The sequence below is a fragment of the Lepisosteus oculatus genome, chromosome 2 (assembly GCF_040954835.1).
Source record: "Lepisosteus oculatus isolate fLepOcu1 chromosome 2, fLepOcu1.hap2, whole genome shotgun sequence".
NCBI lineage: Eukaryota > Metazoa > Chordata > Actinopteri > Semionotiformes > Lepisosteidae > Lepisosteus > Lepisosteus oculatus.
This window is the reverse complement of record NC_090697.1, coordinates 21,507,394-21,625,215: the sequence shown is the minus strand read 5'-3', so window position 1 is coordinate 21,625,215 and position 117,822 is coordinate 21,507,394. Positions and strand designations below refer to the sequence as shown.

The 117,822-nt window shown below is 36.3% G+C and overlaps 2 protein-coding genes across 4 annotated transcripts in view; one reads left to right on the top strand and one right to left on the bottom strand.

The window, feature by feature from the left end:
- Positions 1 to 2,679: 2,679 nt before the first annotated feature.
- LOC102689771 (protein tyrosine phosphatase non-receptor type 14) lies at positions 2,680 to 98,505 on the bottom strand. Of its 2 annotated transcripts, XM_006626052.3 has the most exons (19): positions 98,009 to 98,505; positions 59,035 to 59,359; positions 46,098 to 46,267; positions 35,026 to 35,123; positions 32,845 to 32,912; positions 30,974 to 31,044; positions 29,943 to 30,030; positions 29,077 to 29,165; positions 28,639 to 28,726; positions 23,693 to 23,775; positions 22,623 to 22,680; positions 19,750 to 19,828; positions 16,869 to 18,334; positions 14,263 to 14,403; positions 12,936 to 13,154; positions 7,110 to 7,238; positions 6,617 to 6,851; positions 5,903 to 6,066; positions 2,680 to 4,580 (listed from the first exon to the last, which is right to left on the bottom strand). In XM_006626052.3, exons 2-19 carry the CDS (start codon positions 59,206 to 59,208, stop codon positions 4,452 to 4,454), a joined length of 3,549 nt encoding a protein of 1,182 aa, XP_006626115.2. In that variant the 5' UTR covers positions 59,209 to 59,359; positions 98,009 to 98,505; the 3' UTR covers positions 2,680 to 4,451. The 2 variants fall into 2 exon arrangements, with proteins under 2 accessions (XP_006626115.2, XP_015207197.1); XM_015351711.2 differs by lacking the exons at positions 46,098 to 46,267; positions 98,009 to 98,505 and having other exon boundaries at positions 59,035 to 59,200.
- Positions 98,506 to 102,899: 4,394 nt separating this feature from the next.
- The window catches only part of cenpf (centromere protein F), a 21,785-nt gene continuing 6,862 nt past the window's right edge, over positions 102,900 to 117,822 (top strand). For both annotated transcript variants that reach the window (XM_015352098.2, XM_015352090.2), the window contains exons 1-13: positions 102,900 to 102,969; positions 104,367 to 104,578; positions 105,222 to 105,418; positions 106,210 to 106,325; positions 106,446 to 106,537; positions 107,107 to 107,365; positions 108,129 to 108,331; positions 109,430 to 109,555; positions 110,015 to 110,143; positions 110,561 to 110,683; positions 110,996 to 111,131; positions 111,670 to 114,989; positions 116,399 to 117,822. The exon at positions 116,399 to 117,822 is cut by the window's right edge and continues 814 nt beyond it. In XM_015352098.2, the coding sequence (XP_015207584.2) occupies positions 104,417 to 104,578; positions 105,222 to 105,418; positions 106,210 to 106,325; positions 106,446 to 106,537; positions 107,107 to 107,365; positions 108,129 to 108,331; positions 109,430 to 109,555; positions 110,015 to 110,143; positions 110,561 to 110,683; positions 110,996 to 111,131; positions 111,670 to 114,989; positions 116,399 to 117,822 (6,287 nt within the window). In that variant the 5' untranslated portion in view covers positions 102,900 to 102,969; positions 104,367 to 104,416. The remainder of the gene's footprint in view (positions 102,970 to 104,366; positions 104,579 to 105,221; positions 105,419 to 106,209; positions 106,326 to 106,445; positions 106,538 to 107,106; positions 107,366 to 108,128; positions 108,332 to 109,429; positions 109,556 to 110,014; positions 110,144 to 110,560; positions 110,684 to 110,995; positions 111,132 to 111,669; positions 114,990 to 116,398) is intronic.

The window sequence follows — 117,822 nt, the reverse complement described above, 5'->3', positions numbered from 1 at the left end:
GATTGAAATGTATCATTATTGGGTACAGTTTTATAAAATGAATAGGAAATTGTGATGAACAAAAATGTCTTGATCCCACTATGAAGATCCCCATCACTCGCTTTACTGTGTGCAAATTTTATTGTCTGTATTATAAATTATTATAACTAAAGCAATATCATTAGTCTTTTGACAAGCTAGAAAAACACTGAATTTTGAACCCTAGGTCTTCAAGTCTTTTTAATGAATTACTTTGTGTAGGGAAAACTGAGTAACTTTTTTAAATCAAACCCTTTCATTTATTTTTGGTCCTTCTAAAGAAACGCTGCAAACTTTGACCAGTGTCAGTATTTCTTCCATGTATTAAAGTGACTGTAAGGGTGGTACATGAAAGCAATCCATAAAATAAGACAACTGTGGTGTCTAGAATTTCCCATAGTTTTCAGTTATAGTGCTTTGATTTTACTTGCAATGTGAGTCAGTAGTTTAGGAATGGGAAGGAAACTGGAAAACGTTTTGGAGTGGTGTCAGGACTGGAGAACCTGACCTGAGGATTGTGTGATGAATTCCCAGGTCAGGACACTGCTTCCATACTGGTTGAGCAAGGTAGTCTACCCAGTTTGGTCCAGCAAACCTAACTGTGAATGGATACCAAGGTGTTAAAAGGTAATTGTAAGCCTGCAAGTTACTTTGGATAAAATCAAATAAATTAATAAGGATCACAAAATGTTTTGCAATAATTATGATGGCACTTAATGCATCTCATCAACTGTAGAAATTACATGCAAATTCCAAAAAACTTTGAAAGTAGATTGCAGCCACATTACCAACAATTACAAACACCAGAACTGAAAAGTTAAATATCATAAAACATTTAAGTATTGCAAGAGAGTATAACAGTTAAATTGTGCTCCTTATTTTCTGATTTGAATTTATATTCAAACAAATCAATACCCCAGTCAAAAATGTTCAAATAGTTTTTCAAGTGATTTTTAATCTTATACTGCATATAGAGACAGACAATATGTAAACTGATATACTATAAATTTAAATTTAGTATATACATTTACATATATTGTATATGTAAAATGTATTGAAAATAATGCTTTATTGCATAAAAAGGAGGAATGACAGCATTTTTACATTGAGGAAAATTTACTGCAGCTATGAAGCATATATTAAACAACTGTACAAAATTAGGAAAGGTTGTAAGAAATGTGATGTATTACATTAAAAAAATTAAAACTGGAATGCATTTCAGAAAATACTGTCACAAAGTGCACAAAATACTGTCATAAATAACTGGAAAGCACAAGCTTATATACTGATTTGAGTACATATACATTAAGAATATAAAAAGGCATGCATAGTTTAAAAAGTTTTTTTTACAGTATTAAAAAGTACCATGTCAAAAACTTTAATGAAAATTCCATTATGTCCAAAATGTAATTAATACATAAGGGTGTTTCTCACTCCTCTTGCATCACACTTCCCTGGAAAAATGTTGAATATTATACATTTTTTTAATTCTTTTTCAGATTACAACTATTAGGTTGTAACAGATATTAGGCACTTTTTTTCTGATATAAGACAAGCAATCATTGTAATTTTAGAGACACTAACAATAGTAATCGCTTTCTAAACATAATAACCTGTCTGCTTTTTAAATCTACCAAAAGATCAGTTAATGGAATACAAAAGTAGATGATTTCAGGCAATGGTGACAATGAATTCAAATACCCTCTGCATCCAGTAAAAATGTATTAACACTAAGTTGGATCTTGCATTACTGTTGCTAAGAGTGAATGGTGCTCAAAATGAAATATTTTGTTAACATTTTTCAAAACTGTCAAATTATTAATACATTTTATGGTAAAATAATTTACAACAGATTTCAATGTAAGCACCTGTTTTAAAATATGCAGATCTGCACACGTGTGAGAAACATCTTTTTCACATTGCTTATATGCAAAAGCATGCAAGCCTTGAATGCTTTCCTTGTAAATTAAACAGGGTGTGACAAAACGAATTATACAGGATTAGAACAGTGCTTTTGTAGTATTTCAGTTTGTGAATTATAAGCATAGCCAGTGACAGGGACTATTGAGTTCAAGGTGTCAGTTTTGCCAAATAATAGGCAAAATCCAAAATTTATTATAAATTAGATTCCCCAAAGTACAAAATAATGTCTGTAAATCAGTCCACTGAACAGAAAATGGAATGAATGGGACTGAAATAAACCTGCAAAAAGGAAATATACAATGTATCTGACATCTAGGAAATTCTTTTAAGATTCCACCTGTTTGAAATGATCTACTTTTTTAAAGTGTTTCAAATTCAACAAACATATGTGAATAGCAACCCAGTTTTTCTTCTCAGTCTTTTGTGGAAGGATCATCAGTTTCCAGTCCCTTTTGTATTCATTTGCCTACTAATATATTTTGAACTCATACATAACTTTTAAATAATACTTCTAAATTGAAAACATTAATTAAGAATTATGTGTCTCAGTCTGATTTCTGTGGGTGAAAAAACATTTAATCCAGTAATGATGGGGTAAACATTTGGTTAACAGTGAGAAACAAGGACCCCTGATGTTTTCTAGAAATAAAACCAATACTGCTGTACAATTCTGATTGCTTTGCTTCAAAAATACAAAAGTGCTGAACCACGGGGAAGAAACTTAGACTTGCACAGGTCTTGACTGCATTTTCCCACTTTTAATAAATTGAAATGTACACTCAAATTTTAGAAATGAAATTGCTGAGTATTGAGACTATGCATAGGTATGGCTTCAAAGGGCGTTATGGCTGTGGGCAGTCATGTGACAGCATAATTACAACTAAAATGTCCTCTGTACTTATCTCTCAAATATGAACATTTTCTAAACTCAAGCTATCTACTAATATGTGTGAATTTTAAAATAGATTGTAAAACTTAGAAAAAAAAAAACTAATTCTAAAAAAAAAAGTATTTTTGTAGCTTTTTTCCCCATTATGTATAAAACACATCCCAAATTCTTAAAGATAAAAATGTTTACAAAGTTGTGAAAAACAAACATGGCCATAACAGCTATATATATACACTCGTATCTCTTACATTTGCACACAAAGCTACGCTGGAGGTGAAAAGTTTGTCTCTTTAGTCTTACAGTAAGGTCAGTAATTCAAAAAATATCCTTAATGTTACTTTTCACTGTCTCTTATAAAATAAATTATAAAAATACACTAGAAAAAATTAAATGTTTTCGACAGTTACTATGTTAATATTTTGTAACTACCTGCTTTATTTCCCAAAGAAAAAAGCAAGAGAATTTAGACAAAAAATCAGCTAGCATTTCTGATGCTGCACAGTTAACTGTAATTGCACATTGCTTAACTCTGGAAAATGCCAAAAAATCACTAGAATGATGGTGTCTACTGACCTCTGCTGTCCAGAAGTAATATTTGCATTTCATTATATTTTAGTATTGTCCTCAGTATTATTCACTCAACATCTCCTTTTCTTTTCTGTCCCAGTAAACAGTTTGTTTGATCATACAGCATGTGTGATCAACCAGTATATTTAGAATATAAATATACAGTCAATAGTTTTACTTTTTAAGATGGTCCTGGTACAAAGAGCAACTAATCAAGAGAACCATGCCATCATGATACAAGGGGAAGCATTTGTTTATCATTTATTGCAGTCTACATTAGCAACGTTTAAGAATATATTAGCTAAAGGAAAATTTCTTTACAAAGTCCCAATGCATCAAAATATGCTGTGTTGTGATAAAAATGGAACAGATATAGAGTAGATTATAAGAATAAGTCTTCTAGAACATATGATCTTCACTAATTGGTGTTTCAAATAGGTAAAACATCCTGATTAGCAGACAAATGGGTGCATCACAAAGAGCACTAGTAGGTTTGCAATCATTGCACAATTTCTCATGTGAAACAGTATGACACCTAGGCCATCTCATGCATTTTGAAGTTAACAATCATGAAACATTTTGCCAAAAAACAAAACTCTTACATTACTACAGTGAATTAAAAGGGAGTGCCATGATGTCACTATGCCTTCTTCAAAAATGACACTTCTCTAAAACTAAGAACATATGTTCAGAAGCATATCCATGATGTCCATGTAATTACTGCAACACATAATGGAAGAGTGAGGGTGGGGATGTTCACTGTAGGCATTTTATTATTTTCCTTATGTCAATGGTAACTTGACGTCACAAAAGAAAAATGTTTTTTTTTTATATCAGCCTGAATAGAACCTACAAGAATGTGTTGTATTTAAAAATAAAACAAAAAAATACAATGATTTTTCAAATGCAGACTTTGTCCTGAATCTGAATCTGTTTGTTCAAAGCTGCTTTTCAGATAAGGTTTATAAACAATTATACTTTTGTCTCTCTCAAGGGCGTAAGTAGCCGAGATATTCAACAGTAGCGCAGCAAACTCCACCTAGTTTTAATCCGGTTATATAAGCCTGGAGTTTCTGAGGAACTGAATGAGAACCTGGTAAACAAACTGGTACTGTGAAATTGTCTGGACCATCAGCATGCGCTGCTGCCTAAGCTTCCCGAGCATCATGGGAACATCCACTTTCTGCAGGAAAGAGAGAAAATCTCATTTTAATGGAGGAACCCACCTGTTAAAAAAACACAATTCCAATGTACTTTTTAAACCATTTTCACAATTGTGTTTTTTTCAGTCACAGAGCCTCTGCCACATGAAAACGACTGATAAAAAATACAGGTGGAGTCTAAGGTTTTCACACAACACTCATACCCCTGATATTGATACTGTGTAAGTATGTTACGTAGGTACAGCATGTTGCACAAGACTGAGCTTAAGAAACATCAGAGTGCTATATTGTGGGTTTGGTATTGTACTACAGGAACATTACCTGTGTCAGTATTGCTCATTTTATTAAGGACTCTGTACATTTCAAATTCTTGGTACCAGTCACTGAGTAAAGTTATATAGAGCAACATTGTTAAAGTATACTGAGCATCAAAAGAAATATTATGTGTGTATATTTTAGTCATGTATAAGGACTTTGGATAGGGATTGAATGTTTATGGTATTAATTGATCATTCAAATTGACTAGCCATAAAACACTTGAGTGACTATTACATTTCATTAGTGAGTGTGTAGATTGAGCACAGCATACGAGGTGAATTAAAATGTTGAATTTTGAGCCTGGAGAAAACCCAGAACAAAGAACAGATTGTAACTGTTGCACAAAGAACAGAGTTTGTACCTGTTCTTATGTTTTAAATCAAGAAAAACAGAAAGAAACCAACATGCCCTGTATATCAAGAGAATCATGCCTTCATGCCAGTGGTACAGTATGTTGGAGTTACTAAGTTACTTCAGGAAGATTCGACCACAGGGGAGCCAAGTCCCTATTAGTGGTGAATCAAGATTTTAAGCAGACTACCCTGATGGATATTTGCCAATCAATTGGAAGGCCCAAGTATGATGCTCTAGGCAGGAGCAGCAACTTGCTGGAAAACTCCACTTGTAGTGATTGATCCACCAGAATGCAAAGTGCGTCAATACATCAACTGGAGTGAGAACAATGTTTATCATGCTGGTCTTGTAAGGATGGCTTTTTTGCAAGATCAGAAAGTGACAGCCATGCTGTGCACTTTTCGCCAAACATCTGCCATTTATGATGTGAGATGAGATGACATGTGGCATCTCGGGCTCAGAGACCCATAAATGTTCTATTTAATCACAATTTCAGGCAATGATTCCTGCCTTAAGTCTGTGCTTTTAAATGTTTGTGCAACTCAACTAAGGGATGGCAGAACCACAGTGGTGGATAACTTTTCCATGTAAAGGAGAGCATGTTTAACATCATCAGAAGTCCAAATCAACCACCTGAATGCTACGTGAAACAACATCCAGAAGCACTCACCTGATTATGTTCCAAGCAGCTGATCATGAGCTCTGTGAGGATGACCACTCCGGTTCTGCCCACTCCTGCACTGCAATGCACCACGATGGGAGGGTTGAGACTCTTTGAGGTATCCAGCATACTGTTGGTATGACGACGGACAGACTGGATCTCCTCCAGATAGGCTTTGATTAACAAATGAGAAATAACATTTTTGTCTTGGTCATGGTATGTAATTTACTACAATTTTTTTAAAACCTTAAAGTAGAAAAGCATACACATAAGGACACTGGTATCTTTGATACCTTACTTGACATTGGGTTTTTGTCCCAACATAGCTGTGAAAAAGTCAGCTTTGTAGCTGTACCAGATTTGTATACATTTTGCCTTAAGCCAGTACGAGTGATTTACTTGCGTTTACTTGTTCAGTTACCCAGCTACCATTAATAGCGTGAGGTAGAGAGCTAAAACATTAAAAGATAAAAATAAGAAAAAATATCACAGAGACAGCTGTTACATTGGCCTTTGGAATATCCATTAATTTATTTTTTCTTTGCATTCCATACAAGCCATGCATTATTTGGTTTTTGAAATCAGTGGTTTGAACTTTTAAAGGAATGGTGAGTATGATAGTGTTAAACCAAGCATTTTTCATATCAAGCACATGTGTACTAAAAAAAATAAAATACAACTGTTCTGGAAAAGAGAGAAGAAAAACAAAAAGATAAATCTTACATAGGAATCCTTGCACATCTTCAGGAGACCCATGGTCTGGCCAGTCAGTGTACTGCAGCTGCCACACGGTCCTCTCTTGCCCAGACAAAAGATGCTTGACCTTTAAACCTGTAGTTGCATAGCAACCAGAATCTGTGCGGAACTTAGTCGTCACTTTAAACTTGCCATATGTGGCAGAGTTGTGTTTAGATCCCAGTTTAGGCCAGTACCGGTGGCTCTTTGGTCTTCCACCCTCCTGAAATTCCAAACACAAGCAAACGATTAAATCTTTTGCCATAAATTCTTGAAGTTATAGAGTTACAGTTATAGTTCAACAGAAAACAGTAAGTTCCTTCACATAACAACTGTTTTTTTTTTCAATTGTAAGATTAAAACAGATTTTGTAGTTTAAAACAGGAAACATTACATTTTAGGGATGTTCCACGAGTCTTACTTTGCCCAAAGGCTCAATTCTTTCCTTCCCGTAATTTAAATATTCTCTGACCTCACGTACCTCTTCTGCAGTTACCATGGCAATGACATTTACTCCCTGCTCCCAGACCATCTGCCAGAAATCTTGGCATGTGCCGGGCAATGGCCCCTGTGTGGCAATGTAATGCCACTCCTCTCCACTGATGGTCACCTGGGAAAATAAAAACACATGATGTCAGCAATTCCATAGCCGATAATGCCCAGATTCTCCCTACCTCTACTGGCTTCACTTGCCATCTTGGTTGCTCCAGGCAGCTCAACATATTTAGGCAATTTTTTAATAACTTCTTAAAAACCCAGGGAATAATCCAATTAACAGATTTTCTTTGCTGTATTTTCACTGTTATATGTAAGACATAGATTACAGAATCTCTAACAATCTTAGTATCACAAAGCTTGAATTGCACCACTGCATTCCACTTAAGATACATCTCAGTTCATAGTATAGCTGTTAATTACTCCCAAAGATGCATGTATTTAGTTTTTCAAATGCAAAGCAACCTTCTCCCATTTGCTGCATTTGTTCAAGTATAGAAGACGGAAAACTAGCAGCTTTACAAGTGTGGCGAGTTGACTTGTTCCATGGAGTACACTGTGCCATGGCAAAGCAGTGTCTTGACAAGGCCACCCATGAATCTCCGTGCTGTGGCTGAATAAAGACAGCTACAAGCCCCTGCCGTTAACCATACTTCACGCTGTGTGAGTGGGTGGATCTTGCCAGTCAACACCAGGCGGCATCCTGGCACCTCCATAAAGAGATTACAAACCTCTTTACAAAGACAGCCAGGGGCAATGTGCTGTGCTGTTTGCCATCTGGGTCCTAATGCCCCAGTATAGTGACGGGGACACTATACTGTAAACAGGCGCCGTCCTTCGGATGAGATGTAAAACCGAGGTCCTGACTCTCTGTGGTCATTAAAAATCCCAGGGCGCTTCTCGAAAAGAGTAGGGGTGTAACCCCGGTGTCCTGGCCAAATTTCCCCCCTGGCCTTTACCCCATCATGGCCTCCTAATAATCCCCCTCTATGAATTGGCTACATTACTCTGCTCTCCTCCCCACTGATAGCTGATGTGTGGTGAGCGTTCTGGCGCACTATGGCTGCCGTCGCATCATCCAGGTGGATGCTGCACATTGGTGGTGGTGGAGGGGAGTCCCCATTACCTGTAAAGCGCTTTGAGTGGAGTGTCCAGAAAAGCGCTATATAAGTGTAAGCAATTATTATTATTAATAATTAATCTGAGAATCAGGCATCAGCTACTGATCTGTTATCTGAACTGCAGGATTAGAAAAACAAAAATAGGAGAAAAAAGCGACCTCCCACTGTACCATCTTGGCTTCACTTCAAAGTAACCATCTGTTTATTTCTTCTTTTCCATTTTATACCAGATATTACAAAAATGTCCCTCAACAGGGCTCCTCATTTGAAGTGTAAATAGTTTATGGTGCCTTTTTATTTTGACCGTTTTACGACTTAAATCATCAACAACTGCATTATCATTAAGCTTGATTAGCCAAAGGGATTTATATTGTGTATCCATTACCGCTGGGTCTTTTACCAAAGCAATCTGAGTGAAGTGCCTTGCTCGGGAACAGCAACAGCAGCCCACCTAGTCTTGGGAGCCAGAGTTGTACACTTCAGTTCAGTAAGTCCACTCCACTTAAGGGTCCTAGCCCCTACTTCACAAATACCTAACCAGCCACAGCTTTTAACATAGTTCTAAAACACTATTTTGGCTCAAATAAAAGGTCTTTAAATTACAATTATCACAATATTCTTCTTGCTAGCTTCTAAATTACAGCTTTAAAAAGACTAATGAATTCTCAGAAATAAAAAGGCACGGTAATACACAGTCACTACTAAGAGTAAGGAATGGAAAGTTCCCAAATGGATCAATCAAGAAATGTGCTAATTAAATGTATACACATGTTGCCACTATTTCTTAATTCTAGCTATCTTTTGATCGTGTAAATATAAAATTTGTAATATTATAAGATGTAAATACATTTAAAAAATGACTAACATTCGATACAATGGTTTTAATTACTACTCTATCGGCAACACTCCAGCACCTAGATTTATATTGCAAAACGCAAAGCAACGAAGATGCTGTTCCAGGGGAATACTGCTTAAGTTGCTTACACAAACATGAGTTCATGCAGAGAGGTGGCTGTGTAACAGAAGAGAGATATATTTGTTTTCTGCATTAGAAATAAGAGGTTTATTCAAGATCCTGATAAGCGAGCCCTAATTCTGCAAATTAAGAAAACAGGAAGGCTTATTACCCCAGAAATATAAAATCGAATTTATGAAGCAACTTACTAAATCTTTACCTTGTTTTACCATTTTAGTAAAGGATGCTGCAAAAACACTTGATTCATAATAGTACACAGCTGGCAAACAGACTTCATTATGAGGAAAGGAGCATACAGATGCAGCCATTCAGAACACGTTAATTCTTATTACTGCATTGACAGTACTGCGGAGTGGCATGGTGTGAGAGTCACTGGCCAAAGACGACTGATAGGTGACACTTGAGGTGTGTTAGATGTTATTGAAATGATCACTTCATTTAATGTTTCACTACCATGCATCTTTAAATGGAATATTAATGTGGAATTAATTAACTAAAGGGAAATTATGTTAATTGAAAATAAAAGTAGCAGAAGTATGATGTCTCTGAATGTCATAAACGATAATTTCTGAATATAAATATATTATACTTAATTTACATACAGTAGCTGGCAGCTAAAAATAAAACGAGTATTTCACCATCATAAATATTTTATGCATCAAAGTCTTTAATTTGGTCACTTACTGTGTTTATTTTGGAAAAGATTTGCCATGCTCGTTCTAACTACATAGAGTTTATATACTTTAGAAAATGTAAAACATTACAGCTTTTTATATCAATACTTGCTGTTGTTATTGTAAAAAAAGTTGTATTACTTTTTTAAAATCCACTCAATAGGGAATATTAATATGTAATAATGTAACTAAAAATAAATATCGGTAGCTAAAAATAAACATAGCCGAAGTATAATAATGTCTCTGAACATCATTAACAATATTAATGTTAAAATAATAATAAAAAGTAATACACATGTATAGCAGGTAGTGGTAGCAAAGAATAAAAAATAAGGTAAACAAAAGTATTCCACCACATCAATGTCTTCAGGACAGTTACTTGCTGTGGGATTGTGATAACGTGCTCCTTTGACTACATCTGTTGTAAGGGAAAATCAAACACCAGTCAGAATGATGCAGTGGTGGCTTGGTGGTAGAAGTCTGTGCTATCATGTGATGAGTCTTGGTTCGATTCCAGCCAAAACTCATGTTTAAAAACCCTTTTTAACAAATTGCCCTTGGGCATAGCCTTTTTCCAACAATAAATCAATATATAAACTATATTCACATTTCTGATAACTGTATACATAACAGTATGTCAAATATTACAATAATATTAATAATAATGTAATAATATGAATGAACCTCCAGGCTGCTCAGAAAGAGCAAGGGAATTTAAAGATGTCCTTAAACATAAATCACAATTGTGTTTTTTAGATGTATACAGCATTTAATTTTAAATATAAATTTTAATGACTCTATGTATATTTTTAATTTAAAACCTTTTTTTCTAAATATTAACTTAGAAGTTGATATAATTATATCAGCTATACATTATATTTGTGGATTTTATAATTATTTGGCTCATCAGAGTCATAGAAAAAGTTGTTGAAAAATATGCGAGAAAAACAAATTTGCACTTGGGGTGCCACATACAATATGTCATCTTAACTTTTCTGATGTAGCGCTGGAGGATTGTAGACTGGAGGATATAGCATTGTATCCTTGCAGTAGGGTGTGGGCTTTCATTTTCACATTTCATCTTAAATATATTTTCCCAATAGTCACATATACATCTTTAACTTAGGAACTCTAATTCCTGTAAACAGCTTCCTGGCATCATCTGTGTCTCCTTGTTACTAATGCACCTCACCTAAGCTACAGAATGCAACAAATTCAAAGTTCAAACGACTACTCAAAAGTCTTGTTAAAACCTGGCCTTTTAAATACAAAGATTTTAAAGTCACTATGTCTAATATTTGTCTACTTAAAATTTTAAATAAACTCTTATGTAGAAGTCTTTATACTACATATTCTGATTCATATTTATACTACATTGATATTTTTATTAATTTTATGCGTCACATATGTCACAGTATGTTAAATATTAACTTTACATCCACAATCTCTGAAGCCCATAGCGGTGCTGGGGATGTATCAGATGTTAATAATAATAACAATAAGAATAAGCCTAAGGAACTGTGCATCTGGGTTTCAATAATGTTGAATGTTTTATGTATGTAAATGTCCAATAATACTGTAAGTATATATTATATAACATATACTGAATACAGTATAAACTGCACAGTACATAGACTGTAGGTATGTACTGGAAATGTCTGGACATATTGTGATATTTGTGTATGCTTTTGGCAACAAATTTCATAATAGTAGTTTGAAAGATCGACGTGCTCTCCGCAGCATAACAGGTACTGGCTGCAAAATTATACATTATACAGCACATTGTTTGTGCAATTAAAGGTATTCCAAACAATTTTTATTGTGAGATGGTACGGTCTCTTTCCTCCAAAGTTATGTACTGTAGGTTTAAAATGTCGGTCATGTGAATTGAAGACGAAAACAAAGACTACAATTCCAGACATGCCACACACACTAATCACATGAAGTCGTTTTCACAAATATTCCACAACAATAGCGTAACTGAAGGTATACTGTACACAGTAAACACTGTTTGATACTTATGGTTTTAAAACCACTTCAGTAAAATTTGTGTGAAATATTGTTATGTCCCGGTGTAATCCATGTGTGTTTGTTTTGTTTCTATGTTCAACACTTCCTGACTTTGGTTGTTCTCCCTCCCCATTGGTTCATTATTTAATCCACTTTGCCATAATACGTCATTCGTAATCAGCTTCTCAACCAATCAGAACTTAACTTCTTCGGTATTTAACTTGGAGGTTTTCAGAACGTATGGGGCCTTTCGCTCAATTTCGGTTCTGCTTGGTTCAGCTTTGGCTTCGGTTTCATCTCGCTTACGTTTTGCTTCGGCTTCATCTTACTTCGTTTTCATTAATTTCACTTCGTGTGTGTGTTTCCACATAGCTTCGGCTTTGTTGGTTTTTGTTTGTCTCCTCCTTGTACTTTTGTTTGTGTGTATTATCCTTTATTCACCATTACCTTGCCAAACGTGTTATATCAACCTCTGTGCTCTTTTGTACCCTATTCCTTGTGTCTACACTCATTTCCCCTTATTTGTATTCATAGCTCACTTGTTGATCTATTTGTGTGAACTTTTGTGTAAGGGTTAGTTAAGGTTGCCGGGTACATTGTGCACATGTAGTTTGTCTTTGTATTAGAAACACTAGTTTAGTATGGGTGAGTGCCTTTTGTCTTGTATGGATTTGGGTAGTCAGTTTGGGTATTTGAAGACACCTAAGACCAGGTGTTTTCAGGTTTTGTTTTGTAAGGTAAGCTTCCCCTCACTTAATTAGCTAGCTCTATTTTGTCTGTTATTTTCGTTCTTTTGGCACAACTCATATTCCCTTTTCCCGAATTTGTGTTTTCCTTTACCCCCATACCAGTCACCTATCTTTCTTGTTCTAAATGTTTATGTTCTTAAGTCAGTCTTTATAAAACTGTATTTTTTCTTTACAGATGCCTATTAATTGTATCCAAATGTCCATTCTTTTGTGAGGATGTGATCCTTTACATAATGTATTTCTAACTTTTACTGTACATTCTAAAACTTCAACTAAACACACCTTAATGTGAGAGGCATTTATGTAGCCAGTGTTGTTTTCTTTGGTTGGCACCAGCTCAACCCGGTTCTCTTCATATGGCACCACATCCCTGAAGCGATTACGCTCTACATTTTCTGGTAAGATTGCTGTGGTGATGACGCAGTCCACTTTCTTCTTTGGGATCTGCTCATATTCTGTGAAAACTCTGTCCTCTTCCAACTTCCTTTCCAGGATCTTACACTACAGGGGAGAGCAAAAGAAAGCATGTCAGAGGGTGAACAATCTTGGTTCTCTATGTCAGCTCTTTCGAATGCAGTTAAAACCTTTAAACAACTTATATCAGCTTGGAGCCCACATATCTGCTTAAAAACACTGAGTCTGACAGGTCTTTGAGCAAACAAAAATCCGCCTTGGGTGCATGATGTTTTAGGTGTATCTTTTAGATAAGCTATTGAGCTAACCACCTTTTGTTTATTTTGTAGACATTAAAGATGTCCCTGCCTTGGCTCCAACAGGTTGGAAAGACAGGCTCTGACTACCCCACAAACATGAATTGGAAGCAGCAGTTAGAAAATGGATGGATGTATGAAGATCTAGAGAGAGCCTGTATTAAAGAAAGATGTGCCATGATAAGCTTATATCCGAGGAAGCAAAAAAAAATTTACAACACAAGAGGCCCATCACTTCTGAGATAAAGTGCATTTTCCTTCAAAAACACTTCTGAAACACATCATGCCTCTAGAGAGACACAAAACATCAGGATTTTGTTTCACCCAATCCCCTAATATTATTAGTAATAATTCAATTGACTGGGTTATTGGGTTTAATTGGTCATATGATGTCATGATTTAGTAACCATGGATCCAAAGCACTGAGCAGGGTTTTGGATCTCCAAAAAGAGGCTATTCGTCTTACAACTTTATGCTCAGTGTTGCAAGAACAGCATTTTAAAACCTTAAAAGGGAGATGTAAGATGTTAGCCTACAAGATTGATGTGTTAGTATATCAGAACTTATGATGTCTGTAATTTTAAGCTTAACCTGCAGTTGCAAGCAAGACTTCTTTGTTTAACATTCCATGTTGCTTAGAGCACTTTTGAAACATTGCTGAGTTTTCATTCCACTTCTACAGAAAAGGATGAAGAAGCCAAAACCTAATGCCAGGGCAAATATATAAATATTAGCTCATGGTTCCAAAACCTCAGCAGAAATGCCTCTTAGACACAGGAGGGGCAGGGATTATTAATTTTTCAAACTAAATGTAGTTATTTGAAAAACAAGGTTTATACAGACATAAAATACAGTCACTAACCCTTTAACTTGCCAAAATTGATAACACAAGACCTTACCCTTTCATCTGTAGTTACTTTGGAGGAATCGTCTTGCTGGTTCTCAGGCACTGGCATCCTTGAAACATACAGACCATTCAGTGCTGCCATCATTAAAGGTCTCTTCAGAGAATCCATTGCCATCTTCTGCTTTTCCAAAGTCTTTTGGAAAGACAACACACTTCAGCAATAATTAATTATGTCCAATGAGCAATAAAGTACATTTTTTTATTCTCTTAAAATGTGACTGCTACAACCACATAGCACAGACAGTCTTAGCTTACTCAGCAAACACAAATGATAGACCTTCTTCTCCAACAACCTCATATGAGGAGGTAAGAGCATAAAACACAGGTTTTACTTCTGCAGAAACTGCTATGACCTACTTATTCACAGCAGATGGGATTACAGAAAGTAATCTCTGCTAATTTTAAGCACCCTTCTAAAAGCTGCCAAAATGAGATTGTTCAATACTGATGCTGACACCATTAGTTAGTGGATAAAAACTAACAAACATCCTGATCTGCTGCAAATAAAAGGAAGTTAAAGCTCAGATTATTTTGCTTCTTATGTGTCTCCAAAAAATAAACTTTCGAGTTTAGCTTTTAGATGAATTCTTCATTAGCAGAAAATTTCACTTTGAATGTTTGAAAATTCTCAAAAAACATGTTGTAGGTTACTTTGTTGAGAAAGTTTGTCTCCAGAAATGGCTCTAGCCTAAAGTAACTGTGAAGATACCATTTATTCATGAAGGACAACTGGCATGGGAAACAAGAATTATTGTTTAGCTAACTGGAAAGAGAGGTGGAACAAATTTATATTAAAGGAAAATGTTGTAAGATTTGTGAAGTGTGATTTAAGAATAAAGAAGTCTTTACATCTTTACAATGCTGATTTATACAGTATCTCACATAAATTGTAAATATATCATAAAAAACAAAATGGTTTGTATATGGACTTTATTTGCCTTCCTTCACTACAATTGAAGAATCTTATATATTGTATGTGGATGCAAGTTATACAAATTTGTTATAAGGGGATTGAAGATCAAACATTTACTGACAGATACACAGGGTGTAGGCCACTGTTCTCTGAATTTATGACAAAATAACATTTTTAAATTTAATTAGTTTTATGTGTTTTGTAACTGAAGTTGCATGTCATGCCACCATAAATTCAGTAGACTATTATACAAATAATGATTTCCATGTGTACCTTTTATATTGCTGAAAATTCCATTAAAGCAGATCTAAAAGGAAATTTTTATGTTACATATCAGTGTGATATTAAGATAAAAACGTTTTGTGCTTAACCCATTACTTTTTGTACTTACACGGTGAGCAAAAGCAAGAGACAATGCATTTTTAAAATGTATATATAATGTATATATAACTTTGTATTAAATTGGTTTTCATGTATTACTTTATCATTTATGCATTTTTTATAGACACACGGCAGTCAGGGGGACACATGGTGACTCTTGATAAAACAAGATAAACACACACTGTTTCTTCTTTTCCTGGGTGCATTTGAATAAATGAGATTATGAATTTATTCAGGTGTACCCACAATTTTAATAGCTAGGATATATATACAAATTACATAACAAAAGAGCTAAAGGCTAAGACTAATGTGACTGGTGGTCAGTATGACTGTGCAGACTGCCACAAGCCTCAATTTAAGGAATGTTAAATTCCCCAAACATCCTACCTAATCTATAGGTTTAGCAGAGATTAGCATTAATCCAGGACAACCTAATGTTACCCTAGGTGTTGTAGTCCAAGATTACTGATAGTCAGAATCTGTGAAACCATGGGGAAATTAATAGGGCAAGCTTTTCTCTTTTTAATTGAATTCGGAAAATATCAATATGCAATTAAATAGTGAAAGACTTTTTAAAAAATGGGGAAAAAATATAACTTTATATTTAATGTATTTAATGGTCTGGCTCTGTATATTAAAATGTTTACTGTAAAGACAGTGTAATAAATGTTTTTTAAAAAGATAAATTAATATTTTGCACCAGAATCTAAAGTTAAACAAAAAGCCTAATTACTGGCACTGTGGGGGGGGCAACTAATTTTTATTTAGTACTAAAATGTCACTCATAAAAACTTGCACAATAAATTATATTAAACAAGCGATTATATAAACATTATTATAGACTCAGAAAAGGCTCAATTAGAATAGAGATGCTTACAAAACGTCTCATAAAAAGGGGCAGTTTACTTTGAAACACAATACAGATGCAAAATAGAACCGTTTCAAAATCCGTCTTAATATACAATTCACATTTTGACAGGAAACATCTCAATTTTTTGGCAGACCTGGCCGATGTAACAGTGCAAGGGAGCATACACTGTTGCTGACAATGTTTTATCTAACATACCAGACCCTAGGACAAGAGAATGCCACTAAAGTTCATTTAGAAACTACACTATAATGTGTGCTTTACTACATATTTATTTATATATACACATGTATTATTAAGTTTGCAAAGTATTTAATATAGTATTTTTCTGGAGCCAGATGCTTTTCTCTTTCCCAGTATAGCTGACCAGGTCTAAAATAAAAAAAAAATTCAAAACAAGTGCCATTAATGAAAAACAAATAAAAAGGTTACATACCCGCTGCATGATTTCTCTTTCCACAATGCTGTCTTCAATAGAGAACATTTCTGACACGGGCCTCTCCTTGACCGGCTCCTTCTTGACGCGCTCTTTCACGCTTGTCAAGTCAGGCTCTGAAATCGATGGTCCAAGCAGGGAGCCACTGACAGCGATCTGCTCACTGCGAGAGTGGGGGGTGACCTGACTCTGACCAGCTTTCATCATTCGCATTCTTGCTGCCTCTTCTGTACCCTGGTTTCTCTCATGCCTCAGAGTTCCATTACTAACTGTCTTCCTAGGACCTGGGTATTCAGGGGGGGGCTTATTAGGAATTTTAGCCAAAGCTGCCTGCAGCTGGGCACTGATGTCTTCATTGAGCCCTGGGATCTGAACATCATAATCTGGGGTTTCCTCCTCTTCCTCTTCACTTTCACTGCTGTGTATCAACATGGTGGCGTTGGACAAAGTCTTCTTGTGCTGATACTGTGCGGTTGCTTCTTGGGCCTTCTGAATGGACTCTTTGGGCTGCACCTGTTCCCTCAATGTGTTCCTCCGGGGCAAAGGGGCATTGAGCGTCTTCAAGGCCATGGCCTCCATACCACGTACCATGCTGCTGATGACTTCTAGGCTGTGGCGCTTATTTACTGAGGGATGGTGCTTGACAGCTGTGAGGGGTTCACTCACCTCCTGCAGGGACTGGTGCACTACAGGGGAGCTGTCGGGCTGGAAGGTTTTGACAGATAGCTGCACCTTGCGAGTGACCAGTTCAGGGCTACTTCCACTGATGTACTTGTGGCGATGGCTGGCCAGGTCTGGGGTACTGGTGGCTGGTCGGAAGCGAGGATAAGGGGGTGGAGGTCTTGAAAAGTGGTTTCTCAGCATGTGGGCTGTGCTATAGCCCTGAGTGCCCTGCTGCTTCATGTTTGCAAGCTCAGGTGTACTCACAGTATGGGATATGGCACTAGCAGCTGCCTGACTAGCTGCTGAGTTGCTGGGGTTCACATGAGCTGAGGGAGCAACTGGTTTGCTGTAACTGACCTGTGGGCCATAAGGACTCGGATACTGCCTCTCCCTCATTTCTGGTTGGCTGTATACCATGCCTTCGGGTTGCCTGTACGCAAAGGTGTTGCTGATGTTGAGGTTTCTGAGGGACTGGCTATGGTCCATGTGGACAATCCCTCTCTTCTGTCGCATCACTGCTTCATACTCGGGGGTCGGGCGGTAGGAGGGTGCAATAATAGCACTATGTCTGTGGCTGGGAATGTAGTCCTGTCTCATGATATCACTGCCAGGAATGCTGAGATTGGAAGACATTGGAGAAGCCTGAATGAAAGTCTGGGAATGGTTGAGAGAGTTCATGCTGGGGGTACTGTACACACTGCCATTGGGAACAGTCCCATTCATGAAGGCATAGTCAACTGGACACCTATCGAGACTCGTCTGGGATTTGTAGTAGGGGTTAATATCTTCATGGAATATGCTGTCTGTTACAAAGAAAGGACAGAACAAGTACATTATTCACTTTGTAATCTGGTACCACTCTATCTCTGGAATGTTTAATTATTTTAATTGAAGTAAATTTCCTACTGGCATTTTGAGGTTTCTGTGTTCATTGACATGTTCATATTTCATTAACAGTGTTAAAGAAACCCTCAAGAAACAGTAATGTAAAGTATTCATGTTATCTGCCAGAATGTATTTAATAAATTAGTATAAAGTCTAAAAAAGAACACTCCCTTTTGGTATTCAACATTTGCTTTAGGCCTGTAATTAAACAAATCATAAAACAATATTCAGCAGACATTTGAAGAATCACAGTATCCTCGCATCAACACTGCAAATTTGCAAATAGACCAAGGAATTTATGTTTCTTCATGAAGAACAGTTTCAATGTATCCTTTCTAAAATAACAAAGATTAATTTACATTCCTATTATGCTGGATGAACCAGAATAAAACGCTTAGTGCAATCTGTATCTTCCTTTCAAAACTCCAGAGATTTCACTTAAATCTATTAAGCAGAAGTAAAACAAAAATCAATTACTCTCTCTTTCAAAACAGTTGTATATCTAGCTGCCCTTCTCCTGAACTCTCTAAGGCCTTACTGCCTTCTTTATAGTACAGCAAAATGTTGCAAAATGTATTTGGAAGGGCATTTTATCCCTAGCAAATAATTATAATAAGTAGTATATACGTAAGCAACTTGTAAAATAAATTCAACCATAAATAAGAATTATTCTCTTCCAATGATTTGCAAAACTTTGTTCAAAGCAGATTTCTGGTGCTCTTGACTTAGTGGAAAAGAAACTATGCTCTTTGTTTCCTATGTCATATCAAATATGGTATTGTAAACTACATTTAACTATCACTTTGTTTAAGGTAATTCAAAAACTAAATTTTTGCTCTCTTTGAACCTGGATCACTGAATGATGTAATGTTTTGTGATTTCTGAACATCAGTGCACTGACCTCCTGACCTTTATAAAAACCATACTCTGTTCTTTACTGATTACATAAACAAAATAGTAGAGAAATATTTTGAAATCATCACATTTCCATTTTAACAAACTGTGGTGTGTTGTGTTACTCTTGCTGTATTTTTGCTAAAAATCAAATTTAGTAATGCTTTAATCCAATGTTAACGATATACTATTTGTTGTTTTTTGTTGCTGTTTTGCTGGAGTAATTGTAGTTTAAAACGTGTATTAAATTCTTAAGGTCTGCTAGGTGGAAAAGGCAGATTCAAAGGCGTTAGGGTTTGGGTGGCCAAGAGCTATTCCCTTTTTGATATATGGAATACTGATCATAAAATACAAAAAATTATTTACTAAACTGTTCAAGTAAAATTGATTAATGAAGGCTGGCTGATGTGGATGCCTCAGACAAAGGGACAAAAGGTACCTTGTGATGTTCGTGTTTCTTGATAGTGTTCTCCATATTGGGTATGCATTGGCTGCAGGATATATGACTGAGGTCTTTGCTGAAAGACAAAAGCAAAGTGCTGAATAAAAGAGAACTCTCCTCTTGGAGATTTTATTAACAGAGACTAGATTAAAATGGGACTATAATATTGATTTTTATCTCCAGCTTGTGCTCGTAATTCAACAGTGGTAATTTCAGCCACAGAAGATTCCAGTTTACCTGGTTTTGTTTCACTTCACTTGCCATAATTACAATATATGCAAAGTTGTTAAAGTTTTCAATCTTAAATTAGTTATCAACTTCTAAATTAAAATCTAAAGTAAAATAGTGCTGAACATGAAGGAATGTCTTACCCATCATTTTGAATAATATCAATATTCCTGAAAAGATACATTAATTTTATTTTTATCCCATTTGACTACAATGTCTGTTAGCAGACTTTTACTAGATGCTACTGATAGAAGATGATGAGAATTGTCTATTAACACAGAGACATATTCTACATATTCTATTTTGAAGCTACTGCATTCTGTCTTCTAATTATTTTTAAGTAGAAAAAATGTCAAGTAACTCAAAAGGTAATTATGTAGGTAATAATAAAATCAAGGCTTTAAAAGTAAATAAGCCAAACTAGGTCACAGCCAGCACCTTGGAATTCACAACTGGCAACCCACTGAAGCTAAGCAGGTGAGAGCCTGGTCTGCACCTGGATGGAGACCTCCTGGGAAAAACTAAGGTTGTGCTAACCCTGCAATCCATGTTCGTCCTGACGGGGACACTATACTGTAAAAAGGCATCGTCTTTCGAATGAGACCTAAAACTGAGGTCCTGACTGTCTGTGGTCATTAAAAATCCCAGGGCGTTTCTGGAAAATAGTAGGGGTGTAACCCCAGCATCCAAATTTCGAAATGGCCCTTACCAATTGTGGCCTCCTAATAATCCCTATCTATGAATTGGCTTCATTACTCTGCTCTCCTCCCCACTGATAGCTGGTGTGTGGTGAGCGTTCTGGCGCACTATGGCTGCCATCGCAACATCCAGGTGGGGCTGCACGTTGGTGGTGGAGGGGAGTCCCCATTACCTGTAAAGCGCTTTAAGTGGAGTGTCCAGAAAAGTGCTATATAAGTGTTAGCAATTATTATTATTTAGTAAAATATAACAATAGTTAAAAGTCAACCTCCAGGTTTAGGAATCAACACAATTAGAGTTTCAACCTATAATTTGGTCTATTAAGGGTTCAAGTATTTAATGGAATGCTCAGGTAGAACAAAAATCAGCTGAACCAGGAACGGAAACCAAAGCCTAATCCCACACACTTATACAGCGGGGGCGGTGTTGTTGCAGTGCACCATTTTATCACTTTTTTAGCTCATGACACATGCCCTTTTCATAGCCCATATTTGCCAATTATTTGTTGAAAACATGAAGTTTAGAAGTAAAGTAGAAGCATGCACATGGGTGCTTTGCTAATGGTATTAATGGTATTTTGCTATGGTATGTAAACTACAGATAAATCTCCATGATACTTAGATTTTGCAACTGATATCTGTTGAAGAAATTACTTTATTAAATAATTAAAAATATGACATATAAAGAATAAACAACATTAATGTATGGTGCATCTAAGACTGGTTTCTTAGGAAAAATAATTATCTGCATTCAGACATTTTAGAAATATAATAGTTTTATCCAAAGATAATTAATTGCTACACTGTTTCCATTTTATTTTTATATTATGGTAGTTTGGCACATTTCTCTAGAAACTGCAGTAAAAAGACCACTGCTTGCATTGCATAAACAAGGTGTCATATACAGTAAACACGACACTATAAAACGTACTAAACATGGTACAGTATTCTAGTCATTGTTTACAAGATAAATACACAGTTTAAACAAGAGTAGCTGTAACAGTCCAAATGTCATATTGGTGAAACAGTGAGTTCTGTCAAAAAATGTCTATTAATTTGGTTTGCTGGTACTGAATATCATTTCAGAATACAATACTCATAATCCACAATCTCCTGCCTATGAATCTCAACTCCTTTTGTTTTAACAGGGTAGAACTAGAATGTTTTTAAGTACTTACTTTAACTATCCATTTCCCGAATCGGTCATGTTAACAGAATACTTCAGAGGATTGCAGAACAAAAAAAGCAAATAAAAGCTTTCTGTGTATGCCCAAGGCAAAGGAAACTGCAACAAATATTGCCATTTTCATTTTTATTATTCACCAGGGACTGTATTGTATTTGGTAGAGCTGAAGGCTAACTGTAAAAAAAGAATGCATCTCACAAAATACCTACACACCCATTTAGTTTTACAGCCTTGTTTCCTACATTAGTATAGCCAATTATTTATTTCTTAATTTCTCTCATTTTATAAACATATCAGTGTCAAAGGCATAGCTTATCACTCTTTATACACACAGCATATAGAGAGCATCTTCTTAGTGTATTAAGTAATGCTTGGAACACAAATAACTGCACTACAGGAATGACAACATAAAAACTGAAAGTCCAATCAATGTGTAGAAGAATGTAATGCTAGACAGGAAAAAGTCTATCACACTTATGTTGATGCAGTGGAGGACATTTTTTCAGAAATGTAAATAAAATTAACCTTTTGATATAGACAATGACGCCTACTATTCGTGGGGTCCTGTATGAAATCCTTATATGCTCTTTCCCCTAAACTCCTAAATGTACTTAGACCTGCCTACAACAAACTAGTGCCCCCCACCTGCACTATGGATTGTAGTTTCTTCCCCACCTTACTATGTGGATTGAGACTTGTGCCCATGAGCATGAACATTACAGAGATTTTTTTTAATCAACTTTGGCTAAGCGTCGTACCAGTGATGAACGGCTCCACGTTGGTCTTCTCCTTATTGGTGCAGGCGAATTGGACTGTCTGTGGAAACAAAATGCAGGCCAGTTGATTAAAAATTTATTACAACCTTTTCAAAACTTTAAGCAACAATTAAAAGAAGACAACTAATTTATTTCAATATGCTCAGACGATTTGTGTGGAGGGACAAAGAATCACTTCTTTGATTTGGTTAATTATAGCACTCAATGAATTTACAGAAGAATCTGCTTTGTTTGTATGGATGGCACTTTAACACACATCTTCATGCATTGAGATTTATATATATATAACATTACTTTATTTACCCTTTACAATTTCTTGCATTAGGAATTATCTTTTCGCATACCGCAGCTTGCTCTCCATGAGACACACAGACACAGAGACACACAGATAGGGAGAGAGCCTGGGGTCAGAGCGCAGGGTCTGCCATTGTAAGGCGCCCCTGGAGCAGCTGGGGTTAAGGGCCTTGCTCAGGAGCCCAACGGAGTAGGATTCCTCTGCCGGCTGCGGGATTTGAACCGGCAACCTTCCAGTCACAGGCGCAGATCCTTAGCCACAGAGCCACCGCTCTGCCCGAAGGAATTTATCTTTCTGAATGAGGTTTTAAAAGCAAATCATGTTTTTTTGTGGAAAAGAAAATAAACAAGAAATAACATGCAAAGACATTAGTCCATTATCTATTGAAAGCTAATGTGTACTGTTGGGAAAGCATTGAGAAACTGTGAGGAAAGTTAAAAAGGGACAGTTGGTGCAAACATAAGTATCTTCTCATTATATCAGAGAAATATAAAGTGCACAGCTGGTATCCACTAAGCTATCTTTTATCGAACAAAGCAAATAAGTACTTTGTCTTATCCAGAAAATATAATATTTTAGTTTATATAACAGATTGTACTTGAAGAACCCTTCAATTGGACATGAACCCAATAAACGTTTATGTTATAATGAATAACATGCTTAACATGCTTTTGTTTGTTTTTCAAACCAAAAAAAAGACAACAGGTATTGTTACAGAAAAGCAAGTAAAATTATGAACAGTTTTAAATTCACTTACTCTGTACAAATTTTGTTCTGTTTGTAGAATTTGTGTCTGGCAGTGAACAATCTTGAAATATATTTGGCCATTTCCATATCATCCTGAAAAACATAAGGTAAAAATAAATCTTCATTTCTCAAGCATAAATACAGTACACCTGGAAAGTCTTCCCTGATCTTCTGTAGTTCCCTCAGTAAAAGTCCTAATCTTTTTCAAACCAGCCATTCATTTATCACAAAGTTGCTTCTGGGACAATTAAGAGACATAGTATTTTACACGATTAACCACTTTCACCACACTGTATCTTAATCTCATAAGATCTCAGAAGCAAAGCAAGTCTGGGACTAGTTAGCATTATGATAGGACAGGTTGTTGTTGTTTCAAGTGGTGCTGGTGCACTCCTCCGAGTCAAAATGTTAGTGCAACGGTGTAGAGACCAGAGACACTGTGCTGTAGGAGGTGTTGTCCTTTGGATAAGTCAGGAATATGGTACAATATTTTGACTACCAGTCATTAAACATCCATGTTTGAAAGATAAGAAGAGGGTGTTAACTTCAGTGTTCTAGCTAAACTCTGCTCTGGGATTCAACATCCCTGCCCACCTGAAACACTAGAGTTTTGGGGATGAAAGCTCTCTATCAATGTAATTCATAATAATAACATTAAGTGTATAAAATGAGGGAGACACAGTGGAACAGTGGTTAGCATTGTTGTTTCACAGCACTGGGGCCTTGGATTCAGAACCTGAGGTGCTATCGCCACAGTGTTTGTATGTGTCCCGTGTCTACATGGTTCTCTCCAGATGCTCTGCTTTTCTTCCAAAGACACACTTAACTTGACTGGCTTCTGGGAAAATCAGCATGTTTGTGTCTGTGTGCCCTGTAACAGACTGCTGTCCTGTCCAGGGTGTATCCTGCCTTGCGCCCAGTGCTTCACGGGACAGGCTCTGGGCCACCATGATAACAAATTGGATAAGTGGTAACTGAAAGTGTGCTGAAGATATGATTGAAATGATCATGCTTGTCACAGTATTTCACATATCCTTTACCTTTAACCCAACATGTTTTTTTTTTTTATTTCTGATGCTGTTTCTGTGCCTCAAACTTCAGCAAACATGTATTTCTACAGAGACTGCTCCAGGAAAATGTTAAATAAAATGTGGCAGAGATAAACATGCACACTGTGCTTCACTAATAAATTGTAAATACTGTACACTCCATGACTCTTTTAGGAAATATTTGGCAGATGTCAGCACAGGTCTCAATTCAAAGCATTATATGAAGACAAACTACTTCTTCAAAATGGAATGCAATGAGCAACAGGAAAATATTAGCCTGGGGTTGAAGATCTCAGGGTTTGTTTACGCTTGCAAAACACAACAAGAGGTCTTTGGAGGAACGATGTAAAGTAAAATGAAGTGCTACATAATTAGATCTGAGGGCAGACAGCCTCCTAAAGGACAGTGCTTTAAGTGATCCCATATTCATATTTTAATCTATTGTTAATGTAACTTTTAAAGTGACCAGTAAACTAAAAATAAAATACATATTACACTGTGAATGATTTACAATAATCAATTTATTGTTGTACGAGCCTATTTAATTAACAGACCAATAAGCAGGTAAAAAACATTTATAAAATAATAGCTACTTGACATGATATACAATCATGCAAAATAAACTGCATTGCAAATTACCAGCCTCAGCAACAATAAAAGATGCACAAAATTATAAAATAAGTTTATCATATAAAATATTTTTAAGGGATTTCATTGTTCATAATATCTTACTGAGACTGTTCATGGTCATTTCTCCAAACACTATCACCTTTATATGTATATTTTTTTCCTGTAGGTTCTTCCAAATATAAGAATATTTTCGACCTATGAATATGAGAAGAGTTAAAAATGGGGAGGCCATTTGGCTTCAATAGTTAATTGATACTCAATCTCATCCAGACGTTTCTTGAAAGGAGCCAAGGTATTGGCTTCAAAAACATTGCTATGTAAAGTAGTTCCATACTTGCACAATCCTTTGGGGAAAAGAAGCAAATCCATGTATTTTTTCACTTGTGTCCTCTGGTTCATGTTTCACTGTTCATTTTAAAGGAATCTGCTGGGTACACTTGGAGGATTCTGAATTTGTATCTGGCACCCTTATAGTCTTTGTCCAAGACTAAAACAGTCCACATCCTTTAGATGGGCAGTGAAGAAAACTCCCTTAAACCCTAGAATGTATCTGGACTTATTTCAGATTGGTAATATCTTTTCTATAACATACTGACCAAAACTGTACACAATATTCTAGATGTGGCCTTACTAGTGTGTTATACAATTTTAATAAAAACCCTTTATTTACATTCTTAGATTTTAAATATATATTATAAGATTTTGTCTTTTAAATTGTTTTTTCACATTGCTTTGTAGATGTAAGTGATGAGTCAACGTAAATAACTAGCACAAACATTCTGTAAGTAGCCTCTTATATGTCAGTATTTCCCATTACATAACATTTATAGTTTTGTATCAGCAAGCAATACCCTGCAATTGTCTACATTAAATATCATTTGCCAGGAGTGTGACCAGTCAAATTGCAAAATCTTTTAAAATTTAATTTGCAGCTTTTATAGTGTTTGCTAATTCTCCTAATTTGGCATCATCTAAATCTTGACAAGTTTATTAACTATACTAGAACCCACAACATTAATATATAAGAAAGAACATTGGTCCTAGTACAGTTGTCCTGAATGCATACCACATGTAGTCTGAGATTTACTCTTATAATGAACTTTATCAAAAGTCTTCTGAAAATCTAAATACTCTATATGCCCTGAACCTGAACAAGTTGGTCAGTATCTATATTCATGTTGAGTATTGACAAAGATATGTCCATAAAAGTAATCCTCTAGTTCTAATAATTGCTACTTTAACTGTATATTTCAAATCAGACTTATTGGTTTATAATTGCCTGAATCGGTTTTTGCATCCTTTTCACATTAGGGTTTATTGGTCGAGAGAGACACGGTCATATGCCTTCTCCAAATCCACAAAACATATGGATTGACTGGATTAGCATAGTCCCATGCACCCTCAAGCAACTGCGCCAGGGAGAAGAGTTGGTCCACTGTTCCACGGCCAGGACGGAATCCACATTGTTCCTCCTGGATCTGAGACTCAACTACCAGGCGGAGTCTCCTTTCCAGTACCCTGGCATTGGCTTTCCCAGGGAGCCTGAGGAGTGTGATGCCCCTATAGTTGGAACACACCCTCTTCTCCCCCTTCTTATATATAGGGACCACCACCCCAGTCTGCCAGTCCAAGGGTACTTTACCCGCCTTCCATGCAACATTGAAGAGGTGCGTTAGCCACAATACCCCAACAGTGTCCAGTGCTTCCAACATCTCTGGTCGGATCTCATCCACCCCGACAGCTTTACCACTACGGAGTCCTCGGACCACCATAGTGACTTCGACCACAGTGATGGCCCCCCCCGCATCAGATATGTCTGTCACTGGCTCCTGATAAGAGGGCATGTCCACCGGGTTGAGGAGTTCCTAAAAGTGTTCCTTCCACCACTCAACAATGTCCCCAGAAGAGGTCAGTACATCCCCATTCCTGCTTTGCACAGCCTGGGCGAGGAGGGCCCTCCTGAGACGCTGAACGGTTTGCCAGAACAACCTGGAGGCCATCCGATAGTCTTTCTCCATGGCTTCTCCAAACTCCAAACTTATATGACCATATGACCGTGTCTCTCGGCATGTGATGTGGGAGGTGCTGCAGGAATATGGGGTATTGGGACTGCGTTTGTGTGCTATTCGGTACCTATATGCAGTGAGTGCTGTGTCTGAATTCTTGGCATTAAGTCAAAGTAATTCGCTGTGGGCACTGGACTCCTGTTTGTGCTGTTCATGGACAGGATATCAAGGCGCAGCCGAGGATGTGAGGGTGTCCAGTTGGGGGGACTAAGGGTGGCATCTCCACTATTTGCAGATGATGTTATCCTTTGGCATCATCTGACTGTGACCTTCGGCGTGCACTTGAGCGATTCGCTGCCGAGTTTGAAGCGGCTGGGATGAGAACAAGCACCTCCAAGACTGAGGTCATGGTTCTCTCCCAGAAAAGAGTTGATAACTGTCTCCAGGTGAGGGCGGAACAGCTGCCCTTAGTGGAGGAGTTTAGGGATCCACGGCTGAAACGTTGTGTTCTCTTCCTCCTTTTTTTCAGCATGGAATAAACCTATTACTTGTTCATAAAAAGGTGTTCTTTTTCTCCCAGTTAGTGTTTTAAACCGTAACAGCATTCTTTTAATCTAAATAGTATTCTTTGATTTGGACAAATGTCCAGAGCATTCTTAGGAGCAGTTATGTTTAAATACTGTTTAAGTTCTGAATGTGCTGAATATGAGCAGCTGTATGCAAGTCTACACACTTAGACAAGAAAGAGGAATGAGAAATTATCTTAACAGCCCCACTGGAAAAATGGTCAAAATGTGATTGAATAACTCTTTCCTATGTCTTGTACATTGGAAATACACATAATTATTTTTGCATTAGGTGCGATTTATTGATTACAAAAAAATTACAAGTTCTAATCAGTTAGCACACCATGACAAAAGCAAATGTAACCACTCCTGTTCCGTAGGGATGGTATCCATCAAATTTTGTAGGTAATAAAACATCTGCAGAGATTTTAATCCTGGAAACATAGTGAATGACTGATTCAAATAAAATCGAGAGTTTTGGAAGGATAGAAAACCCATAAGAGACAGTGGCCACTCAGATCCTAAAGTCATTATTTTTTATGATGTAGCAGGTGGTAGAAAGTTTACCTGAATATTTCTTGTTTTCAAAAAGTGAAAGATATTTAATGGAACATATATACTCCTCACTTTTTACATTTTCACATGAGATAACCTTGGAGTAGCTAAGCATGGATTGAAATTGCTCTTTGTAGTCATAACACTTACTGTGTGAAAAAGGACAGTCTCCTCTTTGTTTGTTAGCTCTATGGTAATTGCTGACTTGTTGTGTGTGATATTGCCAATGTCATTCCATCTGCAAAAAGAAGATAACACATTCTTTGCATTCCACTAGCACTTTACATTTCACCCATGGTAACACCTCTCATAGAATTGTTAATTAATAAATATAAATGACATCATAAGGTCATCTGTGTAATATATCAATGTTTACAGTTTGTATGCACCTTGGTGCAAAAGTTATCTTTTAAATGGTTAGCAGCTACTTCTGTATATAACAAAATAATTCAAAGGACATTACCAAATACAAACAGAAAAGAATGTACTCTTTTTTTAGAAATTAAGTATGTAACATTCGGTAGCAAAGATAGAAACTAAAAATATCCTTAAATAATTGAAAATGCTTTTGTGAATCTTTGATTTTACCTATATACAATGGTTGATCTTCCATTTCTGTGTTTGACAAACACCCCCATAAAAGAAACTCCAAGATAAATGTCACTGGCAAAGTTATCCTGGAAAAGAAAATATACAGCAGTCCATCACGTATTAAGACATTAAGTATTGACCAAAGTGTTTGTATTACACTAGCAACACCCACAATGGTAGGCTGATGAAAAAGGATATGCCTTTAAATACTAGCAAGCATTAAAAAAATAGTCTGCCTGGTTTAATTAACTCAACCAATGTATCAGCAATTGACTATTCCAAATGTTGGCACCTGTTAAGGATGATTCATTAGACTTCATTAGACTGGGGGAGAGGGCCAATGGACTCCATTTACATGGCAGAGAGCGGTCACATGAAACTTAAACTCACCTGGGCTCAATTTCGTTTATCCTACCAAAAGTGAGTACTTGTCTAGATTTGATATTTCAGTATTTTCATTTTAATTACACATAAAAAACATTTGTTCCACTTTGGCATAGAGTAACATTGTGCAGCTCATTGACAAAACATCCCATAGAAAAGTATTTCTATTTGAGTTTGTAGCATAAATTCAGAAAAAATCCAAAGGTGGTGAATGGTATCTGAAGGCACTGTGAAAAGATCCCAGTTCTGCTTCTGTACCTATAAATATCACAGATGTAAAATGGGATCGAAAATATTATCAATAACACAACAGCAAAAGCAGTGCAGCAAGGGTACATAGTAAAGGCATGTGCCTATAAGGGTAGTCTACAAGCCTTTTTGAGGATCCTATTTTATTTCTGAGGCTGCATGTGGAATAATAAAATCAGCTTAAGAACCACAGCTTTTTATCAACAGTATGTAAAAAATGAACAAAGTACCTTAGCAGTAAAGCTTTCTTGCCCAAAACCTTCAAGCCTCTCCACTTCTTTAATATACAGGAGCTCTGCTTCTGCAGGTGGCATTCGGCTAAAGCAGAAACAAAGAGGTAAAAAAGAGCAACTGCTGATCATTAAGACACAGCAGCGAAAGGAAGACCTATTTGTAATTGCTGTTGTTCTTTCTTGATGGAGAACCATTTTCAGGAGTGGTATGATATTAATAAAATCACAAAAGACTTTGTTACTGTAAGATCATTTCTGTATCTTTCAGAATTGGAGAGATGTATATAGCAAAGGAGGTATTTTTATTTGCGCCACCCTGCTTCCTAATTTATATCAATAATTCTGGCATAGCTGGTAAGCACATTTTCAGATGAAGCCATCTGAAGGCTTTGTGGAACGTGCTACCCAACCCATGGTGTTGAAGCCAATATACCCAGACTCCATTCAAGAAAGATATGGATGAGCTACAGTACTTGAATCAATCAGCTACTTACTACAGACTAGATGGGCCAATTGGCCAGCTTTCTTTCATAACTGTTATGTTGCTCAACAGAGTATGCAAATATAGAAGAAAAAAATAAATTTCAGGTTGTGTATGGAACATTTTTGGCATGTTATTAAATTAAGCATTTAACAGTGCCCAGCTGATTGTCCTACGCTAAACATCAGAATCTGACATCTAAGATAATCCCTTTTTTAGCCTTATCTAAGATAAACTCTAGTTAAGCTCCTCCAGGGTAATGAGAAAAGCTGTAAGATTATGCCACTTCTTCAGTCTAAGCCTCATTTCTAGATCAGAGGATCAAACATGCAAAATGGTATGTATGATTTTCTCTTGTTTGCACTCATGTTGTAAAATATGCCAGTATTTCTATGAAGAAACAAAGCAGAGGCAATCCCTCATATTTTGTATCTCAAATATCCATCCATTTCACATCTGAAAATAAAAATATCATGTTTTTGTTATAAGAAGACTGCACAGAATATTCTGCCACAGAATGAAATTGAATTCCTTCACATGGGCCTACCAGTGACTCTTGTGCTCTTCAGCAACTTTCTGAGTCAGCTCTTCTAGTACTTCTTCATCTTGGGTCCATTTCTGAAATAAACAAAACGTAGACTGTCGGAATGCATGGCACCCTTTAGAAGCCCAAAACAAACATAATACAAAACTCAAGATTGTAATACACAGAACTATAACCTCTAATTACAAATGTGCTGTACTACGGTACTCCAGAAAAATAATTTTAAACCTCAGATTAAACATTTTTGACAGTGCAGAAGGACTCGTTTGCCTTGAGAAAACAGCCTTTTGGCAGAGGTTCTGCTTCTGGCCCCCTCCCTCATACTGCAGGGCCTCCTTGTTATATTTGTTTCTGTCAGACAAGTATGCAGCAGTTCTGGTGAGATAATAAGAGAAGGCAGAATACGTGCCTTCAGGCCGCCGCACACCTGCGAGGGTCTGTCTCGACTCAGCCGAGCATTCAAGGTGAAGAACTGACATTCTTGCAAGTTACAGTGGGTGCAAATCAAACCTTTCCCTAACCTCTCTGTTTTTATACCTTCTTAGCATGACAAAAAGTCATAAAATGCTTGAGCCCTGTTGACACAGCCTAGAGGTGTTTCTCTTTTAAAAAAATGAAAGGTGTGACAAGGTTCAGCCACTCTCAGGGGAGACAGGTTTTCTTTAAATCGCTTAATTTGCCATTTGCTTGATTGCAGGTATGCTTCTTGGGGTTCTAATACCCTTCATAACAGAAGTGGAATGATTGACTAGGAACGTTTTAACCAGTAGCAATGGAGGACAGACATAAGTTCTTGCTAATGATTATTCAAGTACCTTGGGCTCTTTGTTTTCTGTGTTTATTTTCAAATTACCTATCTTCCTCCTTACCTTTAAATGGTAATGAACAGTTATTCAGTCTTCACTAGATCTCAATCTAGCAGGAAGCATCAATGTTCTTTCTCAATTTAGAATGATTGGCTAATTATTAAATACAATGATCTTAAATGCTGTACTTGCACTTATTCTATATATGCATCTATATTCTGTTTGAACTTATTCAGGCAAAAATAAACCAGCACCAACAGAAAATCCACTCTGGGCTTAATTGTGAAACTGCAAAACTAATGTGCAAGTTAAATGGGCTCTGTGTTATTAGCAATTAGTGTTACCTGTAAACTCCTTGAGGGACTTATTAGGTAAAACACTCAGCAGCTCTCTGTGGTTTTAATTGAAAATCACAATAACGCATTGTATTTGAAGGCTGTTTTTACTCTGTTTATTTTGTAAGTTACCCAGATAAGTACAACAGGTAAACAAATAATTAAGTAACAAAATAACCTTTGAAAGGCCAAGTGAACATAACACAAGAAAAACATTTTATGCAAGAGTGATGTAAGTGTGAAGGGTCAAAACTGAAAATACAAACATATTACTAGAAACAAAATAGAAGCAACAATAAGGTTGTCATTTGTGAACTTATGATGCATGCATTTTACACTGCACATTTTCTCTATGTGCAACCACTCGTTTGAATTAAAGTATTCATAATTTCATTTGCAATTGTGATAATCAAATTATACAATAATACTTTGATTGAAACCATAATCCAAAACATCTTATATTTTTTACAGATTTTTATGCATCTTATTTAACCTCTTGTTTAGACTTGATAAAAAGATACAGTACTAATCTATTTTTAAGGTTTGAGGATAACTATACACTGGATCTCTATCCTACAGTACATTATGCAATTATGGTTTAAACAGTATTTATCTATACCTATCTATATCTATGTATTTATGAAGATAAACAGCTTTTCCTTAAGATAGTATTTCCTTGTGAATTAAGTCAAACTTGACATTATGGACCCAATAGCTAATGAATTATCCTTACCACTGGAAAGAGCACATACTCCCTGAGGAAATCCTGGGACTGGAAATGGTTGAAGTCTCCAAAATCAGCTGGAGAAAAATGAATGTTTCAAAATGAGAGGTAAGGACTGTTGAAACAATAATTATCAATTAATAATGACCATTATTATCTTACATTCCACAATCACTTACAAATGATTCACATACTGTATGGTCCCACACCATGGGACTTGCAGGCATACTTTATTCTGACTTATATCATCAGTGAATAGGCAGGTGTGAACACCACTTTGTAAATAATAAAAAATTAAATGTAAGCCTGTCTGCTTGTTAGTAGCTAAGTGATCCATGAAAAGCCAGAGTATTGACTTCAAAAACATTTCTGGGCAGCCTATTCCAGACTCCCACAACCCTTTACTCTTGTGTAAAATCTAGTGTTGTAGTCAAGACCACCTAGTCCGAGTCTAGCCCGAGACCACAGGGGGTCGAGTCCGAGACAAGACCGAGTCCGGGAAGAGGTTAGTGGGGGTGAGTCCAAGACAAGACCTAAGTAATGTGCGTCTAACTCAAGACCCATTCGCAAATAGTTATATAATGCCATCATCATTAATGTCCCAAACGTCAAGTGTAAGCACAAACATTCTAAACAGTAACAAAACTGACAATCAGCTCATATATCAAGTATAACTCATTAAATTATTGGCCTAGGCTCATGTTTGTTTAAACAGTATGACCAGTTCAGTATAGTAGCTGAAATGAATGGAAAATCTTCCCCTTGGTCTCAGTTATTGAGGTATTGAAAATTTTGCGCACTCTGCAGTATGTCTTTTTTCCAGTGTCTTTTTGCAGATTAAATTTTTGTGGTTCACATACAGAATGGAATTATTGACGATGTAGATGACATTTTTGGTATAGTGATGTGTAGTTTACTGTACAGACAACATCCTGTAAAAAAAGTGGTCCAATGGACAATGGACAATTGGCAGAAATACATTTATAAGATGGAGCAGCGAAATAGGCTACAACAGACGTACATGTGTTCTATTTTAAAAAAAAATATTTATTTAAAATATTATATTTTTTGTATTCCAATACTGTTTTTGGCTCTCTTCCCTTCAGTACCTACATGACACCACTTGACCAGATCATCCAACACCATTGAACGTCTTATGTTACAATGATGACACTCTGTTTACAAGCGGACTGAGGCAGACACAAATCTAGGTTTGACTGCTCTTACATGCTGCTTATCAGATATTAAAATCACTACCTCATGTTTGAAATATTATAATGGTGTCCTGCTTGTACCTGTGTAACTGCGCCTTTCCCTTTTCCAAGCTTCTCAAGACTGGACAATGAACTGCTTGCTGGTGCTTCTAAGCAGGCCACCTACAGACCTCAGCATGGTTAAATCTTGGCTGCTAGACTCTTACAGATCCATGCTTCACATGAATATCATTTCTGTTCAAGCCTCCTTGAACTGACTAACAGTGTCACATAGGTTTGAATTCAAAATCCTTCTCCTGAAGTACAAAGTGCTAATCAGTCAGTGTGCTTCTCACCTCAAAAGTTTGCCGAACTATACAGAGATACAGTATTCTGCTCCTTTTTTACAGCTCTGCACTTTAAATTCAGGCTTGCCACATTTCACAATGAGAAGACACCATGCACTAGGAGATGGTCGTTTTTATTGAAATGTGCTTAAATGTGCTGAGTTAAATACTCTACCTGAGGCCATACAAACATCCCCGTCTCTATCTTCAAAAAACGTTTGAAAATACATGTGAAACAGCACTTCAGGGTAAGGTTTCCTAAGTTGTAATACAGAAATGCTGTCTTTCCGTCTCAACATGTTCGTGCTAACCATATACTGTTGATTTGTTACCTCTACTGTGAAGCACTTTGAGATGTCTTCACACGAAAGGGTCTACATAAAATATTTTATCAAGATAATTACTCCCCAATCGGTCTAAATGATAGGCAATAAGAAAAACTTTAAAGTTTAACATAGATGCAGAATATAAAACCTTTGATGAGTCAGTATTTTTTCGAAATACAAAGCAGTGTTAGGTGCAAATTTTTAAATACATTATTGGTTTTCAATTTTCAATTTATTACAATCTATTTCGAAGTACTGCAAAGCTCTGACCACAACTAGACAACAATCTTGCAATTAATTTATGAAGATATACCTAAAACTTACCTTGTACTGCTAAACCAGCCAGTCTAATACCTTGCTCAACCGTACACTGAAGACGTCCATCAAGAACTTCCTTTTTAACTTGGAGGTAATACTGATACCTAAAGATAAAAAGCAAAATGATTCAAAGTATTGCTTTGAAAACTTTGGCACATATATTTCAAATGGCTAGAGGTATAATTGAAGACTTTATCAATAATTATGTAGTTGTGAGTGATGAAAAAATATATGTACTATTTTTATGTTCAGACATGTATAGTATGTTTCTATCTTTAAGTGTTATAATAAACACTTGTCTAGTTCAATATGACCTAAACATTAATATTTGGTATAACAAATTAAGCCTGCTTAAATGGTTATGGTTACTGATCATTTTGTGAGCACAGTGACATTTCTATTCAATGCACATGCAAACAGTTGCAAAAACCAGCAAACTTTACTGTTTAGATTAAGCCTGACCTAAGTTTCTTTTTGCTGATATAAGAAGCTTGTTTAGATGAAAAAGATAAAGTGTTTAATATCCACATTAACTAGAGTTATTCTTTAATTATTTTATTCCGTTATTTTCACTGTACTGTCATCCATCCATTTTCTAACTGCTATGGGCATAAGGCAGGATACACATCCTGGCTGGAAAACCAGTCCATTGCAAGGCACTGGAAAGAACAGACACAGAGAACGTGTGTTTCCAAATAACCTGCTAGTATGTGTTTGTACTGTGGGATGAAAACAGAGCACCCAGAGAAACCACATGCAAACATGGGGAGAACATACAATCTCCAGGCACATAGCATTAGTATTGTAAGACAGCAAACTTATTTTATTTATCAAATAGGTACATCTTTCTAAATATACAGTCATTGGACTCCCACAGCCACGTTTTGAAATATTTTCCTGAGCCAGCTCATATTCTTACATATGTTTTTGGATTTCATGGAAATGTAACGGTTTTCAGAGAAAATTCCAAATAAATCAATGGGAAAGAGCAGAATTTATACAAGAAGTCAACAGATCTTTTTACAAGGGTCTATTTGTGCGAGATCTCCTTCAAGGAATACAATTACTGGCAGTACTATTCATTAGTTGGGAGCCGAATTCTTTTGAAGGAGTGGCTGCATGGCCTTCACTGTCTTCACTGAAGAATAGAGCTTCTAAAATTAAAACTGCTAAATAAACAATTCTGTGTAACTGCCTTTGTTTGGAGAGCTCATTCCGTAAACCCATTGTAAATAATGAATTAGATCTTTCAATTAAATGTTGCCAAATGGAAATAAGAGTAAAACTAGCCTGAAAAATTGAAAGTTAAAAACAAAATGTGCGCGTGGGGCAGGGGGATCATTGTTACTAAACAAGTGTTCTTAGTCAGAGCAGCCTTAATAGCATATTCTAAAAAAAGATCTGTCTTGTGGAGGAGGGAGGGGACTGCAGCTTGAAAATCATACAATGCTACTAGCTTGAAACAAAATAACGACCTATGTTTTGTTTTATCCTTCTATCCCCATCTCTTCACAGTATTTAAATTTAAACTTCTTAAGTGTATTTCCTATTCACTGTGAATTTTCATATGCTTAGAAAAACATACTTAAAAAAATAATAAAACATTTCAATGATGCCCAAAAGCTAGGTTTTAGTATAAAATAGTATTGCTGGTCTACTGGTAATGACAAGCATCTAAATACAGAACTCTTAATATAAAACTATTTACGAATGCAAGAACTGAAATAACAGGTACACTGTACTTAAAATAGTGTTATCTCAGCATTTTAAGGCTGTATCTGAGGACTGGAGCAAATTTTCAGTGTGTGCCTGTTTAAAAACTCAACAGTAATACGTTTTAGCAAACCTATATCAAATGTTGAAATGAAAACACTTATACTTGCTCAATGATACTAATGCACTTAAGCAGGATCCGCGCACACAATTAACTTCACTTAAAAGATCGTAGTTCCATATTTCTTGCAACCATACCTATACCCTACGTATTACGTTAGTACCTATATTGGAACTTCTAAAACATTTAGAAAGTGTGGAATGTTTTTCTTAAATAATAATGATTATTGATAAATAATCATTTAATCACAATTACATAGATGGTCCATAAATTGTGAACTATTTATCATTACCCCTTTTATCAACTCAAAACATCTTGGCACAGGCTTTTTACCACGTTATCTGTATTAATTTTTAAAAAACTTGAAGCCAACTTAAAATATACACATTCCTTATTGAAAAAAAAGTCTCAAAACTATGTCTTTAAGACCAGGTTGAAAATAACAAATACCTCAGTCTGAAGAGGCTGTGAAATTCCAAGCTGAGAAATAGCTGATAAGTAATGGAGATAAGACCCATGACAGTCCCATGTGGAAAACATGGAAGAATTACAAACTCACTTAAGTATCTGTCTCTTTACATAGAACTTATTTGTACTCATCTGATTACTACATGAAGGTATGACTGCCTGCATACACATGAGAACAGCACCGCTCTTGCCAACAAATGTACCTGAAGCTCAAAAACACTCAACAATGTCAATGAAATACACTGATATTGCCTATATCACTAAATTTGATAAAAAATCCATCTCTTAACATTCAAAGGAAAGAGGATGAACAGTAAATGAGGGAAAATACGCAATGTTCAGTGACAAAGTTAAAAATTACAAGAACCCTGTCTTCCTTGATCATGTTGGATCTCCTTCCTGGTAGCACTTTTTCCACAAAGGCCTAGAGATCAGGCTCTGATGATTGTAACACTACACATTGTAAGGTCAGGTGACAATTCTGAATGAATTCAAAATTCTCTGTGAAAGTGTGGCTGGCAGACCTTGGGACTACCTCCAAGATAATCTTTAGTCACATAACTAGAGCAAAGACATAATGCCTATAACAGTCTAAACCATTTCATGTTTAAGTGACATATTAAAAGCAACAAGCAAAAGCAAAAAAAATATATATTTTTCAGATGTTTTAAATTGGGCTCCTGTGATGTACAAATACAAGTTCAAGTTAAAGTAGGTATACATATGCATCATTATTCAGCTACACAGACAACTAAAAATTCCTCCTTAGGGGCAGAAACACTGGTTACAATACACTGTATATATTTATACCTCTATAGCAGTGGTTCTTAACATAGGGTGCACACACTCCCTGGAGGTGTGAGACGTCTTTTCTGACATGTCTTATAATTTTTTAAAAGATAAATCTTCAAAAACAAATTAATCACAAGCACGTCAATACAACTCCTTTGTTTCATCAAACTCTCATATTTTAAGGAAATAATAATAATAAGTCCTTACACAAATAGCATTTTTCTGGACACTCCACTCAAAACACGTTACAGGTAATTGGGACTCCCCTCCATCACTACCAATGTGCAGCTCCCACCTGGATGATGTGTGATGATGAGTGATGAAGCCAATTCATATATGGGGATTATTAGGAGGCCATGATTGGTATATGCCCATGGGAAATTTGGTCAGGATGCCGGCGTTACACCCCTACCCTTTGCCATGGGATCTTTAATGACCACAGAGACCTCAGTTTTCATGTCTCATCCAAAAGACGGCACCTTTTTACAGTACAGTGTCCCCATCAATATACTGGGGCATTAGAACCCACACAGACCACAGGGTGAGCGCCCCCTGGTGGCCCCACTAACACCTCTTCCAGCAGAAACCTTAGTTTTCCAGGAGGTCTCCCATCCAGGTACTGGCCAGGTTCACACCTGCTTAGCTTCAGTCGGTTGCCAGTTGTGGGTTGCAGGGTGACATGGCTGCTGGTTAAGGTAAACTTAAAAGTGTGTCATTTTTTATGTATTCATAATTTTACTGCAAAAAAATAAATACAGTATATAATTCTAACTTTTTAATTCAATCGCTACGATATATTTTATGTTTAAAGAACTGACTTACTTCAACATTTTTTTATGAATTGATCATATTTTGAGAACCAAAGGGGTGCAGGCTGCAGTAAAGGTCAACAATCAAAGCACTATGTCATAGCACATGTAAAAGAATCAAAGTGAATAGCCAGCACATCAAACATCAATACACCGGCGCAGCTAATGCAGAAATTTCTTATTTTTGTGAGTCAGTGCTCCTCCTCTGCACGATTGTCAGACATGGTATCACACAACTGAGACACTAGTGTTAGAATTAGAATGAATTACATACCAGGACAATCACCCAGTGGTGTCTATATTGGTTGCGCTTTGTGCATCGGACAAAGTTCACCACAGAGGTTTAAATGAACTGTACTAAAAACCACAACCCACAAAAATGCAGTGCTGATGAATCACTGGTTTTTAAATCCGAGTAAATGAAGAAAACAAATGAAATGACACAGGGCCAAAAAACCTCAAGGATTTGAAGACGCATTTTATCATGAAAATGTATACTTAGCATGAAAAGAATCTTGGTCGTCTATTTGTGGTTGTTTATAGAAAATAGATATGAGATATAAAATATATTTTGGATATGGATTAAATGTTTTGTGGTGTTATTTTTATGATTCACCAATACACCCTGCTAATCCTTCATGCCATTGGTATGTTGGTGGCAGGACTAAATAAGAACACCTTTGCTCACTGTCTGGGGTGTTCACAGTCAACAGGTTTCAAAAAAGACATTACAGACAAAATCAGACAAATATAAGCCATGTCCTGGGAGATCACAGGTTGGGAAACTTCAATATTAACACATCATTAGATTTCCTCTTTGTGATAATTTTTAAAAGGCCAGTCCCACTGCAGCAGAAAGTCTAGGCTACTAATGACAGCCTCATTGAATGCACTACATTAATCAAGTCTTGGGAACAGACTCACTGTGCTTTCTTACCATAAGGTATAAGGAAAGGCTTATGTTTTTAATATTTTATTTTGAAAAAGGACAATATTTTTTCCCCTTAATTTCTCTGACAATTCTCTGACTTTCTCCATTGTACTGCGTTTCTTCTGTCTTCATCCTCCTTTAATATTCAGCGGCAAAAAAGTTGATTTCAAGTAACTCTAATAATCTTTTCACAGATTTGTGCAACTACAAGATGAATAGAAACTACTAGATAATAAAATGTACAACATGTGTTTTAAACAGGGGATACCAGACAAAAAATTTAAGAACCAACGTAATATCAGAGGGCACTGGGCCACCACATGCAGCCAGTAAGGACCTGTATGTGCCATAACAGAGAGTGTAGCAGTGCTGCTTAGAATACACATCTCTATACCCGTGTAGTTCATGAAGGAGAAGGCGCATAACCATCACATCATATAGTATCAATATACCCATGAAATGTGTCTGGAACTCAGCTGAAGGGTTGCAGAAAGTCAAATCAAATAATGCCTGGCCGATGAAGGTGGAAATCACAGTCTCGGGCATCATTCCAGAATATCCCATAAAAGCTTTCTTGAGTAAAGATACGGTGACTAAGGCCAAGAAATAACATTGGTGTTACTGCTCATATGTTGACCAGCATTTCAGCAACAGTTAGCAACAACATAGGATGTAGTTTGGCGATATTTATGAATTATGAATTAGGTGAAAGAATTATGCTTTGACAATATGTTGCACATGTGGATCAAACATCAAGCCTGAACCAAATATTACCCTCAGGTTTTTCAAGTTTGACTGAAGCACAAGTACAGTACCATCCACAGACAGGGATATTGCATTGACTTTATAAAAGTTAATGGGGTGCTGATAAGCATGACCAGTCTTGTCACAGTTTAGATGAAGGAGGTTTTGAGTCATCCGTGTTTTTTTCAGAGATGCAATTAGAGAGAACACAGAGAGCCACATCAGTGTCAAGTTTGGTATGAGCATAGATTTGAGTATCATTGGCACAGAAGTGCTTATTTCGGCCATGTTATTTGAAACGTTAACCAAATGGGAACATGTAAATGTTGAAAATACCGGTACCGTGCCCTGAGGAACACCAAACTTAATAAGTCCAATTTTGGAGCTAAATCCACCAAGGGGGAGACAGTGACAGCGATCACTGAGGTACTGTAAGACTGAACCATTTAAGAGCAGTGTCAGAAACTTCAAACAGTCTCAAGATGAGTAAGTTTTGCCTTAGTTCCCTCAGAGATCCATTCCCTTGGACACCACTGATCATAAAACATCATTAATAAACAGTGCTCTTGCCAAATGACCCAGAACAATTATCCTTATTTTAAAGATACCACCTTTTCCCTCTTGTAGCCATGCTAAACATAATTATAAGCAACCTGGCCTGTCCAACATTTTTATACATGACCCTAAGCATGATATTTGCTTAATGAATGCATGAGCCACACCTGTGTGGACCCCTTTGTTTTCAAAATACACGGTGCCTCTTATTCACTCAAATGTTTCTGTTTTTTGGTGTACTACCTATATTCTCAGTGCATGAATTAAACTGAACATTGTATATTCAGAAAGATTTTTGCGGTTATGCTGTTGACATATTTGGTACTTAAAATAAATTAAGTACCAAATTAAGTACCAAATTTATTTTAAGTATTTGGTACTTAAAATAAATGCTTAAATTAGCATTTTCTTTTCTAAATCAGGTTTTTGATGCAGTTAATGGTAAGCATACATTGGTGAGATAGTATTTTATCTCCCACAATTCACACTTTTATATTTGAGATAAGAGTTAGCCATGTATTGTTCAGAATTGTTTGGCTGCCTCAATCACATTAAGGGGGATCAAACTGTACAAATCCAGGATGTTTCTAAGCCAGTGTCTTAATTCTTGTGTTCTCACTTTGTTTTCACATATTCAGACAGCACACAGACCACGGCCTACATGTTCGCACATGCACCTTTGGTCTTGTTCGGGCCTGCAATGAGGCATATTGCTTACTGGAAATACTTTTAACAATAATACCTCATACACATTTTAAAGAGGAAAAAAACAGTAAAAGGAAATTCAAAAGGCCAGCAAACTGTGGTCTTAAACTGTTGTGAAAAAGGGAAGTATTATTCAATTAATATGATAAAGCTAATATAGTACATTTGTCATGTAAAATTTGAAAGAGAAGAAAAAACAATGACAAAAAAGAAAGGCTAATGAAAAACATTGAAACCTGACATGTATATTTTCCCCTTCCTTCAGAAGATGAATTGATTAGTAAATTACAGAGATGGTAAACTGTATTTATAATAGCAGGACACAATATAATGTACCTTGTGTTAAAAGGCGGGATTCAATTTTCTAACCCATAAAATGATACAGGTATGTGATCCGGGTTAATTCTAGTAAATACCCTATAGCCATAGGATTCATGATTAACTAAGTGAATGGCATTTCATTTTAAACACAGCTAACATTCACTAGAAATACAAAGACAAGTACACATTAATCTAATAAATATTATCTTTAAACGTGAAAACCAAAAACTGAACATATAACTTGCTTTTTACTAATTTTTAGTCAAAACTATACATCACTCTACATAGGTACAGAGCCTTGCAACAGTAGTCAGACCCTTTCCACAGTTTTCACATTTTGTTGAAAGGTTGCCATGACACGTGAAGAAGCAGTACATATTTACTATATATAAACCTCATCTACCCATTCAAAACAAAACAAGAAATATATATATAACTTGAGTCCTATTATTAAAGTAAAAAATGTATGTTGTAAAATGGGACATCATAAGAAAGACCTCATTACTTTTGAGAGAAATTATTTACTGTATGCAACTGAGAAATTTAATGTAGTTATATTATGACAGAAGCTTGATTTGGGTAAGTTGTTTTATTTTTTATGCATTTTTAATTGTGGGGCAAAAAAATCCTTTTGTACATTTTTTTAAAGAAAATTATATATACACTAACATCACATGGAACAAAACCAAATTGGATAGTTTTGACAGTAGAATTCCAATTGTTCAGACTATATATATAACATTGTAATACAAATGTGACTTAAGATTTAAATATTTTTAGGCAAGAATATTAAAATTTAATAAACTTAATTTTTTTGCAAACTATTTTCTTCTTATAGTCCAAAGGGATTTTACAAAATTTTAAAAATAGTATCTTGTTTAATTTTTTTCTACAATGTGGATGAACTAATCTGTATGAATGGTCTCAATAAGGCTGTATTCAGACTTGTGTTATAACACATTCCAATTTACTATCTAACCTCTTGCATCTGCATATGCACCATAAAACAGAATAGAAACAATATCTTAACAACTGCAGGAAAATCATTTTGATAAAGAGAGCTATGGCATTATAATCAAAAGGTTTTTCTTTATTATTTAACTGTGTACATTTCATAAATGTTTTCTAAATGATCATTTGTCAAATTGCTACTGTACATAGCCCTGTGGTTCATATTGCCATAAACATCATTGAACTATTTAAAAGATAATTGCCTTTGGCTATATAAACAAATAATTTAACAAGGAAGGAAGCATAGTTCAAAAGAATTTCAAAATATTCATTACTTTAGTTATTTGTCACTTTGTTTCCTAGGATACATGTGTAATAAAGGAATAAGCTCATCTTAAGACATTAAGAATTGAACATAAACAGCTCTACAATATGTTGAGGACATTTGTCCTTTTGGGATATTTGGAACAGTATTGTGTACTCATCTCCACTTGTGGAGTGTTTACAAGTGTGAAATCAACACTATAGCAAGGACGAAGGTGTAAATGAATCACACACACTTGAATTAACTTCAAAGGAAATGTGTTTGACCTAGTTTCCCCCAGACTTGTGAACAAATCAACCCAACACTTTAAACTGCCTCTTTTTTTCAAGTAAACCAGGTGTCAAAATGCTTTTCTACATCAAGATGGACCTCTGTTCTACATTTAAAAACTTACAAAAAATTAGAGGACAGGAAAGGCTGGTAAATGTATCTTTACGCCTGGAAATCAAAAGGGTTAACCTTATTTTAAGTATCAGTGTATAAAACAACAAGCACAAGGCAGTTCTCCCTAAAATAGTTTTTACACTTCGTCATAACTAAACCACAGGGTGCAGAATTCATTTACACGTGTACTGTTTTCATGCGAGTTTAAGTTTTTATAGTTTTTTTTTCTTTGTCTTTAGGCATCGATTGTTTTAATAATTTTTTAAAATAGGAAATCTAACAAAACACCAAAAACTTCCACAAAATCAGAAATTGTATTTCTTTTCTTTACCAGTATCATAAAAATTAGTCTAAATTTACTAATGGTTGTTCTCAACAGTAACAAGCTTTCCTACCACAGCTGCTCTGATCTTTATCCTAGTTTTTTTGGAGGATTTGAGTTTTTTTTTGGAGTGAAAAGGTATTGTCTCAGAGTAGCTGATGCCACAGACTGGCACTGGGGGGTGTCAAAGATAAGACAGAGAAACAGGCCTTTAACACTTCAGCACACAGGAATTTTGCATCTTCCTACGCTGCAACTGATGCCAAAATTCTTTTGAGATTTCCAACCGCACAAGGGCCTCAACACAAACGCTTCTTTTAAACTTCCACAGCGCTCCTGATTGTCCTCCTACCCAAGCGCAACTTTTAACTTCATACACTCTGGCTGAGGAAGCAATTCCTGGAATTTTTGCCAGCCTGCACCTGAGAACCTGTGTGGGTTTAGATTAATGAGGAAGGTTTCATTTAATGCAAATGTTCACTGTCTGGTTTAAGATTTTTTAAAACTACTTAACTTACATGTTTACTCAAAGCAAAAATGACAAATATTTCAACAAGCATGTACAAGCTCATCATATCACAAAGATACAGTATGTTTGACAGCAAAAGCAAAAGACTTATTTTATTCTTTCAACTTTCACTCCATATTTAAAAATGATAAAATGCTGTATGCACTTATGTAGTGATAAAGTTTCAAGGTCTGTTCACAAAAGGAAAACTAAAACTAGTTCTAATACTTAAGTATTTTTATCTATTGCCTTTATACATCTTATAGTCATACAACACATGAATTTGGCTTTCCTTCCAAAAGAACCCACACTAATATTAACATGACTTGCCAAAAGTAAATAAACAGATGCTCTTCTGTAAGAACAATCTCAGAGTACTACCACAAATGTTTTCAAAAAATATTTCTATAACAATAACAGAAGTCCCCCATATTGCAGACTGTTGTAGTAAAAGCAGATTTTCCACTATGCAATTTTCTTGATGAAACTAGCCAAGAATCTCAAAAAACACCATTGCACTTGATCTTTTGAGAAGCATTACTCTTTTAGCTTTGCTGTTAATGCTTTATTGTTGACCCTCAATGAGGTGTGAAGGCCCTGGATCACTGGTCCTGCCGAAAAACAGTGGCAATGATGGCATACTCTAGAAACTCAACATGAGTCTTTTAAATACACTAGAAATCTCATTAAGCAACGTCAACTCCCAAACACCTTTGTCCTTGTCACATTAACTCACAGTCTTCTATATCCTGTTCCCATAGAATCTTAATATTTTTCACAATAAGGTAGAATCACTAAATTTCCAGAGCCAGATTAATCTCCGTCTCCAGTCTCCTGTCTTTATTAATAAAGTAAGAATAGCACTGATTATACACTGAACAAAAAGACTCAAACCATTTAAAAAACAAATTGACAAACACAGGTACCAATGGCATAAAAGAATATTAAGAAATGACAGTTCATTTGCTTGTAGAAAATAGTTTAAAAGGTAATGACTGTGAACATCCATAAAAAACCTGATCACTTTAAACAATCCCCCATCCCACCCCCACCCAAAAACCATGTTAAAAGGATAGCAGCCTTTTAAAAAAAATCTATAAAACACAACTCAATTTCCCATTTCAAAAAAAGGATTTATAAAAGCCAAATCATATCCTGATTCTTTTTAATTATAATTTTAAGAAACATCAGAAAGCGAGAAACATATCTTGCTCAGGTGCAAAAAGCTTTGAACATTACCTTGCTGGTGGACACATACTCCACATTCTAGGAATTAATTAAAGCAGCATATTTCAAAATAGAAAGTTTTTTCCTTCTCACTTAAAAACAGCAGTGTTAAGAAACATAACTCCTCCTCTCTGAACTCATGTTGCTGTGCATCTGCCATTGTTTATGCCTTGATGATAAAAGCAATTAATTGCCAACGCACCTTGTGACCTCCTGCTCGAGTCTGGAGACATTTGGCACGTAAAACATCACACCAAAGAAAAGAAGAGGCTCATTGCCAAATTTGTCCAGCTGCTTCTTGAGGGCTTTCTCCAGCTCCACCCATCTTTGGAGCTGTGATTTACTGTGGAACCACAAGCCAAAATAGTGTGTCTGAAAAAGCAAAGCAAAAAAAGGACAGATCAAAATCATTTGCTCAGCCCAAGGTGGGGGAGGGGTTTAAAAACAAAGACACTTGCTGTGTTTTCAACTAGAGCAGCAGGAACCACCCAAGTGTGGTTTATTCTGTTTCTGTCAAAACAAAAAGGTAAATTATCACAGTTCTTATGCAACTTAGACATGCAAATGTCCTCTATGTAGTACAATGCCTTATAAATAAATGTTTTGGATATAGCAGAGGTTTCATTCCAACATTTTAGAGGGAAGGTAACCTCTGACCCATGACCTCAGACTCATGCCACTGACAATTTTCTGTTTAGTGCCAGTGTTTGCACATCTTTCCACTCATGTCCTCAGTCATGGTGTCTGGGGTTATGATACTCTGAAACCCAAAAATGAAAATAAGGCTTTAATCCCCTCATACTGAATCATGCAAATGTATCAGGTTGATGGGTGTTGTCTACATCTCCTGAATGAATATGTTGGCCTTCTAGATATTTTCAAATATTTTATCTTGAACATTTATATAAATAAGCTGTATATATAAAGTAAACAGGGTAACAAAAATAGATACATGGTACTTCCATGTGTCTTTTACCTTTCATAATGGTATAAATTAGCATCGGGAATTTCCTCAGGAAAAATACTGGGGAAGGGAGAAATACTGAAGGGAGAAGAAGGGAGAAATACTGAGGCTGCACCTCCTTAAAATCTCCTGGAATGTCATCATCACACTAAACAGCTATTGCTAGCTGCCCTGGTAAGCAATACTTTGTGAACCGTATTTCACTGCATTACCGTGTGGTAAAAAATCCCATATAACATATCTTACTTCTGGTGCTCAACCGTCCTTAAACATACATTTAATTATTGCATAACTGGCACTGCATTTTTGAATTCACTTGAACATGTACAGGCTTTTGATTAGGCTAAAATAAACAAAATCAATTTCACTTCAAGGTCACTTTCAAACTCTGTACTCCAAGGAGTTGAACATTTCACTTGTGACCTTGGTGGAGTAAGAGCCTTGAGTTAAATTACTATGGTAGGTCAGTACATTTTAGCCAAGTGTGACTTCCAATGGAATTCAAGTCATTCTCTGTAGGACTTGTGGCAAGCTAAAACCAAATAAGCTGTTACAAAAAAAATCAAAACACTGTTACGGTTTTTAACAGAGATTTAAAATAAACATATAGGTCGCCGATATTCTGCTGCAGGCAGCATGGCCACACACACCTCAGGAATCAGGTAACTCAGTCAGAGTTACTAGAAAATGGTCAATATTTGTTTATGTTTAATTGATTTAAATTAATTTCCTTATTGAAGTCAATTTAAAATAAACAAATATTGATCATTTTCTAGTTACTTTGAGCTCATCCGAAGTAACTATTGGCATTTTCTTTCTGTTAAGGGTCTCCCTTTGCTCTTAATCCTTTAATAAGAAGTAACATGGTTCATCATCCTCCTTCTCTACCTTTCTGGTATAGTGATCTGCTTTATAAGATATAATCCAAATTCTAACTTATCTATAGTGTAATAGGAAGGACTAAATGCATTCCAGTTTCTCCAACCTTAGATCACCTGATCTGCGGTTAATGGTTTTTACTGCATCTACTACCACCATCTTACAATTTGTGTTACAGGTAGGCACAACAGCAGAATAAATAAAAATAATTTATAGTCTTGTTTCCAATGATTATATGTATATTAGCAACACTAAATAGGCACAGACAACAAGAGGATAAAGCAATGGGAAATATGGCTGTTAACCTAGGAGGTAAGAACTTAGCTGAGCCCGTCACTTCTTCACTTCACTTATGAGGTACGCTTAGTAAAACATTTTGTAACCCAAAAATCTGGAACCGAAACAAACAACTTCCCAATTACATAAATTATGCTGAGCAAGTGTTGCCAAAATTCAAGTTAAGACTACAGTGGAATGTATTTCACTTCCTCTTATACATTTAATTATCTTGTCAATGTGATGGGGTGAGACCTAAAACAATGTTGAACTTTAGCAAAGGATAATCTCATGTTCTCCCAGTGATTTCCTTAAGATACATTTGTTTAAGTATTCGTGCTTTATGCATCAAACCTCACTATCTAAAATCACTACTAAAAATACATTTTTTTTCCTGAGAAGAAATGTTAATGCAAACCATTCATTGTTTAGCATACATTTTTTGCCTTTTCCGGTTTCTGAAAGTGTGGTAAAATGATCTTTTCTCACCTTTAGATTACAAAGCTGATTAAATTTTAAATTGAGAGGATGCTACTTGACAATTCTTGTGGTCTTCTTAATCTGTTAAAGTCAGAAAGTAGGACAAATAAAGTCTGGTGCTTGTTTCAGTTATTTCATAAACATCCAGTGTCCCTGTTTGTAAAAGTTAACATATGCCAGATATGCCAGCAGCCATATCACCCTGCAACTCACAACTGGCAACCCACTGAAGCTAAGCAGGTGTGAGCCTGGTCAGTACCTGGATGGGAGACCTCCTGGGAAAAACTAAGGTTGCTGCTGGAAGAGGTGTAAGTGGGGCCAGCAGGGGGCGCTCACCCTGTGGTCCATGTGGGTCCTAATGCCCCAGTATAGTGATGGGGACACTATACTGTAAACAGGCGCCGTCCTTCGGATGAGATGTAAAACCGAGGTCCTGACTCTCTGTGGTCATTAAAAATCCCAGGGCGCTTCTCGAAAAGAGTAGGGGTGTACCCCGGTGTCCTGGCCAAATTTCCAATTGGCCCTTACTAATCATGGCCTCCTAATAATCCCCCTCTATGAATTGGCTACATTACTCTGCTCTCCTCTCATAGCTGATGTGTGGTGAGCGTTCTGGCGCACTATGGCTGCCGTCGCATCATCCAGGTGGATGCTGCACATTGGTGGTGGTGGAGGGGAGTCCCCATTACCTGTAAAGCGCTTTGAGTGGAGTGTCCAGAAAAGCGCTATATAAGTGTAAGCAATTATTATTATTATTATTAACAGTTAGATTCAGCAACTGGTTGTTCCACCTTTACCTGCAATAATTGCAACCAAACACTTCCTGTAATTGGCAATCAGTCTCTCGCATTGCTCTGTAGCATTTTTGGACCATTTTTCCATGAACAACTGCTTCAACCTAATAACGTTTGAGGATTTTCTAGGATTAACTACTCATTTCAGATCCAGCCACAACATTACTATGGGGTTAATGATGACAAGTCACCCTGAGGTCCTGAGGCAGCATAGCATCCCCAAACCATGACACCACCACCACCATGCTCCACTGCTGACATGAGGTTCTTACTGTGGAATGCAGCATTTCATTTTCACAAGACATAACAGCACCCATTTAACACATCTGTCCATAGAACATTCCTCCTAAAGTCTGGAGTATTATCCAGGTGCTTTTTGTCAAATGTGAGAGGAGCACCAATGTTCTTCTTAGTAAGCAATGATTTCCACTTTGCTGCTCTCACTCGAATCCCATTTTTCTGTTTGCTTTTCTGGTGGTGGAGGTATGAACACTGACTTTAGCTACGTTGAGAAAAAGACCAACAGATTAGGTGTTGTTGGGTTTCTTGAGACTTCTTGGTCTAATTTAACACTGCGCTCTGGAGAGTGATTCTGGCAGGACGGTCACCCTTAATAAAATTCACTGTTAATTATTTCTCTAACTGTAGGTCGGTGGAGCCCCTGAGTTTACAGGTAGATTTATAGCCTTTTGCAGACTGAAACAATGCATCAATGTCTTTTTTTAAGGTCATCTGAAATATCTTTTGAAAGTGGCATGAAGTGCCTCTAATTTGTGTGTGGCGAGAACTTCTTGTGACAATGAAAGTCAAAGTTTGTGAGTTTTACATAGATCAGGGCTGGCCATGATTGTTTTATAAAATATTCACACAGCTGGTTCTAGTAATCCCATTAATTGAGTTGATTAAACTGAGATGGTGTTAACTTTTTCACACAGGGAATTTGGATGTTGAATGACTATGTAATTAAACAAGCACCAGACTTTGCTGTTATATGTCCACACAGGTTCCCTTTATACTGTACATCACTAGGATTCAAATTAATCTGATAACAGTCGTGAAAATACACAAAAAATCAGAAAATCTGAAAGAGGGGAAATACTTTTTTCACAGAACTATACTCCCTAGCTTTGTTTCAGAGGGAAGAATGTGACATACGAAATTAGCATAGTAAACTGTAATTGCCTGCATTTTAAAGCCTGTGATGCTACAGTAAAATAACAGCAAAGGTGTAATTTAGCTTTTAATAATGAAGCAGCTCACATATTCCATTAAATAAAAATCTGTTTTAAACAAGAGGAGGCCTCAAGTTATCTAGCTCATTTCATTATGAACTGTAAAGTTCTCAGTCAAAGCAAAAACTTAATGCTTGGGTAGTACTTATGTGTTCACCACACACCCTCAGAAGTGCCTCTCCGTGGCAAGTAAAAAAAAAAAAACATAATCTCCGAGGTCATAAGCACACAAGTTAACTTCTGTTCATCACAATGTGAAACAAATCACAATTTTAAATAAGTAAAAAGGATCAGATCTATGTTAAAATAAGTAATATTTGGAATGAACATTTCACATTGGGTTAAATGTACAGCCCCTAACAAAAGAATTAGACAGAAATACTAACTATGAAATGGAAACACAACACTTCACACATGGTTGGTTTTGAATGAACACCCAGAAGTGCCCTGGAATGTTAACCAGCACAGACTAACTACTATTGTTTTAATTGTATTAATTATATTTGATGAATTTATGACACTAAACAAGGATATGTACAGAAGAAGACAGAATTAAGTAAATTAATAATAATAATCTAAAACAGGGATGAGCTGTAACGCACTCTGAATGATACACACTGCAAATAATGTAGAGAAGGGAGAATTATTAGTACATTCATGAATTTTCAAGGCAAGAATGAGTGCACATTAGGGCTGTGCTTACCATTTAGATTTTCTCATAACTGTGAGGAATTTAAAAAGAACTTCACTAGCTTGTCAAAACAGATCGTTACAGACTGTTGCCAATATATATATATATGCATTGATCACCTAATAATGTTCACAATGTTGAAAACAGGTTCAGGGAAGATGACAAATATCTGAAACAGCAAAATAAGGTAGCAAATCTCCCCCAATCCTCACCATAATCATTATTTACTTCTGCAAACAGGTTAGGTAGTGATACAATAAATGGACTCGTAAAATGTCCCAAAGTGAAAAGTAAAAATGTATATTCAGTCAACTTGACCAGTGGTTCTCAAACTGTGGTATACCAGATAACCTTGGAAATGTGTTGTGTGCAATGAAAAATTGGGAATTAAAAATTGAATAATTAAAAATTATGTAAATTCTTCATCTGTAATTTACTTAATCAGTTTCAAAAAGCTTGAGACTTGTTTTCATATTTTTTATGTTAATAAAATTAGTTTATGTGTCAAATACGCAGCCTATGTGCTTAGCTACATTGATACAGCGAGTTAATACTTGAGTGTTCATACTCCTCTCGAGCTTTCGGAGACACAGCTTAGCGCCACATTCGCCAAGAGAAAAAATGATTGAAAATTAATACCTTGCAAAAATCAAGTATTATGTAGGGCTGAAAGGAATAGATGCCAAGAGTAGTGATAGATCATGCACACCTGTTGAGAACTAGGAGGATTATACATCGGCCACTGAAACTAGCTCTGCTGCTAAACCTGACACAGACTGGCACTGGCACTGCTAGTGTTAGCAAGCGTCGGAAAATATCTACAAGGCAGTATGATCCAAATTATCTAAGTGCTCAGTGCTGTTTTCATTATACATGCATGTGAGTGAGTGCGCACACTCATGTTGGTCACTAGCCAGCAGCTATATCACTTTGCAAATCATAACTGGCAACCCACTGAAGCTAAGCAGGTGTGAGCCTGGTCAGTACCTGTATGGGAGACCTCCTGGGAAAAACTAAGGTTGCTGCTGGAAGAGGTGTTAGTGGGGCCAGCAGGGGGTCCTCACCCTGCGGTCCATGTGTGTCCTAATGCCCCAGTATAGTGACGGGGACACTATACTGTAAACAGGTGCCGTCCTTCAAGTGAGATGTAAAACTGAGGTCCTGACCCTCTGTGGTCATTAAAAATCCCAGGGCGCTTCTAGAAAAGAGTAAGGGTGTAACCCCGGCGTCGTGGCCAAATTTCCTATTGGCCCTTACCAATCACGGCCTCCTAAGAATCCCCATCTATGAATTGGCTTCAGGACTCTGCACTCCTCCCCACTGATAGCCTATGTGAGCGGTGAGCGGTGACGCGGTGAGCGTTCTGGCGCACTATGCCTGCCGTTGCATCATCCAGGTGGAAGCTGCACATTGGTGGTAGTGGAGGGGAGTCCCCATTACCTGTTAAGTGCTTTGAGTGGAGTGTCCAGAAAAGCACTATATAAATGTAAGCTATTATTTATTATTATTATTATTATTATTAATATTATTATTATTATTAAGATTTTCTCTGGTTCCTATGAGAAGATGAGTTGAAGGTGGTACTTGAATGCTTTGGTTTGATCAGGGTGGTACTTGGTCCAAAAAGATTGAGAACCACTGAACTAGACTGTTACTCCCCACTTTGGAATCACTAAATGTGGAGATACCCCTTCATGACTTATTATGCAAAGCTAAGGATTGGGTTTTACTGTTTCACTGCACAAGATATTAAAATCCTTCAGGGAAATATTCAGATAACCCATGTGATTAATTAAAATATGCAGGGGAACATGGAAGGGGAATTGGTAATTCCTGAAAAAAATAAACGGATGGGTGAAAAACTAATAACATATTTTGAGAAATGCCTAATTGTGTTTAGAAAAGCCTACAGACACTATCCAAAAAATGTGTTCCTCACCCACAGTATTCTATTTTGTAACCGCTTTATTCAGTAGAGAGGTGCGAGGAAGCCTATCCCGGAAAACAGCAGTGCAAGAGAAGGTGGTTATCTAGCAACAGTTCGAATAGTTACCAGTTACAGTCACAGTGACTCAACCAGGTAAAGGTGTTCACCCAACCACAGACTCCATAATCCAGGCAATGCGGGTTCGAGCCTAGGTCATGTAACTAGCCAACTGTGATTAAGGTTAGCATCACTGTCCTAAAGTCAGATGCCGGCAAACACCAAGATTATGTAGTGCTTTCAGGTTTACAGTGCTGTTGATGAGGCACAAACATCTCCTCCAACCACCTGCACGGGGAGGAGCAATCTGTGAAATCTTAAAAGAGCGAGTGGCTCCACATCGGGTGGGTCGGAGGATTATATTTTCCCTCCACCCCCACCTCTGTTCTCAGTAAGACGAGATGTAAAAAAGTACAACACACTATTCTAAATTGGGTGGGTTTGAAACTAAAAATCATGGTGTTTCTAACCTTTTTTCAAAAAAAAATAGGACTAGTTTAAAAGAAGGGAAACCCACATGAACATTGAAATGCAAGTCACACAGATTTCCGCATCAGTTAATGTTATTTAAAAATATCAGCTGCGTATCCAGCCAAGGGTAAGGGCCTTGTCTTGTGTTGGCCTTGTGAGGTTTTTCTGATTCATTTCTCTAGCTGTTTCATGTGCTCTTCAGCTTGCCAAGTTTAACTTTTGGTCTTGCTTGACCTGGCAACAAAGGGTGCTTGTGCTTTGTAAAAATGCCAGGGAGCGACAGCCATGGAATAGGAATCTACAGCTCTGCTTAATGGAACTGATGATTGTGCTGGGTCTCCAGAGAAAGATAGACCTGAAAAATAAAACTGGAGAACTAGAGCAGACTAGCAAAGTTTACTTAGGCATCTTAACAATATTAAAGGTAAGAAAAATGCTAAAACGTGTGTGCCATCGCTTTTCTATAATAAATGACAAAAACCAACTGCAACAAATGTTTACTGTGGGCTTAAAAATGGAATTGTATTTACTGTAAATCCATTTTATCAAGAAAAGAAGTCAGTTTGATTTACAAAACAGAACAGATCTATGCTTGCACTCATGATCATGAACACTACTATGACTACTATTATCCAATTGATGTTCACAGAATACGCAGATAGAATATGCACTAGCCGTTTTGAAAGTCAATTACTGTACATGTACAGTATGTCACTAGGTATTAATCACTTGAATAAACTGATTAAATTGAATAAAATGTAACTCTACTTCATATCCCTCTCTCAAATAAAAACATACTAAAGTAAAATAAAAAATTTTTGTTCAAGTATTAAAGCATTAGTTCAGAATTTCATAGTATTCAGTGAAGGATACTTGGAGATCAATACATGTTTATATTCTGGTCACGGAGAAGGCAACTACAGATTACACCTGCACTGTCTGAATCTTAAAGTCACAGACATGCAGGATGCAAAAACCTCAATGTCTAAAATTGATAGAAACACCAGAAATCGATGCTGTTTCAGCTGTTTGTAGTTCCTTTTGAGAACACTCAAACATTCAAGTCATAGCAGAAGAATTACAAATGAGACGAGACCATGGTAGCTTGTTTTCTTTGAAGTAACTAATTGATCCAAGAATCCCATCCAAACTTTTCTTGAAGAAAGGTATCTGCTTGAACTTTTGACTCCCACAATTATTTATCCAGTAAGTGTCCCATGTTCTCATTTTTAATTAACTTCTTTCTAGTTAAGACTAGTGTTCTCCAATTAACAATATTATGAATGTATTTTTATGTTCCCTTTTTTATAGGAGGAATATAATTGATGCTGTAAATTCAAATAATAAGAACCAAGCTGTCTATAAAGAACAGAAGACTGAATAAAAGGAGATGACAACATGACTGCTGAATTTATTATTTTCAGTCTCTAATACTTATGGTCTACCAGTGAAAAATCACATTATGTGTAAAAAAACCCATCTAGAGCAATTTAATATGGTTCTTTTAACTAGGTTCTGAAATTTGTGAAACACACTCACACTGGCATGTAAACATAAATTAATCTCTTTAGTATGGAACAAACAAGGCCCCAAACTGTGTGCACTGAGGTTTTCAGAAATCCTAAAACCAACTGGCAGTACTTCCAAAACATTACTGTAAACCTAAATGATCAGAGAACATAAATGTAAATTAAAGATGAGCTTCAGTCTAGTTTTTAAAAGGGAAGATATGGGCATGTGGAAAAAATACCAAATTATGCTTTGGGTGTTCCAGGATGCTTTAAAATCTCAAAGACATTCAAGGATTATTAAACTACTAATAACTAGAAAAGAAAAGCAGGCTGAAGGACATTCTCTCATCTGTTACCTTCTCGTGTTTGGCTTTGATGATCTTAAGAGTTTTTCCCATAAGGTGTGGCATTTAAAGTTCAAGCTAAGAACAGAAAACAATCAAATATAACCAGAAATTAAAGTCAATTTATGAAGATAGGCTTTTTCCGTCAGACATTTGCATTTTAAAATACATATTATAGTGCTCAATTACTAGTATACTATTATAGTATACATTAAAATCACTGCAAAAACCAATGTATATCTTTACTATTATAACAAATGTGGTAGAACAAAAAAGGACACATGGCCAAAATACCACAAAAATGTGAATTCTTTGTTTCATGAGAAATACATGCATATAACCACAGTATGGTAATATTTTTGTTTTGGCTGCTATTGCCTATGGTCCTCTTACAAGGTCAGACAACGTGGTAAATGAATACACCAAGAGGCTGATCTAATGTCTGACCATCTCACACTACCAGGCAGATTAGGCAGGCCTCTGAGGTCAGTGGGAGCAAGGAGATGCCCTAGTGGGTAACAAACCACATTTATTTATTACATTGCTGACGAGTGGTAAATGTCACAACATGGTATCAGTAAACAGACCTCCTTCGAATGTAGTCATCACAACCACACTTGAACTGCCTCCCATTTCAACAAGAGACAATATATCCTAAATAGCACATACAGAAATGGCTCCAAAACGAGGAGAATCTAGGGCATCGACACAAGAACAGGGTAATATCACCACAAGGCAGACTAATTAAAGGGGCAAAAAATTTCAACAATCTATTTGATCTCATTAGTAAAAATAGTTTGAGGAGCTCACATCCTGCAGTAAACAATTTTAACATATTATTGTTAATGCGGTCATGGGAATTTCATTACAATCTGCTCTGCAAGTCTGTGAAGTTTTATTTTTAAAAGTGAATGGCTGAAAATAGTTGTCCATTTTGAGAACATTCTGAGTACCCCTGGTATAAAGCACACTCAAAAGGGTTGGGCTCAGGGTTACGCGTGGTTTGAGAGATGTCCACTGGAAACCCCAGTTCTAACCAAGAGACCAACAGCAATTCATTTCAGATGAACAGCGTTATTAGTTAAATATGCTGCTTCGAAACCTGACGAGGGATACTTTTAAAACCCCACGTATTACAATCTGAAGTTCACTTTGATCTTTGTAATTTAGCGTAGCGCAACTACAGTAAACCTACAAAAAAAGCAACCAAAGGGCTTTTTTACTGTGGTTGTAAAATAAAAATAACCAAATAAAAAGCAGCAATAATGAGAATACCTCATATGCAGACCAGTTTGAGTCGGCTTTTTGAGGGCTGAATTTCAAAAGGGTGGGATTCTCTCACACCCTGACTTATCTCTTCAAAATAAAAGTCTTTTGTTTTACTCATTATCCTTTGACAAAAAATACTACTGCTACAAGTTGGGAACAAATTTATATACATGAGAATAATCAAATTAAATTATAGTAATACAGTATTATATTATTTTAGGTGGAGTAGCACTTCAAATAGAAAATTAACATAATAAGAAAGCATTTTAAGCCCATTTCTTCTTTACTTCTCCAGTAATGAAATGTTACAACAATTTTTTCAATTTTCAATTAGTTGTGTAATATAACAAGAAAAATTATAAATCTGAAGAAAAAACTTCAAATAATAAGAAAAATACACTTATACTGTTCCATTTTCAAAGACAACTACTATGTTATGTTAGTTTGTGTTTTTGGTCATGTACAGTAGCAGGTGATTAACATTGCTTTAGCTTAAGGGTATTGACTATTTTTTTCAATTGCAATGCATAATGCTAAACTACTAATAACAGATCTTGCAAATTTATTCATTCTAGAAAAGTCACAATGAAGATGTTCTTGTGCCAGTATAGTTTTCTACAAATCTACAGACACCTTCTCTTGCAAAAGCAAAGCAGCTTCCCATTACTATGAAATACAGACATTACAGTATAAATTTTAGAATGTCTTTTATTACTGCTTTCCAATTTTTTAAGCTTGATTTTTTTAAATGTCTTAATCATAACTTTCTAAGGTACTAATGTACTGTAAATAATGGAAAATCAGCAAACAATTTAATTTAGAATTTAATATGAATTACTGTAACAGAAACTGTATATGTTAATGGGGTAACCGAGCACACAGATGAAATTCTGACTCTTGAAAGCTATACTTTCGTTTAAGAAACCAAAATATAATATTTTTTAGACAATCTGTTTTAAACACTAAGACTTCAGAATGGATGCTTTTCCTCATTAATATTTTCAAAAAATGTAGCTGCTGCTTTACTGTCTTCTCTTGAATACATGTATAGTAGTACATTCATCTTCTAGTTTTATTTCTGTCCCCATTCAACACTGCTGAAATCAAAGAAAGCAAGCCCGTGTAACTGTTTATCCCATATACAGCCAGCAGAAATACCACAAATGTGAACCTAACCTTTTCCTTTGAAGCTGATTGAGCTGTTATGTGCCACTGCATCAAGAATCTGAAATTCCTGAGAACAGTTTGTTAAAGAACATTTGTCAACTACTAAATCAGCACACTAGACTACCATTTACATTGATTTCTTCTGGTATACCTCTGCAGCTTATCAAGGAAAATTAAAAGAGTAAACTATATATTGACAAATATAATCACAAATTCAGAACAAGTAAAAAATCATTTTCAAAGGGATGCTGGGGGATGCTTCCACAGACATAAAAAAACATTTTTTCTGCACCATATATACTGACTGGTAATTACAGACTATATTAAGTTGAATTCACAGAAACAGTTGTGTCAGCTAAATTAAAATCATGCTTGTGTCTTAATTACCTTTTCAATATAACATTGAAAGCAACTTGCAATACTAACAACTATGAAATTATACAAAAGCTACAGCAATTTATGATGAAATACACTTTGCACAGGTGTCCTGATTCTATTAAATTGCACATTACATGAAATTATGTCCCCTGTAATTCTAACACTTTTCAAAATATTAAAGTGAAAAGATTATATATAAATAATTAATATATATTAAGATATAAATAATTTTATCTTTTCACTAAAGACTACGTTAAACGGCTTCACATCCAGGTGGTTGTGGCCCTAGCTCTGACATCTTAATGAAAGAGCTGGATAAGATTTTAGACATAAAGATATGCCGAACAACCCTTTGTTTGAAACCTTCCTTATAAGTACTTAAAGTCCCAAGAATTCCGTTGAGACTCGCTGTCTTTTGCAATCCATTTTTGTTGCTAATTTTAAACGGGAAACTTTGTCTTACCTTGAGAGCTGGAGTCAGTGATAGTGTTTGGGGTAATAGGGGACAATGTTAGCTTGGCAGGTACTAGTTAATGATACCACTTAACCATAACACCTACAGTAAATGAAGTCTGGCACATGTTGTGCCAGTACTGTAGCTCATTATTAAAAGAGTGCTCCTATCAAATGCATGTCTGTTTCAAAGCAATAGGCACTGTGGTGCATTTCGGTAGACTGTTATTAATGAATTCTCCCTACCTCTCGGAGTTCAAGCCTCTGAGCGACTGCCTCCAGGCACTCCTGCCCCGTGCTCTCCACAGACAGGGTACACTCGATGACATTGTTGTCCAACAGGTGTATTCGGGTCACAAAGCAGTTCTTGCTCAGGACGTTGTAGCGCCGTGTGCGGCGCAGCTTGAGCCGGAAAGGCATGACTGGAGGGGTCAGGCAAGGGATATTGACCCACCCTCTCCTCTGCTTTAGGATGCCCTCTGCTGCTCTTGTGAGTTAGACCCCCAGCCAAAGAGCTCTGCAGCTGAAAATGACTGTCCCATTCCCCATGAATGTGAAAGATCCCAGATCCCTACAAAATAACAAAACAAAACAGAGCTTGGTCATACATTTTCAAGCACAAACCAATACATTCTCCTCCACACTTAAAAACAGCCTCTAAAAGAAGAACAACCTCATTTTCAATTTATTCATAAAAGGTCTAACAGACATAGCATCTTGTAAATCTTGTTGCCAGCATTACGTCCTAATTATTTTATAGACTTTCAGGGGTATTCAATCGATTGTCTAACAAAAAAAATAATCTGAAATGGCTTATTGAACCGAATGGGCAATAAATGTAGTCAGGAAGCACAAAATCAGATCACATATCTGAGTACGTTACTGAACCATTATACTGTACTACAACAAAACTGCTTTCTATACATTCGAGACCATTACTTGTTTAATCATTTGAAAACTTTTTAGAAGGAATGTTGATAAGGGAATCAGACATACTACCATTGGCCATGTTCAGCCCCCGAGACTATTCGTTTGGTCCATATGACAGTTGTGGTCAGAGCAACCAGCTGGGACTCAAGTCACGTCTAGTCTGAACCAGCTTATTCCACCCATATACAGGTATGCGCATGGTGAAGTTACAGTAATGTAAGTGTACGTGCTGTATATGCATATGCAGCACTCCCTGTAGTTCTCTACCTTTATACAAAGGTGGTGGCCCTGTTTTATGATGTCAGAGATGTAGTTAAAAACAGGTGTCTCTTTACACAAGAATGGTGGTAAACAATTGATAATGCGAGTCCTGTGTCCCCTAATAAATCCCAGCAAGTTCATCAAATCAATCATAAAAATAATGTGCAGGTCATGTGAGGAAGATTATTTTTCTTTGGAAATGGAAAGTTGATATGCTTGATTTGTACAACAGGTAGCTACTTTCCAAAGAGCAAAAGGACATACTTGGTAGTTAGCAGTTAATTGAACCAAAGGTCACACTCTGCAATAGGAACAGTTGTAGAAGTGAACGAATTGCTGCTTTAGTGTTACTAATATCTAGCAGATAGTACTCTGCATTTTCAGTGTTTACTGTCATGTGATGTTCTTTAATCTTGTTTTTGCAAATTATATTTGTCAGTTGAAAACAATAAAACTCAGCCAGTTACAAAACAAGGCAAACTGCTTCTCACTTCATCAGTCCATCAAGCAGATTTTACAGATGACTAATCCCAGAGGCCCTGTAATTTGCATTTCAGTCCCTCAGTTTACCAATGGATATGTTTACACACCCATCCCTCCCTGTTTGTAATGCAAAATCCTATATAATAAAGATTTAATTTCCATTGACTTCATATCTGAAAGCTTTTTTCCAGAGGCCAAAAAATGTTAAGGACACTGAATTGACTAAATAAGAACGCATAAACCCATAGAACCTAGCACAGTAGTTAAGATAAATAAAACCATTTTCAATTTCTTTCTTTCCCTTTAGGAGAAATGTTTTCCTTGTTTTCTTTACTATTGTAAATACTAAATCAATTGCAACATATTTTATTGAATTGAACACTAAAAAAAGACTATATAGTTGTTTTGCCTTTTATATGTATGGCCTATTTGGAGTACATTTAAAATCAAATGTAGCTGTCCACTGCAAATGAGTTTGACCCCCCTGACCTAGAACACATATAGAAGTGATTCCTAACGAGAAATGATGTTTGAATGAAAGACTCCTGCTTAATTGAAGCTCTGGCTAAATCAATTTCTCTATAGAACTGTCCTGCAGTCTCCTGCAGTCTCCTGCGTACAAATTAATGTTTTCCGTAAGTTCAAACTGCTGCAAAGGCATCGAAATGAATTGTGTATTATTCATCAATAAATTTACCAGCTCATTTCCCACTCAGTGCCCTTTGTGACACACAAGTAAAGTGCAGTAAGACAAGGCTGAACAACAAATGTACAAATAATGTCCAAAAAGAATAACAAATAAAAAGCTACTACCAAAATAGCTAGAGGGACTCTTCTTGTTTCAAACTATTCTGAAGCTTTTAGAACTTAACATCTCCTTATATTCTAAGCAAAATATCATTAAACAAGCAGGTAATCAGGGAGGGAGACTAGGCAAAACTGCACATACAGAAGACCATACATTACACAAGACACTATGTTAGTCTGATGTGTTATTATTAAGCTCTAAACTCTAAAGGCATTAAGTGTAACTTCTATGGGTACAGTAAGTACTTTGAACGTAAACATAGGATTAGTCACCACTTTGGTGTTATTACATTAATAAAACCATGTTCGGGAACAAAAGGTAAGGATGAATCACCAACCAATGGGACATTTCTTTTTTGAAGAGTAAAGATCCAGTTACCTAATACAAGAATTACATTGCTGGAAACAACAAAAATACTATCCTGTTTTGTATTCTGAAAAAACAATCAAGACGACAGAGGAACAACAGTTTTTAGTTATCAACCCAAAAACTGCTCAATAGACCTAACACAGAAACCCTGGGAAAGCTCCCAGTGGTAAGATGGTAGGCCTTGTCTACATTCTATTTGTCTACAAATATATTAATGTTTGAGGAGAAACTGTCAATTAAGGTCTACAATTAGTCATTTAATAGAACATAGTGATGAATGATGGGATAAGATTCTATATTACAGTCCATATACACCACTTATCTAGGGGGGAGGTAATTTTGTTGATTTCTCAATATTTCTCCTGTTGTCTATAATGTCAAACAAAACAAAGTTAGCTTTCCTCATAAGGCTGTAGAAAAAAAATCAATCACTAGTGTTTTTAAAGAAAACATCCAAGACATTTCAAAGAAAGGGATTTGAAAAATTCAGGAATGTGTTTCTTCTTGTTGGAAAATGCCAGTGGAGCCTTGGCTGTCACTTTGGAATGTATCCAAGATTCTTTTCAGGGCTTAACAAACAAAGTGCACCTGATAGAAATATGTACAGAAAGTAGGGTGTGAAGAGAAAAGCAACTGAGAATCATAGAGTACTTTCTTTGCCTTGGTCTGCTTCCTTAATAATGTGAAACCATATCAATCATATGAACAAACCTTTAAATTATTTGCATGGTTTGCAAAGCTTTATAACAGTTTTGGAAAAACCAACAACTAATTGTGGCTCTGTTGTGTTTCTCAGGCTAAGAATCAAAGACAGTTCCACTGGTACACATTTATACAAGGAACTGAACTGAACCAGCAATATTTTCCCTAAGCCGTTTCTCCTTAAGTACAATATTGCTGAAATCATATTCAACGTGTGAATATGACTGGAAGGCTCTTCTCATAGCAGGAACATTACATCTGAGGAATAGCAATCAACTATTGATAACAAAAAAATCATTCATATTTTTGTAATATGATTATATAATAGTACACAATATCCTAAAATAAGATTCACTTCTGCATTATACCATCACCACAGTTTTCTAAAGTGTTGCATTCCTTGAAAGTTTGTCATTAAACAAAAGTTAATTTCAAATTTTAGAGGCAATTACTTGAAACGCATAAGTATTTATTAAAATATAAACAAACGTACAGTATCAAGGAAAAAATGAAAAAAACAAGAAAATGGCTCTTTTGGATATTAATGGGCAGTTACTTACTCACTATTAGAAATCGATGGCTGAGGTCCTCAAGTAGATGCATGAATTCAAAAATCTACCTAAAGCTGTAAGTAGGATATAGTAAGCAACAATCAACCACATCAACTTTGTATATAGTTTTATGCTTAATCTACCATGTTTTATGATTTCAATCACATCACAGGTACAACTTTTTAAATTACAGTCAAACACACCACCTTTTTCTTGATTTTTATGCATAGGACGGTATTTAGACATAAGCAAAAAACACCTCTGGATATTTTAGGATAGCTCAAGTTGTCTGGTTGCTTTTACTTATCAAGTAAGCAGGCAGAGGAACAAGGAAGCCTGTTGTATGTTACAGTTAGACATTTTCTTCATTAGATAATGCACTTACAGAAGAGGATCCAAAGAGTAATGCCATTTCTAAGAGACGTTTAATTGTTTTGGTTCTTACAAAAAAATGCAAAGACAGCGCATCCATCCATTTCAGGGAACTGGAGACTATCCTGGCAAGCAACAGTCGCAAAACAGGATTATCCATCATAGGACATACACACGGACACAAACATGCACACACTGACACCAGGAACAATTTGCTTAGCAGACATACATAAAAATACAGACATAAATTTGAAGAGGCCAAAGGCTTCATCATGGCGTCCTGGCCAGCTGAGTCCGGGGCTCGGAGCGCCTGGCGTCATTTTATGACCGAGAACTGTTTTTTGGACTGTCTGGATCTGTTTGCCCTTGCCACGCCCCCCGAGCACTGGATCATCGTCGCCACGCCCCCCTGTCTGTCTACCCATCCTATCCTGCTGTACTTTCCCCTGATGTCCTTTTCCACTCACTTCCGGATTATATCGTCTGCATAGGGTCCTGAACTATGCTTCGTAGGAGCCTGGACCGGCTCCCGTTACAGAAATTATGAGAAGAGCAGCAGTCTCCACTGTAAAATCTACCACTATAAACACTTCCAGTTAGTTAATTTTGTGAAAGTACAATTTCACCTGAAATACCATCCTACTTATTGAATTAAAATTGTATAAAAGTATGTCAGTAGACTTTTCCCAACAACAATCACATGCAGCAATTTTGCAAATAAAGTACTATAATCACTGGAACAGCAGCTGCTGCTCCCAGTATTTTAAGAGTAAGAAAGAGTACTCCAATACAGTGCCAAATGTTGACTCAATCTATAATTACAAAAGACATTACGAACAGGTAGGATCCAACATAGAGAACCATAAGCTAATATACAGCAGTGTTTGGCATTCCATTGGCCTGAAAGTGTACTTTCAAACACACAAAACACTCATTACCTACACGTTTTGAACTTGAAACCACCAACACTGCAAAAATGTATTAACTGTAAAAAAGCCCAAAACAAACAGGCTTTACGTTTAGCTACACATTTTATCAGAGACAGGACACACAAATGTGTTGGCAAGATCTAGGCAGGACACCTGAAATTCTCACGGTATTAAACAGAGATGCAGATGACAGAGAGAACCTAATGAATCGCTCTTAAAAACACAATCAAAATGTAAAACAAAATCATTAAACAATTTATATTAAGTGCACTCCTTTCACATAGCAAATATGGTAATTTGCAATTTTGCATTAAAGCTAATACTAACTTCACTGTATGGAAACAAATACTGCACTTTAAAAACTCCATATTTTTTAGTCATCTATTAAGCTTTGTACTATAATAAAAAGATATAGCCTACACAGCTCATAAAAGTCACTGACCAGACCCCTCAAAAAGGGTTTGTGTTTTAGAAAATAACAATATTACCTTGTACCGCGATTTTGTTAGATCTAAAAAATGAAGCAATGCCAGTCAATGCAAGACCTTCAAGGAAAAACAGGTGAAAGTAGTGATGGACCAGTACATGATTTTATTCCTTCTAGACTGGAAAACCAATGTCCCACTATGGTGTCTGGGGAGTGAGACGTCCTGACGATTTTGTCGTTAAAGATCCAATGCACTTTTCAAAAGATTAAGGGTGGCACAAAATGGCTGCATCACCAATGTAGATGCTACACTTAAATGGTAGATGGAGTTGGTTTCCTCTTATATGTGAAGCATTTAGGATCGTTTGATATGAAAAGAAGTATGTAAGCAAGCAAGGAATCATTGTCATTGTAGTTATAGCTGATTTTCTGACTTATTTTGTTTAGTTATTCACTACTATTTGTTATTCCTAAAAATATTATTTCATTCCAACAAATATAAAAAAACTGTCAGTTTCTACTAGAGAGCGAGTATGGTAAACCATTTCCTTAACGTACACCAGATTACATATTGAATAGGTTATACCAAAAACCGTTCTGAGCCCATCACTCCAGGATCAGATTCCTTCATACTGTATATCTACATGCACAAAAGAACACTCAAGAAACAAAACGTACAGCTATGGTCCCGTTCTTGTATGTAACCAAAGGGTTAACACATAACCAGTCACATACACTCAGTATCTGAAAAGCAATGCAGCTGAAATGTATTAAGTATAAAAACCACTGTTAGGTTCTAGACCTAACAGTATCAGATTGTGAGTTTTCACATCGCAGCTGACTGCTACTTACCCTGTGACCAGGGAATAACAAAGAAATGCGGGCAGTCCTCTGATCCACCCAACTTTAGGCCACTTGCCTTCTACCACATCATAAGCAACACAAACCCATACTGAGGAGGTCCAGCACGTCCCTCATTGACAGCACCGCATGCATGCATACATTCGGGAAGCCAGAAGGGGTGCTGTGCCACAAACAGCTCTCACCGACTAACACCACCCTACCTTTTATGGTGTTGAGTCAGTTCACCACTGCTGGGGGGAATCCTGGTCACAGCTGGCTAGTGACACGACAGGTTCAAACCACAATCAGAGAACTGAACCTGCATTCGGTTGAATGTTTTTACACGGTGGGCAGCTCCCATCAATACAGTGTTCCCATACTACAGTAAACATATAATTAATTCAATAGATAACTTTTAAAGACTCAAGAGAGGTATACAATCTATCACATTCAGCATTTACCGGCATGTTCCCACTTGGTCAGCTACTGAGGTAACTACTCAAATCTATGTCCAGACCTGACAAAGAAGTCACGCTCTCTGCACTACCTGCACTTCTGACATAAAAACCAGAATGACTCAAAATGTCCTTCATTTAAACTGTAACAAGTCTGAAGTCACCTCCCATCAACCAGTGCAGTAACTCTACAGTATCGGTGGATGACACTGTACTTGAATTACAATCAAAATCGAAGAACTTGGGGCTGATATTTGTTCCAGACTTAAAATTTGATCCACATCTGCAAAATACTGTCAAAACAACATTCTAACCGAGAAATGTCACCAGACCTCATCTGAAGTTGTTGCCAACTGTTGTTGGTAAAACTGTTCGTCTTCTCACAAATTGATTACTTCAACATCCTACTCACTGGGGTATCTAAATCCACACTGAACAAACTTCCATATGTCCAGAATTTGGCAGCCAGAACCCTGACCAGGTATTGTACAAGTGATCATATCACTCCTGTCCTGGAGTCCTTACACTCACCTTCTATCACATTTCCTGTCGACTTTAAAATCCTCTTGCTCACTTGTAAGGCTCTACATGGCTTGGCACCTTGTTCCCATTTGGCTTATCACCCTATTCCTTGCACTCTGCCATGGCATAGATGGGAAAAACTGTCCTTGGGATAACAAAAGCCAAGGCACTTTACAATGATGTGCTTTATGGGAAGGTGGCAAAAAGAAAACCATTCTTGCACAAAACCTAGATGAATCTCACCTAGAGTTTTTGAGAAGGCACGTGGGAGACCTCAAACAAAGCAGAGGAAGGTTTTATGGTCTGATGAGACCAAGACTGAACTTTTTTGGCTCAATGCTAGGCACTATGCTTGGTACAAGACTAACACTGTGCATCATCCCAAGACAACTTTCCTAACTGTGAAACATGGTACCTGAAGCACGATGCTATGGGGATGCTTCTGTGCTTCATGTACTGGAAAATAGACTGCAAAACTGATGGAGTAAGATATAGACAAAACCTGGAGGAAAACCTGCTGCAGTCTGCAAGAGACCTGGGACTTGGGAGGAGATTTATATTTCGGCAGGACAGTGACCCAAAGCATACAGCAAAAGCCACATTGGAGTGGCCCAGTCAAAGCCCTGACCTCAATCCCAGCAACAAAATCTGTGGAATGATTTGAAAACTGCTGTTCACCAAAGGCCCCCAATCCAAACTGATGGAGCTCGAGCAATAGTGCAAGGAAGAATGGGCAAAAACTGCAGTGTCCAGATTTACAAAGCTTGTAGAGACTTACCCAAATAGACTCAGCTGTAACTGCAACAAAAGGTGCTTCTAACAAGTATTAAAACAAGGGTGGTGTAATCAGTTATTGTCTGTTTTTTTATTTATAATTAAGAAAAAACTTTAGAGTTGTTTATATTTGAAATTACAGATAATTTTGTGTTGATCAGTGTAAAGAATTCCTGAATAAATCCACTTTGATTCCATGATATAAGAAAGTAATGTGAAAAAGCCAAAGGGGGTGAATACTTTTTGTAACCACTGTATTTAATTAAGTTCTAAGGGCAAAAAAAGGCTACATTTATTCTTTTAACAAAGAATAGTGTAATATAATGCAGTGTTTTGAATACAACTGCCTTCAACGTAGCCTGATACAACCAGAGGTTGCAAGTCATAAAGTGAAGTGTTTTACTTGTTAAAAACTGGATTTTGGGGCATTTTAATCTGTAGGCAGTACTCATTAAACAAACTACACAAACTACTGTGTTATATAAACCTAAACACTTTGAATTGCTTCACATACTCGTATTTTCATTGCCAATGTTTACAGTAGCAATACAAACAGTAAGTTATGAGGATATGAATATTCCACAGTGCTCTTTTAGGAATAAAAGCATGCAGGATTTATCACTCCTTAAAAGAATACACAAGATGAAAATCTTTTTAGGATTTGTTTTGCATAAGAAGAGGAAAGTCTAAAGCTTGGTCTAAAGCTATGAAATGAGAACAAACCAGCACCTGTGTGACCGTCTGTGAGACCTTTAAAAAAACGATCAGAAAAACATATACAGTAAAGGACAGAGCAAATATGATGGTGGTACTTTCACAAAATGAGTTTGAAGTCCAGTCTCAGAAAAGGGTTTGCATGGGGCATCCTAGCAGGAAGAACACAAGTAACATTACAGTACTCCTGGAAGTGAAGACGAGTAACAGATATTTGTGCTCTACTGGTCCCACTACAAATTAAAATAAAGTCTGTTAGTTATTCCATCTTATTTTTTGTGTATGTTCTGAAATGTAATGGTGTTTATTTTATTCTCTCTGTTGAGGAGGTAGCCAAAATACTTTTTGGTTTAGAAATTTTAAAATCTGCTTAATATTGTAAGCAAAACCACATGGAATTTTCTAGTTATTATTTCTAATATATTAAGGAATTTGTTGTTAACAAAGTCTCACATTGTAAAGCTTAGTAGGTTCAACTGTTGGTAACTGCTGGTGCAGACAAAACTCCTTCCAAAGTCAAAGGAAAAGCTACAACTTTCATGCACCACCAAGACTATTTAAAGGCACCCATAATATTCCTGGTCAGATTTATTTCAAGCTCACATAAACACAGCGTATAAATTTGCACTTTGTAATTTTGTGGCATTGGAAAATACAACGGGTAGCTGACGAAAAAAAGTTGTTTTTCATCTGTATTTCCCAATATGGTTAGTTTAAGTAAGAAACAATTCCAGCTATTTTTTATTTTATTTTAATGGAAACCACCCAAACGATACAGTCTACAGATGTTTCTATTCAGAACCTTGGTTTAAAACCGGATCAGTGTTCAAAACAATCAAACAAAATGTTGAATGTGTAGATTTTATCATGTACTGCAACTTTGGTGGTATGATATCAAATAAACAGATGTCAGAATTACAATTACGGACCATACTTTAAAATGAAAGGGTCAATAATTAATTCTTCCTCATAAACCATATTTTCAGATCCTGAAATGGTGGTTCAGTCATAATCCTCAGACCCTATTCCATGATCTAACCACTTATGTGCCTCAGCTTCCACTCTTCAATCTTCTATTATCCTTTGCATACTGTTAAGGGTCTTTTCTACAAATCCACAAGGTCTCAAACTGCTGTGACTATAACTGCTCGGCTGGTTTCAATAATTTACCTTCTTTGGGAAATATGTTTCTTGTCCAACTGTTCCCACTACAAATCAAAATTAAGCTTTATATTAATTTTTTCAATCACTTTCTTAAGATGCAATTTGTCACTCTACCCACAATGAAAATAGCAGTTTTTGTATTTCCATTTACAGACTGAACACACAAGCAATGATCCACACATTAATTACACCAACAGACAAGTGTACAAGAATCAAAGTGTCAACTCCAGAAGATTTATTTTCTACAACAACAATCAACAAAACAGCTATCCAGCCTGCATAATAAAAGATGAGAAATATGTATGTGCAGCATGTTGAAGTTTCTAACTGCAATAAAATCGAATTTCTCTCTTTTCAGCATGATTTATAATCCTGTTAAATGTCCATGTGATGTTTTCTCCAAAGGGATTATTCCAAATCCTCTTCATAGGCATTATTCCGAGTTGCTGATAATTGTTAAACTCTGCATAAAGTGTTTTCCTTGTACTGTTTCAGTACTATAGACCATACAGAAAGCCACTTGATGTCAAATAAAGACAAAAAAAATGAATTACTGCAAAAAACAAAATTCTAAATGATAGATCCCACATTATGACACTGAGAAAAATGAAAGGTTTTAAGTTATAAACAGGAGGGGTATATGAAAACTACAGTGGTATCTAAATGCAAGCATTTGCTAGTTTGATTAATAATAATACAGTTGCAATAATATTACATGTTAAGCGAGGCCTCATCTTCGATATGGCTACATACAGTATACAATACTACGGTTGCAGTGCTACTCTACATTATATGTATCTTCAAAGTTTGTTTTTTTTTTTTAAAGGAACGGGCCAACTTCATTCACCCACTCACAGCCACAACATCTGGTCAAGATGGAATTATAAAAGGACGTACATAACTCACCAAAACTTATTTGAGCTTAACCTGCCATCAGGCACAAACACAAAGCAAAACAGCTTTAATATTTCGATGTGCAATTTTCAAAACTGACTACTTTCCAAAGGAAATGGTGTCTGCGTTAAACAAAACAATGTTAAGAATAATCTCAAGAGACTCCCTTCGGGAATAACTGAATCCATGCTACACAGCTGGTCTTGTTCCACAATTGGTTAATTATAGTTAATTAAAATAGGCGTGTGTAGGTCTCGTTAATATGATTTTTCAAAACTACATAGGAGTTTAGTTAAGAAAATGTTTGGCACCCAAAGAACCACTTAAACAAATAACAAGACCCTCTAAGAAAGCAAAATGTTTTAGCTTTGAATAAATCTTGAAGATTTTAGAGAGAGAAACAGAATAATATTTCTGATGCAGCGACAATTTATATTGTACATGAGCAGTTTTTAGTACCACAAGCAGCTTTAGCGGAGTGAATATTGGCACAGATGTTTTTTTACTTCATGAACGGATTTTATTTTAGAATCAGGTTTTCATATGCAACACCTTAAAAAATAATGCAACATGGCAGAAATACTACTTTACAATTTCAGTAACACCAGTTTTACATAGGCCTTACCATTTAACTGAGTGCTCAATTAGCAAATATCCAAAAATCAGATTTATGTTTCATGAAAAAAGTTAAATTGAAATTATTTTATGTAAGAAAAAACTGAAGTATCACTTACAAATAACTTATGTCTTCTTCTGTGTAGTACAGAATACAGTAGCATTCACACATGTTGTGAAACCTTGCTCTTTTAGGATCATTTACCTAAAACAACATTTCTGCTCTGGCCTATGTGGTAATGGACAAAAATAATGCAGATTTCTAACAGCGTTAGAAAAAAACACTGTAGAGATTTATAATCACACCATAAAATAGGTATACCTTAAAAATTCGAATCAATTAGGCTGGATGAAGAAAACTAAAACCTTACAGATCACTGAAAATATTTACCGTAACATGGTAATAAGACCACTATTGTCAGTGAAAGTATCCCTACTTTTATGACAAAACACTCTTTGAATATTTTCACAGACTCCTAATTCTTTCTCACAAATCCAGTAAGCATAGTCTTTCATCAGTGTCTGATTTTAAAACTCAAAAACAGCTTTGCTCAGTTTGCTGTGCACGTCTGAGATAACTACGATATGTCAGTACAAAAGATTCTGCAGTAGGAGCACCTGCATCTTATGAAAGGAGTGCTTCACAAGCAAAGGGATTTACGGTGAAGTCAACTTCAGACAAAAAAATAGCCATGTGTCCTTCTTTTTAACTGACCAATTGGTGGGTTGAGAACAGAGGAACTGATTCATCATAAACACTCAGGGACAAGATTTACAACTTCACCCGAAAAACACTTGCCTTCTTTGAAGTGACAAGGCATACATTCATTGCTGTCGCCAAAACGCACAACTTCAAAAGCATCCTCTCCGTCATCTGCTTTTATTCTCCCTTTTTTTGGCTCAGCTGCCTCTGTTAGTCGGGAAACTGATAGGGAGGCTTTATCAACTCCTAGTGGACTGGGTGTACCAGTGTCACTTAAACACTTTCATCCAAATTTATCCAAAAAAAAGTCATGTGTGAATAGTATGAAGCTTAGAGTTTTCAGAAAATCTACTGTACTGGGTATTTAACCCTCTCCCTAATAATCCTTAACCTTACAGCCAGAGACTCGCTAACAGACCTGGATATTAAATGTAAAAAGTTCAAACCCTTTCAAACTGAAGCTTAGGTTTTTTTCACGTCTCACTAAAGTGCAAAAGATTAGAGAAAAAAAATCTTAGACTATTTTAAGTGCTAAACTATTGCCAACTATGGTTTTCAGAAGAAAATTCACCGGGACATAAAAAGTAGCTATTTTTGTTTTGTTTTTGCTTTCTTTTTTTTAAGTGGAACTGAATCTCGTTAATGGAATCTTGTAAATCTAATTAATGGAAAAGGACTGAAAAGTGAAGTAATAAGTAATAAGCCTTAATACGTAATAAGGATTTAATCATCTCCTCTATAGTTTTCTCCGTTCAATTCTAAAAAGGTTCACTTCTTTTAGCCAGTCCGTGTAAGGCATTTTTAGGCCTAGATGTTCTTCTTTGGACTAGCTCCAGACTGCTAAAAACTTTTTGAACGGCATGAAAGGTAAAATCACAAGCTTACCATATTAGAAAGAGTGCCCCAGGGACAAAGTACTATTTAACACTTGCTGCATGAACTACTACTTTCTCTTCATCACAATTCAATAAATAATTTGTATTGTACAAAACCTCTGCTGAATCAGGATACTTTTATTAGGTTCAAACCTATTAAAAATATAAATGTATAATGAAATTGATGAGATTTCACAACTATAAAACCTGTTAAGCATCTGCGTTCACTGCTTTAACTGCCTCTTTCTGCTGCAGACTATACTCCCATAACTAAACTCCTAAGCAGATGAAACAGGTAGTTAACAAGTTCACTGATGGAGGAATAACAAATTGTCAGCTGATTTTGTCAATACGTGTATTAACCTTATGTGACATATATGACTTATCAGGTGCAGTTATTTAGGTAGCACTTACTAGACTAAAGGAAATCGTTTTACAGTACATAATAAACATTAATAAAATCTATACATGACAAAAATCTGACTTATTTAATTACCAGTGTTGGTCAATTACTACATGAGTTGCATCCCCTACACAAATGTCTAACATCTATGTAAAACAGGACACAGGGATAACCTGACAGACATTCTTTTTAAATGAATTCCTCTTACTGCCAAAATGCTGCCATTATAAAGACAACACTGCCATTATATAATATATGCAAATACAAGAAGATCTAAAAATGTTAGAAACTCTTGGATCTAAGAGATCAATTTTCACATACCGCTCATATGGAAGTCAAATAAAATAAGACCCAGAACTAAGGCTACTAATATTACTCCTCTTTTCACAGGGAAAAGGAGAAAAAAAAAACCTTTTCCATTGACTTGCATAAAACAAATTTCACCTGGTGAAATACAACATGATTGGCAGCCACCCAATATTTTTTGCATTTCTAAATATAATGCTTTATAAGCTACTGACTGGATACTAGTGATGTTCCATATTTTAACTGCACAGCTATTCAGTGGAAATATAGCAATTTCAAAGCAGCAAGTTGACTTTTAAGGCACTGTTTAAGGCATCGTCTTTTTAAAAATAATTTCAAGCAAAGCAAAATGCTGGACAGTAAACGGTGCTGCCATCAGTGAGGACGCTTCTGAAGAGTTACTCCTATTGTCACTGTAAACAAACAATTAACTTTTATTTTATTTTTCTGGACTTGTGTTCAGGAAGGACCACCAGGAAAGGCCACAATTCCTGCTGTGGGCTCTACCACTTTGATATGGGTAATGTCACTCTGATGAAGAGACTGGCTTGCAGCCCAACACAGAAGTTGCTTCATGCTTTGAAAGGACAGAGTCTTACAGGGTGCGTCTTGTTAAAATGTGTCATGTCGCTTCCTAGGATAAAGTGCCAGCACTGCTACTTTCTCCCCAAAGGGTGTACAATGGTTTGGAGATAGCAGATTATTTCCATCTGCGCTTAAGATTTAAATCATTAGCTTTTGAATTTTGCTGTTGAATGTACTGTACCAGTTGACACTGCAATTCCCAGCCACAAGCTCTAAATTAATCTGTTATAGAACTCAGAAGAACAAGCACAATCAAAAAAGAAAAAAAATCTATCCTAATTCACCATGACTTCATAACATCCTTTTGCTTATTCTCTCGGACTTTTATTAAAAATCACCAACTATAATTTTCACTTGCTTGAGGCTAGGATGTGGTCCCTCACACCAAGTGGATAAAGCTTCCAGAAAAACTTAAAACTGATTTACAAAGCCCCATTTAAAAAGATCACATATCTTAAGGCCCAAGGGGACAAGAACTTTTACCATGTTTTAAATGGTTTGCGGAAGCCGATACATTGACTTCCAATCAACCTCTACTGTCTACTGTCATTTAACTTATTTTACCAAAAGGGCTAGATAGGTTACAAACGAGAGGCAGTCATCTGGCATTTCTTATCCATCCATCCATCCATCCATCCATTTTTTAAACCTCTTTATCCAGTACAGGGTCGCAGGGAGAGACAGAATCTTAACCCAGTAAGAAATGGGCGCCAGGAAGGATAGACTCTGGATGAGATGCCAGTCTATCACAGGACATTTCCTATGTTTTTTTAAAAACAGGCTTAAGGCTTTGGAATATACTCTAGAAACAGATCAGAGCGTGTACCTAAATGGGTATGCGACATGGCATAGTAAATCTTAAGCAGATATTTTGAAAGTTACATAAACAAAACATACAGCAGGCATGATTTTTCATATTATTTTCTGTTTTTTTTGTAAAACACAGGAAACCAGCCAAACCCATAAATCATACATTGGATTTCTAAATTTAGACTGATGCCTATTATGCCGTTATCTGGTTGTTGCAGTTGCTGGGGTTGAAAGAAGATTGAGATTTTTTTATGGGAGGAAAGGAAACCAGACAAACCTACTGCCTCTGTGTTAGAAACGCGATATCCCATCTAAGCTTTTTACAACTCTGCGCCCACCCTTTCAAACTCATTTTTTCCATGCTCTATACTGCTCCCAGCCATAAAAATAAACTTGCTTAAGCCAAGGTTCCAGTACAGGCCCAGTTGAGTAGTATTACTCATTTCAGTACTACCCAGTTGTCACCTGAATAGGTTATTTGTTTCTTCCATTTTCCATGTACACCTCTACAACCAAGTTCTGGAAATTGCTTATAGGGTTTAATATACTAATAGAGCAGAGTAGAATAATACTGAGATCCAGTAAAACAGGAGAAATGATTTTTTTCACTGAATGATTAGGTCTTGATATCTCATCATTTTAGTCAATGGCAAAATCCATCCAGGGTGTAGTGGCAGCAACAAGATAACACCCAGATGATGCTAACCCGCAAACACTGCCAAACCGAGAACAAGCTCAAGCAACAATGGTGGAGAACAGCCTCAATTATGTGTGCCCATATCAGGCCTGGTCTGCCCAAGTTGCCCCCAGTGCCAGGGGCTCTGGACTAGTCTACCTGGGCAATGGGTCTGGATAACTACTGCCTTCTTGTGCTGACAATGTTGGGTACTAACGGGCGCTCCTTTCACCAATTGACCTCAGCTTGTGAAAGCTCACAATCCGTTATGGACACCATTAGTCGAAGGCATTCGGCTTCCTGCACATTTCTAGGAGGGATGTAGAAATTACAGACATGAGGTTGTAATGCTGGAGTGCTCACAGTACCTATCGAGCGGTTTCATACACTCACACACAATTGAATTTCACTCTTATCTTTACCAGCCTTGCTGGTTCCAGAGTGTTGCAGTTCGAGGCCGATTAAATGAAGCTGATAAATTAAGTTTGAAGCATCCGTTCAAAAATGACAATGAGACCATATGTCAGGCCAGAATAAGTTATTGGCATATTTAAAAAATAACGTTTTAAAACAAGTATTTTTATTCCAGACAAAATGTTTTTCCTGTTTTTGTGTGCATTATTTTTCTGTAATTATTAAATCACATAATCATTTGTTAGATGTATATATATATAACAATTGAAAGGAAAGTAAGCTTTGTCTTTGTCTTATGAACATTCTGCTATTCAACAGAGCTTCTAAACTAATTTTCAATACATAACCATGTTGTCCAAACTGATTCTGTTTCTACTTAAACTGATCCTATTGATTCTTTCAAGAAAGAGATGGATAAGATCTTCGGCCCAGAGCAGAGAGTCGTCCAGGACTAGGGTCTGTCCTGAAAAGGTTCAGTCTTCTGTGTTCAGTGCATTAAGGAAATCAGTGGTTCCCAAACACAGTCCTTGGGGCTCCATTTATCTCTTGTTTTCATTCCAGCATTGTTTTTAATTGCAGTCTAAGTGATTTTATTTTTGAAGAAAAATTATTTGCCTTCAGCCCTTCAAAAGTTGAATGGGATAAGGAAGTAGTTAAAGCCATGTGTTGATTTCTGGACATCGGAACTGGCCTTTTAGCAGCAATATAACCAACTATAGAAAATGACATCTTCAAAAAAGATTCACGGTTGGAGTGTATAATATGTTGTCATTCCCATCTGTGTCTATTCATCATAAACTGATCACCCCTTAAGATCTGTTTAGTCAGAAATAAGGGAGTGTGAGGCAATAAAGTCTGATGTTTGACAGCTGGACAGTAATACATTTGTCACACCTTATTGGATAAAGGTATGTACTATCTATCCCTCATATTAATGATTCTAAAGGGAAATATTTGTAAGCTTAAAAACTGTGTACTTTTTGAAGGTTCTTTTCTGTTCTGATTACTATTTGCCCTTTAAACAACTCTAGCTCCTGAAAAGCTGCATCAAGCATGAAACTGAGGAAGAGAAGTTGAGAAGTATTTCAGAACTACACTTTTAGACCAACAAAATCTTCAGAACTCAGTGATACAGGTTCAATTTCCCCCCCTAAGACTTGCTTGGAGACAGCTTCTTCAGAAACAACTTTTACTTTAATAAACAAAAAATAATTAGTGGGACAATGCCAAGAAAATTATTTTCTCTTTAAAGATATTTCATTATTACATATCATTTCCATGACTCACAATGGAAAAACCCAAGGTGGTCAAAACAAGAGACAAAACAGTTAAATGTAACTGAGTAACACATACATACACAATGAATTCCCAGCAGGAGCTGACTGTTATGTGTTTAATGTACTCAACACTGTCAACAAACAATATGTCATTTCTGGTTATTCTCTCCGTGTTGGGTTTTCTGGCTAATAGCCCAAAGCTAAGTGCCGCTATCCTAATTTACTTCTGCATTTTTTTTACCTTAACCTGTGTGGTTATTTAATCCAGCTAAGCTTCATAAGTCCAGACATTTCTTAATTAAGGTTGGGATGCTCTTTAAAATATTGTGGTGTGAAAAGTTACAGATACAGAAAGCGGTACATTTAATAATGCACATCAACAGGTTTCTAAGACAACCTCCAGAAATACGAAAACAAGTATCAGATATTTAAGGAACAAGGAACAGGTTTATTCCATGCTGAAAAAAGAGAGAAAATACAATGTTTCGGCTGTGAAGCCTTCTTCATGTGTTACTATACCCTCTGACCTTGCCCTTTCACAGGATGAGCATTCTCTTCATAGCAAAGAAGCTTCCCCAAGAAGCTGGACAACTTAAGTTGACCTCAACCGTTTCTACCGCTGGATTCGGCTCAAAGCTCATTTGGCTGACGACAACTCCTCGCCAGCACCAATTATATTAATTCAAGATACACAAGGTGCAAAAGCATAACAGAAAAATCTGAAGTTAAGATGAAATTGAAAACCTACAGAATTAAAAAAAAGATCTATTGTACTAATAAAAAATGAGGGCACACATACAGCTGTAGCCCTCTTAGATGTGTATCACAATTAGAATGTCGCAGCTTCAGCATAGGAACAAGGAAACAAAATCAGAACGAGCATTACAGACAAGGTCAAAAGACTCTGACAACTTGAAGTACACATGCAGTAAATTATATTATGATTTGTATTAAGAATGTAATGCAGTTAAATTAAAATCTGCAAAAACCTTTGAGCTTCCATTTAAGTATTTTGATCCATTTCTTAGCAAAATATTATATTTGAGCTACTTTTTCCTGGGTTGCAGCTTGTGCTTAGGTTCATTTATGCTACAGTTAGTCACAAAATCTGTTGTGGTTAATCTGAAAAGTGGTAGTAGAACCAAAGATGACAAGACAGGCCTATAACTTAAACGGATTCAAAAAGCACTTCCACAACACAGAACCATAATTGAAGTCTTTGCATACTGCCTTCCACATTCAGCTGGAGACAGAATTTTTGTAGAAAGTACTGAAACCAACAATTCACAGCAGAACAATCTTTAGGCAATTGCTTTTGGAAGATTAAAAAAAAGAATAAATAACATCTGATACCCAATGTTGATGGGCTAATCAAATTGAGCAAGAGGACTACAAAAAGTTAATGATGATCTTTTTGTTGCATATGACTACCAGAAGTTCCTCAATCTCAGCATGTGCAGAAGACAAAAAAAAACCTGCCCAATAATGGAAAATGGGCTCTTGACTAGAGAGGATGATCTTTTGTAGTAAGGTAGGGGAAAGGTCTGCAATCTCTTGCACAATGTAACCCTGGTCAAAAACTTGTATATGATACATGACCTCTGTATATCTTTAACAGGATCCCGATTAAGACTTTACCGAGGAAGTGGAGAACAGAGCACCAAAATTAAAATAGTGAGATATAATCTTACATAGGGATCTTGTCCACATTTATTTGAATTAAAATATTATTCATTTGGATCACTAGTGCGCGTTGAAGGTGTAGTCTCCCTGCAAGGTTTACTCCTCTTGTGTTTGATGAATATCCCTTCACCAAATGTCGAACATCAAGTTATTCATTTAGCTATAATTGCCATTCAGCAAAATCATTCTGAAAAGTAGTGGAACGTGTTTACCAATTTATGTACTGAATTCTTAAAGACTGAAATGCCCAGATCACAAACAAACTCTCCTATAGATAAGCTTTATAACTGTTAGAAAAAAAACATCTAGAATTTTAGGTATCGCAACCAAGAGCTTACAGAGGCTGATCTAGTTCAGGTTAAATGTTTTTTTAACACAAGTCTTGATGCATAGGAAGGTATTGGTCTGCAAATTAACAAATTCAAACATCCCTACAAATCTTAAGACCAGTACCTACTGCAGTCTGCTTGCAGTTGCACCATATAATTTTACCAACATGCCATTGACATTACAAAGCCAACCAGATGTGAGGATGTTACTCCACACCTCCAAAAGCTATGCAATATTTGCTTTTACCTTTTTTTACACCCTTGCTAATTAGAGGCAGCATGCCCTAACAAATCCCTTAAAACAACAACCTGAACAAACTGAGAGCAGCTAACTGCTGTTTACTAACCCAGTCTGCTAATGTCATTATGCCTCAGATGGATTTACGCGTCTATGTTATGTACAGGCCTTTGCTTCAAATTTTATAAAGTGAAGGGAGTTGCAACTTAAGGGGTATCCTGGAAAAAGGTGATTCAACATTTGTTTTTAACCGGGTTCTTTCAGGACATCCCTCAATTGTGTTTCTTACCTTCTAGAACTTTGCAGACAGAAAAGCTCTGTTCTCCAAGGAATTTTTTATCAGCAAACCTCAGAAGGAAAAAAATTCACAGCTTGGGGGTAATGATTTTAATGGGTTTTACTGATGCAAAACCTTAAAGCCACTTTGTAACTGCCATGTAATCAGAAATCAGTCACACTGATACATTTTTAAACTAGAAAAAATAGTTTCCTTCCAGGACTAAGTAAAGCTACTTTGATCTTCAGTGTTCTTCTGTGGCAGGTGAAGTGTTGAGTTTCAAAACTTTGCTGCCTGTAATTGTGAGCATCCAATCGAGTTTTACCAAAATAAAAGGTACAACACTCACATGTATTTAAAGATGTGAATTTTTACATATAGTATGTGTCATAAAGGCAGGGACTTAAAGATGAGCAGTTAACTGGTTTGCTAGTTCCTTCTAGTATTCAAGATTCAAGATTTCTTATTTGCCATATACAATAATAGCACTGGAATGCTTACTTGTTCAGCTGTATCCAGTAACAGTAGAGAAAAATAAATAAATCAATATTGTACACCTTTGCACTAAAAAACTACAATTGAATGCTAAATCTTGGTAACCCTGTAATAAATGTATTTCTTTAACTCATTCAGACTGCATATATACATCCGGGTATTTAACTGAAGCAATGAAGGAGTGAAATACCTTGCTCAAGGGTACAACAGCACCAATCCACACAGGATTTGAAAATACAACCATCAGGTTACAAGTCCAAACTCTTAACCATCACTCCATACTGCCAAGGCTTCATCTTACTGCAGTTTTTCATGCTATGAGGCACAATACTAAAATGTTTAGAAGTTAGTTCATTGTCACAGAATGGACAATGAACTTTTTACGTTTACAGAACGTTTCATTTTATATGTTATCAGTCTATAAGACTGGGTACAAACTAGCCTGACTGGTAGTTAATGTTCAATTGAACCAAGCATCTCAACCAGCCATTTCTTCAACAAGCATGGATGTGTAGCTCGTTACACAGTCTCAATCACAAAGTGCAAGATAACATGTAAACTCCACATAGACAGAACATTTCCATGCCACCATATTGTCTTTTACTGTTAAGTCGTATAAAAAAAAACTTGTGTTATATTATACTGTGTGCAGTTTGTGTGCATTCTCTTCATTCTTGCCGTGGTCGTATGGATATTCTCTAGGAGCTCTGCTTTCTAGGTGCTCAGGTACTCTTTTGGGTAACTGGTTTACATATAACTGTAATGCATTCACCTCAGCCCCTGTCCAGATTCGATAATAGGTCCTCAGAATGCATCATCCCTCAGTATCACAGCAGAAAACTCCTCCCTGCCAAAAGATCAAGTCTCCTGCCACGGGGGAAATCAGAGCTAACCAGTGTTTCTAGGTTCTTAGAAGATTGCATCACTGCAACATGCCCAGGTGAGCCCTGTTACATAATGAATTGACAGATTGGATAAATAGTGAAACATCCAACAGGAATCAAAAAGGACAGGAAAATGGGTCTGAAGTCAAACTAAATATTGCAAACAGACAACAGGAAAACACATGTTTTCTCCTCTTCAGCTGTCTCACTACTTTAACCGTTCATATGATTTCTTAATTAAACTTCTGCCAGTGGGCAGAAAGAGTAACATAAATAATATGCTTTTGAAGTCAGTCGGTTTAGCTGGAAAAACCCCAGTCAAAACACATCTGAACACTTTCAACTTTCCAGGGAAACATGACGAATTTAGCTAACTCGCCAATTTGCATTAGAAACTAGAGAAATATATCCCAGCATACATGAACATTTTTGTTCTCCCTTTCACATATTATTAAAGACTTTAGACTGCAGTATAGGTGCTTTACTTGCATCTTATTTTAAATACACTGGCAGAATAATATATAACAAACATGTGACTATACATGTACATATTACAGAAAAGCAACTGAAAATGAAACAATCAATAACTTTTTTGAAAACACATCAACTAAAGTCATTAACCTGCAATTTAATAAGGATACCCAACCTTGCTAGTAGTCATACCAAACTGAAGCTGCAAATACTGTAGGTACATTTTAACAGATCTTTAGCCACAACAAACTACTTATTTTGCCCATTTAGTCTAAAAGAACTAGAAGATCATATGTATTCTGGTTACGGTCTTCTATTTTGATGTTATATAATGTGCATCCTATGATATATCATTGTGGTTAAGGTCAGGTGACTGAAGGCTAGGGCATTAAATGACTAAATCTAGTACAGTGTATTGTGTTGCCTTACTGTGAATATCACAGTGAACACAAGGCTATAAAATGTTAAATTTCAAGACGTGCAATTTTAACCGTGGATTCTGTCCAGCTAAGATCAGTCAATATCATGTCCAGCAGCAAGCATCCAAAGTCTGACTCAAGACAAGTTTTATTTCAGTGTGTAAGAGGGCAAACAGAGTTCAGCACACAATTTACTCCCCAAGCAGCATCTCCTTTTCTTGGGCTATTTTAACTATGGACCTTTCAGCACAAAAGTACAATTTTGCCTACAACTGCCAGTACTAGTATTTGTACAATAACTTAATAATTTGTTACACGACTTATTAACAGTGCATGTATGTTTGCTAGTTGAGCTTAATAAATAAGAAAAAAGTACAAGTAATTTTAACAACAGTGCAAACAGTTGCAGGCTTTCAGTTTTCACCATTTACTTTTTATAAACTCCAATTTCACAACAAATGAAATAATTAACCTATGTCAAAATATATGTATTTTCCCTCATTATGCATTGTTAGTGTGCTTTTAATTTGTATTTACTTCCAGAATACGTTGTGATGCTGCAGAGATCTGCTCTGGGGCAAAAGGCTTTGAAAATCAACCTTCAATGGAACGTCTTCTGCTCAAATTCAATCTGAAACATGAAACAAATTTCCATCACCAATTGCTTCTTGCTCCCCACACCCCCTTTACAATAATGAAGAGTTATGTTAATGACAATCATATTCCACTCAGGTCACTCCATGGTTAATTCCAACTAAACCCCGGTCCTCTGTTCACAGGTATGATAAGTACTCTAGGCAGTTTGGCATGAACTTTTTCGATTTTTTTTAAATTGTGTAAGTTAATGGCACAGCTTAGTATAAATATCTCTCTTTTACATTAAATATTAAGATTTCAAACGACATGAGCCCATTTGTCCCATCTAGCCTGTTTGGTAAAATGCCTTTGAGGATTTTGAATGTTCAGATCAGTTCCCCTTGTATTCGTCACTATTCAACACTTTCAACACAATATTCAGGTTGGGTTCTTTTGGCTCGTTAGTGTAGGACAGTGGTTCTCAATTTTTTTGGACCAGGTACCATCCCTAATCCAACCAAAGAATCCAAGTACCACCTACAAGTTATCATCTCATAGGAACCCCAGAAATTCTCAACGACCAACATGAGCATGCGTGCACACACACTCACACAAACATATAATAAATACTATAATAATAAACTTTATTTGATATAGCGCCTTTAAAGGTGGCTTCTCAAAGTGTTTTACAGAAAAAAAAAACATTAACAACAACTAATAAAAAAGCACCATTTCAGTGAGAGGGGTGAGCCTGTTTAGTTGAGCTAAGCAGATGTGAATTAATTTTTCGAGTCTTGATACAATTCACAACAGAGTCTAACAGATATTAAATCGGCAGGCATTTTCTTGACGACAAAGGTCTCGCAGTGGATGTTGTAATGCGTACATTAATTTCTGGAGCAACCTATCTAATTCGTGCAACTACACCGTTATGTCGGCTTGTCATTGCTCTAGCACCGTCTGTACAAACTCAGGCGCATTTTATCCAGTCGAGGCCATTCTCTTCGATAAATTCATTCAGAAGCTGAAATATGTGCTCTCCTGTAGTTCCTGTTGGTAGCGGTTTACAGAACAGAAAGTCTTCATGGGACATGCCCTCAAACTCGTATCTAACATAAACGAGCAAATTGGCCAAATCGACTACAGACTCATCTAATTACAGTGAAAAACATCTCCTCATCTTAACGCGCTCTATCAGTGTACTTTTGATATAATCCTTCATTTCAATAATTCTATGAATGACTGTGTCTTTCAGGGGGAGGGGGCAGCAGGTCGAGCTGTTCAGGAGCTTTTTCTCTACACATAATACGTGTCAGCTCTTTTGCCAACGGTAAATGAGGTTCTTCAAGCTTACCTGCTTTAGCAATCCGCAAGCTTGCATTTTCCGTTTTCATTTCATGCACATGGGAGCAAAACACAGAGACACTCTGTGTATTTTTCTCAAATTAGAACAGTTCTTAAATATTTTTCTGTTATCACGCTTTCGTGATTACCTGCGTCGTAGCACGTATTTCTATGCATTCCTGTGTTTACAACGTTGGCATTGTTCCAAAATCACGCACATTCTCCTTTCTCCCTATTTGCTGGAGCTACAGTAGCTTTTTTTAAATACAATTGGTCACTTGCATCTGTAGCACGCATTCCTATAGAGTGGTATAGAATTACAGAGTATCTCTTGTGTCCACTGAAGTATTAGCGCGCACTGTATCGTAGTACGTAAGCTGCGTATTCGACACGTATTAAAATACAAAATATGAAAACCTGTCCCAGTTTTCAGCGCACACGACACAGTTCCAGGGTCATTTGGCGTACCACCTGGCGGCACTCCACGTACCACTGCTGGTACGCGTACCACAGTTTGAGAACCACTGGTGTAGGACATTCACTTAAAGCCTAACCCTTCTTGTTCTTATCTGCTATGATTCCAGAGAAGCAGTATCTTTCCTATATCACCGTGAACAAAATCATACTAGATACACTAACTGAGAACCTACAGCACATGTGTCATTAGTGGTGCACAAGGGGATTTATAATAGCATGTGCAATACAACTAATAAGCCACAAAAAATGATACAAACTATGCTTGACTGTTCTGTAACTCTCTATAACCTACTACCAAATGAAGCTTTTGGTGTAGAATGATAAGGCGGACAAGGCTGAACCTATTGAAAGGGCCGAGGTAGTAAGGTATGGAAAATAAAGCAGCATCTTTACTAATTTTTGTGTAAGTGAAAATCAAGCCGCAAAAGCAAGTTAAAAATCACACAATATGTTACAAAACATGGAATATGTTTATATATGGGGAATGTAAGAAGCCTTTCTTAGTTGTTCGGAAGTTTTGTTTAATGGTTTGTCCAACAAAGACATGATCACCTCTAAAATTAAGGAAATAGCCGTGTCTGCTAGATCGGTGGAGAGACACAAGAGTGAAACTGCCAAAAATGTTAACACACAATAGACACTGGCATTAAAAGATGCAAAACTAGTTAGTGCTGCACTTGAGGAGCAATGGATATAAATGACATACCATGAAAAATCTTGCAAGATACTGTGTCTCAGATGAAATATCTCATTGTCTCATGGAGAGCAAGCTGGGGTATGCGAAAAGACAAATTCCTAGTACAAGAAATTGTATATGGCTAATAAAGTGATCTGATCTTATCCCTCTTATAGCTGATTAATAACTGAGGTGTGTGTGCCACTTAAAGTGTCAAGCTATGACCCTGAGACTGGAGAACTGAATATGGGCAAGGATCACACTAAATGCATATTAATTTATTAATTTTAGATATAATGATTGTATTAATTTTAGACACCACACTATAATATTACATTTGTGTTAATCAAAATATAACTAGGGCAATTGTGTTTACCTTCTCAACTGTGTCCCCACATTATCCACATGAAAATGATGTGTCAATACAATCAACTAAGTGTTTTTCAAAAGCAGTGACTTCAGGGTTCAGTATTACCCCATCATGTATTTTAAGTTCACATTCCTTTTACCTACTATAACACTCTAAAAGGGCACGGAAAAGTGAACAAGACTTCTCCAGTCACACCACTGAACCCAGTTTGGTAACAGAAACACAATAAGATAAACCATTAAAACAAAACTAAAGAACTAAAAAAAAAGCCACAAAACGGAGAAATGCATTCAGCCAATAATCTTTAAAAAAAGGCTGTTTTAGCCAGGCAGCAAGAATGGAATATGAAGACATAGGAGGCAGCTTCCAAAAATAGAAATGTAGACGCAGAAAAACGATTACCAGTTTGCAAGAGGAAAGGCAGGGTGGAGCAAAGAATGATGGCTGTAACTCCAGATCACAGGAAAGAGAGAATAAAATAACTGTGTTCAGATACAAACTCTGCTCCATCTTATAGAGTACAGCAGAATGAGTATTTTTTAACCTCTTAATCCTCAAATTTATAATTTTAAGAAGTGTGAATATAATGAGATAGCATGTATTACAATATTTATGACAATAAAACTAGTTTTTGTCTAAGCATTCTTTTCTGATTCAGGACGGATCAGAAATGAGGGCAAATTTAAGGCATACAAGGCGTTTAACATCCAATCATTTCCACTAAATGTTGTTTAAAGAACTATGGCCCAAGAAAATGGCTTCTTTTGCAGACTTGTTTTCAGCATTCAGTTAATTATATTATTAAAATAAGTATTATATTAATAAGGTGGACAGGAACTATCAAAGGATATCAAATTACTTACCTTATTCTATCTTACCATATCTACAAGAGTCTTAAAAACAACTTAAAGGCCAACATTTCACAAAATTAAATGGATTACAAACAGCTTTATGAAAAAAAATCAAACAAAAACATTCTTTTCAGACTGTCAGTCTGCAATGATTCAGTAAATTATAAAACAGGTAAATTACCATAATTTTAAATGTTAATGATGTACTGTTCCTATAACTTCCACCTCCCCAAAATAGAAATATCAGTTTCATACATTATGACATTTGCTTGATACACTTCAACTGTTAACTGACTTATGCAAGCTACACTATAATTCAGAACAAATGGCATCTTGTAAAATACAAATTCCACTAATAATCATGCCATGTTATGTACATTGAATAATACCTTTATATCTATTGATAGTCCATGTGTTAATTTTAGTCACTTAGGCTACATTGCCCAAGTTATTGACTAAAGTGAATGAGTGCATTGTTCATGATTCTCTTCATTATGCTGTGGCATATTTATTTTTTTACACTCTATTGTTGTATTGTCTTGAATGCTGATCATCTAAAAATGTAAATACTAGTTTTGGAACTAGTAGGACTGAAGATTAAGACATCCCTAGGACCCAATGTTATCTTACTTAATTGTACTCAAGGAAATGAGGGATGCTATTCAGAAACCACAGATGGAACTCTTTTAACAGGCTCTTAAAACAGAGGCAGTACCCAAGGACTGAAGAATTGCTCTTTTCGTGTCCATCCAAGAAACTTTAACACACAAACTATATACAGTGCCTTGCGAAAGTATTCGGCCCCCTTGAACTTTTCAACCTTTTGCCACATTTCAGGCTTCAAACATAAAGATATAAATTTTTTATTTTATGTGAAGAATCACCAACAAGTGGGACACAATTGTGAAGTGGAACGAAATCTATTGGATTTTTGAAACTTTTTTAACTAATAAAAAAATGAAAAGTGGGGCGTGCAAAATTATTCGGCCCCCTTGCGTTAATACTTTGTAGAGCCACCTTTTGCTGCGATTACAGCTGCAAGTCGCATGGGGTATGTCTCTATCAGTTTTGCACATCGAGAGACTGAAATTCTTGCCCATTCTTCCTTGCAAAACAGCTCGAGCTCAGTGAGGTTGGATGGAGAGCGTTTGTGAACAGCAGTTTTCAGCTCTTTCCACAGATTCTCGATTGGATTCAGGTCTGGACTTTGACTTGGCCATTCAAACACCTGGATACGTTTATTTGTGAACCATTCCTTTGTAGATTTTGCTGTACGTTTGGGATCATTGTCTTGTTGGAAGATAAATCTCCGTCCCAGTTTCAGGTCTTTTGCAGACTCCAACAGGTTTTCATCCAGAATGGTCCTGTATTTGGCTGCATCCATCTTCCCCTCAATTTTAACCATCTTCCCTGTCCCTGCTGAAGAAAAGCAGGCCCAAACCATGATGCTGCCACCACCATGTTTGACAGTGGGGATGGTGTGTTGAGGGTGATGAGCTGTGTTGCTTTTACGCCAAACATATCGTTTTGCATTGTGGCCAAAAAGTTCGATTTTGGTTTCATCTGACCAGAGTACCTTCTTCCACATGTTTGGGGTGTCTCCCAGGTGGCTTGTGGCAAACTTTAGACGAGACTTTTTATGGATATCTTTGAGAAATGGCTTTCTTCTTGCCACTCTTCCATAAAGGCCAGATTTGTGCAGTGTAAGACTGATTGTTGTCCTATGGACAGACTCTCCCACCTCAGCTGTAGTTCTCTGCAGTTCATCCAGAGTGATCATGGGCCTCTTGGCTGCATCTCTGATCAGTCTTCTCCTTGTCTGAGCTGAAAGTTTAGAGGGACGGCCAGGTCTTGGTAGATTTGCAGTGGTCTGATACTCCTTCCATTTCAAGATGATCGCTTGCACAGTGCTCCTTGGGATGTTTGAAGCTTGGGAAATCTTTTTGTATCCAAATCCGGCTTTAAACTTCTCCACAACAGTATTACGGACCTGCCTGGTGTGTTCCTTGGTCTTCATGATGCTCTCTGCGCTTTCAACAGAATCTTGAGACTATCACAGAGCAGGTGCATTTATACAGAGACTTGATTACACACAGGTGGATTCTATTTATCACCATCAGTCATTTAGGACAACATTGGATCATTCAGAGATCCTCGCTGAACTTCTGGAGTGAGTTTGCTGCACTGAAAGTAAAGGGGCCGAATAATTTTTTGCACGCCCCACTTTTCATTTTTTTATTAGTTAAAAAAGTTTCAAAAATCCAATAGATTTCGTTCCACTTCACAATTGTGTCCCACTTGTTGGTGATTCTTCACATAAAATAAAAAATTTATATCTTTATGTTTGAAGCCTGAAATGTGGCAAAAGGTTGAAAAGTTCAAGGGGGCTGAATACTTTCGCAAGGCACTGTATGACTAGGTCTGACTTCTACTACATACATGTACAAAGCAATATCATATAAAGTGAACTGGAGAATTAGCTATATAGAAATAATATTCAAGGAAATTGTGAACATGGATATAGAAAAGGTACGTCTTGCCAAATTGTCAGAGCTCTTTAAAGACACAGCAACAGTCATGGATACATGTATGTGATGTATTTAAATTTTAAGAAGATTTTTTTCCTAAAGTTCCTCAAAAGAATAATTTTTAAACTGCAGGCAGTAGGCAATCAGGAAACAAGTGTTTGGATGGAGAATTGGCTGTTAAATAGAAAACGGAAGATACAGATAAAGGGTGAATACTCAGATTTGACTGACGTAATTAGCTGAGTACTGCGGAGATCTTTATTAAAACCACTATTCTACTTAATTTCTATCAATGATACAGATTCTGATATAGTTAATTAAATCAGTCATATTTACAAATAATGCCAATTAATAATAAGAAGGATTAGCAAAGACTGTAGAAGCAGTAAATGAAATACAAAAGATTCCATAACTGTGTAAAAACCTGTCAAAGGATGTTTAAAGTAGAAAAGTGTCAGGTAATGCATGCAAATGGTGAAAAATAATAATTATAAATCCAAATTATGAAATGCTGAGCTAGAACAGGCTACTTCTAAAAAAGACTTAAGTGTTTATGTTGACACATCATTGACATCTTCTAGGTAATGCGATGAACTATAAAAAAAATGTAAATAAAATGTTAAGTTGTATAGTTAAAAGCATACAGTTTAAATAAAAGAATGCTATGTCAACATTGTATAATGGACTGCTTATTTGGATCAGTTTTAGAAATATTCAGATCAGGTAATAGAAAAGATATTTCTGCTCTGGAATCCATACAAAGAGGAGCAACCAGATGCATTCTGGGGCTTAATAGAAGACTAAAGGATCATTTTAATAATAGAGAAGAATTTGAGGGAACCTGATACAAGTATTCACAATCCACAAAGTCAAGCCATCGGAATTCTTCATACTGAAATGTGAAACTAACCAGAGGGCACAAGTGGAAACCATGTGGAACTGCATTTATAACCAGGTGGAGAAGGCAATTCTCTACTCAAAGGTTGTGGGAGTATGGAAGAAGCTAAACATTGTAGGAGGCGATACCTGTTTTCTTTAAAGAAATGGCTGAATTGGATCTTTGGATCAATTAGCTACTAACTACCAAACAGACCAGGGCTGAAAGGCCTCTCCTCATTTATGACTGCAATTGTGTCTATTGCAAAAAAACTGAGAGCCTGGGCAGAGGCATTTTTTCCTTTTCTAAAATCTGTTTAGTAGATGTCCAAAAACTAGTAACTACATTTTAATGTTGTGGTTTAGCCTATGGTAATTTTTATAGTAGGCATTATCTGTTTCTTTGCTCTTGTTCTGAAACTGACATGGGAGAAATGGCTAAGGACTGCTTTCTTTCACAGTTTGCAAAAACACTTAAGACAGCATAGGGCATGCTTGTTTGGTTTAGTCATTTCAAGAGAGGGTGAGGAAAACAGAGGTAAGAGAACCTTTTAGGGAACTGTGATCATAATGTTCCTTGTTATTAATATAAGGATGAGATCCTCAGATGACTTAGCTACCAGAAACTAAAGCTAAATGGGCCAAATGGCCTGCTTCCATCTGAAACCTTTCTTATATTACTTATGACCCCATTGCTTTTCTGCTTAATCACTAGAAAGTCCACAAAGGTAAGAGAGGACCTGAACAAAACAACTAAAAGTCAGAGAGTGGTCAGAAAAACCAAAGGTGTTGATAATTTATGAAGATGAAGATAATTGTGTAGAAAGTTTCTATTGTATTTCTCGGGATTCAACTTTGAACAGACTTTTATGAAGCACTGGTTCTCGGGAACACATTGCTAACCTTGCAGATAACAGAAGCAGAACCAACAACACAGAGATAATATGGAGCACACATGCTAGTGATTCCATCGCTTGAGAATTTGAGACTGCCGGCAACTAAAACTTTCAAACTTTCAGATACTGTGCCTAGCAAAAGGATTCAGACATTTCCTGTGGTGTCCCATTTTGTGAAAGTAAAATAAAATGAAGCACCCTTTTTTTCCCAATTGAATTGTATTCAAAATTATCATACTGAATTCTCACACTGAAGACTTCTAAAGGGAAAATGAGTTACACTAAAAATAAATTAATATATTGATTGATTTAGTATTAAAACCATGAACTTGATAATTGGTAGAAGCAGTTCTAAAGACTTGTGGCTGTAAATGCTAAGTTTCTACCACGTTTGGCACCAACTTGGTAAAACTGTGCTTAGAGATCACTTATGGACAGCAGTTTTCAGGTCTTTTCACAGATTCTCAATAAGATTCAAGTCAGGCCTCTGACTGGGCCACTCAAGGACATTCATTTGATATTCTTAAGCTACTCCATTGTAGCTTTGGATCACTGCACTGATGAAAGATTATTTTTTTCCACCCAAGTTTTAGGTTTGAAGAAAGTCCTTTTAAGATTCATCAGTACTTTGCTCTATGTCCCTAACAACCTTAAAAAAGCTTCTCAGTCCTTGTGATGAGAAGCAGAGGTATAATAAAATGCTGTTACCATCATGCTTGACAGTAGGGGTGGTGTTGTCTGAGTGATGTACTGTTAGGTTTGAGTGAGATGTAAAATTACATTTATACCAGAAAATTCTAATCCAATCACATTTGTCTGACCACACAACCTTTTGCCACATTTGCAGAATCACTTAGGTGTTTTACTGCAGACCACGTGCAGGCTCCGAGATGTTTTTTTCAGTTTAATATAAGCCCCTTTTGTGGATTAACTGGGTTATCGTTGTTAAAGGAAAACTGCAGTCCCAATTTCGCAGGCCTATTATTAAATCTCAGTAACAGAATTAAGCACAAAATTCTGAACCTTAAAGAAAGTATTGTATGTTGTCATGTTGTTGCAAACTCACATTCGAGTTCCCACATGCATTGTGGTGTGGTGCAGCCCTTCATGCTCACTAGTCACTGTAATAACAAATGTAATGCCATGTACAAGCAAATTAGGTAAAGTTTGTGCAGCAGATATTTCACCACAGAAAGAGATCTGCATGCAGAGTTAACAAGCAAGTTCCATTTATCAGCAAAACCATCTTGAATTCAAGAGCAATATTTTTATTGGATTAAAAGAGATGTATTCACAAGCCTGCTTGATTACAATGTAATCTGTAAAAGGGCTGCTTCACCTCATCAGACGTTTTGGTGCCTCGTTCTGAATTGCAGAATATGGCATTGCACACACCTGTAAATGTAGTCTATTTTGTGATGTAAATTGGAGGTTTTACAAATTACTGTTTACATTTTACTTTTTTGTTGTCTGAAATGCAGTCATCAGTGCTGATTCTTTCTAACCCCTAAATATAAAAATAGCATTGCAGTTCCTCTTTAATGGACGTGTCTTCCCATCTCATCCACTGAGCTCTGTAACATTTTCAAAGTCACCACTGGCCTCAAGCGGCACCCCTAGCCCGTTTCCTCCTGGCCTAGCTGCTCAGTTTGAAGAGTCAATCTGATCTATGTCTGGGTACCTTCCTGTCCTTAATGATTGACTTTACCATGCTCAAATGGATATTAGGGACATTTGAAATATTTCTTTTTACTTTTCCCCTGATCTGTGCATTTACACAGCTCCTTCATCTTGGTTGAATATTTGCTTGAAATATACATATCCATGTGAGGTCCCTCAGTCAGGTTTTGTGTTTATTCTGATATCATAGGAACTACTAATATTGCACACAGAACAAAGGCCAATTAATCGTATGGCTCATTAATGTAATTTTGTACACCTGAACTGATTTAGGTTTGCCACAGAAAAGGGTCTGACTACTTACCGTATGCAATCATAGCTTTTCCATTTTTCCTTTATACCAGTTATCTATCTTACTTCTTTCTCTTATTTTTTTTGACAGTGTGGAATTGATTGTGTATATAATAAATATGATTTACTACTTCAAACTGGCATGACTGCAAGCTTTAAAGTAACAATGTGAAAACTGAACAAGAGTGAATACGTTTTCAAAGCACTACACCTTCTTAGATATCAATACACACAAAAAGATACATTATGCCACTCTAACAATATAAACTCTTAGAGACACACTGAACTCTGTAAGCACTTGCTCAAACAAAACTGCAAACTCCTAAATCATTACATATTACAAGGTGTGCTACTTATTGCATACTATGCCTTTATTACATAACAAATCGCTCTTAAAAACGTCAGGTTTTCTAAGGTGGTAATAATAATTACTGGAGTAGAGCATTGGCTCTTAAAGCATACTCAGCTATCAAAACCATTGGGGAACCACCTCTATTTCTGAAGTCTTATTGTTTTTAATAAAATACTATCAACAGAGAAAGACAGGATGTAACAGGTTCTGCTGATTTTGCCATCAAAAATAATTATTTGGCTAAGGATATGGGGAACTGTAACTTTTGGCAGTATGTTCAAGGTATGAAACAGATGCCTTCGAAATTTGAAGGAAATCTTATTTAACCAGAGAAATCACTTACAATGCAGACCTGACCAAGAGTCTTATGAAACTACTACACATAAAATGCAGTAAGCAAGAAAAGGACAAATAATAAAAACCAACAACACAACAGGACATGGCAGTGTGAACACATACATGCTACAGGGAGAGAATCCATCTGTTTATGGGGCATAGGGTGGAACGATTATATTTCAGGTGATGATAACTTTCTTATTATTCAATTAGAATAATTTGTTCATTTTCTTTTCATTCTGAAGGATCCTCTTGACACCTATATACAGTATATATGACTTAGGTGTCTTGCGTCAGTGATTATGTGCCAACAACCTACATGGTCAATCAGGTGGAGAACTGAGGAACTGCTTCACCAGTTAAATTAAGGGGGAACATTAGGTCAGCCAGGTTTCTCAAGGCCAGAGTGGGATGTAGCCAGGACACAAGGATTAATGCTCCTACTAGCACATACAGTGCTATAGGATCTTTAAAACAAGGTCCTGGTTGCATGTTAGTCAAGGTCACATCTAAAGGACAGCATCTCCTACAGAATAGTGTTCACTGTCACTGTACTTATAAATATAAAACATAATCTAAAATGGAAACACCAACAAACACTTTTGCAGGAAACTAAGCAACAAAAATTAAATAACCTCATTATCCCCATCAAATATGTGCATGAATTATGAAATTGTAAATTACTAATCAACTAAAAACTTGATATATTAAAATATTCTTACATGGCCATTGATCACATCATAGTTATCCATCTTTCTACCAATAGTTTTGGAGCATTTTTTTCATTCATAATCAAATTGTAGAAACAATATAAATGTATTAAAGCACATGAAATACTGTTCAACAATAGCTATACATAACTATTGTAATAAATGTAAATAATTGCAATCTGAATTATGGAATTATTAATTATTAGGAATAATGGCTTTATTTTCCATTTTAGATCAAAGTCATGAATATCTGATGTGACGGGGTGTACTTCCAGTAACTAAAGCATTATGAACTTGCATGTCAAACGTATTTTACTATGATAACACATTTTAATCTATATTTTCTATTAGTTATTTAATATTTTTATTATATACCGGTTATTAGCCTAGTTTTAAAAACACATGCATGCAAGGTTTTGGTTATTTTAATTGTGTAATTTGAAGAAAGAACTCTAGGTTACACATGCAAGTTCATAAACCCCTATAAAGATCAAAAGAAAGTGCCACAGGCATTCATACTTATTGAAAAGAATATGCCAAAATAATGGTAAATATAATTAAAATATCGGTTTAGTTTGGTCTACAGTATGTGGTACTTTAACCTCATCAAATGTGTACCAAAAGCAATGCTAAAATGCATGACACATGAAACTTCAAGAATCCACCAGAACTCTATTTTATGGATGCCACAGTGTTTTGCTTGATCCTTGTAATAATAATAATAATAATAATAATAATAATAATAATAATAATTAATAATAATTGCTTACACTTATATAGCGCTTTTCTGGACACTCCACTCAAAGCGCTTTACAGGTAATGGGGACTCCCCTCCACCACCACCAATGTGCAGTATCCACCTGGATGATGCGACGGCAGCCATAGTGCGCCAGAACGCTCACCACACATCGGCTATTAGTGGGGAGGAGAGCAGAGTAATGTAGTCAATTCATAGAGGGGGATTATTAGGAGGCCATGATTGGTAAGGGCCAATGGGAAATTTGGCCAGGACGCTGGGGTTACATCCCTACACTTTTCGAGAAATGCCCTGGGATTTTTAATGACCACAAAGAGACAGGACCTCGGTTTTACATCTCATCCGAAGGACGGCGCCTGTTTACAGTATAGTGTCCCCGTCACTATACTGTGGCATTAGGACCCACATGGACCACAGGGTGAGCGCCCCCTGCTGGCCCCACTAACACCTCTTCCAGCAGCAACCTTAGTTTTTCCCAGGAGTTCTCCCATCCAGGTACTGACCAGGCTCACACCTGCTTAGCTTCAGTGGGTTGCCAGTTGTGAGTTGCAGGGTGATATGGCTGCTAATGTAGATACTATCAACATCTATGCAAAGTATCTTTGGGCTTTCCTTAAGTCCCATATGCAAGTTATTTTGGCCTTATCATGGACATAAACAGCACAAAATACTTCCTAGGAGAGGGACATCTCCTTAACAACTAGAAAGGGGAAAGGAGAAGAGATCGGACACAAAAAGCATCTTCATTTAGGATAAAGTTCATCACTTATCCTGCATCTGGCAACTTATCAACTGTAAATCAGGGACTCCCTGACATACCGTATATATGCCCTAGTTGTCATAAGTCAAAGGAGAAACAGGAAGGAGACTCGGAGACCGCTTCAGAGAACACGTCAGGGCTGTGAAGATTAAAGATCTCTCCAAGCCCATTGTTTCTCATTTCACCTCTGACGGCCATGACCACTCTAATCTCTCCGTCTGTGTTCTCAAAGACGGTTTTCCGAACTCATACATCAGAAAGACCACCAAAACCAAAATTATTCTGCAGCTAGGATCACACATTCTCCCTTCTCTTAACGACAGACTAGTGTTCTTTTAAATGTTCTCCATTCATTGGAAGTTTCATTTCACACCTCTCTGCACCCATTCTGACTTCACACCTCTTGATTGGCCTCTCTTTCTGTCCCCTGCTCCCGCCTCTCACTCCTCCCCCCTCCCAACCTTTGTTCTCCCGCTACTTTACCTTTGCCTACTGCCCTGTCTCTGTCACACCTGAAGAAGGCTCCACAGCCGAAACGTTATGTCCTCTTTCTTCTTTTTTTCAGCATGGAATAAACCTACAATATTACTTGTTCCTTTGCAGCCTACGCATGCTGACGCAGCTACCCACCTGAACTATAAGTCAAAGGAGGTATTACACATAAAGACTGACCTCAGTAATTTTTCTGGTCAATTCTGGTCACCTTTTCTCTTTAAGATGACATTTACCAGGTTAAAGCTTGCACCGATTTATTTTAAATAATAAATGACAATGCAAATATTTAATCCAAATGGGAAATAGTTCGGCATGTATTTCAGTCCATAATGAAATATCCCATCAAAACATAATCATTGTAGAATTTAAAACTGTCCAAAAAAACATAGTGCAACAAAAAAAGGAAAAAGAAACAGGAGACTAAGGAAAAAATACTTAAGACTCAAGGCCAACACCTGAAGCTCATACAACAGGATGTACAAAAGAAGGAGAAGCAGCATGTTAAACTCATTCATCAAACTGTAATTCTGCAGACTGATGCAAGGTATGTTACATGGCAAAGCTCTATAAAGGAACAATAACTTGAGGCCTTAAACAGAGTAAATGACTTAAAATGATCAACACAAAATTCACATTGATTTACCTAGCTTATCTCACTTGCCTAATAAAATCTAAGTGAGATAAATCTTTTGATCACACAAGCCTAAATTAAAGATTTTCAGTATAACAGAACGCAATAAGAAGAAAGAGAGATGACAAGGTGAATCTTTTATGTCTGGCTGAACAATGAAACAAAACTGAAACACACAGTCGGGCAGACTACAATTTCAGATCGTAAAGAACAAATAGATTTTAAAATGTATGATATTGACTTCACCCAACCTAGATCACAGTCAAAGCAGTCGAGAACTACACAGGCTGAGAGATGGACATGGGCAAGCGAAATGTTGGAAACAGGGGGGCCCCTTTAAATGTTCTTCAGTCAATGCTGCCATTTCAAACATCAAAAGCATTTGAGAAGCAGAGTGCTGGCGGTTGAAAAAAGGAAAGGATGGACATGTAAATAAAACAACCCATTATAATTAAATTGTCAGAGTATTTTATAATCAGGGATTGGTTCTCTGTCCAGGAATACCAGATTGGTTAGCAAATCACTTTTTTTCTCTGCAGGAAAAGTCCAGACCTTTGGCATAGTAGTGAAAACAGGTAAGTTTAGGAAGCATAAATATTTTTTACTAAGTTGTTACACAAACATTTTAACCGTTTTCCAACTAGGCACACTTGGTTTCTGCTATTCACTAAAGATATATCAGAAACATTCAAATAACTAGTAGAAGTGAAGATTCAGCCCAACCCTGAAAACTACATCTCAAAGTTTCTTTGGGGTATGGTTTTGTTTCTGCTGTGATATTTTGCCTTCTCCTAAAGTTTCAGAACTTATTCTGCATAACTCTATAATGTTATTAACACAATGAACTTCAGGTACGTTTGTGACATATGCAACTGCTGCAAGCAGTACAGAGAATCAAAAAACACAAGCTATCCTCTTCATAACCTTTGACGTCACACTACCTTGTGACTAACAGAACCAGACAACAGTACAGGTACCTTCTATTTGAAATTGTATTTAATTAACTGATTTAGGTTCAACTGACTATTGTGTCTTAAACGTAAGTATTATTTGGTTGACGCTTTGGGGAATATTATTGGAGCAATCTGAGCGAAATGCTTTGCTCAAGGGTACAACAGCATCCCACCTGGTATCTGAACCCACAAACATCAAGTATAGAACCCAAAACGCTATTTCACACCGCTCATTAAACTTATTTTGCCTAGATTTAAAATGTTAATTTCCTTTGATTACGGTATGCAGCCTTAAAGGAAACGATTCAAACATCTAAACCAAGAAAAACTTGGAAGATGTTATTAGGTGCTTTAAAATGCTGCTTTATAGAATGGTTTGACGTTAAATCTTATCTCATCTTTAAAGTATAGTTAACTTGCATAAAGTAACAGCCGTTAGCAACTGCTAACAGTAGGCTACAAACTGCAGTCTAGGTATTCTGCAAGGAGAGGGAATATAACTAACAATTACCATTTTTCCGTCTAACGCCAATGAAAGGTTTGGGACGGTGTTTTTTTAATACAACACGTGTAATGAGGCTAAGCTTTGAATTTATAAAAATGTTCTGCCTTAGGTATTAAGGGAAATGGTTTATTACACGTTACTCCTCGTGTAAGGAAGCACAGGTCGTATTTTCCTTGGTATTTTGTTAAAAAAAGGCCCTATAATGTCGACGCTATAAAAATAGAAACAGAGAAAACTGTTCGTAAGATGCAACGTTTTCAATATTTTCTATTCAACGTTGTTACTTTTTCTGGCGATATGCTATGGAAAACGCGATAAACTACGAAACATTGTTTTAACGTGTTGGGCTTTTCCCTTGAAAATTAAGCAGTAGCAAAAACCGGAAAATCTTAATTGAGTGTACTCGTTCTTCGCCGAGGAAAAAAAAGTGTTCTGCAGTTAGATGTTTATTAGAAAGTAACAAAAGACCAAAAAATAAAAACAATAACAAATACCCACCGGGACTCGTTACATGCCTTCTTTGTATGTTTCCCTTAAGCAGGAATCCCACTATATCCTGTATATCCAAATCTTGAAGTTTGAAACTGGTTCCACAATCCCAAAAAAGATTCCTTTACTGTGCATAGATCCTTCTTTCCGAAAAATAAAGAAAAGTCGTTTTAAAACTTTTAAATGTGGATAATTTTCCACACCAAGACTCAATACGTTCTTTCTAGCCTTCAAATCTACTTTTACTCCAAGGTTAAAAATCCAAAGTTTTCTTTCCGTACCAAAAAATAATAATAATAAAACGCGCGTATGCCTAAAACTCGCCCAGTAATCCGCAGTTTGCGATCTCCTTCCCCGTGAATCTGAAAATTAGAATATGATAATTTTAAACCACGAAATCACCCAAGAGACGCGAGAAGCGTATAGGTTTAGATAGAAGTGTGAGCCGTCCCTTCTGACATCAGAATTGTGGAATCCCAGGAATGTGGTGCAAACGAAAAAGTGGGAGCTCTCTTAATGGTTTACGAGGGAGACAATACAATGCAAAGAACAATCTACAGGGCCAGATCCGAGATTCTTCAAAAGCGATTTTTCTACGCGAGCGCCTGAAGCAAAAAGTCATCTCTATTTAAGTTGTTAAGAGTGTTACATAGGTATCAAGCTTTTTTCTCAATATTTTCCCACTTTATTAGGCTACCTATAGCAGTAGCACTTACACTCCAACAAAAACCGGAGCTTTTATGCACCACTGCGTCGGGCTAAACGAAATTTAGACTAGGAGACTAATGTGGCGTTTCAATTATGTTGTTAAATTCGAACTTTTCAGTATTAGGAAATAATATTCCTATCACATTTTTATATTATTTTCTTATAACCAGTTTATTATCACTGCCAAATTCACAAGCTCCTCTCTTGGCTTCTAAGGTATTTTACTAGCTTTTCGTTGTGTATCTGAATCAATTTCTTCTTGAAACTTAAAAGGATTATTACTGCATAGCCAGCCCATATTGCTAAAGTAATGTTGAATATTTCAGCATGAATGATGGAGTATTGCTGATTACCCTCAAAGCTTTACAAGTGCCAAACCTACGTCAAATTTCAAATGTTTCAAAATGAATTTTACTGAGGCTCCTTTCCAGTACCTGTTTGCGACAATCAACAGTATCTTGTACCTCTGATGTACTCTGTAAAGCTTTAACAGTATGTGTCTTGGCTTGTCCAGCCATTAAGTACTACGACAGCTTGCTCCTACAACTGATGACTGGGGCCTTTTGTTGTTGTTTTTTTTGCAAAGCCAAAGATTGAATGAAGAAACAGTTCTGAACCTGTAACACTGCATAAAAAATAAGGCAGTTTTTACACTATAATTTTGTTAGGCCTTCGAGTGGAGCACAAGAAAGCACAAGCTTTCCATACTATGTAAAAAATCCAGGCATGAGAAAAACATCAGAGATGAATGGCTGAGTATAGCCCAAAGAAATCTGACTTTGGACTGGGACTGGGACTTTTTCAGGTTACAGAGCTCCCCCACAGCTGAAAAGTTGAACAGTATATCTTCATTTTCTTTACTTTTCAGCCTTGAATTAACCTCTATTTTTTTCCATAACAATATTAATACAATGTTATTAAATGAGTGTTTTTTGAGGAGCTCAAATAAACAACAGGATATATATATATACGCTGTTAGGCACACACTGTAGATGGATTTCAGTTTGGAGTGTCTAAAATATTACTTGTGTTTTTGCTTTTTTCATAGCAGCTTAGGATTCATAACAACATAACGGGCCCACAGTAGCTCAGCCCTGTTCAACTCCATCTGATGAGTTTTCTAATTCTTTTGACCCATGTGTCTGTTTTAAGGCCTTCACCAGTTTACCAACAACCCAGTTGATTTAAAATGCAAAAACAGACAACTGATATAAGTGAAGCAAAATAACCCATTAAGGTACCATTCTCAATCCTAAGCACAACAAAATCATTCTCGTGACTGTGAATGGACATAAGAAAACTGATGTGACGTGACCCCTGTAGCATATTGCCGGGTTTTGCCGGGTCCCCTGTTATTCCAAAAATCGCCTACCCATTATTGTAAGTGATATATGATTGTGATTGTTTTGTAAAGAATCCCAGTGTATTTCCCAATTCGAAATTGCCAGCCAAAGCAGGACACGTTTTTTAAATTTTATTTTGTGCAGTACTCAAGTTGCACTTTCTACACTGGTTTTATTGTCCTTTCCTTTAATAAAATTGAATTGAACTCGGTCTTTTTTGTAACTTGTATCTACTCCTTTTGTACATGCACATAGGTTGAAAAAACAAGTCACCCTGGATATAATAATAGTACTTATACTAATAATAATACTACTAGTAATAATAAAAAACTGTCCAGAAGCCTCTTTAACAATTTAAACTGGCAGTATAAAGTCAGTCTTGCATTCCAGAAGCTGGAATCCTAGCTTAGTCTTCCTATTAATTAGGAGGAAGAACAGTTTCAGCACACAAAGTCTTCAGTAATTCTGTAGCTGTCAGGAATTTATTGAATACTAACTAATCAAATCTTGATTGCAGTGGTATAACCAAGGCACAAACAGGCACATACAGTATTATCTGCAACCAGGACCTGCAGGGCGCAGTCAAACAATTCAAGCAGCAAAAGGTTATGAATGTTATACCTTATTATACAATAAACAATTTGCAAGAAGTTCAAAACTTGTTGAATTTAACTATTAGTGATTATAAGATTATGTTTTTAAAGTTTCAGGCTGCTATACAGTACATGAACGAACACTAAAGGCTCCATTCATTTTTCCATTTAAACGGAACACCTTAGAGATGTGAAACTAAGATGATGAAATGTACATTATTTTTTTCTTTGTGCAATTTGTACAAGAGTCTGCTACTTTTAAAACTCAAAACTAAAACTATTTCTAGCCAATGGCATTATTCACATCCATTGTACACTACTAGCAACTGTTTCATTAAAAACCCTAAGATGTGTGGGGTCAAAGTAACGCATAGGGGTTAAGAAGCATAAAATATTTCTAGAAATCAATCATAGACACCTCTCACTGTCATAGCTACCACAGAAGACCACCTGGAGGTCCGGTGATTGAATTTACTTCTATAGGACAGGATAGGTTGGCATTATGTGTTGGACTTGAGGTTTTGTTTATCAATTGACAAAACAGAGTCCTTAGGTGTCTAGAGTCACTAAAATCAGCTTATGTACTCAACTTGTATAGGCCTGATCAAATATATATTTATTTGGTCAGTTTTGTTGTTTGTTTATTGTTTAGTGGTCAGATAAAAAGACGTATTTATATGTTGTAAATAATCTTGGATAAACACAGGATTTCAAAACGTCTCAACTTTGAGGGATAACTGGCCTTAATCTTTGATGGCTGTTCATTGTTCTAGTCTTTAGAAACAATTTTATGCTTTTATGTAGATAGGCCTTTGAGGTATTTGATGTTTAATTTTAAAAGTGAGTCCCTTCACTTTTAAATGCAGCATTTCCCTTATAATTTGCTTTCAACTTTTTCTGAGATTTGTTTAGGCAAAAGAAAACGTTGTAAAATGTCGCAAAGATAGCTGAACCCCGCCATCTTGTGGTCTTCTTAAGATATATCTATGCGCAAGTTATGTAATGGCCCGGTTCATTTTATTTCAATGTTTCTCCTAATATGGACGAACAATATTCACGCTTCAGACAGTAGTGTCATAAAATTTGAAAATGCAATTAGTGTTTAATATGAAGAAATTCATACATACAACACAATTCAGTTATTTTTTGTAATCCATGGTTTCGTTGTATTCGTCTTCAGTCAAATATCCATTATGTGGTGCAAGAAGCTTTAACACTACCGTATGTTTTCGTTTATGACTTCGCTCACAAAGGAAACGTTATTTCCAAGTTCAATACAAAAGCCGTGTACCCCCAATACTTTTAATTTATTCTATATTTTCTTTATCTCTCTATTACAGAATGTGAATTATTTTCAAATACAGCGTTAGAAATAGCGTTCAGGAGCTGTCGAGAAATAATTCTTCTCATAGAATCTATACTCCAACAACAAAGACAGTATAAACAGAGATGAGAACCTTTGGGTTTGTGGCCAGTGATCACAAACGTTATCAACAGCTCTTTATTTAATATCCAGAGTGAACTTCTAAAGTATTGTCTTTAGTTTCAGGGAAGCTGACTGAAAGAATAAGGGTGTTTGAGACCCGTATTAGCTGCATTTTTAAGAGCCTTCGAGCAGCCCTCTCTGGCAAAATCTATTTAGTGCAGTGGGTAATGTTTTGGTAACGAACAAATGTATAAGGAAAATGAGAGTTGGGGCCCTAGGAGGAGTGGAGAACATCACCGGGCTGGAAATACTGTAAACACAGGTATATTGTATACGCACTCATGTGTGCGTGTGTAGGTCCTTTACTTAATTTCATAAGGCACTTTTTGTGACATTGCATCTAAATGAAAGTACCCATAAAAAACAGACACAATTTTAACCCGTAGTCCTAAACCATGACTAATATATCTTCGTAACCAAAAACAGAGCCTTTTTCCAGTTATTTTCTACATCAATGATAACTAAATAACACGTTTTTTTTATATACACAAACAGCACACAAAAGCCATTTGTTAGTAAAATTAAAATTTAACCGCCACCTTGCTACAGAAATGACATAAGATGTGGCAATACGACTAAACCAATCAACAAGCATTTCCTTTGCAAGTAGCCTATAGGGATGAGCAGAAGGCGGTTTCCTATTTAAATCGTTGGTCTCGACCCAATCACAGACCACTATGCCGGATTGTCAGCAAACTGACCAATCGAAGAGCGTATTCCACATTGTAGCCAATGAGAGAGCTAGTAAGGAATGACGTAGCTTAGTGATCAAATTTGAATTTGTTGTTGTGTAGATCTGAATTGTGGGAAAGAAGGATTATCCGCTTTTATGGATGTGAGGTAAGTCAGTTTTTGATAAAAATGTTTTGTGATGAAGATTTTAAGTTAACATTTAGTAGTGAAGTATATTTTCGGGATTAAATTGTATTTTAAGTGTTTTTTTAGAAGTAGATGATGCATTTTATTTGTAGCAAAGGGCAAAGAAAGGCGGGTGAAATAAACTGAGTGTGCATGCATTGAAAACTTTAGTACGATGAGCCCACAGCTGGATCCTAAATCAGAAGACACGCGTCATTCATCTCGGACCAGGGTTGAGAGCTACAAATCCTGACGTTCAGTCTGATCACGAATTGTTACTTCGAAACCCAGGCTGTTACGGTGCTAAGCCTGTTTTGCTTAGTTACCACTGAGTGGGCAGGACTGATGTATTTTTTATATTAGTACGTGGAATGTGCAAGCATTAATAAAGTATACAGTATCTGTAAAGAGACCGGTCTGATGTTCTGATTTTCGTGCACTTGGATAGCCCAGGCACTTTCTTTTTTGATTGCTTTTTATAATAATAATAATAATAATAATAATAATAATAAACTTTATTTTATATAGCGCCTTTAAAGGTGGCTTCTCAAAGCGCTTTACAGGATGACAATAACAATAAATAAGAAGACTAAACAATAAATAAGAAAATTTCACAAGACAGGACACAATTATAATTACAACAATACAACAATAAAGATAGAGGAGACCGTGGAAGATGGTATTAAGAAGAGCAGAGGGGTGAAGAATGGAACCAGTTAAGTAAAGGCTTTTCTGAAGAAGAAGGTTTTGAGTCTGGATTTGAAGGAGTTTAGAGAAGGTGACTCTCTAATATCCTTGGGCAAAGAGTTCCAGAGCTTGGGGGCATAGCAGGAGAAGGCCCTGTCGCCCATACAATGTAGACGGGCTTGGGGGACAGTAAGGAGAGCATTTTTGAATGTTTATTGACAGAATAATTTAGTCTCCTTCGTTGAACCGTTAAACGTGTGCACAATTATTAGTTTTGCTGATAACATACGGTTGTAAAAGCTGGTTCACCAGCCATGTAGTTAAATAGATACATTTAGCAATTGTTCAAATATCAGAATGTCTTTAATGACCTGCCGTTGTTGAATTCCATTTAATCACTTTATTTTTCCATTTTTCGTACCCTTTATCTTGTTTCAATAATCTAAGTAATAGTTATTTCACTATGCAATACAGTAAGTAGTGAATAAATGCTTGTTTAAGTGACCATCTAATAAATGTATTTCATGAATGCTATCATCCAGTTCCACGAATTAAGCTAACAGTGTCTGCAGTGCATAACTGATGACACATCGTAGCCTAATCTTTCATGGCTGGTGCTGGTTAGGGCAGATTAGAAATGGAATGTAAATGCCACCTTTCAACGTTTAATAACATGCTGTACTTGTTTTCAGGTCAGGCTTGATTCATTTCTGATTAAGCAACAAGCCCTGGAGTGCTCAGCATGAGCTGGGCAGTGGAAGAGTGGAAGGATGGGCTGCCTGGCAAAGCCCTCCAGAAAATCCAGGAAATCGAGAGCCAGCTAGACAAGCTGAAAAAGGAGAGGCAGCAGAAGCAGTTCCAGCTGGAAACATTGGAGGCTGCCTTGCAGAAGCAAAAACAAAAGGTGCTTCCCCCTGCTCTCCCCCCCCTTCACGTTAGGTGGGGGGGTTATTGAGTGTAAGAAACTGGAAGCATCGCAACTGCTTTAGGGTTCAGGAGCTGTTTTGTCCTCTGTGTCCCTTCTGCCGAACTGCTGCTCGTTTTGCAGCTTTCATGGTTTCGCCTGTCCAGCCTGGTGTGTGTCACGTTGACAAGACATGCACAAAGCCCATTTTTCAGGGGTTCAACAGGAAGAAACGAGTAGTACAGCTACTTATAAAAGAGTGGTTAGGGACTCTAAATGTTATTTATAAATATCTTGTGAATTACATATTATTCTTAATAGATGTGGATAAGGTGCTTTGAGATCCTTTTGAATGGCAAGTGCTGTGTGCATGTAATTATAGAAATTATCATTAATAATTGTTTATTACATGTCAATAGTTTGGAGATAGTTAAGAGACCCAGACTGAAGTGAAATCATAGTCTTTGTGATTTAGTTATTTAACATATTTAAAATGCATGTAACATTAAATTGGAGTTTCTTGGGTTATTTACTCCACTTGTGTTCTTTAGTTCTCCCCCAAGTAAGAATTCAAGAGATTATACAGTTTTTTCAGTGTTTTCTTCTCAGTGTTTTAAAAACATTTTCTGGCATATCCCAAAAGATGGAAGTAGAGAAGAATGAAGTAACAGCACTCAAAAGAGAGAACCAGTCTTTGGTGGAGTCCTGTGACAACCTGGAAAAGACAAGGCAAAAGGTTACCCATGAGCTGCAGGTAAAGGAACAGCAAGTCAACTACTTGGAGGGGCAGCTCGCTGCCAGCAAGAAACAAATCGAAAAACTGGAGCAAGAGATTAAGAGGTACATCATTCTACATTACTCAGAAGAAATACTGTGTTCCAATTCCACCTCCTGTTAATGCACAAAAAATCCTTCTGGTAAACATATTAAAAATAGAAGTTACAGTGCATTTTTTTTTTCAACCTAGATTCCAAAGGTAAATATTAATTGGTTGCCAAGTGACAAGTCTGAGTTTGTGGCTTAGATACAGATGCATGAATTCAGGCTGTCACAGATCAGCAGGTGACAGAATTCCATAGGGATAGCACCGAGCTGTTCCTCTCAGAAGAGAGATTCTGGAGACTCGCAGTTACATGTTGCCAGATTTGCATTTGGAAATAATCTGTTGACCTGGTGATATATAATCTTGGGAGAGCATCAGCCTTTAGCTAATTGAGGTTATGACAGATGTGTTCTATCGTGACATTGAATAACAATTTAGGCAAAAGTGAATTCTGATTATGACTATTCTGGCTATCGTATGTTCACACAATTGAATATAAATATTTTTATTTTCAATTTTATGAATATACATATTTCACTGAGTAAAGAATATTTCACTTGAACACATCAAGTTAAAGCTATTCCATCTTTCTGGTAATGTTGAGTTAAATATTGCAGTCCTTTGGTCGTAATAGTTACCTGTTCCTTGCCTAGAACAGTACTCCTAAAAGATGAACACCAACACGAGGTTTTAATTGTGAGCTTAATTTATAGTTCATACTTCAAATACTTGTTTCATTTATTCAGGAATACATCTAAAATGTTTATGAATGGTACCTAAGTGGTATTGTCATTTTTTTTCCCTATAGGAACAAGGTTGAACTAGACAGGAGCCAGCAGTCGGTTGCAGCAGGAGATCAACAATCATATGGAACACCACAGAAAAGCTTTGCAACTCCTGCCACACCAAGCCAAAAGCTACATGGTACATTTGACAATTTGACATTGTTGCCATCCTTTAGATATGAAATTAAAATATAGATCTCTACTACAGGGTTTGTGGAAATGAACTTTTGGAAATAAAACTGAAGCTTTTTTTTTCCAGATTCAAAACTGGAAGAAATTCAAGAGAAATATTATAAAGAAGTGGAAGAAAGACAAAAACTGGAAGCAGAGCTGAAAGTTATGCAAATCAAAGTAAGTTTTTTTAAAATACTAAAATGCTTTCAGTATATAGAATGGCAAAATTGTGTTACATTGTATTAGTGACTTTAATTGCTTATAATTAAGCTCATTTGAAAAGTAATAGCACAGCTAATGGCATAGATTGAATTCTTACATTACTGCTGCTTGGAATATCTGGGATTTACTGTACATATCTCTGGTACTAATTTGGCTCAGATGGTTGAGCTGGGACAGTGAAGAGTCCTGCAGAGCTTTGTAGTAGTAAGTATGTGGGTCATCTTGCAGCATAATGTCCTAGAACCACATTGCTTGTTTCTCTAGGGAGCGGATAAAGGAGAATCAGTACTGTTATACTCTGCAGGTGTTGTTGGTTTAATTTGTGATTATACAGAAGATTATTGTAAAATTCCAAGTGTGGAATTATTGTAAGACTTTTGTGTCATTAATAAATTCATATTTGTACACTATATTTTAGAAATGTATTCAAAAATGGAAATTACAGTATATATTGATTTCTTGCATTGTGGTCTCTTGTATTAATGCTCAATACATCTTGCCACCATTGTTTTTTTCCGGACTAGTTATTAAACCAGTCGTCAGTAAGTCATAAGGACATTGCAAGACAGCAGACACAATCCTCGATATTTCCTTGGCAACAAGACCAAACGCCAAGCCGACAGTCACACAGCTTCCTGGAAACCCCTTTGAAAAGGGGGATTGGAGCTTCCAGCTTCCTCTGGGACCATGAAGAAACTCCATACAAGCGAAATTCCAGAAGCACATTGCATGACAATGCAGGCAGCTCTCAGCAAAGTGAACAGCTGAAAGCAATGAATCAAGGTTTGTCCTTTGGCTTTGAGACATTACATTGGATTTTACAAGTGATGAATACCATTTCCATTATGCTGGGGTTTTAAAACTGATGTTGAATTTCCTGAACAAAATTCTGTTCAGTCAAACTGTCCTATCTATGTAGGTTTTTCATTGCAAACCAGGTTTTCAAAGCCTTTAATACTAATGACCGGACTGTTTTCATCCAGCTGTAAAACATAGCACATTATAGCTAGTGTGCTATATTCACAAACAGATACTGTATGTGAATATATGTAATATACCATTATATATAATATATGAAGTACATTTAAAAACAAATGCTGGAATTAGTCAAAATGAGGATGATTTAGATGTGCTAGCTAGAGTATTAACCTTAACTGGATAAGGGGATTTATCACTTTGGATTTTGAAGAGTGCTACGTTATCTAAAGTTCCAATTGGTTTACCTTTCCTAAAAAGAGTCTGGTTCTACTAAAATCATGGAAGTACATTACTTTTTGGGTCAAAGGGCAAGGTATTGCTTTTATCTTGTGTCTCTTTTAACTTTCATTCAAGTACTTGCTAGGTCCAGTTTTTACTTTTTTCAGAACATTGCAAGGTTGAATTGCTGTTGCCATTTTGATTATAACATCTTGTCAACTATCTTCTTTAAAAGATAGTCGCCGTACCTAAACACAGGAACTATAGTGGTAATTCTTATCAAGTAATAAAGTACACTGTTTAAAGTAAATCCGTTTTTTGTTGTCTGTATTAATTTTAAAATTTTCAGATCTGAAAGCCAAAGTGTCAGAGATGGAACTTTGTCTTCAGGCCCAAGACAAAGATATGAAAAACCACGTGAACAAGCTGCATGAAATTCAAATCAGCTTTGAAAAAGCAAAGATGGAACTTGCAGAGAAAGACAAAAACTTAAATAAATGCAGGGATGAATTGACCAGGGTGACAGGACAGTATGAACAAGCCACTTCCAAGGTATGTGGAAAGGTGTATTTTTTACATTTTGGTTTTATATTTTATGAAGGTTATACTTCATACTAATTAAATTATACCTTAAAGGTACCTACAGCTGTCTTGTGTATTTTGAAGAATAAGATTATTTAAAAATAACACTGTATAATTGTAACATTTTTATATGGGTTATAGAAAAACGTCAATGAGTTTCACAGTTTTAGTTATTTTTGCTTCAAAGAGGTTAGTTACTTACTGTTTAGATTTAAATGCTTGGTGTTGTGATCATTTACTTTAGCGTAAACATTGATACATTTTAATAAAACTGTTGATGTTAAAAACTATTAGTGGAGGATAGAATAGGGTAATATAGTGTATCATGATGTTTTTCTTGATGATATTAATATTATCAATCTGGTTTTCATGCAATTGATTTGGTTTAAATAGGATCATTTTTATACGTTTTCTATAATGTATCCCTAAATGTGTCTGGTAGTGTAGAATTTTCCTTTACTTTGGATAATCATTTTCTTATGTGAACACATTTTCATCCTACAAAAATGCTTTGTCTCATTGCCAGAATTTGAAAATATTGTGCTTTGAATTGACTTTGATCTGTTGTCTTTAGTGTTCATCATGATCAATTTCAGCATTCTCCCTTTCAAGCAAATGCATTTTCCAACTTTTGTAATGCTGTCCTTATGTAATGCCCCTCTTTCGTTTGAAATGGTTTTAATCCGATGTGTACTGCTGTCTTTGTAATACCACCCCCTCTTACAGCCATTGTAAATGCATGTACCAGGCTTTGTGGATTACTAAAAAGGACCATATTATCATTTCCTCGTGAATATGTGCAGATATATTGCCCACACCTATGAAAAGTCACATCATGAGTCATGGCCATCCTCTACACCAGACACCAAGTTCCAATAACATTACAAGTGCAAGTAAGCCTTAAAACAAAATAGTCCAATACCGTGTTATGTCTCATTTTCTTGTTTGTAAAAGCTAAAATAGTCATTTTGTTTGTAGCACTCACTTCTAGTAAAGGGTATAAATATTTATGTCAAGAAACTAAAGATCTATTCTTTGTATCCTGATCATGTTTTCTGTCTCTCTCAGTGTGCAGCCCTCGAACAGAAACTGAAGCAGTTGTCTGAGGAGTTGAACTGTCAGAGACACAATGCTGATAGCTCGCGGCTTGCCCTGGAGCAGAAGATGAAGGACCATGAAAAGGAGTACCAGAAGGTCTGATCAAAGTGCTTGCTGCAGTACAGCCTGTTATCCTGACCTGGGATTCAGATGTTTTTCTTGTCACGAGCCCATTAAACATGAATGCCCTTTTAAAGAAAATACTGTAGCTGTAATTTCATTTCCGAGTTCAGTAATAAAACTTTAGGTATTGATAGAATATGTCATTTGTCAAGATAGATATAATCTTGGCCTTTTTGGATAGCTCACATTAGCATCATGGCATTCATTTAATAAACAAATCTTAACATCTTTGTAACTCATAAAAGCATAATGAAAAATATTCATAAAAATATTTCAAAATGTTAACCCCAACATTTGACAGTTCCTACAAATGTGATATTTTCACATGTGATATGTACATTTTCATATTTAATCCTGCTGGTTACAATCTATATTAAATTTTTCTAATTTGTTTGGTACCATTTGATTCACTTAAGATTTTTGTTTTTCCAGGAGCTGGTACATCAACAGAATTCCCTTCGCAGTCTAGATCAAGAGTTTCATCAGATGAAATCAAAGATGAGCCAAGAGCTCCAGCTGGCCAAAAGTGATTACAATGCCCTTCAGGCTGAAATGGATAAGGTGTGAAAGAGCAAAGATTTCATATGTAGAATATCATCATTCCTCAGCTTTTTATTTCACGGTGGCAAACTATTTTCTTCTTCTTTGGGTTAAACTTTTTAGCTTCTCTAAATTTTGAGCCTCTCTAGTAGTGAAAGCTTCACATTATAGTTAGGAATTGTAGTTAGTAATATTTTTCCCACACAATTATTCAGAAGAGAATTAGTGGGCTGGTCAAAAACAGGTTTTAATACTCCACGAAAGCAAATAAACTATTTAAATGCTGCTTATGATGAAACGGGTGGCAGTGAATCTTTCTGTGGGACCTTTCCAAGAAACGTTCACACAGAAAATGGGATGGATGTTAACTGATTACCAGCAGGTGGCATTACATTTCGGAGGAGTTCATAGTTTATTCTCACGTTTTTTAATTCATAGATAGTGCAGCAGAAGCATCACCTGGAAAAATGTGTTGAAGATCTTAAGCAGAAGTTATGCAGGACGGAGCAGATACTACAAACTAGTCAGACGAAAGAGAATGAAATGAGAAAGAACTTTGAGGTAGGAGTTGTAATCTTTTCTGGTTGTAACCAAAATTTGTGTGGGGTTACTTAGAGGGGCTAGGATTGCATGATATATTTTTAGTTTAAAGGAATTTAGTTAAGTGTCTAATAAGTATAATTAAAGTATAGGCTTTTATAATGTTGACATGAATGTAAATAAAATTTAGTTTTCCTCATGTAAATTTGAATGATATGACTCTCTACCTCTGCCTGTGCACATGCATTTGTATTAGCTACATTATTCCCACTTGTAGGAAATGTACTTATTTGTGAATGTGTATTTGTTTTAAATTCAATTTCACCTTTGTAGGGAATCCAAAAAGAAAAAAACAGTCTTAGCTGTCAGTTCGAGCAAAGTTCAAGGAGAATGACTCAAGTAGAAGAAGAACTGAAAGCTGCAAAACAAAATCTCAAACAAAGCCATAGCTTGATGGAAGACTTTAAAGGTGAGGTTTCTTCTAGAACATGGAAACACATCTTGAATGGTGTTTTTTGATCTTTGGAAATATTGATGGTTTTCAATTAAATTGCTGAGAGAAAGATGGAAAAATTAAGTGATTAATTTTCTACACCAAAATCGACAATTAAGTGACTTTTACAAATCTATTACTTCAAAGGTAGTGTGAATAGAAGTAGTTACACTTTTGGTTTTTCCTCAGAATTTCAGAGTGTAAAAAAATCAAAAATGAATTTTGACATTATATACTGTACAGTAAATATATTGTGTATTATGATATAAAAAGGTTACCAATATGCTAATGTATTGGTAATTCCAATTTTCTTATGCATGCATGCGATATATGATTTACCCTTAAAATGAATTAATTTTATTTTAAAGTGGGATGTGTATAGCAATCATTTCACGTTAAATATGACTAATGTTTAGTATAGCATTCTATTAAGAATTTCTTTCAGGATTATACATGTTTTAAAAATCTTAGACTCCCTTTGTCTTTTTTTGAAAGAGATTACTTTTATTTACAGCTAAAACTCTTGCACAAAGTGAAGAACTGAAATGTCTTCAAGTTAAAATGGAAAACCAAGATCAGTCTTCAGCGTTGGAGTTGGAAAACATGAAAAAAGTAGTGTCTGATCTTGAAAAGATTAAAGAAATGGCTCAGAACCAAATAAAGAAACAAGAACAGGACCTGGAACAAATGAAAAGTAAGCAGACTGTTATGGAGAAAGAACAGCAGGCACTGCAAATTGCTCTGGATTCTAAGCAGAATGAATGCACTGAATTAAAGAAGGAGAATGATTTCCTTTCCAAATGGAAGACTGAAAAGGAAGATCTTGTAAACAGTGTAGAGATTGAAAGAGAACACATGTTAAATAAAATTGGTGATTTGGAAAAAAATATTGAGATGATTCAGAATGTGAGCTGTGGCCTAAATGAAAAGGTGAATAGTCTTAAAAGTGAGAAGGAAGATTTGACAGAGCAGACTGACTCTTTAAAAGGTGAACTTCTTAAAAAGTGTATGGAATTAGAAGAAAAGAGCAAAGTGTATGAAGAACTTCAGAAAAGCTCCGAGGAGGATAATCTAAAGTATACAAAAGATTTAGAGAATGGCAACCTGCAGATTACTGAACTCCAAGCAAAGGCATCAAATTTGGAAATGAAACTGCAATTGGAGACCTGTAGAGCTGACAAAATGGAACAGTCTTACAATGAATTTATACTACAGTATGAAAGTGCTTGCAATCTTGCAAAATCGAAAGAGTCTGTAATTGATCTGAAGGAAGAAGAAATCTTACACTTAAAGAACACCATTTCTCAGGCATTGTCCCAACATGAGCAACAGCTAGAAAAGCTCAGTACGGAAAGGTGTAGTTTACTTAAAGCACACGAAGAGAGTCTCTATGAAAAAGAACAAGCATTTCAGCAGGCCAGTCTGAACTTTGAAAAGAGTCAACAGGAAGCAGCACTCTTAAAGGATCAAGTGTCTTCATTAGAATCTTCTTTAAAACTTCAAAAAAACCTTAATGTTGAATTACAGAGCAAATGTGAAGAGCTTTCAAAAGTTAAAGGTGAACTGCAGATTAAATTTTCACAGGCTGAGGAAAGCCAAAAAGAACTTCTTCAAGAATTATCTCTGCTGTCTGAACAAGCCAGTTCTTCAGTGTCTCTACAAGAGCAGTGTAATCTTTTCTCCGAAGCAGCTAAGGAAAAGGAAGCTTCTTTGCAAAATTTGACGAAGGAGCTTGAAAGCAAAGTAACTCAATTGCAGGTCTTCAAAGCAAGTGTTGAGGAGCTTAAAAATTCAGTTGAGGAAACAGGGTTGAAGTCTTCCAGATTAGAAGATGAAAATGCACAGCTCAAAGCTAGACTACAGACTCTGGAAGAAGAAATTGGACAGGTTACTGTGAGGAGTCGAAGTCTAGAGGACTCTCACAACATCTTGTGCCAAGAGAAAGACAGTCTTTTGAAAGAAATATCTAGACTAAATGATTTAGTAGGAGAGAAAGAAGATGCTTCTGCAGAGATGATACAATCTTACAAAAATGAGCTTGGGGTTGCTAATGAGTTGTGTGCTCAACTTAAAAGCTCTTTAGAAGACCTACAGGGCAAATATACTTCTGTTATGGAGCTGAATTCAACCTTAGAAATTTGTCTGAGGGAAGAATCATATAAAAAGTTTTCCCAGGATAAGGAATTAGTGGAACTTCAGAAAAAATATAGGGACGAATCAGAAGAACATGCTGCTATGCTCAAGGGTTATGAAGATAAGCAAATGCAACTACTCCAGGAGAAAGATGCATTACAGTCTCAGCTGCAAAATAAAAGCAATGAAGTTGAAAATACAATGGAGAAACTAGAAATGGCAGAAAATGAAATAAGCCAGCTAAAAAAGAATAATGTGATCTGTAATGAAGAGCTAAAAAAAATGCAAGATTGCTATAGAATGATCACCCAAGAAAAAGAGACTTTGAAACAGCAGGTATCTACTCACCAAAGTGATCTGGAGTCTTTGAAAAGTGTGTTATTAATTTCTGAAAACTGTATAGTAGAAAGAAACCTGAAGATTGAAATGCTTGAGGCTAAGCTAAGTGCCGCAGAATTGAAACAGATAGAAATTTCTGACAGATTAAAGGAAAAGGAAGTACAGTTGAACAAAATTAATGTTCAGCTTGAAATGCTTCAGATGGATCTTGAGGATAATCAGAAAAATTGTGTTTGTGAAGGAAGTGAGTTTGAACAACTTAAAAATTCCTTAGGTATCCTTGAGGGAAAACTTAAGGAAAATGAGTTGCAAAAGTCTTCTCTGCAGAAAACGTTGCACTCTGCCAGGGAAGAACTTGCAGAGAAAGAACGTGAGGCCTTACTCACCAAAGCAGTTTTGGAGGATGCCCAAAAATCCAGCAAAAGCATGAATGAAAGTTATATTGCTCTTGCTGCTAAAGTTGAAATGTTGCAGGCTACAAATGAGAAAGCTCAATTTTCCCTGGATGAGGAAGTTAAAAGATATACAGTTCTTGAAAATTCCTATAGTAATTTGGTAGCAGAAAAGACAGAATTGAAAACTAAGCTTACTGAATCACAACATCAGTGCTTGAATGCTCTTGAAGAGAATAAAATCTTAATAAAGAACAGCAGTTTTAGCTTTGAGGAAACTCTGTTAAGACTACAAGAAGAAAATCAGACATTGAAATCCATGCTTGACCGGCAAAATGATAAAAGCAAATGCTCTGAAGAGCTCAAAATGCAGAATAAAGATCTTGAAAGCTGCCAAATAAGTTCTGAATGCCAATATGGTAGCTTATCAAACCTATCTAAGCAACAATGCTTTATTGATCAACTTCAGGCAGAGAAAGCTCTGCTCACTCAAGAGACAATCCACAAGAAGCTGAAAGCTGACACATCAGAACTCCAGACCTGTGTCCATGATGATGGTCCATTATGCAGGACACACAATGATTTGTGCCCATTGGAGATTGAGCTCCTAAAAAAGTCTGAGGAACTAAAAATGCTCTCTCAAACCTATGAAGACTCTTTGAAGACTTTGAAAGAACAAATGGATAGACAGAAAGAAGTTTCAAAAGAAGAGATCGAGGAGCTGAAAGCTGCCTTGTCCAGAGTACAACGTGAGCTTGATCAACTCCAACAGCATCATCTAGATGAAGTAAGGGTGTGGCAGCAGAAGCTGGTCGATTTGAATGCAGAAATGGAGACCAGACTTGCAGAGGAGAAACAGAATTGTGAGTTTTTGTCTTCTGAGTTGGAGACTGCAAGACTGCAGATGCAATGTCTAGACCTGAGCTCCCGTTCTCTCCTGTGTTCTGAGAATGATGAAGAGTTCCACCAGGTAAGGTATTTCATTGTTCATCATTAGTCTTCTGTAAGTGATTTCAGTGAAGTTTAATTGAAGACAAATCTAATGTTATGCAATCCAGCTTCCTTCATTTTCCCACCAGCACAATTTATCTCATTAGGGCAGGGGTTTGCTATAAATAAACTGTTTGGCATTATACATCAGCATTTGTTGTCAACTGGTTAAAGGATTAAACTTAAAATGCTTATTTGTGATCACGTGAAAGCTTGCATGCAAATTGAAAAGCTAATGCTATTTCTTAAATTTCCCATAGTAATTGTTATACAACTTGTTAAATTCTTCAAAAAACATAACTGAACTTGTTACATTTTTATACTTATCGGTACTAATAATAATGGAAAAATGCCAATGGAAAAAATACTGTTTTTAAGTCTGTTGTGGTAAAATCTCTACATTTGCATATTTAAACAGAAGACTTCAAGCTTGTTAATCCATATACAGTATATCAGAGAGTGAAAGGTTTATGTATTTATGCTTATATATTTCTAATCAATCACTTAGTACTCTTTTCTTTGATTTGCAAATAAAAGGGGAGAACTTGTTGGTAGTTTAGTAAGTAGTGAATCTAAAATTTTGTCCAGCCATTTTTTTAAGGTGCCTAGAGTGTTTGGGCCTCAGATACCTGACTGGAGAGTCTGTTCCAGACACTCATAACTCTGGGTGAAGAAGTGTTTCTTATTCCCTGTCCTTCCCCTTGATTTTCCAAATGTGACTCTGTCTTCTTGTTTCACTATTGAGTGTGAAACAGTAACCTAATTTGAATTTATCAATACCTGTTAGAATTCTGAAGCATTTAGAGTACTAGGATAAAATCTCCTCTTTTTTTGTCCTAAAGAGTAAAGATTTATCTCCCTCAACAATTCCATATATTATACGGTAACCTGAGACCAAGAATAATATTTGTTGCTCTTTCAACTCTTTCTAAGGCTCTAATATATTTTCTATGATATGTTTACTAAAACTAAACACAACTTCCCTAGATTTAATTTCTCACACTTTTTACTATTACACTTCCAAATGTGACTTTACTCTGTTTAAATGCCAAAATTCTATGTTAATGCATTTTAGTGCTTTTATTTAGTATTTGAGAGTTGTTTTGTATGTTGGGTACAGTACTATCTGTTAGGTCTAGCTTAGCTGAAAAGCTCAGAATCCTGAGTTTGAAAGTAGAACCAATCATTCAAGACTCTTAAAGTTTTGGCTGTCAGACCATTTGTACAGTTTTGCATTGCTATAAAGTATAAAGTGGTGTTGAGGTTACAAGTAAAAAGAACTTGCTTTATCTTAATAATATTATTTGAGATTTATAATAAATGTTTTTTTATAATAAATGTTATATATTGTCAATAATCTAAAACAATAATATTTGTTTTCTGCTGTAGGCCAACACTGAAAAGGGAGGTATAAAATGCCTTTCTCCAGAGAAAGACCCTGAAGAATTGAAGACTGAAATATTAGAGTCGACTGAACAACAGTACAACCCCAATGTGAATGAAGAGGTTGAGCATTCGGTAGCAGGAAGCAACACAGCCATTAATGATACATTTGATGGACTTTTAAGTGGAGTGGAAATTCTTACTCTGGAAAATGATTCTTCTGTAGTAGAGGATGACTTGCATACCACCAAAACAAGCACAGAAAATTTACAAGTCAGTGTGTTGCAAGAATGTCTTAAAGATTTGGAAGAAAACAATGAAAAGGGCAATTTGGAGAATGATGTTCAGACTTTATGCTCACAGTTAGATCTTAATAAAGTTGAAATAATTTCAAAAACAGATTTGTTTGCTGAAATGGAAGAAAAGTTCCAAAAATTGGAAAAAGAAAATTCAAATTTGATACAAAAATTAAGTGTCTCTGTTATGGAGAACCAGAAACTTGATGAACATGTAAGGGAACTGGACGAAGAGCTTAATAGCCTAAATTTGCAGTTAAAGACATCAAAATTGCAATTGTCTGATGTAACCAATTTGTTGGAAAGTCTGGAAATGGCTAAAGGAGGCTGGGATGAAAAGTTACTTCAGATTGAAAGTGATCTGAAAAGGACTCAATCTGAGAAGGCTAATCTGGAAAAACATATCTTGTCTTTGGAGGCAGAGTTTGAAGAGATCCAGCAGAAGAATGAGAAGCTGCAGAAAGAGCTTGACTTAAGTAAGAAAGCAATTGAAAGTTTAGAACAACAGCTGAAAGGGGCTGTAGATGAAAGAAATCAGCTGCATCAAGATTTGTCCTTGTGCACTGAGGAAAAGGAAGAAGTTGAACGTGATTTCCAGAGGTGGAAAGGAAAAGCTGAACAACTAGAAAAGGATAACGTTGATGCCAAGGAGTTTATAAAGATCCTTGAGAAAGATATAACGAATCAAAAATGTCAAAGAGAATTGGCCAACAGTAGCCTTGATAACCTGCAAAGCGAAAAAGATAAACTTTTGCAGCAGCTTCAGAACATGGAACAGACTGTTGTGTTACTGAAAGAGGAGAATCAAGAGTTGCTTAGAGTATTGAATGAAGTTAAGGAAGAAAAAACTTCAGTCTCAACAGAGTGTGAAGTTCTTGAGAGCAAAGTACAAGAGCTAGGAAATGAAAACTCAAAGCTGTCCCAGTTGCTGGAGTCATCCCTATGTGAAAAGGGTGAAATTGCATCAAAGTTGAATTCTACTCAGGAAGAGGTAACCCAAATGCGTGCAGGCATTGAGAAACTAAGGGTGAGAATTGAAGCAGATGAGAAAAAGAAACGGCACGTGGGTGAACAGCTGAAAGCAAGCCAGAGGAAAGCTGATGTTCTCGTGGACAAAATCGAAAAGCTTGAAAG

Bases quoted from the DNA above. Each gene is read 5' to 3' on its own strand.
- LOC102689771 (XM_006626052.3), bottom strand. From the start codon at position 59,208: ATGCCTTTCCGGCTCAAGCTGCGCCGCACACGGCGCTACAACGTCCTG. The intron at 46,268-59,034 runs GTAGGGAGAATT...TTGCTTTTTCAG, and splicing joins AGAGGCTTGAACTCCGAGAG to ACACACTATTTTGGCTTGTG. The intron at 6,852-7,109 runs GTACGTGAGGTC...TTGGAATTTCAG, and splicing joins CCATGGTAACTGCAGAAGAG to GAGGGTGGAAGACCAAAGAG.